The sequence below is a fragment of the Mustela lutreola genome, chromosome 13 (assembly GCF_030435805.1).
Source record: "Mustela lutreola isolate mMusLut2 chromosome 13, mMusLut2.pri, whole genome shotgun sequence".
NCBI classification, from domain to species: Eukaryota; Metazoa; Chordata; class Mammalia; order Carnivora; family Mustelidae; genus Mustela; species Mustela lutreola.
In genome coordinates this window covers 68,312,386-68,456,564 of record NC_081302.1, presented here as the reverse complement: position 1 = coordinate 68,456,564, position 144,179 = coordinate 68,312,386, and the positions used below count along the sequence as shown (strand labels likewise).

General features: G+C 38.1%; 1 protein-coding gene and 1 long non-coding RNA gene across 11 annotated transcripts; one reads left to right on the top strand and one right to left on the bottom strand.

Moving 5' to 3' along the window:
* Nucleotides 1-82,901: 82,901 nt before the first annotated feature.
* On the bottom strand, nt 82,902-141,125 carry LOC131813790 (uncharacterized). The gene is made up of 3 exons (XR_009346978.1): nt 140,877-141,125; nt 121,565-121,791; nt 82,902-82,995 (listed from the first exon to the last, which is right to left on the bottom strand). It is a non-coding gene; the product is annotated as an uncharacterized LOC131813790 (long non-coding RNA).
* On the top strand, nt 100,540-124,849 carry SERTM1 (serine rich and transmembrane domain containing 1). Of its 10 annotated transcripts, none has more exons than XM_059144274.1 (5): nt 100,552-100,888; nt 102,644-102,701; nt 102,891-102,916; nt 109,199-109,300; nt 121,994-123,550. In XM_059144274.1, exon 5 carries the CDS (start codon nt 122,176-122,178, stop codon nt 122,497-122,499), a length of 324 nt encoding a protein of 107 aa, XP_059000257.1. In that variant the 5' UTR covers nt 100,552-100,888; nt 102,644-102,701; nt 102,891-102,916; nt 109,199-109,300; nt 121,994-122,175; the 3' UTR covers nt 122,500-123,550. The 10 variants fall into 10 exon arrangements, 8 of the variants coding, with proteins under 8 accessions (XP_059000257.1, XP_059000252.1, XP_059000255.1 ...); XM_059144269.1 differs by having other exon boundaries at nt 102,640-102,701; XR_009346977.1 differs by lacking the exon at nt 102,891-102,916 and having other exon boundaries at nt 100,540-100,888; nt 102,640-102,701; nt 122,679-124,849.
* Nucleotides 141,126-144,179: the final 3,054 nt, after the last annotated feature.

The following is a 144,179-nucleotide window of genomic DNA, read 5'->3' as shown; positions in this document are numbered from 1 at the left end:
GAACACTCAGAATCCACATCAATTCAAGATTAAATTATTTTTTGATCTTAGATTGAATTCAATCCAGAAGCCAAGACTTGGCATCTGATTTCCAGTTTGTACCTGGCCTTCCCTCTCAAGCTGTATTTCCTAGAATCTATACTCTTTTTTATGTACCATTCTATGTTCTGCCCACTCTCAGTTGCAACCGGTTCTTCTTCCTCTCCCTTACCAGAAATAATCTTACTTACAGTGCTATTACTTCCTGGAGGAAACTTCTCTAATCCCAGCTGCCAGCTGTCTCTATATGCCCAAGACTCTCTAGAGATCATGCAAACTTCTTATTGTGTCAGGCATTGTGATTATTTCTACACACGTTTCAATTCCCCTGACAGGCTAGGGCTGTGACTTACTCATATTTAAAATGACTAAGGCATCTGGCAGAGCACTCTGCTCTGATCGTAGTAGGTGTTCAATAAATGTTTATGAAATTGAATGGAATTTCTAGAACAGATGGGTAACGATTGAGATGTCAGGATATAATGCAAACTGTTTCCTGTAGTGCCTATGTTTAAACAGACAGTGCTTTGCTCTCTGCATTCTAAATGCTGACACATGCTTGTTCATTATAACATTCATCAACATTAAATGATAATGTCATAGAGACATGTAATGGGCCAACCGGGGATGATTGATATAATTTATAGACAAATCACCATTAGCATTTGCCACTTTTCACTTCAAATCACAATCAAGATCCCTCTTCCTCTTTAGTGTGCATGCATACAGAGGGCTCTTCTCATAGTCATAATCTACCCACCAGATTACTAGACACACTGATCAAGTCACCTTCCTATGTATAGAATACAGAGGCTTCAATCCACAAATTCAAAATTAGTAATGCTTCTTGATTTGCTTTGTTGGCTGTTCAGATTGACATTTGAAGAATGAAAGGTCTACAAGACCAGTGCTCTAACCCTTGAGCTATTGAGCCTGAAGAATGAAAGGTCTAGTTAGGGACTAGAAAGCTGAATTTTTTTCTCATATGTTAAATTTTTGCCAAGCTAGATGAAGGGCAGGTCAGCAGGGCAGGTTTGTTGGGGTGCCAAAACATTACTGTGTTTTAAAATGGTGTCTGTTAACTCATGTTTCTGGTGAGTTCTAGCTTACCTTGTTTCCTCTGAATTAGATAGCACCCTGTTGATCAAATAATAATAGAAATAATAATAATAATTAATAGAATAATAATAGTAGAGCTAGCAATAATGCAATAGAAGTAATAACACTCCTCTTCCTCTGCTGACCTACTTCTATGCAAGGCGACACCACCACCCAGACACCAGCACATTGACACTCAATTCATATAGGCAACTGTGGTCAGCAGAATTCTGAAGCCAAATAGTACCTCACTTAATGCTGTTTTTTTGGACATGAAGTATGTATTTTAATACCTAAAGTGAAGAACTTTGAATATGCCTCCCAAGACATTCTTTGGTTCCAAAGCAAGCAAAAGAAAACTGAAAAGAGTTGTATGGGAAAGAGAGCCAGAAAGAGTGTTTAGACATAATTTGAACTAGACTTTCTACCTTTAATTATGTAACCACTACACTTAGTGAACATGAGGGACCTACTGATACAAAGAGAGGCAGGGTGTTCTAGGGAAGAAGTGTGCGGGCTCCGAAGTCAGAGTAGCGTCAATCAAATTCCATTTCCACCACTTGGTAGAAGCTATGTGTCTTTTGGCATGTTACAAAGCCTAGGTCTTAATTTCATCATTTGAAATTGGGGATAATAATGGTACCTGTCACACGGGACTATTGTGATCACAAATGAGAGAAATCATGTAAGGAATCAGTATTCAGCAAATAATGAGTACTCAGAAAATATTAGCCTCTTCTTATTCTTAAGATTTTATTTGTTTATTTCAGAGAGAGATTGTGTGCATGCAAGCATGAGAGGGTGGCAGGGAAAAGGAGAGAGAGAAGCAGACTCCCTGATGAGCAGAGAGTCCTGATGCAGGGCTTGATCCCAGGACTCTGAGATCATGACCTGAGCTGAATGAAGGCAGATGCTTAACTGACTGAGCCACCCAGGCACCCTCCTTATTATTCAGTTACAAACTGAAAACTTATGAAATGAAAGATAACTACAAATAAGTTAAAACATTGTGTTCTGCATATTTAATGTAGATTTTTTATGATAGAAAAGCAGTTTCTTTCTGCTCCACTAAAGAAATGTTAACCAAATATTCGAAGGATTTAGGTTTTTTTAAAGGTACCAAATTGTTAGCTTTCCTAGGTATATACAATGACTCAGTCCAACCCTGAATGAATGCAATATGGCTTATTGAAAAATAAATATTAAAGTTAATAAACTCTAAAGAAAATAACCTGCTAAACAAAACAACAGTTCTGCACAATTTAGTATATTAAATCAACATGATCTCCAGCTTACTAAATCTCCAGCAGGTCACGCCATCTCATCTGCTGGAAATGACTAAATCCTAACAAAACAATTTCTGTTCCATTATAGATTCACCATTTTTCACTTCAATTCTTACCTGTTTATGACAATGTATCTTTATAGACCAAGGATCCCAAGCCCAGGAAATCTAGGAAGATAGCTTTTTGTTGTTATAGATCTCTTCAAGTGCTACATAAGATAATTCTCAGGAGACCTGCACAGAAGAGGTTACAAATTAGACCAAATTATTTCATTCCTCAGTATGTGCCTCTGCCAGCCTGGAGATGATTCATGGGTACCCAAGTTTGTTTTAAAAGCTTGAGGGAGCAGAGGGTAAGGTGGCAGGACACTTCCAACACTAACTATGTGATCTTGGACCAATTATAACTCTTCATTTTTCTCACCTGTCAAACCTGTATAACAATTTTAATTTACATACTAAATTTGGCATGAGGTTTAACTAAAATAAAGTACATGAAATGTTTTTGAAACTGTTAAACTCATGAGTGTTAGTTACTCCTAGAGAGAGAATAGCTCTCTGCCCCTTTTCTCCCTCTCACCCTCCAACACCCACACCTACGCATACACACAAACTAGCTCCAAACTTTCTCTCAAGGCTATGAATCTTTCACCAGCACCCACATGACTTGGTCTTCTGCCACATTTAGAGCAGTCAGAATCCAAGATGGATGCATAAGAAGGAGCTGAGTTCATCCTCAGTTATCCTGGTCAAGATTTCTGATATAAAAAGAAACCTAACTGTTGGGTGCTTTGTTTGGATGATTAAAAAAGGACTTATTGTGCCTGCCACCACCCTTTCTTTTCAAGGTTATGGTCAGTATATGTGCTGCCAAAGCGAGCACAGAAGGTTATGGTCAGTAATGTACCACCCCAGAGAACAAATAATAAATGGGATCCAAAACATTTATGTTATTTATCCTATAATCTTAAATTCTCCAAAGAACTCAGCAAAAAGGAGAAGACACGTCTTGAGATCCGATGTCATATTAGGGTTTCCTACTTCCTCTTCCAATGAATGGAAGACCCGGAGGCTCATGAAGTAGGTCCAACCTGCCTAACCACACAGGCACAGGGGATGCCAGCCTATTGCATGAGGAACACACAGAGGTATTCTGTGCTTTCCATATAGGGTGAGACAACATAGGAGAACCTAATTTTTCCATCAGGAAGGCACATGTCTTTGTGTATTTTTCCAGAAAGGAATGGACGTGGGTGATGGGTGATGTCTGGCTGCTCCATCTCCATTCTCCTCCCTGACACCACTATGAGCAAGGACACTAGCAGGATAAATGCTGGGACCATGTTTATAATCTGTGGCCATGGGACAGAGAAACCCAGTATACAACCATTGTTTTATCACATATAATTAAAGGAAAATAAAGGCTTTGAGAGTCTGTTTTTAAGTCCTCTTAATTGAATATAAATATTTGAAAACAAAATCTTTTTAGTTTTAAACCTAAATTTCAAAATTTTCCCTTTGGATGAAAGGTACTGTATTAGTAAGGGTTCTCCAAGAAAAACAGAACCAACTGGACATTATGACAATTTCTAGCAATTCTCAAGATTGGCAGGGAGAGTTGGCAAGCTAGAGACTCATGAGAGTCAATGATTTAGCTCCAGTCTGAATTTGAAGGCATGAGAACCAGGAGAGCCAGTGTGTACTTCTAGTCCAAAGGTTAGAAAAGTCTTAAGACCCAGGAAAAGCTGATATCTCAGTTCAAAGACCACCAGGTAGGAACAATTCTCTTACTTCAGGGAGGTCAACCTTATTATTCTATTTGGACCTTCAATTGACTGGATGATACCGACCCACAGTAAGAAGATCAACTGCTTTATTCAGCCTCCCAATTCAAATATTAATCTCATCCAGAAACACCCTCACAGATACAATTCAGAATAATGTTTGGTGAAACATCTGCCCAGTCAACCTAACATATAAAATTAACTATCACAGATAATAATTAATATTTACAACTTAAATTTCTTATCTAAAAGCCTTAAGTACTAGTCCTACAAGTTTCTTACTATTCATATTTCTTACTACAAAGTGGAAGAGAAACTTCTTGACTATTTTTAAATTGTTAAATGATCAAAGTAACTTTCTCCTATTTTAATTACAGAAGAAGTTTTTACATTTGCACCTTCTTACTTTTCCACTCTGCTGACTCTCTTCCTTTCAGAGAACACCTCTCACAGGAACTGATGACTGAGTATTTGAGCTTTTTTAAAAGCTTTCTTCTCTGGGTAATATTTCAATGGAAGACCGCAAGTACATCAAATTATTGCTCAAAAGCCTCATCAAAATTCAGGATACAATAAACTCTTTTCAATGGGCTCTCAAGGAGTGATAATTAGCTTTCATTAAACATAATAAATATTAATGCAAGCCAGAAACAAAGTACAGACAGACTTGTACAATAGACATTAATAATACAAAGTTTCAGTCTTTGGACTACCTGGAGCCCCCTGGAATAAATGGGTGGTCTAAGACAACACTGAAGATCCCTGATTTGTACCAACAAAGTTTCCTTTTTATCTGACAGCACTGAAGACTAACTTTTCTTGGGGTTTGAATTCAAAAGTGATTGAGGCATGTACATTTTTTTTTTTTAAGTTCTTCTTTAGCTTTGTGTCTGTAGCACTTTTTTCCTTAAAAAAAGAAAAACGTTTCTGTCATGACATCAGGGATTTGTATCAAATAATATCAAGATCTACTTAAATAGCAATGTGTAAGAATGCACTGAAATGACGAGCGAAGGATAACAGCATCAAGGACACCAAACTCACGTCAAAGCTTAATTTAAAAAAAAAATTTAACCCACAATTAGTTAACATTGTACCAGGATGGCTGAAATTAAAGTGACTAACTTTGTTAAATGTTGCCGAGGATGTGGAAAAACTGGAACTCTCCTGAAAGTACACGGTTTAAGGAAAAGCTGAACCCAAGCCCCTGGTTCTCTTCATAATGGAAAGTCAGAATGAAGGCTGGTCAACATCAGTTTGCTTTGAGTTAGACTGTCAGTAACTAACTGGGAAATCCCTCACACCCCATCTAGTTGATGAAAGATCACTTAAACTTTTGGGTTGTGAGCATGATTACTCAACAAAGGAGCATTAATACTTTATAATAATAATAATAATAATAATAGTAATAATAATTTCTAATAATCTGCTCTGTTCACTTAAGTGCTGTAATCTACAAGTGGATTCCACAATGAGAGTTTACATTGAAGCATTTTTAAAAATCCAGCGGGAATTTTCAACAAATTGTGCCATATATCTGCTTGGGAAAAAGTGAATCTTGATGCTTGCTTCAAACAATACAATAAAAAGAATTCAAAACATATTGTCCACCTCTATGTGATAAGTAAAATGAACAAACTTATGGAAGAAAACATTGAAGAACACCATAATGACTTTGAGGTAGGCAAATATTTTTAAAATGGGATATAAAAAGCACAAATCAAAAGAATAAAATAGATAAACTGTACTTCACCAAAATGAAAAACTACTGTTCATCCAACACCACCATCAAGAAAAGTAAGTACTAAGTTAGAGGCTAGAAGAAGATAGTCTCAATAATATGTCCAGTAGAGGACTCATATCCAAAATGTATTTTAAAATAATACCACAAGTCTTTATGGGAAAGGGCAAAAGACCTAACTAAAAATGAGTTAAATAAGTCTAAATCAAAATTAGTTACCACTCTATAATAGAATGGCTAAAATTAAAATGACTGACTACAATAAACATTGGCAAGGACATAAGGATTTGGAACTCTCATATATTGCTCATTGGACTGTAAAATGTCACAACCACTGTGGAAAATAGCTTGGAGTTTCTTATAAAATTAAATATAAAAAGTGAAATAAAATAAAATATACGCTACCATATGACATGGTCCAGCAATTCTAGTCAAGTATTTAGCTAAGAGAAATGAAAACATAAATGTATACAATGACATACCTACACAAATGTTCATAATAACCCTATTCAGTTATTTATAATAGCAAAAAAATTGGAAATAACCTGAATGCCCACCAACAGATGAATTAATAACCAGATTGTTGAAAGACTATTGTTCAGCAATAAAAGAACTACTTACTGTTCAGCAATAAAAAGGAATAAATGGTACAGACACACCTCAAAAACATGGTCAGTGAAAGAAGCCAGATGCTAGAGTACATACTGTATAATTCTATTTATATAAAATTCTACAGCAAGTAAAGGTAATCTATACTGACAGAAAGCAGACCAGCATTTGGCTAGAACTGTGGATGTGGACATAGACTGCAAATAGGCATAAGGGAACTTTTTGGGATGATGGAAATGTTCTATATCTTGATTGTGGTGGCAGATATATAAGTGCATATATTTGCCAAAACTCATCAAATTATATACTTAAAATGTGTATGCTTTATTGTATGTAAATTACATCTCACTGAAGTTGATTTGTTTGTTATAAATTTGTCTTTTGTAAATTGGCTAATGACTTGAACAGGCACTTAACAAAAGAAGATATCCAAATGGCCAATAAGCATATGAAAATATGCTCGATATCATTACTCAACAAGGAAATGCAAATTAAAACCACAATGAAATGCTACTACATACCCACCAAAATGGCCAAAGTTTAAGCTTTTGACAAATTTTAGCAAAGGTATGAAGTTAACTGGGATGTACATACATTGCTAGTGGGAGTGTAAAATGGCACAACTACTTTGAAAAACTGTTTGGATATTTCCACTAACACTAAATACTAGCTTCCCCATGAACCAGCAATTCCACCAGTAGAAACATATACAAGAGAATAGAGTGCTGTCGTCCACCACAAGACAGACACAAGAATGTTCACAGTAGCTTTATTCATAGTAAGCAAAAACTAGAACAACACAAATACAAATCAACAGGATGAATAAATAAGCTGTGCTATATTTTTACAATGAAATACTATAGAATAGTACAAATGGGTGAACTACTGGTTAGCCACATGGATGAATCACAGATATGTGGATAATAGAACCTGACACCAAAAACTCTGTATGGGTCCATTTAGTTCAAGAGCAGGCAAAATTAAATTCTTCTCCTGGATGAGAAGTGAGAAACTAATCAATAATGATAGAAATCAGAATAGCAGTTACCTCAGGAGTGGTTTAGACTGGGAAAGCACACACACACAAAACTTCTGGGATACTGAAAAAGTCCTATATCCTGCTCTAGGTAGAGTTACAGGACTGTATACATATTTTAAAATATCATCAAACTAAAAAAAATCATCAAATTGTACATTTAAAATTAATGTATTTACCATATGCATACACACACACACACTCACACATCAATTTATAAACCCCACTGGGACCTCCTAATACTTGGGTATCTTCTGAAATAAGAGTAAAGGTATCACTGGTGATAGCAAGGAAAGTCTAACACTTCATTTATTAATATGAGACTCGTTTTTACTAAAGGGACACACAGTATCCAAGAATATACAAAAAATTTTTTTTTTAGTAAAACAAAGTTGTCTCTTAAATTCAGGTAGAAAGATTCTCAAGTAATATTTGGACTCCCAAAGTCCCTTGCAGCGATTAATGTTGCTAAATATTTTTTTATTACAAGCACCTTGTTCCACTCATGCTCTTGCAAGACTCTTCATCTTTTTTTTTTTTCCTTGATAGGTTTAAAATATTTTCTTCAAGGTGACAGGCACCTTACCCTGAAATAACTGGCTTCTCTCCAGGGAGGTGAAAGATCATTTTGTAAGCAAAGGCTGACAGATGTGAACAGGAATATTAACCTCCAAAAAGATCATGGATATTTGGAAATTCAATCACTGACAGAGCCTGGGGAACAAATGCAGATTGGGCGAGAACAGATTTCTGCCCATCAAGAAAACTGAAGGAAGAGCTCATGAATATTGATTCTGGGCCTGCCTTCTCTCTACGGAGAGAAATGCAGACACGGTGCAATCCACACTGCAGTGCCTAGATCCAGTTCAACAGCACACTGCTGCTAGGTTATAAAACAACTCATCAAATTGCAATCTAGACGTATTTCTTCACTTTCCTATCATGTTTCTGAGGATAGGATCCATTTCAGAAAATTGTTGATGGGCCCTATTCTGGGAACTTTAAGTTAGAGCCCAAGCAAATTAGAGTCTGCTACATACAAAATGCTCAAAAAATGCTTACTACAAAAACACCAACAGGACAGAATCTCTAATCCAATCTGTTTTGCAGGTGGAAGATGGTGGATGGAAATGATTCAGGAAAAGATAAATGGAAAGGGGGGAGAGCAAAGAGTTGTTAGCTGTTTATGAAACACATTTTTAAGAGCCTTTTAACTTTTTGATCATGTATCAGAGTTCCTTTGTGAAAGATGTAATCTGTCCCTAAAGAAAATGGCAGATCTCATAAATTGGGATTTTTTTTTCTTGTTCTTCCCAGGAAATGTACAATCTAATTGGTACTATATCCAGTTTACCAAGGACTGAGTTAGACATTTTTCTTTAAAGATGCCTGCTGAATAGAAGCCAGAACTCAAATAGCACACATGGTGTTTCAAGGCGTACTGTTGGTAATGAGTTATCAGCAACTTATTATGTTGAAAAAAATTCAATTGATTCACATTAAAAAAGAAGAAACCCTAGATGGACATTTTTACCTTTATAAAAGAAAACAGTCAAGTGTTCTCTCTGACTTCTTTGCTATTGTTATTCCCTGTATTTAAGCAACCATAGTGTTTCAGAAGGTAAATGGATAGTGAGCAAATCTTGTCTTTTTTTGTACCTAATTGCTTCTCAAGTATTTGAAGACAGCTGGTGCGTCTCCCCTTAAAACTTCTACAGGCCAGGGGCCACGGGGTGGCTCAGGGGGTTAAAGCCTCTGCCTTCCGCTCCGGTCATGATCCCAAGGTCCTGGGATGGAGCCCCACATCGGGCTGTCTGCTCAGCAGGGAGCCTGCTTCCCTCTCTCTCTCTGCCTGCCTCTCAGCCTACTTGTGATCTCTGTCAAATAAATAAATAAAATCTAAAAAAAAAAACTTCTACAGGCCAAAGATCCCTGGTTCTTTGAACTGTCTCTTGAAGAACACATCCATTTTCGGCCATCTTACCCTGGAGGTTTTCAGTTTGTCCGTAACCAGCTTAAACTGGGGTGTACAAAATTGAAAGCAATATTCCACCTTTAATCAGGCCAGTGAGAAACCAGGGGGATTATATTGTCTGTGATTTGGACACACCAGCAGCCTATTAATGCAATTGGGAATTTTAAAAATTTAGCAGCTACATCTGATTGTTGGCTTATGCTATGGACAAGTAGAATCCTCCTATCTTCTTTCACATAAACTGCTGCTAAACCACATCTCCCCATTTTGTACTTAGGCAGTTGAGTTTTAAAAGGTAAATACAGACGGTAACATTTGGATTTTGCCTATCACTCCAACCTGTCAAGACTATTTTGAATCTTTATTTTATCATCAATCATATTCACTCCCTTTCCAGCTTTCTGTCATCTTCTAACTTGATAAGCACGTTTTCTATGACTTCAGTAAGTCACTGATATAAAGTCTCTAATAGTACAGAGCTCTGTAGTTTGGCTCTAGAGGTTTCTCTCCAAATTAATGAGCTTTTCCATCAAATATTTCTGAGCACCTTCTATGTACCAGAAACAATGTAAAAAAAAAAAAATTCCAAAAAGTACTCTAAAACAATATGATCTCTGAGTTTAGAGAATTTTTTTCATTTAATAGATTATACAGTGCTATCAATATTTTTAGGGTGAAGATTTCTTTTTTTTTTTTAAGATTTTATTTATTTATTTGTCAGAGAGAGAACGAGCAAGAGCGAGCATAGGCAGACAGAGTGGAAGGCAGAGGCAGAGGGAGAAGCAGGCTCCCTGCAGAGCAAGGAGCCCGATGTGGGACTCGATCCCAGGACGCTGGGATCATGACCTGAGCCGAAGGCAGCTGCTTAACCAACTGAGCCACCCAGGCATCCCTAGGGTGAAGATTTCTAAGCAATAATTATTCTATGAAATTTTAACATTTTTCCATTATATCACACACAAGAATACCCTGAGAGACATGGTCAAGCACCTAACTAAACCAGATATATTAGATCTCTATACTTAGAATATTACCAAAGACAAAGTAAAATTATTCTGTCCAACATTATCTTAGTATAACTGTATGAACCTTTATTGATCCCCACATTTTTTGGTAAAATGGGCAGCAAGTATAGTCCAGGATTACAATTCTAGTTCCAGCATCTACCAGCTGTGTGACCTTGAACAAGGACTGATTTCTCAGACACTAAGTTTCATCTGCACTGTGGTAAGAGCAACAAATACACCACTCAATTGTTATGAAGATCAAATTACATAAATTATCATTAAAAATTAGCTTTCTTGGGGGGCTTGGTGGCTCAGTTGGTTAAGCATCAGACCCTTGATTTCAGGTCATGATCTCAGGTTGTGAGACCCAGCCTGGCGGCAGGCTCTGTGATTACCAGGGATTCTGCTGGAGATTCCCTCTTCTCCCTCTCTCCCTGCCTCCTACTCAATCTCTCTCTCTCTCTCCCTCAAATAAATAAATAAATCTTTTTTAAAAATTTGATTTTTTTAATTTAAAAAAATCAAAAAATTTTAATTTAAAAAATTAGTTTTCTTTCTCCTAGAAGTCCATTCACCATTTGACAGTCTTTTCAAGAATCTTTCCAGACCTCAAATTTGTTAGTTTATATTCTGAATGCAACCACTTCTGAATTCATTCATCTTTTGCAAAGTAGGATAACATTTCTCCATCTTCAGTGCTTGGGCTTTTCCCCATTCTCCATGATTTTGCTATAAGATCTTGGATGGCTGAGATCACATTTGTGGTTCCTTCTGGACTCTGAGGTGTTCTTGTCTGGCTCTAGAAATGAGCATGATTCTTCTTCTTCTTTTTTTAAGATTTTATTTATTTACTTGACAGAGAGAGAGGGAACACAAGCAGGAGGAGTGGGAGAGGGAGAAGAAGGCTCCCTGCTGAGCAGAACTGGGAGCCTGATGCCAGGTTCAATCCCAGAACCCTGGGATCATGACCTGAGCCAAAGGCAGACGCTTAATGACTGAGCCACCCAGGTGCCCCGAGAATGCTTCTTCTAAGTAACTTTTCTACAACTCCTTAGTTATGTTGGGCTAGTTTCTTTATTGTTTTTCTTAACTTTTCTATTTGAATTCCTCTCTCCTCTCTGAAAACCATATAGTAAAAACAGGAGCTAAGTAGTTCAGTCTTTTTTTTTTTTTTTTTAACATTTTTATTTATTTATTTGATAGATCACAAGCAGGCAGAGAGGCAGACAGAGAGAGAGGAGGAAGCAGGCTCCCCACTGAGCAGAGAGCCCGATGCGGGACTCGATCCCAGGACCCTGGGATCATGACCCGAGCAGAAGGCAGAGGCCTTAACCCACTGAGCCACCCAGGTGCCCCAGTAGTTCAGTCTTCTTTCTGAGATCGACTAACTCAAAATGGCCATGTTAACTTTAAAAGCTTATGGATCTGTTAGCCTCTCTCACTCTAAAAGCTATGGATCTGTTAGCCTTGTTAATGCCAAAAGCAAATGGATCTATACATATGGATTTGATTTCCAGCTACTTGTCAGGGATTAAAGTCTCACCATTGGTGCCACCCAATGCTTTTCAAAAGTTTGGTTCAGAGAAATAATATTTGTAATGTTTTGCCTGAATGGTTTGTAATCCATCCATTCCTCTAATACTCTATACTTCCATCTCCCTGCTTTTCTCTGAAATTTTGTTTGTATATTCTTATTTAACACTGTTCAGGTTAATAATACTTACATTCTATTCAGAAAATATGATTTCCATAGTGATCAGTAATCATTCAACAACTAAACAAATTCATTGCTCATTATAAGCCCCCTCCTCCTATCCCTCTACTCCTGAGTTCTTCATTTTGAGTCTTTTCATTCTCTGGAATTGTTGTTTAGTCTTTTTGTCCAAGAAAATCCTCCATGTGCTAAACTGTGAGCTTCTTCTCTCTTGAGAAGGCCTGTTTCCTTTATATTGAATGACATCTTTACTTCATATGATATTCTTTGGTCATACCAGTTTTCACATGTCTTACTATAAACTGTTCTACTGTCTTCACTACAGCAAAGTCTAAGGCCAGCCTGATTTATTTATTCCAATAGAATAATTCCTCCTTCCTTCCTTCCTTCCTTCTTTCTTCCTTTCTCTTCCTTCCTTTTTTCTTTCTTTTCTTTTTCCTTCCTTCCTCCCTCCCTCCCTCCCAACCTCCCTTCCATTCTCTTTCACCCTTCTCTCTATCCCTTAATAGATGTGTTAAGAATTCTTTCCTTTATCCTTAAAGTTTACTAGTTTAACTAGGAATATGAATACTGTTGAACATACTGTATCAATGTTTCTAGAATCTAGCAATATTCTGACCTATAAATTTTTTGTTTGGGGGAAATTATCTTGTATTTTATCTTTGAATACATCTTTTGTTCTATTTCTTTGGCTTCTCTACTTCAAAGTTATCAGTTATCTTTATGTAAGACCATCTTATCTGTATACTGTTTATCTATTCGCTTCTTACTGTTTACTCTGTATTTTTCATCTTAATTTATTGTGATATCTTAAGTCTCTTTTTCTAATTGTCAGAATTTAATTTTAATGGAGTCTATTCTCTCTCTTGGTGTTTTAAGTTCATTTATTAATCATTTTAATACTCTTTTTTCCTTAGAGGTACAATATTTTCCTAATCTCAGTTGTTTCAACATTCTTGTCTTTCAGCTTATTAATGTTTTTATTAAGTTATTCTACAGTATGCAGCAATTATGTTACATTTCCTCCTGTACCCTGACTTCTTTTTTCTTCTAGGTCTAGTACTGTCTTGTGTGTGTGTGCGTGTGTGTGTGTGCGTGTGTATACACAATTTAGCCACTCATGTTGCAGTTTTGCATATTTGCTTTGCTGTTCCTTTCCATCCAGTTTATTTTAGAGTGATTCTGTCTAGGCATTCTATTGCTCTTGTCTCTCTTCCTATTCAATCCAACTAGAATGTTTTCTACATTTTCTACTTCCAGCCTTGTTAAGTACTTAATGACTCATATTCTAACTACTTTTCTATAGCCTGAATAAATGGTGGGAAAAAGAGAATCTGTGGTTTGTATTCTCCTTTGAGATTTTGTTAGAAGTCCTATACCTGAGTTTGCTTCACTTAATCTGAGAATATATCTAATTCCCAAGGAGAATATTCTCAAACTCTTCATCCTGTGGGGCTCCAGTGCCTTTCTTTCCCTTAGAGGGAATCTGCCCTCTACAAATTCTCTGTTTCTCTTTGGCTGTTATTTCCATTATTCCTCATTCAAGAAAGTAAAAAGATAAAAGATAATAATACATGCTCATTCTTCTTCTCTCCAGATTTGGGGGTATTTGTGTGTAATTTCAGAGTTCTCTCAACATATCAATGTGTCATCTGCAAAAAGGGGCAATTTAGGAATATAGCTGTACTGCCCTTCTACACTGTGTTCCAAAATCTGTATCTTTCCTTAGCTTCCAGGTTTTAAAGTTTATTGCATTAGGTTTTCCCACTCTGTTAGGATGTTGTAGGGGAATTTTGTTGTTGTTAGTTTTTTTACTGTATTTTGTTCATTATATTAGATATAGTGGAAGGAAAAATCTGGGGTGTCACTTTAGCCCTGCAATTATTTGAAAGCCCTTAATGCTGTCATGCTGAAAATGCATAGCAGAAATTTCTCTCCAGAATCAGGACACGGAGAACTGTACTTCCAAGCAAAGTGTATGTCTTTATTTCATGGATTTGGAGAAACCGAGTAACCAATTATGTTTTTCACTTAGAAGCTAATTTGAGATCCATTTTTACCAAAGTGAATAGGATCTAAGCACATGTATTTTAGTACTTTCTGTAAACTCAACTTCATCTTGTTCCCTTATCCTTATTTTTCTTTATTTTCTCACTTCTTTAAAGATCTTGCTTTACTCTAGGTGTCTTTGTTTTTGTTTGTTTTGAGAGAGACAGAGATTGAGAGCAGGGAAAGGGCAGAGGGAGAGAAAATCTTAAGCAGGTTCCACGCCTAACCCCAGTGTGGACACGGATTCAGGGCTCGATTTCATGACCCTGACTGAGATTATGACTTGAGCCGAAGTCAAGAGTTGGTGCCTCACGCACTGAACCACCCAGACACCCCAACCCTAAAATCTTTGTAAATAACCTTAGATCGTTTGTGGAAGAATGTGAGTCTAAGTATATAAATAAACAGTTTGCACCAACATTTTCTCCAAGGTGATAGATCTATTTCTTTGTTCTCCTATCTTTGACAAAATTAAAAAACAAATGCTTTGTTGTTATCAGAACTGGGGTTACTTTAGCTCTCCTGACATTAGTCTTAAGGCTGATACCAAAATTGTGCTTCTTCTTGGTTATGTGCCTTTCCTTCCATCTGCATTGAAATACAATTTTCTTCTGCTTTTCTTAAAATATCTGATTCTCTTTGCATCCTAATACAGCTTAAAGATCTATAAACAGCTTAGGCATAGGGTGGATAAGATACCTGGATATTAATAAACTATCTAAAAATATTTATAGCACAAAATTTTAAGATTGAAATTATCGGTCTTTTAGAAGGAAAGCTACATAAGTGTTTGATATGCCATCTGAAACCTTGGTAATAAATATGACCAGAAAAAATACTTTAAAATTCTAACATGTTTTATCTTCTAAAAATAAAATACATTGCAGGAAAAAGTTGAAATCCCCTTTTCCCTACCCTTACCCCAGGCCCATCCTTGCTTCAGACTCTCATTATCATGAATTTGGTGAATTGATTTGTGTCAATGTTTAACAGTTTTGTACACATAAATGTGTCCCTAAATAATACAAAACCACATACTAGGGTTTCCTTTCTGTTACTATGGCTAGATTATTGTGCTCCAACCTAGGGCTAATCCTCACCCTGAGCACTGGATCCATACATTCCTTCTTCATCAAGAATATCACTCCAGAGATGCCTGGATGGCTCAGTCATTTAAGTGTATTGTATTTCCCAAGGTCCTGGGATTGAGTCCCTCATTGGCCTCTTTGCTCAGTGGGAAACCTGCTTCTCCCTCTATCTACTGCTCCCCCTGTGTGTGTTCTCTCTCTCTAACAAATAAATAAGTAAAATCTTAAAAAAAAATATTACTCTACCAATTATTTCTTTGTCTTCAGTATCACAAAAATTTCCCCTCTCTATTGAATCATTACCAATGGCATACAATTGTGCTTAAAAATTTCTATCTTTAAACAAGCCTCCTCTAACCCACGTCCCTCCCCCTCAGCTCCCATCATGTCCCTCTGTTCTCACTTACAGTTCCTCAAGTTATGTAGACACATCTAATTCCTCTTCTTTCTCATTTACCCACTATAGGCTTTCCTACTCACCTCTTCATCAAAACAGTTCTCATTAGTGGCAGCTCCCTATTGCCAGATCCAGCCATCAGTGATCAGTCTTATTTTACTAATTGATCTGAATAATTTTACAAAGCTAATTACTCTTTGCTTTTTAACTATCTTCTTCTCTTGGCTTTCAAAACTCCACTCAATCTTGACTCCTTTTGTTTCACTGGCTTTGCTTTCTGTGTTTGCCCAACCTCTCAACAATGGAACTCCCAGGGCTCATTTTCTTCTTTTCTTTCTCTATACATATTCCCTATGTGATCCAGCACAATTTCCTGGCATTGTTACCACGGACACAATGATAACTCTCCAAATTTGCACTTTAACTGTCCATTCTCCAACCCTCCACCCCAATTTTTTTCTGCCAGAAGTGAAAATCTCCTTTCAAAACATTCCATCACACTAGGTATCTAATAAGTTTCTTCTGGGAGATAGTCCTCTTGTACTGGTCTTTTTGTTCTGGCCATATTTCTCCCTAATCCACTGCACATTTTCACCCCAAGATCTCTTTTCATCTCTCTTTTGTCTTGGATTTCTTGTTTCATGGACTACACAGATTTCACTTTCATATTATATCTTCCTGCTTCCATAGAGCATAGTCCCCAACTGCACTTGTAAAAAAGGGAGGTAAAATGTTTGAGATCTTTGCATGTCTGAATACACATCCATTCTGACCTCACCTGGTTTGAATATTTGACTTAGCATAGGTTTTAGTTTAAAAAGTATGATCATCAGGGCGCCTGGGTGGCTCAGCTTGTTAAGGGTATGCCTTCGGCTCAGGTCACGATCGCAAGGTCCTGGGATTGAGTCTGGTGTTAGGCTCCTTGCTCTGTGGAGAATCTGCTTTTCCCTCTGCTGTTCACCCCCACTGGTTCTCTCAATCTTTCTCTCTTTCTTTAGCTCTCTCTCTTAAATAAATAAATAAATAAAATCTTTAAAAAAAAGTTTTAAAAAGTATGTTCATTAGAATGTTTTAAAAATTACTTATTTTTAAAGTTTCCAGTATAGCTATTTTCCTTTGTATATGACCTTTTGGGGGAGGGTAGTTTTTTAAATAGTGCCCTCCCTCCTTTCACCTTGAGCTGAGTTCTAAAATTTTATGATGATATGCCTTGGTGTGGATCTTCATTCTGCCATTACTCTGGGCACTAGGTGGGCTCTGTCGGTCTGAGGACATGTTTCTTTTGATTCTGAAAAATACTCTTTAATTATAATAATTTATTTCCTCCTCCTTCATTTTATTTCCTTCTATTTCTAGTATTATTATTCAGGTGTTGGAACTTCTAGATCGGCCTCTAATTTTATCTTTTATATTTTTCATCTTTTTAACTATTTTCTACTTTTCTAGAGATTCTACTTCCTTTATTTTCCAAACCTTCTATTTGACTTTTCATTTCTGTCATTATTTTCCAAGAGTTCTTTTTTTGGTCTTCAAATATTGTTTTTAAAGGAATTCTGATTTTGTTTCATTGTTGCAATCTTACTTAGTTTTTATTTTTATTTTTTTAAACATTTCTTCTCCAATCTTGCCTCTATCTTCTTATAATTTCCTTTTCTTGTTTTTGTAGGTTATTTGGGGGAGGGGAGAATTTCTGTTTTTCATGTTGGAAACTTTCCTCTGCTGGTGTTCAGTGGCTCTCTCATCATATCAAAAGTAGTGCAATCAAAAGCTTTTTAGAGCTTTTGAATAAATTAGTGAGTCTGTAGGAGATTGGACCAGGTCTTTTTACTCTGGGACACACCATTGTCAATATCTTTAGATCTTTACTCTCAGAGAGTCAGAACTCCTAAGAAAGAATCTTCCAATTTCTGCTTTGAAGATGTAAATATGTCTGATTTAAGTAAAGGAGGAAAGGGGCCACTCTTGTTTTATAATGCAACTTTCTTCCCATTTTCAGGATTATATTTCTTGCCATTGGGCCTTGTGTCCCCTAATCTAGCATCCTTCTGGTTTACCTTCACCAGAAGTCAAACCTCCAGTGTTCTTCTGCGGTAAGGAAAGTGCCTTCTCCCAGTTACTAATAGGTAATTGATTATGAAGATCTATGAGCTCCCTTAGACTTTCAACCACTCTTGCCTTTTGGGTCCCCAGTTTCCTTCTTCTTTCAGAATCTGGTGCTACTGATTGCTAAGCCTTTCTATGACATCAAAATATTGTTGCTATGTCCTTCTCTCCTTATTTCTTTGTCTTGTGAGATTTCTACATTTTTTATCCTTAAAATGTTATTCAGTGAGATTTAGAGAGGTGGTAGAGGTAAACATGTGTCTTCCTTCTATATTCTTATTGCTTATTAATTTTTTAATGATCCCTCATATAGATCTTTGTAATTTTGATATAGAAAAAAGTTTGTAATATTTTCTTCTATGATTTTATGTCTTATTTAAGAAGCACTACCAATCTTAGGTTTACAAAGATTTTTGTTTTTTTTTCTTTAAATAGGTAAAATATTTTCACAGGTAGATTTCCTAATCCTCTGGAATTACTATTTAAATAGGGTGTATTTAAAAACATTTTTTCTATATGGGAATCTAGTTGTCCTAATGCCATCAACTGAATGTTTCCCCTTTCTTTCACTGATTTTTAATGCTAGCTCTATTATATTCAAAGTTTTACCATATATGGTTGGCTCTGTTTCTGACCTTTCTGAATGCTTATTTTGATCTGTTTATTTCTATATCACTATCACACTGTTTTATTTACTATAGTTATGCAATGGATTTGATATCTCGCAGAGCAAAGCCCCCCTCCCTGCTTATTCTTTTTTTCATTTGTCTTGGTTATTCTTAGGTATCCACTATTCCATATGGATTTTAGAATGTCAAAAAAATGCCATATGATTTTCTGGAGTGACAGTGATTTGAATTAGTATATCAATTTGTAAAAAACTGATATCTTGGGGCGCCTGGGTGGCTCAGTGGGTTAAGCCTCTGCCTTCGGCTTGGGTCATGGTCCCAGGGTCCCGGGATCGAGCCCCACATCGGACTTTCTGCTCTGCAGGGAGCCTGCTTCCTCCTTCCTCTCTCTCTGCCTGCCTCTCTGCCTACTTGTGATCTCTGTCAGATAAATAAAGAAAAAAATCTAAAAAAAACAAAAAACAAACTGATATCTTTATGGTATCAAGTTTCTGCATCTATAAAGAATACCTGCCCCCTCATTTATTTAGGTCTCTTTATTTCCATCAATATATTATATTGAACCATATGAAGTTGCCATACTTGATGAGAATTTTATGTAGTTCGATCTAATAGTTTAAAAATATTCCAGAAAGCTCTTATACTACGTGAGTTAGATCATTTTGTGCTACTTTTCTTCCCTTGCTATGGGGATAGGGTTTTTCTTATTATATATTCTAATTATTTACTAGGAGAGCTACTAATTTTTTTAAAAAATTGATCTTATAGCTAGCAACCTTCTGAACTACCTTGTAGTTCTCTTTAGTTTTAATAACTGGCTCAGAGATGGAAAGCTTTCTTAAATTATTCTTTATTTTCTGGAAGAGTTTTATAAAAGAGGAATAATCATTGCAGGCTTAGTAAAATTCACCCATAAAATCATCTGAGTATAATTTTATAGAAGAGGTTCTAAAAATCATAGCTTTTTGAAATTTGAATACATGGGTTTTCTATTTCTTGAATGAATTTTTAATAATTCCTATTTTCTAAATCTTTTATGTTTTATTAAAGTTCACAAAATCATTGACATTAATTTGTTTATAATAGTCATAATTTTAAGTCTATTATATCTGTAGTTCTGTGACTTTATTGCTCTAAATTACTTAGCTAAATTATTTAACTTCTCTCTCCTTTTTTTATCAGTCTTGACAAAACTATATGTCTTTTCAAAGAACTGGTTTTTATTATGTTGTTAATTTTCTTTTTTTTTATTAAATGCATTTTTGCTTTTAATTTTCTAATTCTTTTGTTTTATTTTCTTTAGGTTTAATCCTTAATTTTCTATAATTCCTTGAGTTGAACATATAGATGATTTCTTTTCAAACTTTCTCTTTTTAAAATAAATACATGTACATATAAAAATTCTCATTTATCTGCATCCCATCAATCATTAATATGCATTTTTTGGTCACTTCTAAATATTTCATATTTAATCAATGAATTGATTTCTGGAGTTCTGAGGCTTCTCTTTAAAGCTGGTATCTAATTTAATTGTATTTTTAAAAAGATTTTATTTATTCATGTGGGGGGGTACAAGTGGGGTGTTGGAGGGGGATGGGGGTTGTGGGAGGGGGATGTAGAAGCAGATGCCTTGCTGAATGGGGAGTCTGACCTGGAGCTTGATCTCAGGATCCTGAGATTATGACCTAAGCTGAAGGCAGACACTTAACAAACAAAGCCACCCAGGCACCCCTAATTTTACTGTATTATTATCTTTTGTCCCTACTAATGCAATCTTCTTTTAGTTCTACTTGGACATGTATTAATTTCATTATACCAGTTTTCTTTTGTTAGTCTTTCCCTGCTATTACCTGTTTCGTCCTTTTATTTTCAACATTTTATTTGGCATCATTGTATTTCATAAAGCTAGATTTTATTCATTCATCAGTTTGAGTCTTTTGATTTTAATAGATGAGTTTAACTCTTTTGTATTAGTTTTAGTTACTGAAATGTTTAGACTCATTTATCATTTTACCTTCACTTTCATAGTGACCATGAGTTCTCTTTGCTTTTCCTGATTTCCTTCAGTCAGGGACTTGTTATAACCAAGTATCATTTCTTTTTTCGATTATGGATAATTTTCAGACTTTATCTCTTCAATGCTTCCTTTTTGCCATGTTAATTTTACCTTTTTCTAGGTTTCCTATTAATTATGCTAGAACTTTCAAACTATCCACCATTTCTCTTAATTTATCTTTAAGTTTTCTATCACTTAACTCCTCTCTGTTGTGTTCTTTTGTTCTGTATTGTTAATTGATTTTTTCTTCAACTGTATTAAATCCATTGTTCATCATGTATCTTCTCTTTTTAAAATTTTTGTTGAAATTTTCAAGTTTTCCAATTTTGTTTTTTGTTTACATTTGCATGCTTGTGCTACATAACCTTTCTTTTCATCAGAAGGATGCTACTAGCTTTTTAAAACATCGCTACACATGGTCTCAGCATACACATTTTATAATCCTTTTTAACTTTATTATTTCTATCTCCTTGGGTGTGATTTCTCCCATTTGTTACATCAGCTAACTACTTCTCTTAATGATAAATTTCCTCATGTGTTTATCACTTTTATCTGAGATCTTTTACAGAGCAGCTTACAGAGGAGTTTTTCTTTTCACACAAACTCCTCATTTCATGTGTTTTTTTCAGTTGACTTCGGAAGCCCCTCCAGGTTGAACAAACAAATCTTTGGCTTGAGGTTTGTAGGCTTTATCTACATGAGCAAAATGAGTTTGGATGTCATGCCCACACACCATCTTGGCTAAGGTTTTCTCACGGCTGCTTTTCTTTTCTTTCAAACTCACAGGAAAGTAGCACATTGTCGCCATGTCCTTGGGTTTCAAATAAAATTAATTCAGGCCATTTCACTGTTAGAAGAGCTATCTGGCACCCAGTTTCATTCTGCTCTTTGGCCATAAAAAGGTTATGGTCATCAACCATTTCTGTGTGAGCCTTTTAGCATTCAAGTCCATTTTCTGCATCTATTCATTCTTCTCTGTGGGGTTCCATCTTTAATCTTCACCATGCCATCTTTAGTGTTCCTGGAATATGGAAATTCTGCTAATATTCCTTTTAAACAGAGGTATTTATTTTAAATATTTTAATATGTGTCATATTTAATTTGTATATTAATAAAATATTAAGTATGTTTTAATATTTTAAAAATATTTCATTCAAATTTCTGGTTTTTGAGAGCAAAAAAAGGATTCTGTAGTTGCTCATTCAGCCATATTAACTGATGTCGAAATCCACTTACCAAATATCTTTCCTTTAAGTATTATAGGTACCAGATTGTTCCTGTTTACAATAAGAAAAAAGAAGCCAATAAAGCAACTTTGGAATAAGAACCAAGTTCCCACAAAACAAAAGTAAACACGAACAAAAAGAAAGATCTGAAGAATCATTATTATACTTCCGTTTTTATGAAATTTTGAAATATGATAAGAATAAGACCATATGCATCATATAAAAATAATAATAATGATTTCTTTTTTTTCCTACTTGGACACTATGAAATATAGATTTGTTTTTTCATGAATATTTTCATATGAAAATATATTTGTTTATAGTATTCTGTCAAAGTAATTAAAGCATAGATATAACTCTAATATTTTGAAATTATTCTTCAGCTAATACTAGCTGGATATGGATCTATAGTTATTTGGCTGATTATTTGATTGATTTTGTTAAGAATATTTCCCCCTTGCTCTAAAACTTCAAATACATGTACCCAGGGAAGTTTTACTTGGAACATTCCAACTCCTTCCTGAAATAAAGGTTTTGTTATAGAATGTATTTAGTGGACACACATGCAATTCTCCTTTAAACTTTTTTTGAATGTTACCGTGGATGACAGTGCGTAAGGTAACTCTGATCCTAATGAAGAATAGGATGGGACACCTGGGTGGCTCAGTGGGTTAAGCATCTGCCTTCAGCTCAGGTCATGGTCTCAAGGTCCTGGGATGGAGCCCCGCAACAGGCTCTCTGCTTGGTAGGGAGCCTGCTTCCCTCTCTCTCTCTCCCTGCCTCTCTGCCTACTTGTGATCTCTCTCTCTGTCAAATAAATAAAATCTTTAAAAAAAAAAAAAAAAGAATAGGATGAAAAAAAATCTTAATTTTCTTTTTTGTGACTTGCTCACCTAAAAAGTAAAAAATAAGATCTCCTCGCTCCTTTAAAATCTAGATATTATGGTTCAGTTACATTTATAATTTAGTTTCATGGTTTAAATTTTAAGCACATAGTAGACTAAAAATCTTTTGATTCAATAAAGGATCTACAGAGTAATCCTTACTTGTTTACTGAATATTACTATTTCTATTTATGATTTCCCAGATACAAAATTGAATTCTAAAAATGTTTTGAGGTCTTTCATTTATTATCTTTTTAGTCTGTAGACTCTGAAGTAATAATCTGTCTTTCATTTCTGGTATCGATGATTAGTGTCTCTCTTTTCTCTTGATTGGTCCAGCTAAGTGTTTTTGAAATTCATCTTTTCAAAGAACTATTATCTGACTTTGTTAATTTCCCTCATTGCTTATTTCTAGTTTTTGGGTTGTTTTTAAGTATTGTCCTTATCTTTATTATTTCCTCCTTTTGGTTTATTTTTGGTTTAATTTATTCCTCCCTGATTTTATATTTTTCTTTTTTAAAAAATACAGGCACTTAAAACTATTTTTCCTCTACTCACATATCTTAATAAGCCACATTACCATTCAATTCAAAATATTTTCTAGTTTCTCATATATTTCTCCTTTGACCTATGAATAATTTAGAAGGGTTCTTTTTAAGTTCCAAATATTCATAGTTTCCTCTGAAATAAGATTATTTCTACTGATTATTTCTGACTTGTTTCAGAGAATATACTTTGTATGATTTTAATTTTTTTAAACTTACTGTAATTTGTTTTATGGTCCAACATATAGTTGGTATTGAAGAACGTACTTTGGGTGAAAAGAAGTTTATTTTGCAATTCTAAAAATGGTGTCTTACAAATTTCAATTAGATCATGGCAATTGATAGTGTTGCTAAAATTGTTTATGTCTACTGATATTCTTAAATTCCAGATGCTATATCAGTTGCTAAAAAAGGAATGTTAAATATAATACTATGTGGAATTGCCTATTTTCCATTTTATTCTGTCAATTTTTGCTTTTAGTATTGTGAAGTTCTGTTATTAGGCCCAGACACATTATAATGTCTACTGATGATTTATCCCTTCTCTTATAATGAAACATCCCTCTTTATCTCTGCTAATATTCCTTGACTCTATGTTTATTTTATGTGACATGAACAAAACCACTCTGGTTTTCTTATCCTTACTTTGCACAGAGTATATCCTTACTTTGCACAGAGTATATCCTTACTTTGCACAGAGTATATATTTTCTATTTTTCAACAGAGCTGTGTCTTTCTATTTAAAGTACTTCTCTTATGAGCAGCACATGTTAGAGTCTTGCTTTTGTCCACTCTGATAATCTCTGTCTTTCAATTTTAGTGTTTTAGATCACTAATACTTAATGTAATTATTGATATGGCTTGGATTTAGGTCTATTACTTTATTATTTGTTTTCTGTTTGTCCCTCCTCTTCTTCTTCCCTTTATTTTGGTTTATTTGAATATTTTTAAATATTTCTGCTATGAACTAAATGTGTTCTCCCAAAATTCTTATGTTGAAGCCTTGATCCTCAATGTGATAGTATTTAAAAACAAGGTCTTTGGGAGGTAATTAGGTTATGAGAGTGGACCCCTTGTGATGGGATAAGTGCTCTTATATGAGGCACTAGAGAGATGACCTCTGTCTTGGCTGAGAGCTGTTTATAAACCACAAAAAGTCCTATCACAAGACACATAATCTGCTGGCACCTTGATCTTGGACTTCCCAGCCTCCAGAACTATAATAAATAAACGTTTCTTGTTTAAGTCACTCCATCTATCTTATTTTTGGACCTGAACTAAGGCAATATTATACTTTATCTATTGGGGCTGTATACTGCTTTAATGCTTTTATTATTGCTTCTTTTAGTATATTTCTGGGGATTATAATACACATGCCAAACATTCATAGCAAGAACATGGTTCCACTTCCTAGTATGCAGAAATCCTGCAACTACATAAGGCCCTCTAACCTGCCCATCCCCAGATATCTTTTATGAGTCTACTGTCATATGCATCATATCTACAAACACTAAAAACCCCATAAGACAATGCTATAATTTTTTGTTTTAAATAGTCATATGTATTTTTAGAGAATTCAGGATACTACACTCAGCTCCTGGACAATGTAACAATGTTTTGTTTTAAACAGTCGAATGTATTTTTAGAGAATTCAAGAAAAAAAAGTCACTTATATTTACTCAGATATTTGTAATTTCTGATGTTCTTCATTCATTTCTAAAGATCCAGTTTTGTTTTTGTTTTTGCTTTTTTTTTAAAGATCCAGATTTACTTCTGGTACCATTTTGCTTCAGCCTTAAGAATTCCTTTAGCATTTCTTTCAGAGTAGGTCTGCTATACTTCATTAGAAGATTTCAATGGATGATTCACAATGGAAAGCAAAAATTCATGTTAGATTTTTTCTTCTTCTACAATGTATTAAGTATAAGTAAGATGTTAAATACAGTGCTATGGTTATTTTAATGTTATGTGATCAGTTGCCTTTAGGTGTGATGAAGACACATGCACAGGCAACTGCAACAGGAAAATTTGAAGTTTAACCCATGCACAGGTAGCTTTTTTTTTTTTTAATCTAATAAGTGTCTATTTAAGATTTAAAATAGCAGGGCACCTGGGTAGCTTAGTCATTTGTGTCTTTGCCACCCATAAATCCCAGTGGGCGATTTTGTAAGTGAGAATAGACACTGGTGGACACTTTACTCATGAGCATGAACCAGGCTTTTATTATCAACATTTTAGGCATTGAATAATTCCAGGATGAAAGCCAATACCTCATCTAATCAGTTCTCCTTATCCAGTAGGGCGTCCCATATCTTTGTTCCTAAAGAACAGTAGCCCTTGACAGTGTTGCCTCTGTGTGATGTTGTCTAATACAACGTTCTGCCATGAGGAGACCTATTCCACATTTGCACTTTCCAGTATAGCAGGTACTGGCCACATATGGCTATTGAACACTTGACATCAGATTAATGAGATAGAGAAACTGAATTTTAAGTTTTATTTGTTGTTAATTAAATCTTTTTTTTTTAAGATTTTATTTATTTGACACACAGAGAGAGAGACAGTGGGAGAAGGAATACAAATAGGGGAGTGGGAGAGGGAGAAGCAGGCTTCTCACTGAGCAGGGAGCCCAGTGCAGGCTTAATCCCAGGACCCTGGGAATCAAGATCTGAGCTGAAGGCAGACGCTAAACTAACTGATCCACCCAGATACCCCAAGACTTACAGGTTTTCAAGTTCTCATTCCAAATCTATTCTCTGTTAAAAGATGTAATTTAGGGGCGCCTGGATGGCTCAGTCAGTTAAATGACTGCCTTCAGCTCTGATCATCATCCTGGAATCACAGACTGAGTCCCACATCGGGCTCCCTGTTCAGCGGGGAGTCTGCTTCTCCCTCTGACCCTCCCCACTCTCATTAAAGAGTTTTCTCTCTTTCTCTCTGTCTCAAGTAAATAAATAAAATCTTAAAAAAAAAAAAAAGATGAGATTTAATGTGCAGATTGGCTTAAACTATTCAAGGTCACCTCCAGGAGCTGAGTGTAGTATCAATCTCATAACCATAACATTGACACATGTCTATGTTACAATTTCTAATGCTACTCTAATGCAAAGGTACACTGACTTCTAGGCAGTATTTTGTCAGTATATTAAAATGTGAAGGAGTTAAGAAAGTTGGGAAAATGACAGGTTACAGGTTATAGTCGGGGTTATACCAAGTGATACCAAAAGACATGGTGCTGTAAGAAGGTAGAATGGAGACAGAAACACCTCTCTTCATTCTGTAAGGTGGCATAAAAGCCAAAGTTAGGGGCTCTGAAAATTAATGTAAGACAAAGCTTAGTATATCATTCATGATGATATCAATATCTCTTGGATATGCCCCACTTTCTCAGCTAGGCTAAGAATGAAGAAAGAATAAGCATATGTCCACACAAAAACTTTTACATAAATATTTATAGCAACTCTACTTATGATAGCCAGACACTGGCAATGACCCAATTATATATAATATAGGTATTGTATATCAATAGGTGAATGGATAATAGCCAGAAACTGGTAATGACCCTATTGCATATAATATATATATTGTATATCAATAGGTGAATGGATAAAAAAGTGATACATATATTATATGGAATATTAACATATAATATTATATTATAAAATATTTAATACATATTATATGGAATATTATTCAACAATTCTTTTTTAGTGAACAAATTTTATTTGGTCTTTTCTGAGCATTTAGTTTAGTTATCATAGAAAAAAAGCTTTTTATTCACTCTCATAAAAAATAGAAGCTTAAAGTTCTTTAATTATATCATGAAGGAAAAGAACAGTGAAGGGGGAGAAATTGAAGGGGGAGATGAACCATGACAGACTCCCAGAAACAAACTGAGGGTTTTAGAGGGGAGGTGAGTTGGGGGGGCGGTGAGCTTGGTGGTGGGTATTAAGGAAGGCATGTATTGCATGGAGCACCGGGTGTTATATGCAAACAATGAATCTTGAAACACTACATTAAAACCAACAAACTGAGGGTTGCCGGGGGGAGGGGGTTTGGGAGAAGGGGTTGGGATTATGGACATTGGGGAGGGCATGTGATTTGGTGAGTGCTGTGAAGTGTGTAAACCTGGTGATTCACAGACCTGTACCCCTGGGGATAAAAATATATGTTTATAAAAAATTTTAAAAAAAAAATTAAAAAAAAAATGTGTTGTATGGTGACTAACAACCCCCCCAAAAAAACAAAACAAAACAAAACAAAAAACCATGATCAGTAACATTACCATGCAATGCACAGTTCTTGGAAGAAATGTACCTGACTTATGTTGAGCATAGAGTTCAACAAGTGGAAGTGAGAATATGCAGGCAGAGCAGGGAATAGCCTTCTAGGTGCTGGAGGTAAGCATCAGTCAGGAGGTTTTACAGAGGGAAAAGGTTGGTTACCAGATTGGCAAGTTGGTTAAATGGTGTTCAGTTGAGAGAGACTTTGCTGTATAACTAAAATTGGCCTTCAGAAAGTGGTATAATACGATTTACACCTTCACAACGAGATTAAGAAAGTCCTCATTTCTTACAACCACTAAGTGTTTCTTTAAATCTTTAGTTATTTTAAAATAGTTAAAAAAGTAATATCCCACTGTTATTTCAATTCGCATTACTTAGATTCCTAGTGGTCATTTGTAGTACTTGTCAGTCATTTCCCATACAACTGGGACATGTGGATTGTTCACAGCAAGGCCTAATACTGTCTTCTGTACCTCCTGGTGGGACTGTAGGCAGTGGCAGCCATACAAAATATAGGAATGGAAAGAGGCCTAGAGTCTCTCTGTGACTTGGGCATTATAAAGCTCAGTAGTAGGTCACACAGTTTTGTATAACTTTCTTTCATTTTATAATGAAGTATTAACTCTAGTACAGCTGATAAAAAAAATTATTTAAACTTGGACTCTACTAATTTGTAAGTTCTGAACTAAAAGAAAAAAATATCAGGTCCTTCTCATGTTCCAGTTTTCTTATCCTGAAGCCTGTCATTATTCTATTATTCTGAGTGTTTGCAGAGGAGAGGAGAAAAAATAGATTATAGTTATCTCACATTTATTCCTTATAAACCTTAATTAGAAAGGTTTCATGGTAATGCTTTCAGCTTACCTAATCCATTTCTTCCTCATAAAGCTTTTAAACTTTGCACAGTCAGAAATGGCTTTTATCTGGTACACAAATAAAATCAAAATAAAAATGCAGATTGAGCTATCAGCTACTTAATACCAATAATCCTAGTAGTGCAGAGCAGCAGGTGAATAATGATAGACCCCAAAACTGGCAGAAAAGGAAAAACAAGCTGTGTGTATTCACCAAACTTCCCAGGATTCTTGACAACAAATCAATTTACTCTGAAATATTTTCTTGAAGGCTTATTTTTTTCATGTCACTGAGGAATTAAAAAAAAAAAATCCTGTCCTTAAGTATGCAATTTCGATTTTTATAGCATATGTAAAGACAGAAACAACATCATCTAGTAGCATCTTGGAGGCACAACAACAGTACTATACAGTATATGGATATTTATGGGTGTTTTAAAATGTAATGTATTAATAGAAAAATTGAGATATAGTAAGGCTAACAAATCAGAAGATGCTTGCTATAGAAAAAACAGTTTGTTACTCACAGTTCTCAAGAGAAGGGGGCAAGCCACACTATGGTGGGCCCCACAGAGAAGCACTGGGGTTGATCAGGAGACAGAGAGAAGGAGGAACTAAGGGCAAGAGCCTCTACTGTGGTTTCCATGAAAAGGAACATGTGACGCAGGGCAAGCAGTTTAAGACTGGCTAGTCTGAGTAATTTCAGCAGGTTCCGGGGTGTCCTTAATTGCCTGGTACCTGGCCCTGGGGTGACAGGAGATGGGAGGTACTGGCCCAGTGTAGGAACCGAGAGAGGAGATGGTTGGGGTGTGGGCTCCGGATTCATTTTCTGGTTTGTATTTAGCCAGCATGCTCTCAGGCCAGTTGTTCACTGTCTCTAGGAACCGGCTCACCCTGGGAGGGGCAGCCCCTCCAGGGTCAGCAAAATCCTAGATGTCTAAACATTAGAACACAGAAAATAAAAGATGTAGATAATACAGTGGATGTTCAATATTCATAATCCTACTCATCTGTGTATCACTTTGCAATTCAATTATTCCAAGCACAAGCTCGATTTCTTTATTTCAGTGTGTGCAGTATTTACTCAGCCCTCTGGGTCTCAGAGATGGAAACAAGATAAAGCTTTCTGTTTACTTAAGCTGGAAAAAAACAAGAGCAGCTCTGGAAAAAAAGTTAATTCTCTACATTTTCATGATACTACACTGGCTCTAGAGAGTAGAAATCGCATAAAATAGAATATCATTGACATGAAGGCTTGAGATACATCCAGAAAACCAGAAAATCACAATTACACACAGCGGGAAAGAAGTGAGAGAATTTTCACACTATCTATCATCTGCTTCCAATATCAAGAGCAGCTACATCTTCTCACCACCAAATTCAAGCATTTCAAGAAATACACAGGAATATTACTCTCAGGATTCAAATGGCCCATCATAGATATATTAGACTATAGAGAATCTTAACATCCAAGAGATAAACTTGACTATTCCCCCTTTCATTTCAGACCAAATACATGTCACTAGGATCACAACCTATTTCCAAGAGTGTTGTCTAAAGCCCTGCCTTGTCGGGAAGGGAGCCGGGGTGGGAATGGGGTAGGGAGGGGTGGCCCAAGCAAGCATACTGCCTCATTAGTAGCCGGGCCCTCAGAATGGAGTCTCAGCAACATAAGCTCTGGTTTAAAAGCCAGGCTTCAGGAGTTGTGAAGAATATCTTGCCGTTTCAGTTGCACTTTTATGTGACAGGAGGGAAGGAAAAAAAGCTGGGATTTAGAAGAGGGGTAGCACTGGACACCTTCCCCAGAGGCTCATGGAGCTGACACGTGACCAGTGGCTTTTTGAAATCCCTGAGTGACAGTATTATGAATGCCAACCAGATCCAAATGTGGCTCTGGTAACTGTGGTTACAGGGTTGGGAGAAATGAAAAAAAAGGAAAACACTGTGACAAGACAAACTAGGCTGCCTTAGTCAAGTGAGAAAGAGAATTATAAATTTCCTGTAATTTGCAACATCGTGATGTTGGGCTGCTCCTGTGCAATCAGAAGGGGAAATCTGACATATTGGGGAGATTGGAAACACAGTTCCTCCCTTCTCTGAGTGACATGGTACAGTTTGCCAACAGGGGAAAACCTGTCTAGTAAATAGAAACTAAGACCTGGCTGATTTCTTTTCCATTTGCTGACTTCCTAACAGTAGGCAGAATGCTACCATCTCCATCATGTGGCTCATAGAGGTTAATGACGGACTCAAGGTCAAGTGTGTAAAAAGAAAGTCAAACAGATCTCATTTCATACCACAGATTCTTTTCACTACACCTTGTCTTTCTGGCCATCAGTTAGCCTATCAGAAATAACCATTCTGCTAGAAAACAGAGGGTAGTGTCAACTGAAATATTTAACACTCAAAGCAAGTATATTGAGAAAATATCTTAGAAATTATGAAATAATTTCTATACTGGAGAAAGAACAGGACTTAAGAAACATTTAACAAGAAATATAGAACTTGGGCTTCTACTACCAAACTTCTGTTCTCAAAGGATTTAAAATATTTATGGGAGATTTAAAAATACACCAGATAGAATGAAGTCTCAGACAGCTATCTGAATAAAGGGTCTCTTTATATAATAATATGGCAGTAATTATTTAGCTTTCAATTTTTGCTCCAACACAATTCCTCCTCTTTAGAGATTTTTACAAAGAGGAAGAAAAATCCTAGTAAAATCAATTATTGGCCATAAAGTTGATAGGCTCTTTCCTTTATCTTTGGTCTTATAAAATAGTGAACAGAATGGCAAAATACATACTTCAGGTTTGATGTCTGAGTTTATGAATTCCTTTTACATTTTTTTTTCTTTCTCCTAATCTCTTCTTGTTTCAGCCACCAAGATATTCTTTTTGCAATAACCTTGCTAGCTCAAGAACCTATAAATTCTGTGTCTAAGAAAAATCCACACAGCCATCAAAATGGAAGAGGAGGCAGAAGTGGTGGGTCAGAGATAAATTTTGAAATGCACAATCCACCTCCTCCACTCACCCAGGCGCCTCCAGCCACATCACAGGCAAGCAACACTGTTGCTTTGGTCACCATTTGAAATCTCAATACAAAAGGCAAAATACAACTTCAAAATGCTTTCTACATTTTTCTCTGCCTTCTTTTCCCCACAATTTTTGAGGATTTAATTCTGACAGGAGAATGTAATGAAAGAACTGATTATGGTTGAACATGTCTAGGAAATATATTTTGCAGAATCTAATCTTCTCAGAGATTGCACAGCTCAATCCTTTTTCATCAGTCATCTTATTTATCTAAAAAATTTTCTAAATTGGCATATTTATTTGTCTTACTCTTATTGTAAACTACCCTAAAATTCCCAAGTTTTAAATATTCATATTAGCATTTCTGTTCTCATATTCAAAATATGAAATAGTCTTGAGATTTGTCACAGGAAAAAAATTAGTAAAAGCTAGACAGTACACAAAGATACTACCACAGAATTCAGACTCATAACCAGAGAAAATCTGTGATGGCTCAAAAACATGTTATTTAAGCTTTGTATACTTAAAAAAAAAAAAAAAGTCTTTTGTTATTTGAAACCAGTCCTTAAAGGGCTCAGAAATCAAGAAAGAAAATTGATAAATTGGGGCTGTCAAAAGGGGTTTTTAAAAATATGGCTGAAATTTTGGGGAGAAAGTATATACTCAATGTCAAGGAAGATGCCCTAGCTCCAGATTATTATAGCATTACTTAACAGGATGGCTAGAGGCTTTTGCAGCTAGAATAGATTTCCAGACAGTATGTTATAAGAAACCATGCTATTCTGGCACATACAAGGACCAGATGATCTGTTAAGTCTTCCCACCATTTAACATCTCTAATACCATGATGTGCAGGTATATAAAACCCTTATATAAACTTCTGGGCATCACAAGGTATTCTGAAAGAAGGAGGGAGAAGCATTCCATTGATCTTAAGGAAACTCATGTCTGCACATATTTCAACACCAAAGCAATTTCTAGCTTTATGCCAAAATGGATTAGGTTTTAGTCACATCTATAAATTCTCTGAAGAGGCTGGGGATTACAGTGGTTTAAAATCCTTTAAAGTTACTGAGAGCAGAAACAAATTGGGCAGTGGGGAGTAGATGGTTGTGGGAAAAGGGTCTTTAGCCACCACAGCCCCTGGGATTCTGACCGCTGGTTAGGCAGGTGATGAAATTGGCTATAGTGGGTTGGCCGAAAATTAATTCTACATAATTCCATACATAGATCTTGATCTCATGTATATTTTTTACTATATTTGTGGAAGAAAGACATCATTTTCTGGAAAAAAAAATGTTTACAGCAAATCCAGAGTAATCCAAATACATTTTTAAATTACATATATAAAAGTAATCAGATTCACCCTAATACCCCAAGTCATTTTGGGCTCTCTAAGAAGATGAAAGCCTTATCTATTTCAGGGCTGGACTTCAGCTTGCTGTCTCATTGTAAATCCTTTTGTGATACCCCATCCAGAAATCACGTTTCCATCTGAAATCTCAGTACTTGGGTTTATTCTTCTAAGGTCATCAGACTATTGGTAAGCTCTTTAACTGTCTCAGCATTTAGCTTTTGAGAATTACTTTTAAATCACCCATCACCACTGATTATGAAGGAACACAGAAGGGGGACTGGCCTGACCTCAGGTCAGCTTCAAAGCTATAGGGGTCAGGTCAGGCCAATGGCCCTGCAGACTCTAATCCCAAAAGGTTATTTCCTTAAAACCAATTCCACAAATATTATTTTGGACAGATCTTGAGTTGCCTCATCTTTAATTTTTTGAACAGACTTTTGGGATTTAAATGTAAAACAGGTTAAATTCTTGACTTGTATTGGGATATGTCAATGGATACAGCTAAGTAGACGATTATTCCAAACTAAGATCTTTTTGCCAAGGTCATAATTTAAAAACAATAACAAATATGTTTCAGGGCTGTCCTATGGTTCTAAAGCAATGATTATGAATGTATTTCAGAGGAGTCATGAACCCACTGAAATTGTACTCAAAATACTGACTACATACAATTTTCATCAGAAACTCAAAGTGTTCTCTGGCTTAAAACAGAGTTAAGAACTACTGTTCTGGGGCACCTGGGTGACTCAGTCGGTTAAGCATCTGACTCTGGCTCGGGTCATGATCCCGGGGTCCTGGGATCGAGCCCTGCATTTGGCTTCCTGCTCAGCAGGGATGCCTGCTTCTTTCTTTCCCTCTGCAGCTTCCCGGCTTGTGTGCTCTCTCTCTCACTCACTCTCTCTCTCAAATAAATGAACACAACCCTTAAAAAACAAACAAACCAAAACAAAACAAAAACCCACACCACTGCTCTGAGGGAACATTAGCTTCCCAAACAAATAATGATATCATTTAATTCAGTTCTGCAAATAATAACTAAGTCCTCTCTTTTTTTTTTTTTTTTAAAGATTTTATTTATTTATCAGAGAGAGAGAGGGGGAGAGAGCGAGCACAGGCAGACAGAGTGGCAGGCAGAGGCAGAGGGAGAAGCAGGCTCCCTGCGGAGAAGGAGCCCGATGTGGGACTCCATCCCAGGACGCTGGGATCATGACCTGAGCCGAAGGCAGCTGCCCAACCCACTGAGCCACCCAGGCGTCCCCTAAGTCCTCTCTTTGCTGGATACCTTGCTACCTAGTAAAGACACAAACATGAATAGGAAGGGAAAGTAGTTTATGAAACTCCTACTGTGTGTCACACCCAGGCCCATGGCACTTCTTTTTTTTTTTTTTTTTTTTTTAAGATTTTTATTTATTTGATAGGCAGAGATCACAAGTAGGCAGAGAGGCAGGCAGAGAGAGAGGACGAAACAGGCTCCCTACCGAGCAGAAAGCCCGATGCGAGGCTCGATCCCAGGACCCTGGGATCATGACCTGAGCCAAAGGCAGAGGCTTTAACCTGCTCAGCCACCCAGGCGGCCCCCCATGGCACTTCTTATACTCATCGCATTTAGTACTCACACAAGTCTTGGGATTAATTATAATTATCTGGAATTTACAGATATGGAAGTCACCTGCCCAAAGTCACAAAGTCTAAGAGGGGGAACAAGAATTCAAAATTAACTTGATCTGAATCATCCAGGCTAGCTTGTTCCATATTGCTTTCCTGATGATGTAATACAAGGCAGAATGGATGCACTAAGTGCTGAATAAAGGTAGTGCTACTTCCAAGAAGATCTCTCTGTTCTCCACCCCTTTCCATCTTTGCTTTCACCACCCTAATCGGAGTCACTATAACTTTCCTCAGGATGAAGGCAGCAGCAATGCTTTCTGCGTGGTTTCCGTGGCTCCACTATTGGTGGGTCTAAGGTCGTTCTCCACACAGCAGCCAGGGTGATAACAGATCGTGTCACATCCTGGCTTAAAACCTGCAGTGGGTTCCTAGTGCAGATAGCAATGATCACTTATTATATGCCTTACCACCCGTAGACCAGGCAAGTGAGCTCCTCAGAGGACTCCTATACTTGGGGTGCCTTCCCTGGAAGTTTCTAAGAATGCCCCAAGTTCCCGAGACGAGTGAGGGCCAACAGAGATGTCAGGGTGGGGTGATCTTAGCCCAGAGACCTATGTGAGCACTGGTCTCAGTTTCTCTCCCTTGGGAGTACTCTCCAACATGCCTATAACATTATTCTGAGCTGTTGCTGACCAGTTTCCAGGAGGGGGCACTTGGGATGAGAAGATTTCTACACTGGCCAGGGTTGTATTTCTTTATGAGATCCTGCAAGACTGGACTGCCAGAATGGTGCTAGCATACTGATTTGGTGTAACACTCCCCATGGAATATAGGATAAGTCTAGGGCTTTGTGACTAAAAAACAACACAAATTCATTATCTCGCAGTTCTATAAGTCAGATGTCTAAACTGGGTTCACAGGATTGCATTCCTTTGGAGGCTCTAGGAAATAATTTGTTCCCTAGCTTTTTTTTTTTTTTTTTTTTGGCTTCTAGAGTCTGCCTATATTATTTGACATGAGGTCTTTTTCTCCATCTTCAAAACCAGTAGTGTAGCAGCTTCTCTCCTCTCGGATATTCTCCCTCCCCTTTAGGACTTTTGTGATTACATCAGGTCGGCTTAGATAAAATCCAGGAGGATCATCTCCATATCTCAAGATCCTTAACTTATTTACATCTGCAAATCCCTTTTGCTCTATAGAGGTACAGTCACAGATTCTGGGGATTAGGGTGTGAACATCTGTGAAAGGCTGTTATTAAGCTTATACAGCTCTGGACTACCTATTGTCCACTGCTCACCCTGTGCTTGGGCTGGTGTTGGAGGGTCAGCTGTTGCATATTTGCATTCCCACCAAGCTACTCCTTCTGGTATACAGTACCTGAGGGCAGCAGAGGTATGACAGTTACTCTAAAGATAATGGCTTAGTCATCAACTTTCAACCTATCTCTGCCCAAGAACTATACATGTAGGTCTAACACAGCTCTATGGTGACATCCTCTTGGGCTGCTTCAATAAAATGAACCGTTTTGAAACTTACAAGATTATGTCCTCATACCCCCCAAAACTAATAATAATTATTTCTTGTTTTAAAAACCTAATGTGACAAAACAGGAAACAACATGTGTTGGAGAGGATGTGGAGAAAGGGGAACCCTCTTACACTGTTGGTGGGAGTGCAAGTTGGTGCAGCCTCTTTGGAGAACAGTGTGGAGATTCCTCAAGAAATTAAAAATAGAACTTCCCTATGACCCTGCCATTGCACTCCTGGGTATTTACCCCAAAGATATAGATGTCGTGAAAAGAAAGGCCATCTGTACCCCAATGTTTATAGCAGCAATGGCCATGGTTGCCAAACTATGCAAAGAACCAAGATGCCCTTCAACGGATGAATGGATAAGGAAGATGTGGTCCATATACACTATGGAGTATTATGCCTCCATCAGAAAGGATGAATACCCAACTTTTGTAGCAACATGGACGGGACTGGAAGAGATTATGCTGAGTGAAATAAGTCAAGCAGAGAGAGAGTCAATTATCATACGGTTTCACTTATTTGTGGAGCATAACAAATATCATGGAGGACAAGGGGTGTTAGAGAGGAGAAGGGAGCTGGGGTAAATTGGAAGGGGAGGTGAATCATGAGAGACTATGGACTCTGAAAAACAATCTGAGGGGTTTGGAGTGGCGGGGTGGGGGTGGGAGGTTGGGGTACCAGGTGGTGGGTATTATAGAGGGCATGGATTGCATGGAGCACTGGATGTGGTAAAAAAATAATGAGTACTGTTTTTCTGAAAATAAATAAATTAATTAAAAAAAAACCTAATGTGAAAAGAAAAATCATAAAGCTTTTTGGAAGAGACTATAAGATACATCTTTATGACTTTGAGATAGGGAGGAACTTCTTACATAAGATACAAAAATCATTCACTGTAGAGAGAAAGGCCGCTCAACTGGACATAAGAACATTTCCTCATTGAGACACCATAAAAAGAGTGAAACAATAAACCATAAAGCAGGAGAAGATATTTGCAGCATGTATAACAGAAAAAAGGATTAGCATTCAGAATATATAAAGAATTCCTGTAATAATAATTATAATTAAAAAAAGAAAGATGATACAATTTTTTAAATATCCCAAAATCTTGAACTGGCTCTTCATGTGAAAGGAATCTCAATAACCATTTACAGAGAAATGTACTCAACTTCATTAGTATTCAGGCAAATGCAAATTAACCCCACAAGAAGACACCAAAGCATACAAAATTAGGAAATATAAAAAAAAAAAAACTGAAAATACTTGATGTTTGTATTTATGTGAATATAGACCAGATACTCTATTTACTGCTAGTGGGACAGTAATGGTAGCCACCACTTTGGAAAACAGAGTGGTGTTACCTAGCAAACTGTAAGATATAAATATAATATAACCCAGTTATTCCATGTTAGGTTTATTCTCTGGAGTACATGTATTTACGTGCAGGACAATACATGCGTAAGTATGCTCACAGCAGCATAGTTTGTAATTTCTCCAAACATGAAACAACCCAAATGTCCATTAATAGAAAGGACATATAATAATACACACAGTAGGACACCATACAACAATGAAAATCAAGAAACTCAATGCTCAGTCACTCATTCCATTCAACATTTATTGAACTTCTAGTCAATGAGGCAGAGTGTCAAAATAAGTAAAAACAGAAATCTTGGGGGGTGGAGAGGGAACAAAGGAAAACACGTTATTCAGCATGATATTAGTGAAGCACTACACTCAAAAAGAATGCTTTGTAGATTTACCACACTACATTTTCTTCCCTCTTCTAGCTAAAAATAAACAAACAAAATTGCTTTTCTCTTTGAAATTAAAACAGAAGAAAGCTTAGCAGATACATAATATAATATAATACAATATATTACAACGCATTATATTATATTATATTATATTATATTATATTATATTATATCATGGAAAGAAAATGGTAAATTACACCAGGAACAAATGTAATGGCTTAAATCCCATGGACTTTCAGGATAATTTCTGCTGTCTAATGATCAGACATAACCATGCCTCTCTGGAGCAATTGCTTGGCATTTAATATTATGGGTTCTGTGAATTGTGAAACTAATCAGGTCTCTTATGAAATGGCTTCTAGATGATTAGAATCTATTTTTTTCCACCCCACAAGCATAGATGATGCATTTTTATAAGTTACATTCCTTGACCTCTATTTTTTCATTTTCTTTCTCCTCTGCTTCTAATGTATCTTATTGCATCGTGTTACTTGCATTTTATGTAGAAAGGCCAGAACAAGTCCTTTCTGGACAAGCTAGGGGATGGATGAATGAGGAGGACAGGATAAGATAGGATAGGATACTGTCTCATTCCCCCTTAAAGAACCAGCAAGTGTTTTGAGGGAGGAGACTGTGTATTATTCATCTTTATCTCCCAGCCCAAAGCCAGATGCAGCTGTTGTTTTAGTCAGCTCCCCCTAGATTATGCTGCAGGATAAATAAGCTCAAAATCTCAGTAGTTTAAACAACAAATATTTATTTCTAGTTCATGGTAAATGTTGTCTGCAGGTAGCTGGGCTCTGCTAGACTTGGCGCCACATTTCTTCTCATTCTGGAATCTTGGCTGAAGAAGCCAAGACTAACACACAGTACTGGGAGCCAGCTGTAGCCACACCATGCAATGGCATTTAAATATTCTGTTCATTCATGGCCAAGGTCCCTGGTAAAGATAACTGTAACTGGTAATTCCCAATGGCCAAAGCATGACAGTGGAGAGTGATTGTGAACTGCTGGTGTTCAATAAATATTTGCTAAAGGAATGTTGCAATCATTCCTATGGTAGTTTTGCTATGATACATGGTGAGGTTCTGCTCTCAGGTAAATGCCTTACAGAATATGAGTTCCAAAAGAAGGACAATTTTAGACAGTTGAAGCCAAGTACTTTCTCTTTTCCCTCATAGCTCAATGAGTAGCACCAGTGAAAAGTGAGATAGAGGAGTTCATTGGCAAATTAATTCTTCAACTCCTAGAATAAACTTCAGTGTGCACAAGAATCACCTGGGAATCTTGTTAAAAAACATAGGTTTCCACTGAAATTGAATCTGTGAGACCAAGCCCTCCTATTTTTAGGCTCTCCCTGTATTTCTGAAGCATAGCATGGTATGCGAGCCCTGCTTCGGAACCAGGGGCAACTTGGGCCTTGGATGCACAGAACTTCTTCTCAGTGCCCTGTCACTCTGGAACCTCAGCAAGGAGCAGGCTTATCTTTCCAGTCTCCATTGCCCTCTACTGCAAAGAGGTGTGTAGTCCCAATTCTTCTGGGCCACCCACATACCTGAGCATGCCTCTGTCATCCTGAAATTGCATGACTGTGTATGTGTTCTGTTGGTGAACAACCACCTGAGTGCTCGGAATTTCCCTTATTTCCTTGTGCATGCCCAGTGCCAACCACAGACTTAAACTCAGTAAATGTATATTAGATAAATTAATCAATCTCATTAGTGATCCCTATCTATCATAGCAGTAGTTCTCAATCTTTGGCACATGAAGAATCAGTTGGAGGACTTGTTAAGAGATCACTGGCTTCACCCCTAGAGTTCCTGGTTCACTAGATCGGGGTCAAGAACTTGTACTTCTAACAAGCTGTGGGTCATGGTCATACTACCACTGATGGTACAAGCTCCTACCTGGAGAACCCTCGCATCAGAGTTCTTTACTTCAGGCTTTTTTGTCTATAAAATTAGAAAAAAACAAAAACAAAAACAGGATCTGCTCAAAAGGCTTAACAATAGCTTTCAGAATCATACAACACTCTACCATGGCTCTAAGTGTCCAATCACATCAGTCCATGAACTTCTATGTGACAAAATCCATCTTTGGTACTCTATTATTGAATTCATTCTAGTTCAAAAAGTCCCCAAGGGCCTTTTGAAATCTTTGGTTCCTGCTGTATCCCAAGAATGGTCTTTTCACATAGTTGGCTGCCTTATAAATGCTCGTCAAGTGAATGAACAAGTGATATGGACAGTATCCTCTGGTCTTCATCCTTGCCTGTCCTAGGAGTCAGGCTATGCCCTGCTGCTCCTGTCACCAATGACTGGAAGGTGAGATTTCTGATATATTCTTTTTGCAAGGGCAAGGGTGAGATCTCACTCTTGTTCTCCTCAACCTGGCACACAGTCATCAGTAGCAAGATGCTGGTTCTGTACTCTTAGAGGTCGTGGTGGAAAATCTCTAATTCACCAGCCTTTTTCTTTGGAAAATAAATAAGTAAATAAATAAATTAATAAATGAAGTACAACTCCTACAAATCAAAAGGCTTTGTCTTTTAATTCATTGCTTTGGCTTTGAATTTCATACACCTAATCTGGAACTCAAAGCCAAAAATTGGCCCTTTGTTAACAATAGGTATTTTTCTATCCTGGTAGAGCACGGAGTCTTGGCCTTACTTCTGTAAGGAAATGGCCTTAGGTCTGTTTAAGAGCTGTAATAAGTAAAAGGAATTAAAGAAGAATGCATTGCGGGGCACCTGGGTGGCTCAGTGGGTTAAGCCTCTGCCTCCAGCTCAGGTCATGATCTCAGGGTCCTGGGATCGAGCCCCACATCAGGCTCTCTGTTCAGCACGGAGCCTGCTTCCCCCTCTTTCTCTGCCTACCTGGGATCTTTCTCTCTGTCAAACAAATAAATAAAATATTTAAAAAAGAAGAAGAAGAAGAATACATTGAAGCACCTGGGCGGCTCAGTCAGTTAAGTAGCTGCCTTCAGCTCAAGTCACAATCCTTGGGTCCTGGGATCAAGCCCAGCATCAGGCTCCTTGCTCAGCAGGGAGCCTGCATCTCCCTCTGCCTGCTGCTCCCCTCCTGCTTGTTCTCTCTCTCTGACAAATAAATAAATAAAATCTTTAAATAAATTAGAGAAAGAAGAATGCAACACTTAGTATTTCAAAATATTATCCAACTATACTTTATTTTGCTTATATAAGCACATAAGATATAGTATCATCATGTTATATGATCACATTATCATCATTACAACAAAACAAAATCCCATAGAAAACCTTTTTGTGTACATACCTTATATACCTTTTGATTTTGTGGGATTATTTTAAAGATTTTATTTATTTGTTTGTGCGAGAGAGAGAATAAACAAGGGCGGTAGCAGACAGAGGGAGAAGCAGGCTTCCCCTGAGCAAGGAGCTAGATGCAGGACTTCATCCCAGGACCTTGGGATCATGACCTGAGCCGAAGGCAGATGCTTAACCAACTGAGCCATCCAGATGTCCCTGGTCTACACCTTTTGTAAAGGATACGGTAACATCATCTAACACCAGAGGGGATCTATCCATTCTCTGCCAAGCTTTCCTGGTGGAGCCTGAGGCTTGGAAGAGAAGCTCACAAACTCATTAATAGTGTAAATAGTTCATTTCTCCTCAAGGAATTTCTCAAGGGAACGTTCTTCCAAGAAGCTCCCCAGTCACAGCCTGCTCTGTGATAGCTAATCACCACCAGTAAGATGGTGAAAAATACAGGTTTGTTCCGATGTTGGGAAAAATGAAAACTGGCAAAAGTAGTACTTGCAAAGGGACATACCACCTGTTACCATCTCTGTCCTACTATTATTAAGTCAGACAAAAGAAATTCAGGGCATAGACCAGAGGAGCTTGAAAGAAACAGAATGAAAGAGGTGCTTTGAACTACGGGTATGCTGGTGTGGCTGGCTTCTGCTCAAACTGCAGATTTCGTTCGGGAGCACTGGGCAGCTCTGTAAACACTAATGGAAGATGATGGAAGAAGGAAGAGACTATTTAGTGTCTATCACATACCAGAAATTTTTAAGCACTCTGCAGATATCCTCCTATTTAATCATTAAAGCAGCTCAAATGCAAATGATGCAGGGACACATTTTATAGATGAGGAAACTGAAGTTTGTGGAGATTCCATACATTACCCCAGGCTACACAGAGCAAAATTTAAGCTCCATTTGCAACATCATGCCTGGGGGTTCTGCCTTCAGTGGTCATAGTTTGATTCCGATGAAAGAGCACAGAGTAGCAAAGTCTGATATGTGGCGACAAGGAAGTTGGCCCCTTGTCAGAGGCCACAGTTTGTGCTGGGCTTCCTGTGTGATGCTGTGTCTGCTTTTTCTTCCCTGTGATGCAACTGAGTGCAGGGCAAAGAGGGAGAGCCTGGGCATAGACAGAGAAAGAACCAGGATACTGTTCTGTGGTGGCCTTCTCTGTCAGAGGTGTGAGGAAAGGGCAGAACAGTAAGGAGAAGAGGCCACACTGAGGGAGAAGAACCATTAAAGGAGCTCTCCTTGGTATTTCATTCAGAGAATTTCAGAGATTGGCTTTATACCACTCCCACCTACCCCCAACCCTACTACTCTCCAGGCATGGAGATCTTTACATTGAGTTCAACGTTGTTGATTTTCCAGGTATGGGAATGAGAGGAGGGCAAGATGTCGTTTTTATATTCAGCTGTAGAAGGGAGTTTCCTATGGCACTGAAAAAAGAAAACCAGAACAAAACGTATTGGTTTATTTGGAGATACTCATCCAAATGAGCAGGGACAGTTTAGCGATAAGCATTCTTCAAATTTCATTTGAGAAAATGTACTCCTTCAGTATCTCCATACTGTGACATCAGGTGACCTTTCCGACTTTGCTGGTTTCACCCATTTCAGAATGGTGACAGCCTTGAAATCTTGCCCACGGTCTGAGGCATTCTGTCTGAGAACTTCCCAAACTTTATTCCTTGATCTTCACTATGTGCCCCTAAGTCAACCTGGACAAGGAGAGGTGAGCTCACCTATTGACAGGAAGGGAAACTGCAAAGTCTTTCAGCTGGTGTGGGGGCACCTGGCACTTCTGCAACATCCATCTTAGAGGTGCTCACCCTCAGAACAGTGCCCCTTCTAAGGGCAACCTCTGTTCCCAGATGTCTTTCCTGTTACTATTGATCTGTTTTTATGCCAGCCTTGTCTGCACCTTTCCACATCCTCACTTCATCTCTATAGATAGAGGTTCAGCTCTATTAGATTTAGTTGTGAGAGAGCTCTCATACATTGCTTATATTCCTCCAAAGTTACCTGAAGATCATATTATTTTAGTTGTTCTTTTTCTTTCCTTCATGGAATATTCATCTCTCTTTCCAGAATTCATAATAATAAATGCTGCTGCTATTTGTTACATAATCTGTTTAGTAACTATCTGTTATTAGTCCATTTCTCTTGAGGTTAATTATGATGAGTTTAACATTCTCTTTCCCAACTTCTGGTAATGCAATGTGGTAGAAACCAAATGGCTATTTAATCAAAAACATTTATTAACCAGATGAATTTGGGAAAATTCCATAACCTTCCCAAAACATGATTTTCTCATCTGCAAAATGGGTATATAAATAATTAGTTTAATGGTTGTAGAAAAGATTAAATGAGTTAAAATTCTTATCACAGTGCTAGGTTGGCAGGTATACAGGGTAAACATAAATGCTATGCCCTTTTCTTTTCCTCTTTAAAATATATATAGTCCAGAAAATGCCATGGTCCTTTCCCTGAAATCTGTCTTCACAACCCAATAACTCTACCACATTATTATCAAGTAGAGTTTGCAAAGCTTGCCTTCCCAAAGGTGCTGGCTCTATTTTCAGGAAGCATAAACTCTTCAATTTATCTCTTCCTGGGCCTGCGTATCTGAGAGTCACAAGAGAAAAATTTCAATGGCTGTTCTGTCAATAAAGCCTTTTCTAGAGAAAAATCCTATCAAAATAACAGTTACTGGTTTTTCAAATGGGTTTAATCAATGGGGTAAAACCACAAATGCTTTCACATTTGCACTTTCTTTTTTTTTTCTAATTTTTTTATTGTGCTATGTTAGTCACTATAAAATACATCATTAGTTTTGCACTTTCAAATTTCCCGTCCCCACCTATCCCTTAATAATAGCTGATGAAGAGCCTCCAACTTTTCTATCCCTTCCAGCTATTCTAAAGGAAAACAAAAATTCTTACTCAGTGCCTAACTGACTTTTGCATATTAAAAGATCTGATCCCATCTTGTATCAAACTTTAACCACACACCCACTTCAAGTCTTCTCCCCTCTACTTCCACCAGCTCAGGGTTTACCCTTGGCTGAGAACTTCGCAGTGGGGAAGAGCTGATGCAAGAATTTTTGTTCTTTCTCCATCTAATCATCTTGCTATTTCAAATTTGGGGAAAAGCAGGCAGAAGGGTAATGTCCCTAGTGTTCTCTCCTGGCTAGATGTCTGTCATCTCTCTCACCTGGCAGGGAAACAAAGACTGATTATGTTATGGCACCATTTAGAGTTCTTTGGAGCCCTCCCCTTGGCCCTACCCATGCCTCCAATACATTTGCTTTCTCTGCCATAGATAATAAACTCTTCAGCAGACCTTTGGAGACCTCTTTCTCTCTTGGCTGCAGCCCCTGGCGGTCCACCCCAACTATTCTCAGGACCACAGCTGCTCAGCTCATCAGTCAGCCCTTTGAGCAAGGCCCATCAAGACAGCTTGAACCTGGTAACGGTCACCAACCACCACATTCTTTTGTACTTGAGGAGCTCTTGCATCTTTCCACAACAAATGGGAAAGTCCTAGCTCTCTTTTGCTTCTCTAGCTGTCTTCCAACTGTCAGAGTATTCTAGGCAGAAATCAGTAATCTTTATGTTTATGCCCCCAGTCCATGTGAAACCCACGCTAACCTCTTACTGCAACCTACTTCCTCCACCCTAGAGCATCTGGTGAGCTTGAGAGTGCCTGCAGCCCAGTGGTGAAAAGCCAGGGGTGAGATGCTAAATGTCTGTCCTTGCAGTACCCCATTCTTGGGAAGCATATCTCTCAGACCCTATCACTTGGCTTGGAGGGTCAGAAATGCTGCTTCGCTAATCCTGCAAAGCCAAGAGTTCTTTTTTCGTGGTGACCATGTTTCCTTCCATAGGTTGATAAGGCTGGAGGTGGGGGGTAGTTTCAATGGTTACCAGACTAGACCTAATATCTTTGAGTAGTTCTGGCCTAGATGTGTTCATTTCATTTAGAATGCGGAGACATCTTTTGCCTAGTTTCTCTGCTTTAGGGATTTAACTAAAATTCCAAGAAAATAGAAAGAACATTCCCATTCCTCAACACCCTGTTATACACTCAAATAATAAATGACATAATTGCTACTTAGGTACAATATACAAACCATATTTTAGTTGTTTTAGGATACAATGAAGGTAAGATTTTAAAACAGAACCCAACCATCTCTTTCAATTCAATCTTTTAAAATCACTGCTTTATGAAAACTTGCCTTTAACCTCGACTTTAAAGAATTTAAAGCTTCCTGTATATGGTGCCAGGAACAACTGAGTCATATAGCTGCTGCAAGCCAATCATGATAGTAACTCCTGTTATTCAGCAGCATATGTCAAGCATATTAGATACTTGACAAATATATCTAATTTTTAAAAACAGTCTTGCAAAATGGGATTCTCCCTCTATATATTTCATTCACAGATGAGGAAAGTGAGACTCAGAGTAAACAACTGGGTCAAGGCATAGCACTAGAGTTCTGCTTGTCTGACTCTAACAGGTATAGTCTTTCCATATCAGTGTTACAGCCCCAATAGCTGCTTATAGCTCTGCCTATAGAATAATAGCTTTTTTTTTAAATTTTTTATTTTTTATAAACATATATATATATTTTTTTTCTTGGTGCAATAATTTTATTTTATTTTTTTTTTTTAATTTTTTATTTTTTATAAACATATATTTTTTATAAACATATATTTTTATCCCCAGGGGTACAGGTCTGTGAATCGCCAGGTTTACACACTTCACAGCACTCACCAAAGCACATACCCTCCCCAATGTCCATAACACCACCCCCTTCTCCCAACCTCCCTCCCCCCAGCAACCCTCAGTTTGTTTTGTGAGATTAAGAGTCACTTATGGTTTGTCTCCCTCCCAATCCCATCTTGTTTCATTTATTCTTCTCCTACCCACTTAAGCCCCCATGTTGCATCACCACTTCCTTATATCAGGGAGATCATATGATAGTTGTCATTCTCCGCTTGACTAGAATAATAGCTTTTAAAGAGTTTTCCCAAACTGGAATGCACCAAACACTATTCAACAAGAGGTTAAAAAAAAAAAGGGTACTGGGGAGAAAGGAAGGTATTCCAAGACCGTATTAAAAGTTTAAGAAATAGTGGCTTAACATAATTAAATTGTGAAGGCCAAGAAAAACAAGGCTGTACCCACCTCGAGTCTAGCCCTGACATAAGTACAGCCATCTTGACAAAACAAAAGCTTGCACCTTGTACCCCTCCCTCTCCACCCACTCCCCTCCCCTCAGTAGTATGTGTGACATTCCTCAGCCACCTCTGGCTGCCCTAAAAGAAAAACAAATAGTTAACTTGCAGAGATCACAATCCTGCAAGACCGGAGTCTCCCTTGGTTTACAAATGTCCTAGAGATTTACAACAAAGAAGCTATCTTAACAATAGCCCAATTTCCAGAGGCAAATAACTCAGTTTCCCAAGCCCTAGTGTTGCCCTCCCCACCATAAAATTAAAGGAGGCTGAGGCAGAAGGAAATGGAAATAAAGTTAAATTTCTTCTAAACCTAAATCTCACTAACAAGGACACTTGATAGAAGAAATGTGAAACTTTATCTCTAAACCTCCAAGATAGTGTCAAGAATCATTCCTAAGCATATGGCCCACTGATATACATCTAAAGGGTCTCACCAGAAGATTTTTATTACTAGTAATAAATAACCTTTCTCCCAACAACAGCTAGCCCCTCAAGGTCCTGGAGACCTTGCTTCTAAAATTTCTTCAAGACTTACATCATCCATAATCCCCTTTGTCTTCACCCACCGCTGAGTCCACCCCTACTCTGCCTTTAAAAACTCTGACTGTAATCTGGGGTGCCTGGGTGGCTCAGTGGGTTAACACCTCTGTTTTCGGCTCAGGTCATGATCCCAGGGTCCTGGGATCGAGCCCTGCTTCGTGCTCTCTGCTCAGCAGGGAGCCTGCTTTCCTTCCTCTCTCTCTGCCTACTTGTGATCTCTGTCTGTCAAGTAAATTAAAAAAAGAAAAAATTTAAAAACTCTGACTGTAATCTGGTTCGGGGTCCAAGTCCCTACTTGGCTGTGTTGGGTATACTTGGGCCCAAGCTTAGGCTTATCAAATAAACCCTCGTGTGATTGCATCAGTATCGGCTCCTTGGTGGTCTCTCGGACATGAAAACTCAGGCATAACAAAATTATTTATTCATTTATTTTTGAAAGATATATCTATTTATTAGAGAGAGAGAGAAGCAGAGGGGCAGAGGGAGAGAGAGAAATTCAAGCAGACTCTGCACTTAGGATGGAGCCCAATGTAGGGCTTGATCCCATGACCCTGAGATCGCCACCTGAGCTGAAACCAAGAGTCAGAGGTTCAACCGACTGTGCCACCAAGGTGCCCCAATTAAATAAATTTTTTAATTGTACTATTTCTTACTGAAATAAGAAATTGTACTATTTCTTTACTGAAATAGCTTGAGATATCTTTGAAATATAATAATTATATATATTGGGGCATCTGGATGGCTCAGTCAGTTGGACAACCAACTCTTGGTTTTGGCTCAGGTTATGATCTCATGGGTTGTTGAGACTGAGCCCTGAGTTGGGCTCCGTGCTCAACAGGGAGTCTGCTTGAAGATTCTCTCCCTCCTTCTACTCATGTGTACTTTCTCTCTCTCAAATAAATCTTTTAAAAACACATATATTTAAGGTATACAACTTGATTTTTTTATATACATATACATTTTGAAAAGATTACCACAATCAAGCTAAATAACTTATGCATTACTTCTATGTATGTATTTGTATGTAGAAGTATGTGTGTGTTGAGAAAATTTAAGATCCATCCTCTTAGCAAATTTTAAGTTTATAATACAGTACTATTAACTATAGTTACCACATTGTACATTAGATCTCCCAAACTCATTTATCCTACATAACTAAAACTTTGTACCCTGTATTTTTTTAATTTTTAAAAAGATTTTATTTATTTATTTGACAGAGAGATAGACAGCAAGAGAGGGAACATAAGCAGGGGGAGTGGTAGAGAGAGAAGCAGACTTCCCACTGAGCCGGGAGCCCAATGTGGGGCTTGAACCCAGGATCCTGGGATCATGACCTGAGCCGAAGGCAGATACTTAATGAATGAGCCACTCAGCTGCCCCAACTTTGTACCCTTTAAACAATATCTCCTTATTTCCCTCTTCCCTCTCTTAGAGACTTGCTTTTTTTTTTTTTTTTTAAGATTAATTTATTAGAGGGGGGGGCAGAAGAAGAGGGAGAAAGAAACTTAAGTAGATTCCCCACTGAATGCAGAGCCCGATGCAAGGCTTAATCTCATGACCCTGAGATCAAGACCTGAGGCAAAATCAAGAGTCTGACACTTAACTCACTGAGCCATCCAGGTGCCCCTAGACTTTAATATATAGATAAATATTTTGCCTCGTTGCAGGGGTGAGGGGAAGATAAGCAACAAGTTACATTTTTAGGACAATCCTGTTGACTTCTCCAGGAACAGAATTCTCTGACTCAGTGACAACTGAATCTGTGTAGAGGTGGTCAGTGTGAGACAGACAGTTGAGTTGGGCAGGCTCTGCCATATAGCTCCAATGATAAGCCATGTTTTGTCATCTGCTTTTTGGTGAGGTCTCCTTCAAAATCTCCTTCCCCTGAAACCTTTATTCTTTAACCCTACTTCTTCCACATCACTGACAAAAGACAGAGAAAAAGTGCAGTTTCTCTCCCTTCCCAGCATACCCTTTCTTGTTGCCTTCTACTCCATATAAGCTCACTTCGGCACCTTAATTGCCATCTTGGTGAAACCAGACCCTACTTATCCTTTTCCTTGACTCTTATTCTTCTGGACTTCCCAAGATAAGAAATAAAGAACCAAATAATGCTCCATTTCTAAAGAAAGACTTCTTTAACTTAAAATAAATTTGATAATTTGGCTTTCATTCAGAGTTCCTTTGGAGGTCTTACTTTTTTCTTTTCTCTTTGTGTATATTTGGAGACATTTTTCTGACATGCAGAACAGAGGAGTTCTGAAGCATAATCACATAAGCATTTTTTTTAACTCTTGACCTACTGCAGTATATTGGCCACAGTGCTCACCTGCCATCCTCTCCTTCTGAGAATCTACCCTACTCATTCCTGGGGCCTTAGCCACCCTCTTTAGAGGCCAATAACTTGAACTGCCTCAGTTGAAATTATAATTCATGATGTTCAAAATTGTTTTGTTTTGTTTTGTTTTTCAAAATTGTTTTTAAATAAACTTCTTAATTTGCATTTTTAAAGATTTTATTCTCATTCATTCGACAGAGTGTGTGTGCACATGAGCAAGGGGAGCGGCAGAGGGAGAGGGAGTGAGAATACCAAGCAGATTCCCCACTGAGTGCAGAGCCCTAAGTGGGGCTCAGGACCCTGAGATCATGACCTACACAGAAATCAAGAGTCAGATGCTTAACTGACTGAGCCACCCTGGTGCCTCAAATAAACTTTTTATTTTAGAATAGTTTTAGATTTACAGAGAAGCTGTGAGAATAGTACAGAGTTCTCATATACTCCATACCTACTAGTTTCCCCTACTGTTATCTTACATTAGGATGGTGGTATATTTGTCCCAATTAATGAACAAACATTGACTCATTATTATTAACAGAAGTCCCTATGTTATTCAGATTTCCTCAGTTTTTACTTAATGTCATTTCCCCACCCAAGAATCCCATATTACATTTAATCATCATGTCTCCTCAGACTTTTCCTTGTGTTTGATGACCTTGACAGTTTTGAGCTGTACTGTTCAGGTGTTCTGTAAAAAATTCAGTTGGAATTTGTATGATGTTTTCTCATGACTAGACTGGAGTTATGAGTTCTTTAGAGGAAGACCATGGAGAAAAAGTACTATTTTCACCATAACATGTCAAGGATATGAAAGGACAATAGTACAAAAAAATGACTCATTACTGTTGATACTGACTTTGACAATCTGGCTGAGATGTTTGTCAGTCTTCCCCACCAGAACATTTCCTTTCTCTCCTTTCTATACAATAGTCTTTGAAAGGAAGTCACTATGTGCAGCCTACACTTATGGAGGAAGAGTTATGTTCCACTTGCTTAAGAGAAAAGCAGTTACACATACTATTTGGAATTCTTCTGCATGGGTGATGTGTCTCTTCTATTTATTTATTCATCACATATCAATATGGACTCATTTTATACTTTGATCGATAAATTCAATACTACTTCCATTTATTTGTTGCTCAAATTGTTCAGCTGGCTCCTATGTATCTTTTATAAACTCCATCATTCTGTGTTTTTTTTCTTTCTTTCTTCCTTCCTCCCTTTCTTCCTTTGAGTGCTTCCTTAGCTTTCTGACACTACAAGTTGCTCCAAACTCATCTTCTGTATTCTCTGATGCCATGCTCCAGTTTGCTCTGTCACTCTTCTCCAGATTCTTTACCCCCATCTCATAGTGTTTAAGTTAGAAAAACAAATCCTGCCATAATTAGTATGTTTTTGAATTAGTACAACGATTTGATATGACAGACTGCTCCAATAATCTTTAATGTTAATGAAACTGCATTTAGAGAAGAATTAGATTCATTACGAATTATTTACTTATACAGCCAGTTATGAACAGTATATGCATGAATGGAGGGAAGAAAAGATAATGGAAAAAAAGAGACAAGCGTGATTCACAGACCTGGGGATAAAAATATATGTATATAAAAAATATATGATTATAAAAAATAAAAAATTAAAAAAAATAAAATAAAATAAAAATAAAAAAAAAAAAAAAAAAAAGAGACAAGCAGAAGAAATTTGTTTCACTTTAAATAATCAGATGCCCAGGGACGCCTGGGTGGCTCAGTTGGTTAAGCAGCTGCCTTCAGCTCAGGTCATGATCCCAGCGTCCTGGGATCGAGTCCCACGTCGGGCTCCTTGCTCAGCGGGGAGCCTGCTTCTCCCTCTGCCTCTGCCTGCCATTCTGTCTGCCTGTGCTCGCTCTCTACCCTTCTCTCTCTCTGATAAATAAATAAAATCTTTAAAAATAAATAAATAAATAAATAGTCAGATGCCCAAATAGATATCTGCCTACTCCCTTCCTGAAAACTTCAACAAAGTGGTGGGTCCACTTATCTTTACCCTGAGTTCTGGCTGAACAGAAATTGAAGAAGGCCTCAGTTTCTCCAAAAACTGTATAAAATAAACATTCAAGAACTGCTAAAAAAATGACACATCAAAAATAAGGCTATTATAAAAATATGGCATATTTTATGTGGTTTATTTAAAAACATCTGGTGTCAGGCCAGAGACTCTAGTTTGATGCATAATGTTTACAATGGACCATTCCTTACTCTCTCTACCCCAATCTAAAACCTTCCCACTCAAACTCTAATGTTCATAAAATGGTTAATAATGATGGTGAGCAAAGGAATTCTCAGTATCATGAAATCTGATGATCAACAATGAAAAGTTAGAAGACTGGAATTGTTTTGGTGAATTGGTATATACGGTAAATTAAGGAAATGTTAATTGTCAAATAATATTGCAAGAAAGAAAATAAAATATTTTTAAAATATTTTCATTTTCTAAGAAAACAAAATTATATGTAATATTGTGCCTTTGCTAGAAAGAACCAATAAATTGGAAGTATGGACTAGTCTCAAAAGAAAAATGGCCAGCTCACTATTGCCTGAAAAACAAATGTGTTAGTCTCAACTCTTATAAAACCATAGACATTATCATAAGCAGATATTCCCCTACATTTAATTAGTTTATGGAATTGTTGCCTATGCCCAGTTAATGTTTTTAGTTTCTTGGGACTACATTTTACAACTTATTGATGCTGTCTGGATCATCAGGAAGCTCCTTGTGCTTCAAACAAGATTGCTTTGGCAGACAGAGTCACAAAACAACTGAATTCTGCTATCACTTCAATTTTATTCACCTGAGATGGGTCCCCCCCACTTTATGAAATCCCTAGCAATCTCACAACATTCTGGTTACTCTCAATATTACAAAGTCCTATAACCCCTCTGAGGGGCAAAACAAAATTTCCAATCAGAAATTAGAAAGTTCACACTCATATATTAATCAAAACTTCCAACTTCATTCGAGTAACAACAGTTTTTCCTTCCTATGTTGAATGATGTTCTGGGAGAAGATGCTACTGGCTTCCTCTCTCTTCCTAGCTACTGCTTCAGATAGCCTTGAGGTTAGAGGGAAGAAAGATGATTACAGGAACATAAAAGTTACTTCTTGATTGGTGCTGTCTTAGCTGGCCTTAATGTTTTGAGCTGGGCTGATGTTTGAGAGGAATGCATTTCCTCTGGATGCTTCTGTGGGTTCTTGGACTCCCTGCTCATCATTCACTGGAGATTTTTCATCTGCACTTCACTTAAGGCCATTAATATACTCTGCTCCAGCTCACCCTTACTCTTGGGCATCTAGTAGTCTGTCTCTAGCTACTTTCCACTGAGGTTCTATCACTTCTTGCCCTAGTAGACACGGCCCAAAATAACCACAATGGAGCATGAAAAAAACTCATTCTTTCTTTCCTTTCTCAAACTTGGGGTCCAGACTTATCCCTTTGACTGCCATCTCTTCTTCAGCTCTGTTGTCATCAGTTAACCAGTGTATCATTACCTTTGGGTTTCTCAGTAAGAAGTTAGTCACCATTATACCATAACCTTCCAGTTTCACGGAACACATACCTATGAAGCTCTGTAAGCGATCCCTCTGTAGGCCCCTCCTCTTGATTTGCAAGAAAGAGATAAATATTTTCCACACACCCCTCTGATGGATGAATAGGACTGTGCCACAACTCTTTCCAAAGAAACTTATCTCCAATAGCTCAACTCTTTGATACCCTCAATATGGATGAGGATTTTATTATTTTTTTTAAAGTTTTTTTATTTATTCATTTGAGAGAGAAAGAGAACACAAGCAGGGGGAGAGGCAGAGCGATAGGGAGAAGCAGACTCCCTGCTGAGCTGGGAGCTGATATGGGGCTGGATCCCAGGACCTGGAGATCATGACCTGAGCTGAAGGCAGACAGTTAACCATCTGAGCCACCTAGAAGCCCCAGGATGAGGGTTTAATATTGTGAAATATTTTGATATAAATCCTTCGTTCAAGTTCTACTTGGTAGTCTGGCTCTCAATTCACTTTGATTTTTAACGTCTGTCAACCTACTGCCTTAGCCAAAGCTACTATTTCAGCATCTCTAAAACATATTTGCCTAAACTCATATATTCCATGAAATATTTAATGCCAAATTTCTTCAGCCACTATGGCTTACTGGGAATTTATATTCCTACAAATTTTCAAAATAAATAGAATTTTAACTGGGATGTAAACCCAGACTTTTGTTTGAGCAGGTGTGGGAAGTGGGTACAGTTTCAGGAGCTCAACAACATTTAAACTCTAGCTCTGTCCTTTAAATTCTACTACCTTTTTTTTTTTTTAAAGATTTTATTTATTTATTTGACAGACAGAAATCACAGATAGTCAGAGAGGCAGGCGGGGGGCGGGGGGTGGGGAGCAAGCTTCCTGCCAAACAGAAAGCCCAATGTGGGGCTGGATCCCAGGACCCTGAAATCATGACCTGAGCCGAAGGGAGAGGCTTTAACCCCCTGAGCCACCCAGGCACCCCTAAATTCTCCTATCTTATCTGTTGGTTGACCATGTTTCTCCTTAGGAGTGGGCAGTTTTTCTCATACCATCATTCATTATAACCTACACCAGGTCTTGGTATAAACTCTAGCTCCAATCTCAATCAAGGTCTCAGCTTCAATAAAACCTTCATCTTTCACAAATTTCAGTATAAAGACGTGTTATTTTGATTATTGTTTTCACGTAGGATTGTAAAAATTTATAATTTGAGATTCAAAGATAACCAATGGCTTTCTTACTCTGGCTGCATTTGCATATTCTCTAAAGGCAGTGGGCATGGAAATATGGTTATTCACCCTAGATATAGGGAAGAAGCATAGGATGCCAAAGAGAAGAAATACTGATTAATATTTCAAATTAAGTTAGGTGTTCTCTGTAAGCTGACATCAAATTTTAGAGGATATGTATTATATAAGCATATACATTAATAAGCCAACAACCAAATAAATAAATTATTTTAATTTCCTGGTATCAAGTTGAAAGAAACTTCCTACTCAAGTTTGTAAGAATAAGGAAAAATTATTTCAGTTTATTGACCTGTTAATTAAAATTAAAGAACAGATTGGAATTTTCTATGAGAAGATCTGGCATTAAATTCTGGTTTCACAATTTGCTGGCTATCTACTCTTAAGCAAAGTATTTAATATCTCTGAAATTCAGTTATTTCATCTATAAAATAGATGTTATTTTAAAAAAAGAGGCCATAGTGTTCCATGAATATTAAATAACTTTTCAGCATTGTTATTAATACCGTAAAAATACCAATATTTAAAGGAGATGAGGCAGGGTGTTGGGTGGCTTTTTTAGTTAGGCATTTGTCTTTGGCTCAGGTCATGATCCTGGAGTTCCAGGATGGAGCCCTGCAGTGAGCTCCCTGATCAGAAGGGAGTCTGCTTCTCCCTCCAACCCTCACCCCGCTCATGCCGTCTCTCTTTCAAATACATAAATAAAACTTAAAAAATAAAATAAAGGAGATGAGGCTATCTTCCAAATTACACTATGAGAGTCTATGTAGGAAGCATAGGAAATATGTTGGAGGCTGGAGAGTTTTGTTAACACACATTAAGTTATTTTTAATATAATAGTAAAATAGTATAATAGTAAATTACTTCTAATAAAATAGTAAACCTCAAATAATTACTTGGAACAAAAGAAAGGGAGCACAAAATTTGGGGAGAGGTGAGTAGAGGTATGTCCAGGACTTAGTTTCTACTCTGGTAGGTAAGATACAACAGGTCAAATAAGATAACAACATCCTCCAGCCCTAGAAGCTAAGGGAGTAGAGGGTGTAGATATACCACAGTCTGATTCAAGTAGCTTACTAATTTCTCATATCATTTAGAATACTTTTGGCTACAAGTAACAAAGTTTCCATGCAACTGACTTGAACCATGTGGAATATAATCTTGGAGGAAAAGACCTGTGTGTGTTTGGGGAAAGGTAGATAATCTCTGGGGATGCATAATAGGACAGCGCAATGATTTAAACAAAGTTTTAACCATTCCTAATCTATCAGCCTCATCTTCTGATGGACTTCAGGTGTCACATCCTTATGACAACATCCAGAAGTAGAAAGAAGAACCTTCTCTCCCTTAGGTTTACTTTTTTTGTTTTGTTTTGTTTTTGTTTCTAAGATCTATTTATTTATTTTGAGAGAGATCACAGGAGAGTATAAGCAGGGTGAGGGGCAGAAGGAGAGGTCGAGGGAAAGAATCTCAAGCAGACTCCTTGCAGAGTGTGGACCCTGACTCGGGGCTCAATCTCATAACCTTGAGACCAGAATCTGAGCTGAAATCAAGAGTTTGATACTTAGCTGACTGAGCCACCCAAGTGCCCCTCCCTTAGGTCTCCTTTTAAGATCCAGAAGGAAATATTTCCCGGAAGCTATCTGTGCAAATCTCTTTTCTTGTATCACATTCTCAAGCTTTGGCCAATTACTGGCAAGAATTATTACTGCTCTGGGGCTAGTGATGGGACTCAACTTCCAGAAAATAGCTGGCCACTCAGAGAAGGGCAGAAACCTGAGCAAAGTCTGAATTCTGTTAGGAAGAAGAGGGTTGTCAGATAAGCAATCAGTGTGGTTACTATGGCCTTGCCTTCCCCTGACTATGGAGATGGGGCTGAGAGTTTTGGAGCAACCCTTCTAAGGCATTTCCACCCCAATGTTGTCTTTAAATGTCTAAGGTTCCTTTCAAGGCAAACTGAATAGGTATCATCTTTCAGAGATCTCTGGGAGAGAGTCCCACACACTCAGAGAATCTCCGAACTTGAAATATTTTTCCTGTTTTCTCTAGATATATTCTTTTAAATAAGAACAGACCCTTAAGTTTCTCATAAATGTTCACTGCATTCTATGTGGATATCATCCCCTAGAGTTCAACATGGAAATCAGTATTGATGGGGTTCCCTGAAGTTACTTGCTAAGAAAACCATTAAACACCAAATCTTAGAGGATATATGTTGACTAAGGCAGTATACTAAGATAAATAAATTTCCATCAACATATATAAAAACATCATACTGCACAAATAATTTTGACTGGGGAAGAAGGTCTCATAATGGGTCACTGGTAGAGTCACTGCCAGCTAGTGCCTTTGTGTAATTGGAAAAAGGCACCACGTCTTCCTGGGTGGCAACCCTATCTGAATGCATGGACCCCAGCCTGCCCAAGAGCTGTGGTCCTGTTTATGGAATGCCCTTGAGGGAAGGTAATTTCCACTGAAAGAAGGAAAAGGTATTTAAAGGAAGACTAAGAATGGAAAAAGTATTTTGTTTAGAGTTAATACTGTTTCCTTCCATTGTAGTGATACATTCTCTTCATCTAGCTACATTTATTACATCTAGCTACATACATTACATAAAAGGTCAGACTTTGATGAAGTCTGGGGCTTGTACATATCTTTTTCACCCACATGGCTTATCTTAGGGCTATATCCTAGACTTTCTTTTCCTCTCAACCCACATATTCTCCCTTGGTTAATTCACTGTCGCGGCCGGTGCGACAAATTGACCAGGAAGGTGAGGGTAAGAGGATGAAGAAAAGAACTCAAGAAGCAGAGAGATGGGGGCATAAGAAGCACTGAGGAGAATGTCCAACAGTGCTAAGTTTATTCAAAGCATTAAGACCATATATATAGTGATATTACAATAGGAGAAGCAATATATCTGTGTCTAGCTGAACAACCACGAGTTCCCATAATAAGTTTCACACTTAGCTATAAGCAGACCTCGTGACACCAAATGGCTGATGCCAGTACAATTGTTCTGTATTGATACAGCAAACCTGAAAGTAATTTATGGGCTGTACTAGGGCAGCAAGGACCAGCCACGAATTTTTGACCCCGACCAAATCGTTTCTATCTGACTAGCAAATGTGTGGGAAGTCACGTAGGCGAGCGCACAACACATAGCACAGACCCTTTCTCAGTGCTACTCGACTTTATCAACCTAAGCCTTTTGTTCAGCTATTCAGCCTTTAAAGGAGGCACAAGTCAGGGCCTGGTTTGGTCCTCGTCCCAAGCCTTATCGTGGCCTCCCACAATTCACCAAGTCTCCCAGCTTCAATTCCCATGTATCCACTGAGGACTACCAATTTGTATACCAGCCAGCCCAGACCGCTCTCCTGGAATCCAGACTCATCTATCCAACTATTTCCTGATGGCTTCACTGGGGGATAAAAAGGTGGTTTTAATGATTTCAATATATTTTTTCTGTATCTTCTAAATTATCTAAAATGAGTATGTATTTCATGATAGTCATAAAAAATAATGTTATTAAAAGGTACAGCACACAGTATATAGTCATTGGTATTGTAATAGCACTGTATGGTGACAGTTGGTAGCTACCCTTGTAGTGAGCACAGCATAGCATATAGACTAGGAAATCACTATGTTGTACAGGTGAAACTAATGTAACATGGGTCTCAACTGTACTACAATTTAAAAAAAGAATATACTTCAAAAGGGAATGTGATTATACTGGGGATATAATGTAGAACATGTTAACACTAGTTAGCACTGCTATATGGTATATTTGAAAGTTGTTGAGTATAGAACCTAAGAGTTCTCATCACACACACACACACACACACACACACACACACCTACATTTTTTTTCGTTTGTATCTATATGGTGTTGGATATTAACTTATTCACAATATATGTATGTCAAGTCACTACGCTGTACACCTTAAATTTATACAGTGCTGTATGTCAACCATATATCAATAAAGCTGAAAAAAAGTTTTAAAAAAATAAAAGAATGAACTAAATGATTTAAGGTAATGTGGTAAGAACTGCTCTGTCCCTTACTACAAAAACAAGATTTTATTAATTGAAAAACAAAATAGCAAAAATGAGAGGATGTTAAGTTACTCTGTATTGTCTGGCTGTTCTATGACACTGTACTGCTGAAGTGTGTTTATTCTGGCACTTAATTCCTTCTACAACTATAAAATGTGGGAATTATTATCTTTATGTAACAGAAGAAGAACTGAGGCTTGGAGAAGCCAGAGACACAGCTAACAAATTAAAGAGCTTGAATAGGAACCTAGAACTGTCTGGCATCAAAAGCTTTGCTCTTCCTAGTGCAGTTCCTTTCTCAGCAACAGTGCAACTCACTTGGGAAGAAAACAAAAACAAAATTTTAAAAAATCCAAATTATGCACAATTTTCTAAAGTATTTTAATTAACATAACCTCATATTTAGTATCTTTCTTTGCTTTTTATTCTCAAGTGTTAGTCTTCTAAGCTCCTCCAAATATTTGACAAAATGAGCTGGACAACCACTTTATATGTCCTTATTCTTTTAAGTTACAGCTATAGACTATTGATCTTTACTCTTCAATCTGAAATTCTTACTATTATTTTTAACTTAAAAATAATTTATCCTATCATTCAAATGCATGGATTACTTTAAAGAAACTGTACTACTGATCAAACAAATATAACCCCCTCTAAAAGTTCAAAAATATTCACTGAACACCTGCTTTATGTCAGACACAGTGCATGGGGTGAGGTTACAAAGATGAATAAGACAAAGCACATGTTCTTTGCCATGGAAGGGGGCACATAAGTGAATAACTGTGATATAACCCAGTACATGATTAAGTTGAAGTAGGCCCTGAGGAAAAGATATCTTGATCCCTGATGTTCAGTGAAACTTGTAGGAAATGACAGGCAAGCCAAGTCTTGAAAGATGACCAAACTAAGGATGTACATTTGGGAGCCATCAGGGACAGGCCATGAATAGATGAGGTGGTTCAAAAAGGTCATGTGAATAGATAAATCCAGCAGTTGAGGAAGAGCTGAGGGGAGATCCAGAAATTGGGAATGGCCAGGAGAACAGGAACTATGAAGGAGGGATTAAAAAGAGTAAGAGAGGTAGAAGAAGAATTGTTAAGAGATTTTTCCCAGAAACCATGAGAATAGAAAATTCTAGGGAAGTTGGGAATAGTCAACAGTATCAAAGACAGCAAAGACATTTAATAACAAAACTGAAAATTATTGTTCAGATTGGACATTATGACATTCACTGATGGTCTTTGCCAAAGACATTTCAGTCAGGAGGTACAGACAAGGGCAGACTACAGACAGTGTAATGCAGAGCTCAAGATGTGGACATAGCCATTGTAGATTAACCTTTTAAGAAGCTTGGTTAAGGGACACCTGGGTGGCTCAGTCAGTTAAGCTGCTGCCTTCAGCTCAGGTCATGATCCCAAGGTCCTGGGATGGAGTCCTAGGTTGGGCTCCTTGCAGGGAGCCTACTTCTATCTCCACCTCTGCCTGCTTGTGTTCTCTCTCTCTGACAGATAAATAAATAAATAAAATCTTAAAAAAAAAAAAAAAAAAGAAGCTTGTTTGAAGGGAAGGACAAGTGGCAGCAATAAAGGGGTAATGCAAGCTCAAGGGAGAGAGTTTTTTGGGTTTGAGAAAATTTACTTAAATCTATTTTTATAGATATTGTAAAAAAAAAAATCCAAATTATGAGAACAAATTTGAAAATATAAGCTCCAAAAAGGTAATTGATTGAGCAATGGGATGTGGAAAGCAAGCAGTGGTGGCTGGCCTTGTATAGGAGTAGGGATAGATTCTTTGAAACTAGAATGCAAGGATGAATACAGATACGGTAGGTAAGTTTGTAGATGGGAATGGGGACAGCAAATAGGAAGTAGGATAATACATGGAGAATGAGAAGTCTGAAGGTCAGTAACTAGGGAGGAAGCTGGAGGACTATGGAGGTTTGTGACAGGTATCAAGGGGAATGAGTGGGAGAACAAGGTTGACTCTGGGGAAAACTTCAGATGTATGAGATTACAATCTCCAAAGTTTGGTGATTTGTTTTTGTTTTTATTTTTTAGCAGTGTTCAGTTGTCCCAGAGTAAGAGTAGAAGATTGTGGGAATGATCTGGGGCTGGTGGTGTACCTCGGAAAAAAGGCTGGTCCGAGCTGGGACATGAATGAGGCTAGATGGGGCTGATGACCAGCTATCAGGGGACTGTCCACAGGGAACTTAATCAAGAGCCAGGCACAATGCATCTATGATACTGAAATTTTCTCACATAATCACTCTCCTTAAATATTAAAGCCACCAGAGGTCACCAAGGTCAGTCTTAAGCAATTTCTACGCATACATCAGAATCTCCTTGGGAGCTTCTAAAAAATATAATATATAGATTCCAATGACAATCATCTGGGATGAGGCCAGGGTAAAAGCATTTTTCAAAACATCCCAATGTTTCTAATATGTATCCAGAATTTGGAGCCAATGGTTTGGAGAGCTAGTCTTCAATTATCCCTGTCAAGGGCAAGCAGGGAAAGAATTGCAGGGTCTGGGAAAAACACAGATAACTGAATTCTATAGACATCCTCAAATCTCATTTTCACTAATGGCTTCAGCCTTTTTTATTTTTTAACTAAGTGGTAATTAGTACCAAAAATTGACTATCATGATTTTCTTCCTTTATTTCTGTCACTCATGATAAGATAGAGGTGCTAATTAACAGTGAAATGGCCTGAAGGCAGACAAAAGACAAGAGAAAAAAGGAAAAGAGAAAGCGCGTGGTCCCATAAATGGGATCTTCTTCATTGTAATAGCAGGGTTCACGTGCATATGGAACTCACAACGAGCCAGGTTCCATCCCTTGAATTGCAGAAATAACTCAGTTCTCACAACTCTATGAGGCAGATTCTTTTACTGTCCCCATCTTACAGCTGAGAGAACTGTAGCCCAAAGATGATACCGCACAAAATCATAAAACTAGCCAGTGGTGGGGATGAAACTGTACCTGGGTTCTCTGATTCCATGGTCCTTCCTTAATTACTGCACATATGTGTTCAAGAAGCTAGTAAACTCACAAAAGAGGTGAATATGTTTAAGAAAGGAAACAGTGAGAAAATGATGTAGTTATTGTTCAAGAAAGTCTAAGAAATATATTTCTTAATGGATCTTGAGTGCTAATGTTTTTCTGGCCATATTGCTCATTCACAGCATGGCATTAACACCTGAGGTAACACTTTAAAAAAATCATTTTCCAATGCAAAGCTAGCTTTTTAATTAAATATTTTAGTCCCCTAAAAGGTAATACAATTTACCTTAAAACTAAATTCCTGGGTGAAGTGTTTGGTAGATTATTGCCACCATACTAAACATACCTGCTTAAATGAACAGATTAAAAGTAATCTTTCCACACTCCCCACTTGTACAATTTTCCTCAATAATAAAAATCCCATCTCACCTACCTCATGTTTATTCACTGCACCTATCAGGTAACATAACCTTGATTTAATTAGGGTTTTGTTAAACCCTCATCATGTAGTTAATTCTGTATCTCTCAAAATGTCAGAATCTACCATCTCATTGTGAGCTGTCTAATCAGTTTATTAGTGACCTAGGTGTTCATGGTGTGCTTTGCTTTCCTTCATGTTAATCAAATTACTTGTATAAATTACTACAGATTGTCCCAGATGATAGAGATCTGGCAAATGGCAGAATACTCATTAATATTTTTTTAACACTTAGGAGAAGAAAAACATTGATATTTTGTCTATGGTCCTCTCTTTCTCTTAAGTGGTCCTCAACATTGAAGTACAACAGAATTGCCTGTAGAGTGAAAACAAAAAATACTGATGTCTGGGTCTTCCTTCCCTACTCCCCAATACAAAGATTCTGATACCATTGATTTGATCATAATCCTGGGCATAAGGATTTTTAAGAGTTCTCTAGGTGATTCAAGTGCATAGCCTGGATTAGGAATCCATTGCTCAAGAGCTACTAAGACTGTAGGTAAAAGAAAGAAATGAGACTAGGTATATTTCCAAAGTCACCTACATACATTTTCTTTTTACACTACCTGGGCCTGTCAAAAATCTCTGGGCCTGCCACCCAGAGGTTATAATTTTTTTTTTAATGAGTATAACCTTAGTATTTTATTTGTATTTAGTGCCCTTGGGTAATTGTACTACTCACTTATAAAATAAATCAACATTTCACTTGAGTCACTGAGCCATCATGTAAACCTAAATCCTTTAGGATTAGCTTGTGTATGCTAGGATCTCTGAAGCATTTTCATTGGGAGATTTTGCTTATGGTCTAGTGATTCGAAAGTCAGAGAAGCACATTGACAAGCAGACAGGCTGCCACGAGTGTTCTTGCCATGATGTGAGGTTATGTACCTGTACATATTTGATAGTACATATTCATTTTACTTATCATAAGTAACTGATTCAACAAGATTCTGAAGAGAAAAAAATACAATGTCTTTCCCTCAAACAATGACTAAAAGACATGCATGTGTTTCTTCTCTTTTTTTTTTTTTTAAGATTTTATTTATTTGACACACACAGAGAGAGAGATCACAAGTAGGCAGAGAGGCAGGCAGAGAGAGAGAGGGGAGGAAGCAGGCTCCCTGCAGAGCAGAGAGCCCGACGCAGAACTTGATCCCAGGACCCTGGGATCATGACCCGAGCTGAAGGCAGAGGCCTTAACCCACTGAGCCACCCAGGCGTCCCCATGTGTTCCTTCTCTAGTTTCCACAATCCACCTTCAGGGAAATGACACAGTGTCCAGAAGACTGTTTACTGGCACCAACTATAAGGTCTTTTCACCTTCAAACTACCTTCTTGCAATCCCCTCTCCCCCAGGACTTTAATAGTTGTGTGACCATCAGCTAATCAGGTAGCCCATCTGGACTGCTATGGGTTAATAAATTAATGCATGTGAAGTTCTTAAAACAGATTTGGACACATGGTCAGCACTTAATAATTATCAAAGTAATACATTTTTTTTCAAGTCCATCAGTTTCACCCTAAAATTTAGTTGCCTCTACTTAAAGGAGAGCTCTAGAAAAGGGTACAGAACTGTCCCTGGTACACATAAGGGGCAGGAGATTCAAAGAGCCCTAGCAGGAGACCTTGGTCTTTTTCCTACTAATATGTAAAGGGATCAAAGGGGCATCTTCTCCACCTACTGGTCTTACTTTATTTCTTTTCTTTTTATTATTATTACTTATTTGAGAAAGAGAGAGAGATAGGCAGAGGGAGAAGCAGGGTCTCTGCTGAGCAAGGAGCCCTGATGTGGGACTCGATTCCAGGACCCTGGGGTCATGACCAGAGCCTAAGGCAGGCATCCAACCGACTAACCCACCCAGGCGTGCATATATATATATATATATATATATATATATATATATATATATATTTTTTTTTTTTTTACACCCTATTCCATTTCTTGAAACTTGTTTGCTTCACCCTTCAGAGCTGTAAGCTCCATGAAAGCAGAGATTATGTGTGTTGTATTCACCAATATAATTGGCCCAGGGTCTGGTGCCCAAGAAGTGAGCAACAAAATACTGTTTAATCTGCAAGTCCCAGGACAAGGGTAATGTATTATCAGCTATTAACACTGTAGCTTAAATTAGACCATCCAGTATAGTTCTGTCACCTAGTAGTTTTCAATTGTATATCAGCTGTGTAGAAGTTGAAAGAGAAGAGTATAGAAAACAAAAGAAAAATATTTCATCAATTAACCAAAAGTTCATTAACTAGGTTTATTAGTCTGCCCAGGCTTCCATAACAAAATATCACAGACTAGGTGGCTTAACAACAGAAATTTATTTTCTCACAGTTCTGGAGGCTGAAAGCCCAAGCTCGAGGTTTCAGGAGAGTTGGTTTCTCCTAAGACCAATATCTCTGGTTTGGATGGCCACCTTCTCCCTGTTTCCTTACTTGGCCTTTTCTCTCTGTGAGCACATTCCCAGTATCAATTGCTCATTTTGTAAAGACACCATCTCCTTGGATTAGGCTCCCAGTCCCCTAGGACCTCCTTTAATCCTAATTACCTCCTTAAAAATCCTATCACCAAATACAGTCATTTTGGGGGTTTAGACTTGTATGGATTGGGGCAGGAACACAACTCAACCCATAACACCCAAGTTTGCTGTACTGTGTCTATGTGGAAAAAAGCTCCAGAGTAGCAGTTCTCAAAAGGTAGACTCCTGTCTAACAGCATCAGCATCGCCTGGGAACTTTGGGGCCTTCCTCACATCCAATGAATCAGAAACTCTGGATGGAGCCCAACAACTTGTTTTCAACAAAACTTCTAGATGATTCTGATGCAAACTAAAGCTTGAATACTACTGATCTAGAGTAAAATACTCACTCAAAACATGGGGACAATGAAATTGGTCCTATACCCTACTGAATGTGATGTGGTAGAAAATGTACTGAAAAAAAATCTTCATAACAACCATGGAAGAGATGATATCATGAAATCTGTTTTATGTATGAGGAAACACAGGTATAGTTCCATAACTGAGTTACCCAAGGCCATACATTATTGCACCAGAGAGTCAGCAGTAGTACTCAGGTCTTCTGATTTAGTGTCAGGACAGTCAATGCTTCCCACCAATCTCCTCTGACACATCCACTTCTACAAATCACAAATAGTGGTCTCCCTAGGGCTGCTCTTTTGACAGTTTTGAGGTGACCAAGCCCTACTTACACATCAATTATTAATCAAATTATTATTTTTTTCAAATGAAAATTTCTATTTAGCCATGACTTCATGATCAAAATAGTAATTAATAAACAGAGCCCACAAGTCATTAAAATTAATTCAGGACTTGATGTTTATACTTGAGAATTAGATGCAGAGAATTTTGACTACATCCTTAGAACATTGTGGAAGAAATCAATGAACTCAAATTTAGCACAACAAAGATAGTATTAGAGCTATGGGGTAAATTTTGAGAAAGAAGAGAAGGACAGGACAGTTGAAGACTGTTAGTCAGCACTTTTAGATGCATTTAAATCTGGTCCTTCTCTATTGGGAGCATCATTTGGCTTTTGTTTCTTTCTGAGAAAATCTCCACCTCCATCAGCCTGCTCCAGGAAGTCTATGATATGCGAGAACTGAATTCAAACCCTGGGGAAATAAACATTTGGGGAAGCCAAACTTTGTCTTGAAAACTGGCAAGGGTAAGAAAATTTGGGGGCAGCGTGAATCAGTAAAACCATAGCCTAGCTGCTTCCAAGTCCTTCCCATATGATGCCTTTTTGGCATGCCAGGGGTTGTGCTGGCTACATTCATAAAACAAAATAAAACAAACAGTAAAATGCACTTCTGTGCCCAGAATTTTCATGGAGATTAAATACTCATCCCCTAAATTTCTGCCACTGACTTGCTGATTTACTTAGAGTAGAATAAATTATCTATTTTTATATATGTCAGTTTTAATGTACTTTAAGGTGGTAATTATCAGCCTTTACTGCACATCTGAATCAAGTGAGGAGTTTTTAATAATCCAACTCCCAGGCTGCATCCCAGGCTAATCAGTACAGTTTCTGGAGTGAGATTCAGGGATTGGTATTTTGTAAACCTTCTAGGTGATTCCAGTGCACACCCAAGTCTAGAACCACTGTGCAAAAGTAATATTTATTTCTCTTCACCTCTCTCACAATTACAAAAAAGAAACAAGAAATGAATTTAATCAATAAAGAAAAAATTAGAACAATTCACCCTACAGAGAATACAAAAGAACAATAGTAATTATATCATTTGATATGATATATATGATATAATTATATTATAAATATATCATTTTTAGCGCTCAGCAAATTAAGGACTACATCAAATCCAACTTCTTTGACTAGTAGAGCCTTTACTGTTTTATTCTCTGGCAGCTGGCTAGAATCTAATCTAGAAAAAAAAAACCCTATAGAAATCTTTCCATAAGATGCATCTCCTGGCATAGGAGAAAGGACACTGATCAGTTATACCTTAAGAAGAAAACTGAGTGGATTTCAATGTAACTGTAAGGGTTTCCTACAGACATGCATTCTAATTTGGGTTCAAAGTCTTCATTTTAATCATTAATCAGTTTTGATCATTCCTAAAATACTGTTTTTTCCAGGTTGGTCAATGAGAAACAAACAAAAATCCTGACTAGTATTACTGTCTCATTCTTCCAAATCCCCCTGAAGAAAGGCCAGCATCATGCGGGAGGTTATGCAGGAGAATCCTGGAGGATGAGAGGACCTGGTGGTATGTCACTGGAAGCAGGGAGACTATGAGATTCTATGAATTCCTTCTGCTCCCATACTGGGAAAGGAAATTGGGTGGAGAAGAGTTGGCAAGTCTCTCCTCACCCTTGTAGAGATGCTAGCAGGTACCAGAACTTCTAATGGGTAGATCAGGAATGTTGTGGATGGTATCTTCTGTGGCCATGGAAGTGAGACTGCAGACCCAGTGCTTGGCCTTGGTTCAGAGTAGTAGAGCTTCCCATCCTCTGGGACTATGTAGGGTGGGACACAGTATAGTAAGAAATGAGAGGGGCCCCTGGGTGGCTCAGTGGGTTAAGCCACTGCCTGCGGCTCAGGTCATGATCTCAGGGTCCTGGGATCGAGTCCCACATTGGGCTCTCTGCTTGGCGGGGAGCCTGCTTCTCTCTCTCTCTCTCTCTCTCTCTGCCAGCCTCTCTACCTACCTGTGATCTCTCTCTGTCAAATAAATAAATAAATAAAATCTTTAAAAAAAAAAAAAGAAATGAGAGAGGCTCTTTCCTAAATGCTGAAACATTCTGTCCACCTAGACATAAAGGAAGGAGACTCCATTATAACTGAGATGGAATTTACTGGTATCCTGGTGGCATAGGGGTCTGAAGAAGATTAATCTTGACTTAGGGTTTATTAAAAATGCACTACTTTTACACTCAAAATTGTAAAGCAAAATTCACATCGCTATCCTGGAACTTCAAAGACTGACCTAGTCTCAAGAGTTGAGCGCTGTACCCATCAGAGCAAATCTAAATTCTGGTTCTAAGATTAAAGCACCAACATAAAGGAAATGGACTCCTAAACAGCCAGAGCTGCCCACTTTTGGAGTCATCGCCAGATTTTTCATGACAGGCTAGAGACACAAAGACTAATCACCAAGCCCAGGAATGCTGTATCTTTAGATAGACACGTTTTCACTTTCACCTCTGGCAGTTTCTCTGGGAACTACAATGCACAGCTAAGCAGGGAATGTGAACAAAACTTGTAGCTTCCTCTCTATAAGCAGTTTTCACTTACTCATCCAATAAACCTTTCTGGGTATCTACTAGAGGCCAGAGGCTGGGGAATAAAACCAAAGGCTATACTAGCTAAAGAAGTAGGAATTAACATGGGCCTTCATATCTGTTCTCTCTTTAATTCCCACTAATGACAGCTAATGACATAGACCACAAGAGCAAAGAGTGCTGGAGCTGAGGGACAGTTACGAGACATGGAGGCTGAAAAACAAATGGAGAAACATCTGATGCTTTAGACCTTAAACAGCTGAAATCTATGCTAGCAGAAGTGGAAACTAGGAAGCAACATGATTTGTAGCACAAATCAGGAATTGACACTACCAGCTACCTCTAAGGAGGGGTAAAATTAAGGCTGGAAAAGGCAAAATTGTTTAAAAGAGTATTTAAGGAGCATCTTATCCAAATATTAGAGGTTTACTCTTCGAAAGGGCAGTATTCTGGACTGGGGACACAGTACAGCTGACAGAGGGTGGGGTTATCACAGTGAGAATTGGAATTAGGTGAAAGTGTACTAAATGGCAAGACCCCCTCCCAGCTCCTATCCTCCACAGGCCTCCTGGGCCACTGGGAGACAAACCCCAGGTAGGAGAGTGGAAGATAGTTCTGGGGGAAGAATCTGACCAGGCCAAGTGAGAAGGACTGGGAGTTCCCAGTGAAAGGGGACCAGGCAAGGTGACTCAAACCCTAGAGTCAAGCCCAACAGGCCACAAACCCTGACCTTGCATTTAGAACTTTAAACTGACAACGGGAGAGCCTCACTCTAAAACATAACCAGACAGCCAAACCTTTACGATTTGGATGTTTGAAATACAAAGCAAATAAACAGGGGGAAGAAGGTGTTCAGAAGAAATAAGAATAGCACAAAGAGAAAGTAATTTAAAAAGAAAGTTTATCATTAATATCTCAGAGACATAAGAGATTGCACTGATGAAGTAAAAACAGAAATACTGAGAACTAAAAATAAAACTTTAATAAAAAATAAATCAGAGAGAATGCTTTTAAAAATTTTTTTAAAAATTATAGTAGGAATGAAAACTTGACTAGTGGGGATTTAAAATAAAATTCTGAAACTCTCCAAGAAATAGAACAAAATCAAGAGAAGGAAAATAGAAAAGAAAGGATAACAGCAACAAAACTAGACCTCATCCAAATAATAAAAGTTCCAAAAAGATAAACAGAATGAAGGCAAATGCAAAAATTTTTCCACAAGAGGAATACGAATTTGCAGATATTTGCTACTCACAGTGGGTTAATGTAGACCCAAACCAAGACACAGCACTATAAAATTTCTGAATATTAAGCTTAAAGAGAAAATCCTAATGCTTTTCACAAAAAAGAAGAACGAACAGGAAACATACAAAGCGATGGGAATCATGCTGACATCAGACGTCGCAACAGCAACACCGGGAGCTAGAAGATGGTGGTGCTTGCCTTTAAGAACTAAGGGGGAAATATTTCCTTCCAGAGTTCTATACCCTGAAAAAATGTTAATCAAGTGATGGTCTAAAATATTTTTTTAAAGATTTTATTTATTTATTTGAAAGAGAGAAATCACAAGTAGATGGAGAGGCAGGCAGAGAGAGAGAGAGGGAAGCAGGCTCTCCGCTGAGCAGAGAGCCGGATGCGGGACTCGATCCCAGGACTCTGAGATCATGACCTGAGCCAAAGGCAGCAGCTTAACCCACTGAGCCACCCAGGCGCCCTCTAAAATATTTTATTACCAGGTGCCCTTATTCAGGAAACAATCAAAGTATGTGGAGCTACAAAATGGAACAACAGACCAAAACAAACAAACAAACAAAACAAACCAAGTGAATAGAAAAGAACATGGAGTCCAGGAAATGGGGCACCCTATGTAGAAGAACAAAGGGAATCTCCAGGATGCTAGTAAAGTGGGGTCCAAGCCCAAGACAGGCTGAGCAGCCCAGGTTGGAATAAGTCAATAGAAGCCATGTCTTCAGGAAGATGGAACAAAAAAATAAGATATGGCTATTTTGGGAAGATGGGGGCAGGAGAATTGGTTAGAGGGGAACTGAAAGAACTAAGCACTTATCTTCCAGAAAGGACAGTCAATAAAGAAAATCTAAAATGTAAAAATCAAGACATAGTAGTATAAGCCGAAAGTAACTGCAAAAAAGAAACAACCAAGGCATTAAAGTGATTGCCTACTGGGGTGGAGAAGGAGATGGAAAGGGTTGGGGAGACAAGACACTTCTCTCTTACGGAGGACAGTTAGACCGACAGAAATTTTAGAAAATTCCACTTCTACCTCAGACATCTCTGTTCCTTTGTCTTTGTAGAGGTGAGTTCAATGGTGCCAAAATTATTCCTTGGTATTATCAGAGCAATCAGAAATAATAAATACATACTAAATATGGTAGATTACTGTCAAAGAGCACAGATACGCAACGTGCTCTGTTTCAAAATTAGATGGTACATTTATTTTTGAATGAGAAGCTAAGGGAGTAACTTTAAGAACAACATGGAGAAACTGTATTCTAGACCTAACTTAACTAGCACGTAGTATAACCTGGGGCAAATCATTCTTCTTGCTCAGAAACCAGAGTTCTAAAATAAGGATCATAATAATATTGACCCTGTTCACAGGAAGGTTATTAGGATTAACTTAGAAATAATTATAAAATGGCTTTGCAAATATTGTATTAGATCAGAATACCTAACCCCAGGCAACATATCTGTGCAGTTGAAATATTTTTGACTGCCCATTATGGCCATAAAAGAAAATGGAATACAAAGAAATTAGCAGATATTAAAGTTGCCCCCAATGAGTTAATTTGTATAATGGATTACATTGCTTATGGCAGTTACACAAATCAACAAAATTTCAGTTGAGTGTACCAGGTCAATGGCCGAATTCAGACAATTTTTAAAAAGATAGTTGATAGTTTGGGTCAAATGAATTAATAATTAATTTTAGATATTCAGATCTAGGAATAGTGTATCAGACAGAGCTCTGGGAGAAAACACAGAATCCAACTTGGGTGGTTTAAGAAACTTTCATTAAAATGTGGGCCAAGTAAGGAACAGACCTAAGGTGTTGATGCCTCTGGAAACCAGCCACAGAGGCATGGTTACCACGTTACACCTCAGGGGCAAGGGTAGGTAAGCAATGTCAAGAACTCTGGGAGAACTGAGCTGTGGGAGAGTATGTAGGAAGGAGCACAGTTGAAGAATCCAGACTTTGCCAGATAAATCTGCTCAAAGTGGGAGAGAGAAGGGAAGATGTGGCCCAACTTCACTCTCCCACCACTTACCACATTTCATTCAGTATTTCTATTGGGCTGTAAAATCTTTGCTGATTCAGATCACAAAATCCTAGTCCTGCTGCCTTTGCAAGACAATGAGTACTCAGGTCTTACAGAGTTGATGCACAATTAGGTATGTTTGGGAACTAAACACACATTCAAGCTAACAGGGTAACTGAGCTCACTTTGAGAAGCAAATATATTAGTATTAAACATCAGTACTGACTCTAGTCATTGGATTCAGGAACACAAAATACATTCTAAAAAGGAAAATCTAGTTCTTGAGTTAAGATATTACTTGCTGTACCTCCCAACCTTCATTCTCCTACTGGTCCTTCCCACTGGCCGAACCCAAACAGAAGCCAGAGGTTATACAATTCATAGGTCAGCCTCTTATGGCACAGAGGAGGCCTAAGGGAAGAGAGAATATATCAAAGGGGTGGGAATGGAGAACCACCAGCATAAACAAATTCAACTCCCAGAAGTCTGAATATACCCCATCAGGCCAGCTTTAAAAATAAGGTTTGTGTTCTGGTGTAGCCATTGGAAAACAGTATGGAAGTTCCTCAGAAAGTTGAAAACAGAACTACCGTACAATCTAGCAATTGTACTATTCAAAGCCTACAAAAAACGCTGATTTGAATGGGTACATGCACCCAGTGTTTATAGAAGCATTATCAACAATAGCCAAATTAGGGAAAGAATTCAAAGGCCTATCAACTGACAAATGGATAAAGAAGATATGATGTACATACACATACACATACACAGTGGAACATTACTCAGCCGTCAAAAAGAATGAAATATTGCCATTTACACTGATGTAGATGGAGCTAGAGTGTATTATGCTAAGTTAAATAAGTCAGTCCAAGAAAGACAAATACCACATAATTTCATTCATCTGTGGAATTTAAAAAACAAAACAGATGAACAGAGAGGAAGGGAAGGAAAAATGAAATAAGATAAAAGCAGAGAGGGAGGCAAACCATAAAAGACTCTTAACTATAGAGAACAAACTGAGGTTTGCTGGAGGGGAAGTGGGTGGGGGGATGGGCTTAGTGGGTACTGGGTATTAAGGAGGACACTTGTGATGAGCACTGGGTGTTCTATGTAAGTGATGGATCACTAAATTCTACTTCTGAAACCAATACTACATTATGTATTAACTAACTTCAATTTAAATAAAATAAAATAAAATAAAAAGACTGAAAAACAGGTTTGTGTCTTTCTTTTAATTTATTCATAAGCCATTGAAATATTCTACTCTACATTATTATGTATTATCATATATTATATTATATTGTGTATTAGAATATTGTGAAGTATTCTACTCTAAATTATTGTGTATTATCATACGATATTGTATTATATTGTGTATTAGAATATTGTGAAATATTCTACTCTACATTATTGAGCCATATGTGGCAGTTAGCAACAAATTCTATATAAGTCTGAGTTTTGGTTAGGCATGCACTTTGATTAGGGATTGGTACAAGATTATGTAACAAAAAACCCAATTCCAGTGACTTAAATAAGTGGGATTCACTCATGGGAAGTTTGGAGGCAGTCAGCTGCTGGCACTGCCAGTGCTTAAAGATATCAGAGCCAGACTCAGCTATTCTCTGAGCTTTTACCTTATGCGTTTCACCTCAAACTTGCAAGATAGCTGCTGCAGCGTCAGACATCAAGCCTTCAAAGAAGGAAAAAGGCCTAATGGAAGAGAAAGCAATTACCTGCTGCATCTGTCTATTTTTACCTGGAGAACAAATGCTTTCCTAGCCGACTCAGCTAAATTCCACCTTTGTTTCATCAACCACAACATCAACACACTTCTAACCACAAAAGAGGCTTTGTAAGCATAGATTTAGGTAAAATGTTCCTATCCTTAATAAAATCTGGATTCTGGCAGCAAGAAGGAAGTGGGGAGATATTTAATAGGTAACGAAAAGTATCTGCCACAGTTAAGTATCATTTATGTATTTTATAATTTGTTACATTAGATCCTCAAAAGAAGCCCATTAATACTGATAACTCAAAAGAAGCCCATTTAAAAACTCATTAAACAGGGCGCCTGGGTGGCTCAGTGGGTTGAGCCGCTGCCTTCGGCTCAGGTCATGATCTCAGGGTCCTGGGATCGAGTCCTGCATCGGGCTCTCTGCTCAGCAGGGAGCCTGCTTCCCTCTCTCTCTCTGCCTGCCTCTCCGACTACTTGTGATTTCTGTCAAATAAATAAATAAAATCTTAAAAAAAAAACTCATTAAACATTAGATAACAAAAAGCAATGTGCACTTACCCTTTACTTCTCTAATGAATGAAACAAAGGGTAGTGAGTCAGTCATTTCAAGATTGTTATATTGTCCACTGCCATCAACCTAGGAGAGAATGGATTTAAAAGAAATATCTCAACTCAAGAACCATGATTCTCTTGTTTTTAGGTTATTTTGTGTTTCTGTATCTTAGTCATTGCTAGGGCTTATATTTATTACTGATATTACCAATATATTTGCTTCTCAAAATTAACACAATTATGCTGTTATAAAATCTTATTTAGTTCCCAAATATACCCAATCTTATATCAATTCTGTCAGACCGGTCTGCTGATTGCCATGAAAAGGCAGCAGCACAAAATTTACAAATCTGAATTGGCAGAGGTTTTATTATAATTAAAAATATTATGTAAGGTGTTCCTTGATATAGCATTTTGATCAGTTACAAAGGATAACGTGCCACAGACCAAGAGATATTACACTCCAATTATTGTCTTATATCCAGTGATCCTACTGCTTGTGATAAGTAATAGCTGCCAAATAACAGTCATTTAACAGAGTAGGGGACACAGAAACCGCATTTCAGACTTCCCTATGGAAGTACTTGTGCATCCCTAGTGTGATGTGACCTCGAGGTGCTATCATTTCAGTGGGTTTAAAAAAATTTTTTTAACACTGTTTTATTCTGTATTACATCGCATCTACTATTTATGTGAGTCTTGGGACAAAGCTAATCTTCCTGCCACATCCCCTTGTTTTCTATCACACTTCCTTTCTGGCCACTTCTGCCCCAGAGCACTCTTGATGGAAGCATTTGTTACACAATCCGACTACAATGTAAACCTCGCCCTATGGACTTAGGTTGGCGCTGACTTGCTAAGGGGAAGGAAAATCATATTTCAGAGTGAAGACTAAAATCTCAACAATTCTGATACACCCACAACACTGGCACGACAATGTTTCAAAGGGAGCCTCATGCAAAACACTGAGTGATATTCAATTTAGTAATATTGTCCTGTGTTTCAGTTAATGAGTACTGTTGAGCTATAACAGAATAAAAGATTTCATAACCATAGTAAGCCACAGTAGACTACAGGCTATAATCCTTTGATGTTTGAAAATTTGAAAGTTCAAGGGGCGCCTTGGTGGCTCAGTGGGTTAAAGCCTCTGCCTTCGGCTCAGGTCATGGTCTCGGGGTCCTAGGATCGAGCCCTCTGCCCGGCGGGGAGCCTGCTTCCTCCTCTCTCTCTCTCTGCCTGCCTCTCTGCCTATTTGTGATCCCTATCTGTCAAATAAATAAATAAAATCTTTAACAAAAAAATTGAAAGTTCAAAATGAGGTTGTATGATAATGAAGGTCAGTCCTGCATTTATTATAGACAAAACTACCTTAGACATCTCCTGAGTAAGACATGCCACTTTTTTGCCTTTTTTTTTTTCTTTATTATTTCCACTATTCTGCTGCGGAGAACATGGCTGGAGCTTTTGGCACCATCCTGGATGGCGAGGAGGAAGTCATACCTTAGGAATGGTGGAGTAGTGAGCTGGAAGGAGTCTGGGTCTCTGAGGAGCTTGAGGACCAGCTCTGGGTTATCTACTTGAAGATCTCTATTTGAAAGAAAAATGAGCTTCTATCTTGTTTAAGGTGTTCCTATTGTGAGTGTTTAGTATTCGCAAACAAATTGCTAACAGATACTAGCTCGAGTAATAACACTAACTTTGTCAGATACTGTGCTAAGCACATTATTTGCACCATCATCTGTAAGCTGCATAACACTCCTATAAGGCAGGTATTATTATTTTACAAAGGAAGAAATGAGAATTTGAGAATGTTAACTAACTTATTTACAAGGTGATGCAACTGGTAAGTGGTAGAAATGGGGTTGAAGCTCAGGCACCTGACTCCAGCACCCATGCTTGAAAAGCTAACCATGGTGGGTTATATCTTTGTGACTTTGAGTCATGGTCCCTTTCTATAGTTCATCTATATCATTTCAAGCACTATTTGGTTTCACTTTTTGATCCTTTCCTCTTTCCAAATACCCTACCTATTAAACAAACACTTTAGTAGGTTACTATACTCTATGTTATCTAAGATTAAGGAGGGGAGGGATAGCATTTATTCTGATAAAGCATATATATAATTGGCTTGTGTTTTGCAGCAAAAGAAAATTTAATTTTCCTTACTGTTGTACAGTGGGGAAAAATAAGTAGAAGACAGAGAAAACATCTTGAAGAGTGATTCATTAAGGAGGGATATCGTCAGAGAACAATCTGCAGCCAGTAATGTTCCAATACAAACCTTCAGAACATAATACTTAAAGTACCTTATAGGTCAAAAGCTAGAGAAATAAAGAAAAAAATAACTTAAAAATGCAGAAAGAGAAGTGTTTTGACAAAAAAAGTTAACCAGAACAAGTTTTGGTAGACTAAACCACAATATCTTTTTTTCTCCATCATTGTAATGAATTCATTACAGTGGCTAGCCAGGGATATTAAGCATAAATGTATTTAGTAAAGGAAACAAGATGTCTGCAAAATAATTACAAAGACTGGAGGAATGGCTGACACAGCCAGAAGGCTTTCAGGTACAGCACTGCAATTAGGATCTGGAAGTCAGGAAGCTGATGTTGCTGCCACCCAGAAGTCAGGAGATTTCAACAGCTGTCAACATCACAGGTGCTGTATCATCACCAAACTAAAAATCGGCAATGAAATGTAAAGCTCAGTCACTGCGTACATCTGCCAAAGGTCATGTGTCAACCACCACTTCATCTGGAAGGAGAATGGCTCTCCCCCGCCTTCACCTCCCAAACACGTGCAGGTACGTTTGTTTGTCAGAAGATCAACTGCATCTAGAATGCTACATGCAATTCCAGGGTTTCTGGCTCTTCAAATACAAGGCAAAGTATAGAGGACAGTGGAACTGAAGAATTACCAACAAATAACACCTGCCTCAGTTTGAGGATGATTGGCATTAGTTCTTCTTTAAAGGTTTGGTAAGATTTACTGTGGAAGCCATCTGGTCCTGGGATTTTCTTTGTTGGGAGGTTTTTGATTACTGATTTAACCACTTTACTCATTATTATGCTCTACTCAGATTTTCTATTTCTCCATGATTCAGTCATGATAGGTTGTACATATCTAGGAATTTACCGATTCTTCTAGGTTGTCCAGTTTGTTGGCATATAATTATTCCTAGTGGTCTCTCATGATGCATTTGTATTTCTGTAGTTGTCTCCTCTTCCATTTATAATTTTATTTGAGTCCTCCCTTTTTTCTTCTTGGTAAATCTAGCAGAGTTTTGCCAATTTTGTTTATCTTTTCAAAATACCAACTGTTTTGTTAATCTTTTTTATTGTTTCTTGATTATTTTATTTACTTCTCTGATCTGTATTATCTCCTTCCTTCCCTTTGCTTTGGGCTTAGTTTGCTCTTTTTCTAGTTCCTTGAGGTATATTTATTTGAGATTCTTATTTTTTGTTTATATAGGCAATTATCATTATAAACTTCCCTCTTAGAACTGCTGTGGTAGCATCTTCTTAGTTTTGGTATTCTGTGCTTTTATTTTCATTTGTTTATAATTTTTAAAAATTTCATTCTTCATTTCTCCTTTGACCAAATGGTTGTTCAGGAGTGTGTGGTTTAATCTAGACACATTGGTGAGTCTTACAATTTTTCTCCTGTTATTGATTTCTAATTTCATATCATTATGGTCAGAAAAGGTACATGATATCACTTCAATCTTTCTAAATTTGATAAGATTGGTTTTGTGACCTGATATGTGATATCCTAGAGAATGTTCCATATGCACTTGAGATGACAGTATATCCAATGCTGTCATAGATGGAATGCTCTGTATACGTCTACTAGGTCTATTTGTTCTAACATGTAGTTCAAATCCAATGTTTCTTTATTGGTTTTCTGTGTGGATGACCTGCCCATTGTTGAAACTAGGGCACTGAAGTCCTACTATTTTATTGTTGTCTACTCTTCCCCTTAGATCTGTTAATATTTGCTTAATATATCTAGGAGCCCACTGCTGAGTACATATACATTTACAATTGTTATATCTTCTTGGTGAGTTGAACTCTTCATCATCATGTGATGAACTTTGTCCCCTGTTGCTTTGACTAAAAGTCTCTACTGCCTTTATATAACTATATAAAGACAAAGTATATGAGTTTAAGTATATAAATATAGCTACTCCCACTTTCTTTTGGTTTCCATTTGCATAGAATATCTTTTTCCATCCCTTCACTTTGAGCCTATGTGTGTCATTAAAGCTGAATTGGATTTCTTGTAGGAAGAATGTAGTTGGGTCTTGTTTTTTAATTCATTTAGCCACTCTGTGCTTTTTGATTGCCAGAGCAATTAGGCAAGGAAAAAAAAAAGGTATCCAAATTGTAATAAAAAGTAAAATTATCCCTGATTACAGATATTATGATATTATATACAGAAAATCCTAACAACTCCACCAAAAAGTCATAGAATTAAGAAACAATTTCAGTAAAATTGTAAGACATAAAATCAACATATAGAAATCAGTTGCATTTCTATACTCTAACAATGGACTATCTGAAAAAGAAATAAAGAAAACAATAGCATTTACAATATTAGAAAAAACAATAAAATACTAAGAAGTAAATTTAACTAAGGCAGTAGATTTGCACACAGAAAACTGTAAGACATTAAAGAAACAGAAGAAGACACAAATAAATGGAAAAATATAAAATATACATATATATTCTATATATACATATGTATATATCTGGTATTGACATAAAACAGATACAAGGACCAATGGAATAGAGCAAGAGTCTAGAAATAAGTCTAAGCACATACAGTCAAATAGTCTTCGATGAGGAAGACAAGAATACTCAATGGGGAATAGGTAGTTTCTTATATAAATGGAATTGGGAAAACAGGATATCCAATTCAAAAGAATAAAACTGGGTGGAAGAAAAAGGTAAAAGTGCTCAAAGGTTACAAACTTCCAGTTATAAGATAAATAAATTCTGGAGATGTAGTGTTCAGCAATGTGACTATAGATAACAGTACTGTATTGTGGCATAGACATATAAAATCATTATGTTGTACACCTTAAACTAATATGATATCAGTTACATGTTAATAGAACTCGGGGTGGGGAGTGGGTAAGCACATCAATTAACACACACATATGCACATTATACACACACACACACACACACACACACACACAAGAACATAAACTGGACCCCTCTCTTATACCACTCACAAAAATTAACTCAAAACGTATTAAGAATTTAAAGATAAGACTCGAAACTCTAAAACTCCCAGAAGAAAATACAGGGACAAATCTTTGACATTGGTCCTGACAATGATTTTTTGGATATGACACCAAAAGCACAAGCGAAAAAACCAAAGATAGACAAGTGAACTACATCAAACTAAAAAGCTTCTACAGCAAAAGAAACCACAAAATGAAAAAGCTATGTATGGAATGGGAAGAAAACATTGACAAATCCTTTATCTGACAATGGCCTAATGGCCAAAATATATAAGAACTTCTACAAATGAACAGCAAACAAATAAATAATCCAGTTTAAAAATGGGTGAAGGATCTAAATAGACATTTCACCAAAGAAGACATACAAATGGCCAATGGATACAGGAAAAGGTGCTCCACATCAATAACCATTAGGGAAATGCAAATCAAGACCACAAGGACATATCACCTTACACCTGTTAGAATGGCTAGTATCACAAAAACAGGAGATAAAAAATGCTGGTGAGGAAGTGGAGAAAAGGGACCCCTTGTACACTGCTGGTGGGAATATAAATTGGTGAAATTTGAGGTTATTATGCTAACTGAAGTAAGTCAGAGATGATCTCATTTAACGGGGAATATTCAGGTTTCTCTGGGGTGCCTGGGTGGCTCAGTGGATTAAGCCCCTGCCTTCGGCTCAGGTCATGATCTCAGGGTCCTGGGATTGAGCCCCACATGGGCTCTCTGCTCGGCGGGGGGCCTGCTTCCCCCTCTCTCTGCCTGCCTCTCTGCCTACTTGTGATCTCTCTGTCAAATAAATAAATAAAATCTTTAAAAAATAAAATAAAACAATGCTTTCCTTAAATATATAAATATATAGCTTTTCTTTACTCCCCACCTACCCAAATATAACCATTCCGCCCCAACGCCCGCATCCCCCCAACCCCCTGCTCCATGCTGCCCAATGTCATTAGATGTGTCCCACTCTTTCTAAGCCTTCCCCAGATGAGTTTTATCTTCCCAGGTATCCTTCTTTAGTACTGATGTTTGGGATGGGACCACAAAGACTGACAAATGCATTGATATAATGCCTGTTTCACTAGAGTGTGTCTTTCTCCTTCTGAAAGCTCTATCCCAATCCTTAAACTGTAATCCTCCTGACTTCTGTTATGGCCAACAGAACACTGAACTTATGGTAGATAATAAATATTTGTAGAATTTAATTAGATAATGGTGGTGTAATTTATATTAAGAATAAAATAAAGTCTTCTAATGGCAAATATTATCATTAAGTAGGATACAAACACTCTGTCCACTACTTAAAAAATTTAAAAAAAGATTACTATCTAGGAAATTCAAGGACCAGAAGCACAAGGTTACACAGACAAAGCGCAATCCTTTTTCAAGTTTGAACTTTATGATTCTGTCATTGTCTACACTGAATTACAAAGTACTTTATCTCAAATATACTTTGTCAAGAGATGAATGCTGAGGTTTCAGCGCTCTGTAAGGTTGATTCAAACCATTTCAAAATCAAACTGGTGAATGACTCAATTGATGAGATATTTGTAATGACTTTCTGTAACATAAATAAAACAAATAAATCATCTGAATGGTTGATTCAATGATCATATGATCAGAATGTTCTAGTTCTATCCCAGTAATGAGAAACACATGTGAAAGCCACCTGTACTGCCCTAATGTTATAAAAGATGATGAACTATAGATGTGTTCACTGTTCATGAATGGCTATTTATTACCATTAATATTTATAAAATGTAATATTTTCACAATTTTTGTAGGCTATTTTTCTATATTTTCTTATTTCTACAAATGCATTTACTGAATTCAGTTATACACTAGAGAAGACGGATTATCACTAAACAACCTTGGCAGATGGAAAAAAAAATCACTTATGTTGCATTACTGCCCATTTTAAATGATGATTCTTAAGGATCTTTACTATTGTTTTAACTAAAACCACTCTAATTTCATGCTTCCAAGGTTTTACTTTGACTATAAAATATATGCCTGGACTTTCCCTTTTATTAGGATATATATCTATTAATATAATAAACACAATATTTGAGATAATGAATTACCTGCTCTCCAGTAGAGCTCACTAAAATGTTGCCTGTAAAACTGCCTTCCTGAGAGGCAGACCTCTTTAAAAAATTAATGGGAGTCATGAATTGAGTTTGTGAAATCTGTAGCATTTCCTTTTAGTAATAGCTACGACTTTTCTATAGACAGAGTTGGCATTTTCTGCCCTCTGGGATGTTTCCATGTCTAATAATATTAAACATAATATAATTTTGGAATAAGTAGAGCTTTCAAATGTCATTTGAAGTATGACACAGCTTAATGAAAGGAAACAACCAAATTGTCTTTGTCACTTCAACATATTTCAGGCTTCTACTTTGCAAACTTAAGATCACTTGAAAAATAGCTACGCTCCCCAGCAGGATTTGAGAGGTGGCATTGTTTGGAACAGAAAGTTCTCCTAACACAGAGATGTATCTACAGTGAAGCTAATGAAGCTGACCCTTCAGGGACTTCCTTTGCACAGTGATCTGAATGCCACAGCTGCTGGGTTAAAGTGCCCTAGAAGGGAGTGCAAGCCAGCCTCTAATCAAGAAACATTCCTATATGCTCATTTCCGGTAAGTTGCCTAAAGAGATTTCTGAATCTTCAAGCCTTCCACAATTTGTTGTGATTTATTTCTTCATTTTAACTAAGATAACTTAAAAAAAAAAAAGATTTTATTTATTTATTTATTTATTTATTTACTTGACAAAGAGAGAGATCACAAGTAGGCAGAGATGCAGGCAGAGACAGAGGGGAAACAGGCTCCCTGCTGAGCCGAGAGCCCACTGTGGGGCTTAATCCCAGGCCCCTGAGATCATGACCTGAGCCTTAGGCAGAAGCTTAACCCACTGAGTCACCCAGGTGATCAGTTTTGTAACTTCATATACTTTTTCAGAGAGGGATCCTCAAATCATGTCAATTTCAGGCCCTATAAAATAGCAAGCAGGATTTCTTTGCAAAGAAAATTTATTTTAACGAATCTTTTCAGTCGACATTTTCTGAGTTTCATTAGGTTCACCAAAGCCCCACTATAATTTCTGTGAATGTAGGTAGATAAGTAGTCTGCATAAATCATCACCGGGATATTGCCAGTTAAACCCCAATTGCCAGGGTGCCTGGGTGGCTCAATCGTTAAGTTTCTGCCTTCTGCTCAGGTCATGATCCCAGGTTCCTGGGATCAAGTTCTGCATCAGGCTACCTACTCAGCAGGAAGTCTGCTTTTCCCTCTGCCCCCACCCCCCACGCCCATACTCTCTTTCTCTCCCAGATAAATAAATAAAACCTTAAAAAAAAAAAAAACCAACTGCCAAAGGCATCTAAGTTGCAGAGCCAAATGAAATGGACTGGACCAGTGTAACCAATGTGACCCAGAAGGATGCTAATTCCAACCTCACTACTAGGTAGGGTATTCTCACAGGGTCTGCATGAAGTTCTGAAGCATCAAATAAAAGTCAGGGAGCACCCTAATGTTTATAACAGCAATGCCCAGTAGAGCTAAACTATAGTAAGAACAAAGATGTCCATTGATAGATGAATGGATAAAGAAGATGTGATACACACACACACACACACACACACACACACACACACACACTGGACTACTACTCAGCCATCAGAAAGGATTAATACTTACCATTTACATCGACACAGATGGAACTGGAGGGTATTCTGCTGAGCAAAATAAGTCAATCAGAGAAAGACAATCATCATAAGGTTTTACTCATATGTGGAATATAAGAAACAGCCCAGAGGATCATAAGAGGGGAGGGAGGGAAAACGAAATGGGAAAGAAATCAGAGAGGAAGACAACCATAACAGACTTTGAACTATAGGAAACAAACAGGGTTGCTGGAGGGGAGGTGGTGGGGGATGGGGTAATTAGGTAATGGACATTTAGGAGGGCGTGTAATGTGATGACCACTGGTTGTTACATCACAACTGATGAATTAATGAACTCTACATCTAAAACTAATGATGTACTATATGTTAGCTAACTGAATTTAAAAAAATAAGGAAGTAAATAAATAGAAGTCAGGGTAAAAAGCATAATCTACCCTGAAATCTGTCAGCAGAAACTGAATTCAGTGATATAGAAAAATTTAGCACAGTGCACACACCCTAACAAATAATGTGACACAGAGATTCAAACCAGTCTGAGGAAAACGGTATCAAAGATCTGAACACCATTCATCCTACTGACTCTATTCTGCTGAGCTAAAGCATCACAACTTGAGCATGGATCCATTTTTGATGTAATGATACTTGTCAATTATCCTGTAAGAGGTGGGGTAAGAGTAAGAACACATAAACAGCACCCAATAAGGAAAAAATTTTCTCTTACTTTTAATTTCATGACTTACTAACATATCTTGCACTGCAGTCAAGATGGAGTATGTTACTTTTTTAAAAAGATTATTTTAAAATCATTTCTATCGTGTGCATGAAATAAACTTCCAATATTTAAAATAAGTTTTCTAAAATTTTCCACTAAAGTCAGAAGATAATATCTCCAAAGGAAAAAAATTACAATCGCTCAGTCTAATCCTTAAAAGGCATTGGTGGTAGGAGATGTTGAGGGTGGGAATTGGAGAGCAAGCATAGGAAGGGGAGGGGAGAGTATGGAGATGGGAGATAAAGATCGATGTTAAATCTTGTGAGAAGACTTTTTCAGAAGAAATTGCCTTCTAGTCAATGTCTTAGGGCAACAGTACTCCACCATGGAACTCTGAGGGTCTCGGAGGCACTTTCAGAATATGTAAAAACTCAGAACTATTTTTATAATAATACTAAGACATTACTTGCCTTTTTCATTGTGTTGTTTTTTACCAGTGGTGCAAAAGCAGTAGCAGGTAGAACTCTTGGTGGCTTAGCAGAAAGCACAGCAGTGGCCCCAAACTGTAACCAGTAAAATGTACCAGTTAAATGTTAAGTCATTTTACTAGTATAATATACATTGTACTTCACTGCCACTCACTGGTAGGAAAAAAACAAAAAACAAACAAACAAAAAAAAGAGTTTCATTTTAAATGTCTGTTATAAAGCAATAAGCAATACAAATTATAAATTCGTATAAATATTAGCCATTTAATATATATCTTTTTAATATTCTATTTGAATGAAATGGGAAGTATGCAAAAAACACTTACTGCATACTGAACTTTGATAACTCTCTCAAGGAAAAGCACTTGTAAGATCGAGTTGCATGCTGAACTAGCCATTTTTTTGAGAGAGTGTCACTTAACTTGAAGAACATGTTTATTTAGACTTGGGTATTTGGTAGACATTTTCTTAACAATGAGCCAAGTAAGACTATCACTTCAAGGAAAACAACTGACAGTTTTGTTGTCAATGATAAAATTCAAGCTTCAAAGTAAAAATTAGAATTTTAGATCAATTTTATCTGCCAGTATAAGCTTGACAGCTTTCCAATGCTCAAAGGCTTTACTGAAGACACAGTAGTGATATTAACAAATATATTTTATATTACATGGTGAAATAGGTCAGCATTTGAAAGATCTATACAACTCAGTGAATCCATATTAGAAATGACCAATGTATTATGTTACAAAATCATATATGGGTAAAACAACCATTCAAAGTATAAGATAAACCAATAAACTTTAACATACCTTCAAGGTTCAACTACTTCCCAATAAAGCATCAGAAAGAATTTGGTTAAATCTGCCCCACTGCCTACTTTTATAAACATTTATTGGAACACAGCCAGGCCTATCTTTTATACACCGGCTTTGGCTGCTTTAGGCTACAATAGCACCAGCTAAATTTGTCACTATAATGGTGTGTGAAACTGTAATGGTATATAACTCCCAAAATTTAAAATATGTACTATTTACCTATTTACACAGTATGTTTGATTAATCCCATATTAAATTAACATTCTACCCTTTTTTTTTTTTTTAAGATTTTATTTATTTATTTGACAGACAGAGATCACAAGTAGGCAGAGAGCCAGATGCAGGGCTTGATCCCAGGACCCTGAGATCATGACCTAAGCTGAAGGCAAAGGCTTAACCCACTGAGCCACCCAGGTGCCCCAGCATTCTACCCTTCTTATAAGGATACCAGACAGTAGTGCCTGGGTGTCTCAGTCATTAAGCATCTGCCTTAGGCTCAGGTCATGATCCCAGGGTCCTGGAATCAATCCTACATCCAGATCCCTGCTGCTGGAAGCCTGTTTCTCCTCTCCCACTCCCCCTGCTTGTGTTCCCTCTCTCATTGTGTCTCTCTCTGTCAAAAAAATATATAAAATCTAAAAAGAAAAAGGACACCAGATGTATGGATTAAGGGCCTACCCTATTGTAGCATGACCTCATCTTAAATATTGATTACATCTGCAACAAACCTATTTCCAAATAAGGTCACATTCTTAGGTAATAGGGGATAGGGCTGCAACATATCTCTTAGAAAGATGTAACTGAACGCAAACATTCATAAATTTAAAAATTAGCTCTATTTTTGTGTGTGGTATAAGGAAATGGTCCAATTTCATTTTTCTGCATGTGGCTGTCCAATTTTCCCAACACCATTTATTGAAGAGGCTGTCTTTTTTCCATTTGACATTCTTTCCTGCTTTGTCGAAGATTAGTTGACCATAGAGTTGAGGGCCTATTTCTGGGCTCTCTATTCTGTTCCATTGATCTATGTGTCTGTTTTTGTGCCAGTACCATGCTGTCTTGATGATGACAGCTTTGTAATAGAGCTTGAAGTCCGGAATTGTGATGCCACCAACTTTGGCTTTCTTTTTCAATATCCCTTTGGCTATTCGAGGTCTTTTCTGGTTCCATATAAATTTTAGAATTATTTGTTCCATTTCTTTGAAAAAGATGGATGGTACTTTGATAGGAATTGCATTAAATGTGTAGATTGCTTTAGGTAGCATAGACATTTTCACAATATTTATTCTTCCAATCCAGGAGCATGGAACATGCTAAAATCAACAAGTCAGGAAATGACAGATGCTAGCGAGGATGTGGAGAAAGGGGAACCCTCCTACACTGTTGGTGGGAATGCAAGCTGGTGCAACCACTCTGGAAAACAGCATGGAGGTTCCTCAAAATGTTGAAAATAGAACTGCCCTATGACCCAGCAATTGCACTACTGGGTATTTACCCTAAAAATACAAACGTAGTGATCCAAAGGGGCATGTGCACCCGAATGTTTATAGCAGCAATGTCCACAATAGCCAAACTATGGAAAGAACTTAAATGTCCATCAACAGATGAATGGATCAAGAAGATGTGGTATATATACACACAATGGAATACTATGCAGCCATCAAAAGAAATGAAATCTTGCCATTTGCGACAACATGGATGGAACTAGAGCATATCATGCTTAGTGAGATAAGTCAAGTGGAGAAAGACAACTATCATATGATCTCCCTGATATGAGGACGTGATGATGCAACATGGGGGCTTAAGTGGGTAGGAGAAGAATCAATGAAACAAGATGGGATTGGGAGGGAGACAAACCATAAGTGACTCTTAATCTCACAAAACAAACTGAGGGTTGCTGCGGGGAGGGGGGGTTGAGAGAAGGGGGGTGGGATTATGGACATTGGGGAGGGTATGTGCTATGGTGAGTGCTGTGAAGTGTGTAAACCCGGCGATTCACAGACCTGTACCCCTGGGGATAAAAATATATGTTTATAAAAAATTAAAAAATTTAAAAAATAATAAATAAACACTGGGTTTGAAGATTTAAAAAAAATTAGCTCTAAAAGAAAAAGTGAAATAGGAGAAAGAAGTATGAACAGAGGTTTGTGAACATGTGAGTAAAATAAAAAAAAAAAAAAAAGAAAAACAGACTACATAGGACCATGAAGAAATATCTAAATTGAGCATTTTTTTTAATATTTTATATTTCTTTATAAATTGAGTATTAAAGATAAAACCAAAATAGGAAAAAATTAAATATAAGATAGGGTAGCTATCAGTAATTAGGAGAAGTATTTATTTAGGAGAAGAATAGGATATCAAATAGTTTTAGAATTTCAGTCAAATATCTAGTTTAAGATTTTAAGAATAACCTCTGAGAGAATAGAAATTGAGAGTATACTGCCCAGTAATTGAGAAAAAGTGTCATTAAAAAAAAAAAATCATTCCAGAGGCACTTAGATGGCTCAGTCAGTTAAGTGTCTGCCTTTGGTTCAGGTCTTAATCCCGGGGGGGCCTGGGATCATGCTCCACATTAGGCTTTTTGCTCAGTAAGGAGTCTGCGTCTCCCCCTCTCCTCTCCTCACCTCACTTCCCCTCTCTCTCCTCTCCCCCTGCTTGTGCTCTTGCTCCCTCTCTTTCTCAAGTAAATAAATAAATAAATAAATAAAATCTTTTTATAAAAATCATTCCAAAGGAAGTCAAGAAAAGAGAAAAAACAAGTAACATTAAATACATACACACATACACACAAATGATTAAAGGATAGTAATAATCCCAAATATACCATAATCATGTTAAGTATTAAGTGCACTAAACTCTCCAGTTGAAAGGCAAAGACTGTGAACTAGACAAGAGGTGTTACAAGAGAAATACCTAAAATATAAGGAGATAGAAACATCCAAAGTAAAAGGATAGAAGAAATTTCATTAAGCCAGTCTTGATGCAGATGTATTAGTGAAGAAAATACTTTAAGGCAAAATCATTACTTAGAGATAAAAAGAGATATTATATAATGATAAACAGTTAAAATTCACCAAGTGATAGCCAATTCTAAATTATATATACCTAACAATGTGGTCTCAAATATACAAAAGCTAAAACTACTGGACTTGTCTTAAGATAATCCACCATTAAAGCATTTTAAAACTCATTTTGAAAGCTGATCAAGACAAAAAAATAGTAAGAATATAGAAGATTTTACTTGAAAATACAATTAATAAGCTTTATTTTATGAACATCCTACCAATGAGAACACATATTCTTCATAACTATCTATGAAACATTTTCAAACACTAGCCAGTTAATAGGCCACGGAGCAACTCTCAACACATTTAACCAATCAGTATGGATGTATTTTGAAGATGTGGAAATAAAGATTTTTCTTCTGGATGGATTAGATATAAGTAATAAGAAAAACAGAGGTGGGGCACCTGGGTGGCTCAGTGGGTTAAAGCCTCTGCCTTTGGCTCAGGTCATGATCCCAGGGACCTGGGATTGAGCCCCGCATTGGGCTCTCTGCTCAGTAGGGAGCCTGCTTCCTCCTCTCTCTCTCTGCCTGTCTCTCTGCCTACTTGTGATCTGTCATATAAATAAATAAATAAAATCTTAAAAAAAAAGAAAGAAAGAATGAAAGAAAAACAGAGGTACCAAGGGTAACTATTCAATTTTGGTTTAAGTACTGAGCAAATGATTATGCCATTAACTGAGACTGTGAATGTGGGACAGAATACAGGCATGGGCTTGGGAGCTGGAGTAGGGATATTAGAAATCCAGATTTCTATGTTGACCAAGTTCGACTGAATTTACCTTTTGGATATAAAAATGAAGATACCAAGTAGGCAGTTCTGGAAAGAAATAAAATTTGATATGTAGATTAGAAAAAAAAATTAGTACAAAATGGTATTTTAATGACCAGATCAAGTACCTAAATTAGGTGTCTGTTGATAGGACTAAGACTAAACCAGGGAAAACCCCACACTTAGAGGTTAAGATGAGCAGAAGAAAGGCAAAAGTGATTGAGAGGCAGTAGCCAGTGAAATGCAAGGAAAATCAGGAGAGTATAGTGTCAAAAACACCAAGATAAGCTCTCCAGAAGGAAGAAGTGATAAATGGGTCAATTAGATTTGGCAGTACCTCATTGTCATTAATGAATAACTCCACAAAGTGATATGAAGGAAGTTTTTGGAATGGACTGGGTGGAGAATGTAAGGTAAGGAAGTAAAATGGCAACATAGGAAACTCTTTTCAGAAGTTTATCTATGAAGGAAAGTAGAAAGATGGGGAAAGTAAGACAGGTTTTTTTTTGTTGTTGTTTTGTTTTTTTTAAAGATGTTATGTATTTATTTGACAGAGAGAGGGCACAAGCAGCGGGAGTGGGTGAGGGAGAAGCAGGCTCTCCTCTGAGCAGGGAGCCCAATGCAGGGCTAAATCCCTGGGATCATGATCTAAGCAGATGTCAGATGCTTAACCAACCGAGCCACCTAGGTGCCCCAAGGGAGGGTTTTTTTTAAAGACAGGATATATGAAAGCATACTCTTAAGTTGCTGGGAGTGATGTGATACATAGAGGTATTGGTGATGATATAGGTAACAGGAGGTCATTGCAGGGGCAATGTCCTCAAGGAGCTGAAAGAAGATGGGGGCTCAGAGCTTAAGAAGAATGCAGACTTCCATGGGAGCAATGTTATCATAGTACCACTTCCATGGGAGCAAGTGGAGAGGCAAAGCATGGGTGCCAATGTAGGCTGATGGAAAGAAGATGAGGAAGTTCTTTTTTTATTTCAACCATTTTCTCAAGGAGCTATAAGTTGCTAGTTGAGATATGGAGGCACTGATCTAGGAATTCTGAGGCAAGAAAAGAAGGTGTGAAATAGTCATTTGAAAGTGGGAATTTGAATACGCCAGACTAGTAGGACTGCTAGGCAGTGTGGTGCATCCTCTAGAATGTTGTAATCATGTATTGAATGTGAAACCAGTCAGCATGGTCTCATGCTTTTCTTCAGCAACAGAGAGCTGCTTGGGTACAGGTATGGAATTGGTAAATAGTTGGGTTGAACCAGGGTTAGACTTATGCCTGATGAGTACAATGACAGGAGGGACAAAGGACTTAAAGTGTTTGGAAGGGAATGACTACAGCATTGCATGGCCTTCAAACTCTTTTGGTTGCATATTTCCAAAGAAGAACTTTGAAAAACTAGGTATCCTCCATGCATTTTTTTAAGGTAACATCTAAATTTTACATTCTAAGTTGAAATATGACATACTTTTTGACATATAATGTATTTCAACATATCACTTTTAGAAAATGTAACCGTCAGAGGCCCTTGGTAATGCTGTAACAGAATACTACAGACTGGCTTATAACCAATGGCATTTATTTCTCAGAGTTATGGAAGAAGCTAGGTAGTTCAAATCAAGGCATTGGTAGATCCAGTCATTGGTAGAGTCAGTGTTTGGTGAACGCCCCCTTCCTGGTTCAGTGATGGCCATCTACTTGATGTATCCTCACATCAAGGATGTGAGGAAGACAGAGGAAGGTCTTGGGAACACTCTCCGGGTCTCTTTTTTATTAGCCTGAGGGGTACAGGTCTGTGAATCACCAAGTTTACACACTTCACAGCACTCATCATAGCACATACCCTCCCCAATGTCCATAAACCCACCACCCTCTCCCTACCCCCCGCCCCCGGCAACCCTCAGTTTGTTTTGTGAGATTAAGATTCTCTTATGGTTTGTCTCCCTCCCGATCCCATCTTGTTTCATTTATTCTTTTCCTACCCCTCAAACCCCCCATGTTGCATCTCTACTTCCTCAAATCAGGGAGATCATATGATAGTTGTCTTTCTCCAATTGACTTATTTCGCTAAGCATAATATCTCTGGGTCTCTTATAAGAGCACCTATCCCACTCATTATTACCCTTATGACCTAATCACCTCAAAGGCCCCACCTTCTAATGTCATTACACTGAGAACTAGGATTCAGCTTATGAATTTTAAGAGGATGAAAACATTGAGTTTATAGCAGCGACCAATGAATTTTAATACCATATAAATCTGGTGCTCACCATCATTAAAAATACATTTAAAAGTGCTTCCTAAATTGAAATTTCACATCACTTTCCTTCTACTTGAACGTATACTTCCAGTATACTTACTCTCCCTGACAACTGAATTTTATGCCATATTTTTGTACTCACAAGTTTTTTATTTATCACCTTCACACATTTCTTTGCAATGAACATGTATATAAACTGAAGCTTAATGTAATTTTTTATTCTTCTTTGAGCACAAGGATCTAAGTGTTGAAGTTCTTCTTCTAGATTAATTATTATAACTACTTCTAATATACAATGAACTAAAATAATTTTCATATATTAAAACTTTTTACCAAACATATATATATTTTAAAATTTGATAAATAACTATTAAACATAAAAACTGACATTTTATTGAAAGCTCTTCTCTTAAGGTAAATGAGGACACTTTTTTCCAATTAATTATTTCACCTATAGGTAAATGTTGCTTATTTTTAGATTAAATTGTAGAAAATATGGGCCACTTGTTTTATTTTTATTTATCATTATTACATATATGTACTGAGAAACTTTTTTCTCATAACTAAGTAACTAGAAAGGGAAGAGTTTATAGCAATGCCACTCATCTCTTTGAACTCCTTCTGGGAGTTCTGGAAAAGCAAAAGAAAAAGTCATTCAAAGGTCTATCATAAGAAACATAATAATATATCATCTGACAACTAAATTTATTGAAAGCAAAGAATTAGAAATCCCCAAACTTGCAAAGTGGTTTGTTATCTGGTAATTAGAAGCATTTTTTTTTTCCCTTCAATTTTTGGAAGTATACCAAAAAAGCTTTACCAAGGTTTATCTGATTTTAAATTATACTTGCTAATCTTTCACTTAGAGGCACTTTAATTCAAAATACTCAGAAAGAAATTTTAGAAAAGTGAGTATTATTAATTTCATTGTACCTTTGTCAATGCATTAAGTTTGATGAAATGTTGTTTGTTTTGCTTTGTTTTAAAGATTTTATTTATTTGTTTGACACAGAGAGATTGCAAGTAGGCAGAGAGGCAGGCAGAGAGAGAGCCCAGAGGCGGGGCTCAATTCCAGGACCCTGAGATCATGACCTGAGATGAAGGCAGAGGCTTAACCCACTGAGCCACCCAGGCACCCAGATGAAATGCTATTTAATTATCTTTTCTCACTAAACTTTTTATTTTGAAGTAACTGTAGTTTCACATGCAGTTGTAAAAAAAATAATACAAGGCATTCCCCTATTTTCTTTATTTGGTTTCCTCCTGTAATCACATGTTTTTAGTATATTTTCATTGATACATCCAAGCTGCTGATACAGCTTTTTCAGTATATGGACAAAGTCTTTCATGCAATCCAATCAACAAAGCCAGTACTCAATGTCAAATGAAGCAACAATATCAGAATTAGTTGCTTTCAGAAAGAGGTTGACTTCACTTTAAAATCATGCCATATACATATTTTTAGGATATTAAAATATTGAGAAAAAATTGTAGAATACGCTTTGCCAACTAGATTACTTGCTTCTACAGATAAGGTTTAAATGATGTAGAATTAATATAATTATTTCATAATCATTTTCTAATCAGCTATAATTAAAACAAGACCATAATATTGTTTCTTGATACTCATTTTGTAATAATGCAGTGTAAGGCTTAGCTGAAATGGTAAGTTTTTTATGACATGGGGAATGTGATAAAAACACATAGCCCTGGGGGGGTGCCTCTGTGGCTCAGTGGGTTAAGCCTCTGCCTTCAGATCTGCCTCAGGGTCCTGGAATCAAGCCCCGGTTTGGACTCCCTGCTCAGCAGGGAGCCTGCTACCCCCCCACCCCCACCCCATGTGCCTCTCTCCCTACTTGTGATCTCTGTCAAATAAATCAATAAAAGTTTTTTTAAAGATTTTATTGATTTATTTGACAGAGATCACAAGTAGGCAGAGAGGCAGGCAGAGAGAAAGGGGGAAGCAGGCTCCCCGCTGAGCAGAGAGCCTGATGCGGGGCTCCATCCCAGGACCCGGGGATCAGGACCTGAGCTGAAGGCAGAGGTTTTAATCCACCTCAATAAATAAAATCTTTAAACAAACAAACAAACAAAAAACCACATAGCCCTGCTATAATTGGTAAGTAAATTGTATGTGTGTCAAGCTTTGTTTTTTATCCTTTTGGAGTATTTATAGGAAAATTAATATAAAATCAGAAATAACTATTAATTTTGTTAGACAAAGTGATCTTAAATATAAATTCAGAACTTTCTTCTGAATTTATTAAAGGAAAAAAGATACATATTACTAAAACTTCATCAGTCCAGCAGTCAACATATAGTATTATTTTTTGTTAATAGGAGGTAGAAATTATTGAACATTTTATGATTAAATTAGATTAATATTAACAGTAATTGGAACACATATTTCATGATTTAGTAAAAAAATTATTTTTAACTACCTTATTGAAAAGTGCATATACACTTACATCACAATTTTTTTACTGTAAATTTCTTGAGGAATCAGTAGTCTTGAGGCACCTGGGTGGCTCAGTGGGTTAAGCCTCTGTCTCTGATCTCAGGGTCCTGGGATTGAGCCCCGCTTTGGGGGGGGTCTCTGCTCAGCAGGGAGTGTGCTTCCCCCTCTCTCTTTCTGCCTGCCTCTCTGCCTACTTGTAATCTCTCTGTCAAATAAATAAATAAAATCTTTTAAAAAAATCAGTAGACTTGAAAAGTGTTCCACTGATATTTATAAGAATCAACATCATGAACCTATTCTCCTTGGGCAGTTCAAAGGGTTTTTTGTATCAGCTAATAAAAAGTGTCAGAAAAGGGAGAAAAGAGTAGCTTTACACGGGAGAGACCTGACAAATGCTACCTGAGCCAGGTGATCAGACTGACATCAACAGTGGTAAATCATGTTCATTGTTTGTACCCTGGACATGATGTGTTGAAAATGACACTTCACGCCTACAGCGTTCCTCCCAAACCCCATAATTTCAGCCTAATTATGAGAAAAACACCAGACAAATCCCAACTAAGGCACATTCTACAAAACAGCTGACCAGTCTTTTGAAAACTCTCAAGACATCAAAACCAAGAAGGTTGGAGAAGCTGTAATAGCCAAGAGAAGAGTAAGAAGGCATGACAATTAAATGTAATATGGGATCCAGGAACAGAAAAAGATTATTAGGTAAAACTAAGAAAATGTGAATTGGTTCAATAATTATAAAAATGTACTATAATAATGTAAGATGTTAATAACAGGGATAACTGGGTATGGGGTATATGAGAATTCTACACTGTCTTCGCAATTTTTCTGTAAATCTAAAACTGTTCTAAAATTTAAAAAACTTGGTTCATGAATACCTAAGACAAAAAAATTTAAGTATATAAAAAGTGTTTTTAATTTTAAACATTTTTTCCCCTTGCTTTGCTCTCATACAATTCTTCTTCCAGACTGATAACAGACCTGAGGTAAATGAGGAAGAATCATTAAACAAAAATTGTTAATGCCACCAATCCATTTCTATCCAATATCTGAATTCAGAAAATCCTAACATGGCATATTGTTTACACTTCTACTGTTTATAAGATCATGTTTCCCCTTAACCAAAATACACAGAAGACAGGAAAATCTTAAGTGCTTTAATTAATTATTTTTAGCTTTCTCAAAATTAATGTTTTGATTTATTATTTTATTTGGCACCCTGAGGTTTTACAGTCCAGTTGAACACACCCCAGAAGGATTTGGGATTAGTGAGGTAAATGTTTTTCTCATGCGTAGCAGGAGAAGTAGTTTATAAATGCTTGTGAGTTCTCAGGTAGATCAATTTAAGAAAAATAATTGACATGACAGTTGAGGGTTTCCTTAAAACTATCTCTGTACAAGTCCTCCCTTGGAAAGACTTCCTGTACCTTATGGCCACCTAGTTTGAAGACCACTTAAATGATGAACTGAAGAATGTCAGAGGGGTAATGGGGGAATTGAGGACGAGAGGGGGATGTTCAATTGTGAAAACCAGTAGGGTCACTGGTTTAGAAGTTTTGATGGAATCCATGTGGAATTCCTATAAGGGTAGAAAAAGAAAAACGAATAAAACAAGAGCAAGATGATGGGAAACCAAATTTGTTTTTTAAAAAGAGACAGAGAATACAAGGAAAGTCAAGCCAGGAGTGTTTGCCTCTTATTCAGGTGGGGGAAGTACCAGGACTAACAGCATGTTCTGGAAGGTCTGTTTTCTCAGATATGCCCATGATGACCAAGTCTACTCCTGCTCAAGTCTCTCTTGTTCATGACTGTGTACAAGTTCCTGGCACATGGGAAATGCTCAATAATTATTTGATAATTAATTGAATGTATTTAGGAAGTTTAGACTGCAAAACACTATTCAGGGAAAATGTTCTTTACCTATCTGCCTTGGATATCAATGCTAGAAGTGAAAATAAGATTACTGTATTTATAGTTTTATAGTACCATTTCCCAAAACATTTTGATTACATGTACTTTGTATAGAAGTACTTGCTTGAGCTTTTCTTTTTCTTTTTTTTTTAAGATTTATTTGTTTGAGACAGAGAGAGAGAGAGAGAGAGAGAGAGACAGCAGGAGTGTGCATGTGTGGAGGAAGGAGAGGAGGGGGCACAGGGAGAAAGAGGAGAGGGAATCTTAAGCAGACTCCTCGCTGAGTGGGAAGTCTGGCTAGGCTTGATCTCATGACCCTGAGATCACAACTGGAGCCAAAACCAAGAGTCAGCTGCTCAACTGACTGAACTACCCAGGTACCCCTCCTTGAGCTTCTCTAAAAGGCATCTTTAACATGTGAGAAAAATAATTCACTCTGCAGTAGTTACCCTATTGGGTCTGCTGCTCTTCCTTCCCTTTCTCCTGAGGGGCTTGAGGAAGTCTCATACTTTCTAATTATGCACACATAATATTTTGCTCATGCTTATGGTACTGAAAGAATCAAGGTAAAATTGTTTTCTTTTCTTGACTTAAGAGCACATTTGTTCATGATGCATATTGTCCCACGCTACTGATTGTTGATTCATTTTCACCTGGATATCTGGGGAGGAGGTGCCTGCACACCAGCTCTCCACCTGATGGTCAGTGCCATTCACACCCAACACTCCTAATAAGAATCCCTTTGAGTAAAGCCACAAGATAAGGCAAAGGACATAGAAGTGCGAATATTTCTTAGTCATGCTGAAGGTTCCTGCCTAAGTAGATTTTCTCTCATAGTATATGAGGGCTACCTTGAGGAATGGATAGAAAAACAATAGTGCCAGGTACTGGAAATTCCTAGTGCCTGATATTATGGGGTAGAATTCAGCCTAAATATTTCACACCTCTTTAACTCCTCCCCAGCTCAACCACCACCACCCCCCGCCCAGTTTGTTAATTCTTTCCAAGTTAGCTTTTCTATCCTAATACCTCCAGGTGCCATTTTGCTATTATGAAATTCTAATCCGTGTCAAGGAAAACCTGTCTTTGAGAAGTACCTAAGTGGCACATTATGAACTGCAAAGCTCCCACAGAGCAATTTAAAATGATGAATATCCTTTTCAAACATCCTTTTCAAAATTGCACATGGACTTCAGCCAGTCACAAGACAGAGATGTGGAGGATGCATTAAACTCCCCATCTGCTCCTCACATTGCTCATCATTGATTTCTAACCCGCAGTAAGTCATTTGGCCACACGAGCAGAGCTGACGGGCAAGGGCAGCACCCAGCAGCTGGGGTGCATACCCCATGAAGCAATGTGTCCGTGGCATTACTATTTTTCTCCTCCCTGCACCCTGATGTGACTCACTGCCATTCCAAGTACAGTTCTATCCACTATTCTCAGGAAAACACATAAACAAACTCTGAGGTACATTTTAGACTTCGAGAAAATAAAGCTCTTTAGGAGTAACTTCAGACTTTTGCTTTGATTAAAGCAGCTTCGATGCCTTTTCTCTCTTTTCAAATACAGCAGCATGTGTAAATTCCTTCCTACCTGTGTTATGTCCTATTAACAGAATCACTTTTTTGCTTTCCAGACTGTGCCATTCACTGATTAGATGTGACATTAAGATATTTCCTTTTCACAAGCCATGAGAGGGCACTGTGTTATGAAAGATAAAACAAAGGCCACGGACCCAGGCAAGTAACGCCAAAGCATAATCAATGTTGGTGTAATTTCTGAGTATTATCTCAAGGTGGGCATATACAGTAGCCATCATCCTCTGCCACTTCAGCCGAGCCCCATCTCCTATAGAAGCTGAAGGATACCATAAATTATGCATGGTCACACTCCAGAACTGGCAGAAGGAAGACTGTGAACTGAGAATGTTTGGTGTTAGTGTCCACCTTGTTGAAAGGCTGCCCTTTTGGCCCTACTGTCCCCTGGCACTCTTTACACTGAGTGCCACCAGGACCTTTCCTTATGGGAATATTCCATAGGTCAGTCCTTTAGAATGTTGCTGGGGCTCTCACCGCCATTTTCTATTGTCTACGCTCCACTCTTCCCTCCCGGTGCCCAATGTTTCTGCTCTATACCTACCTGAACCCTTAAGAGTTCAAATTTAAGAACGAACTCATATGATCTGCTTAGATGCTAATGTAGAAATATCTCCAGCTTTTCACTCCCACAAGAAACTAGAGTACATTTTAACAGGGGCTTCTGATACACCATTAATTTTTCAGCCCAGAGGAAGGTTCTTCTGCTGGAGATTTCAAGTAAAATAGGAAAAAAAGAAAGTATTTTGGAGAGGAAGATCAGTGACTTCGGAGAGACACTATTTGACTGTTGTTTCCTGGGTTCTAGCCATATCATCCCTGTAATCTTTGGAACCCTCTGGTCATATAAAATACAGTTATCCTGGTTACCTCAAAAAATAAAGGAATTACTGCAAGGAATAAGGATATACAACACAATAAGAGCAACTGGAGTTTCACAGGAACCCAGAAATAGCCAGGGTTAATCAGGTTCACAGAAAGGGAAATGTAGTTTGAAAATTGGAAAACAGTTCAGGATTCAAGGCAAATCCAGGGCTAACCCATTAACCTGGAGTCCCTGTGAGAGCAGGAGTTCACCTGTTCCCTCACCATCATGGGGTGTCAGTTCCTCTTGCTCTGTTTCCATGCTGCTCTTAGCTAACCACCTCTTCCTCTCCTCTGCATGTATGTAGATTCCTGCTAACTCATAACTTTTGTTTATTCATAACTTCTGCTTACTCATAATTTCAGCCCACACAAAGTCCTTGCTGTCTCATAGTCCATGGGTTGTGTTTTTAACTTCTGATCTGGATTCCAATTGACCAACTCTAATATTTCCAGTTGAGTGTCCTAGCAGAGCATTAGTTAATTAGCATTCTTCTTGTTGACGAAGAGCCTTTATACCAAGCCTCAGCCAAAGTATTCTAAGAATACTTTGAGTATTTGAGTAGCTAAGAATCAATTTGGCAAAAAACAAATTTAATGAAAAGATACTGGATCAGAGACACGCTCAGAGAAGGTACAGAAACAGGGAGCATGCAGAATCACAGCCAATCACACCTCCAAATTAGACAATTGAGAACACTATTGCCATCAGTGAGCAGTAGGAGCCATAACCTGCAACTGATACCTGGACACTGGAAACCCAATTTCACTGCTTGTCCTTCTGGTGGGCCTAGAAACTGCGGCAATCACTGCCACAGAAAGGGCTTCTCATCTCAGCGCCCTTGAATGATCCACAGTTCTACGTCTAAGAAAAGTACATTTGACCAGCCAACTTGCAGTCACATGATCATGCTCTCGCCACAGCGGCAATGGGGATTGGGGTGGACATGGGAGAAATGAGCATGTGTATGTAGCCTTTTTGGATTCATCAATTTAAGCCCATCCTGAGTTGGTGAGCTCTGCTTAGGAGACAGAACATTGTTCCTCAGTCAGCAGGGGACTGTGGTCAGGATGGGCATTTTGATTGGCTAGTACAATACAACCTCATAATAACTGAAAAAATAAAGAAAATTATTTCATGTGCACTATTGGCTTGAAGCCCCACAAGGCACACTTATATTCAACTTAGGTATTTATATGTCTGCCTAATGGAGCGTAAGCATTTTAGGTAGAGACTTTGTCTTTATTTTTATCTCCCTAGTGCCTGGGGAACTGCTTGGCATATAGCAGATGCTCCAAAAATGTCTGTTAAATTTAATAGTACTTGTGGTCCAGGAACTTTTCCATAGCATTAGAAAATCTAAATTTCTTTGTGTTTTTGGGAAGACTGTGACTTAAGCAAACAAACAAAAAGGACTTACTGACACATCATGTAAATGCAAAAGAAGTAAGAATTTTTATGACCTACCCTCTTCTCATAGTTATCTGAGTTCCTCTAGAGGGTACAGAGCTCTGAGATTGTGGCAGATGGAATGTGAGAACTGCTTGAAAGAAGAGAGATTAAGGCATGAGAGAGAAGATAGAATTTGGGGAGAGAACATCAAAAGGGGGGCAGAGATGAAGGAATCAAGGAAAGGGAGCAGAGAATTAGTCTAGGGAGCATTAGAAACAGAACAAGCTTCCTGATAACCTAGAAGGGAATTAGAGAATGGATAAAGTAATTCTGAATGTTGCTTTGATGACAGCAAAGGAGGAAAGACAGAGCTAATATTTTTATACACTTACTACATGCAAGATAGTAGCTAGGAACTGTGTGTGTGTGTGTGTGTGTGTGTGTGTGTATTTAGACTTCACATCAACCTATTAAGGTTGGTACTATTTTTGCCATTTTATAAATTATTATTGCCATTTTATAAGATAAGGAAAATGAGACTCAGAGAGATTGAGTGATTAGCTTAAGCACACAGATGAAAAGTGACATCAGAATTTAATGATCCTCCACCTGACTCCAAATTCCACACTTAAAAAAATAACAACAGGAAAAAACAATTCATCCATCTCTGAGTAAGACAGAAAAGGACTGGAGGTTAAGGGGATGATCTTGCTCACTAGAAGCTAGGACTATGTCTCCAAACTGCCTGTAAACTTCCAGGAACTTGAGTGGTGCCTGACTACTTCTGAAGTCTTACATAGAGTAGGCAAATTTGACAAATTTGACAATTAACTTTCTAGATCACTTATACATGAAATTAAAAAAATAAAGACAAGAGAAGCTTTACCTCTCCTGTTAGTTTTTTTTAACAGTTTGTGGTCAGTTGTTATACCAGTACTAGGCAATTAAGCTCAGAAAATGTCAAGAAAAGACCTACAGATTACTTATTTATTACTATTTTATTTTGTACTGAAGTACAATTGGTATATAACCAATGATTTCATGGATATTACTACTTACAATGAGGCAAATAAAAATCTAAGTTAAGACATTGAGTAGAGGGATAGATAGATATAACAAAACTCATGAAAGTAACATGTGAATGAATCAAATTTAGAATACAAATGGAAATGCGTTGGGACAGAAGCAGGTCTCTAAATCTGCCCTCTTTTCTATGCAGCTCATTCCACCACACTGCATTTTTTTTTTTAATGTTGTACTTGCCTTTTTTTTAAAAAAAATATTTTATTTATTTGTTTGATAGATAGAGATCACAAGTAGGCAGAGAGGCAAGCAGGGAGCGAGGGGGAAGCAGGCCCCCTGCAGAGCAGAGAGCTCACGATGGGGGCTCAATTCCAGGATCTTGGGATCATGACCTGAGCCAAAAGCAGAGGCTTTAACCCACTGAGCCACCCAGGCGCCACTCCACTGCCCTGAGTTTTAGATGATAAGGAGATTCACATAGAAAAGATGAGCACAACCCTACAATTCCTCTGGAGGAGGAAGAGGAAGAGAGAGAGAGGGAGCCTTTGCTGGCTTACCAAGGGGGCCTCAGAGTTGCTGAACATAAGCACAACTAACATAATCCCAGGAGACGGGCACTGGTACGGAGGAGAATTTATACAAGTTTAAATGGTCACTAAGACTTGGACATCATCCTTCTATATTGATTTGCATGACTCATTGTCCTAGCCACAGATGGATGGAGCTCAGGGTGAATGCGGCAGGGCAGGAGGGGGTACCTGAAGGTAGAGGAAAAGGAGCCATACCAATATTTCACAAGTGCTCCACCCTTCACCGGGCAAATAGGCAAGAGAGACAATTGGATTGTTGAATGTCTGAGTAGAAGAGACCACAGACATCAAATGATCTGTTGGAATAAGTTTTTCAGTTGAAAAACACGAATCCAGAGTCTTTAAGTGAAGATCGTGGGTCTGGTAACCTGGTAACCGGTTAGTCTTGTCAGTTAAAGGCTCATTTCCCAGAGCTCTTTTAAGGTCTATGACTCTCTCTAAGCCAGTTACCCAGTAAGGACTTTTAGGGTTGTCGGTTGTCCTGGCAGTGATGGAACTCCAATCCTATTCATTTCATCTGATGATTTGGCAGAGGACACAGAGGGGAAAGAAGAGAAAAGCATCACCACGAGATGAGGCGATACCCTCATGCAGCTCAGAGCTGAACTTGATGTCTTGGACTTGTTGTCTGTAGTGGGGGTTGCGTGGAACTCATAATAGACGTTTAAGAGGAGGTAGAAACTTGGCATAAAGTACATGTTTTCGCCTGCTGAGAGGTCTCTGAGTCTCCAGAGAAACTGCACCCCCGTACCCCCCCACACACAAAAGTTAACGGCACCACACCTGCCTTCCCCAGATGGGGCTCCCTGTGCGAACGCCTCTTCGTCCTCCAGGATTTTCCAACACCGGCTCAAGCTCCTCCCTCGCCCGAGCAAGACTGCTGTCCTAGAGCCAAGCGCCAGCCAGAGCAGCGGCTGGGGGGCGGCGAGGAGGGGGCCGGCTCGCCGCCATTGGTTGTGCGGACCAGAGGGGCGGGGGAAAGACCCGCGGTCCCGCGGACTCCGCGGCCCCGGGGCTCACTCCAGCTGCGCCCACTGCCCGCCAGTGCGCTTTGGTCCTGCGCCGCCTGCTGAGCCGACATTCCCGCGGACGGCTTCGCGGGCGCGGATAGCTGAGACAGGGGCGCCTACGAGGAATTCAGCGCGGCCCCAACCTCACTCGGGGTGCTCAAGTGCGGCCGGGGAGGTCGGCACGTCCGGATCCGCAGGTCAGTGAGAGGCTCCCGAAGCCTCCCTCGAGCGGAGGCACTAGAGTGGGGATTCGGAGACGCCCGAGGTGCCGAGCGCTGAAGGAGGGCTAGCCCTTTGCGAGGAGCGTCCCGACTCCTCTCCTGGGGCGGCCTCGAGTTCCGGAGCTTCCACTCCCTCCGGAGCCGCCCCCCCAACCCCCGAATCTCCCTGGCTCCCAAAGGGAGGCTCCTTCTCTGGACTCCCCTGAATCTATCTCCTTTGTGGCCGGCCGTGTCCTTTATGGCCCCCAGCAACCTCCGCAGGTCGGCTTTCGCGATTCTCGAGATGACTTCCCTGGGCTACGCAGTGCCAGTAGCCCCAAGATGACCCGCTTCAGTCCCCGACACAGAGCCCGGAGGATCTGCCCTCGCGTCCGCTGTTGCAGAGATTGATTCCTGGGTGCAAGCGTAGACAGTTCTACACTTTGCAGAACGTGCTTCTAGGTGCATTCTGTTTGCTTTTGCCTTTGTGGTATGCGCGGTCATTTGTTTGTTTTGCGCCTATCTGGGCACTCGCCACGCGCACACTGCATGCTTTCCACCTTAACGGTGGCTCACCCGAGTCTCTCCACCCATTTTAGTGGCTTCAGATCCAGGGAAGTTTTACCTGGCGCTGAACACTTGCGTTCCCCAGCGTCAGTTTCCGAGTTCCCGAAAAACCTAGAAGAAAACTGCACCAGCTACTGGAATCCCGTGTTTCCCTGTCGAAATGCGTGGATTATGGGCAAACTGAGTTCGTGTTTAGGAAAGAGGTGTGTGATGTGGCCCGCTCCGGGTAACAGAAGGATCCCTTCATTCACAGAAACAGCTTGGGGCCAGGTTGGCGGGATCTGCGCGCTTTCTGCGGTTGGATGTCTGGGGCCGACCAGGCTTGGTTTGGTGTCAGACTCTAGAGGCAGGGTCTGTTTCTTAACCTTCGTTTCCTCTGCCTGTTAAATTTCCTTTGGAATTTTTTTTTTTTTCCCTAAAGTGTTGAAGTACTTAAGTGGTTCTTTGTGGTTGATAGTTGGATTGGATGGCTCTGGACATTCTCAAAGCCATTGCATTTGGTCGGGTCCACACTACAGGTGCAAAGGGCACGAAATGGGCAGTGATTATGTCCCAGGGCCAACCCAAGAGACCACTGCTCAAGATCTTTCTCCTCGGGAGCTTTTTGCTTTAGATTTTTCTAGACTCATTGTCACACAGCAACTGATCAACAGGAAAAAAGGCAAGATAAGTGATACTTTTCTCTTAAAAGATTTGTCTCAATGCAGTCTAGCTGCCCAATGCACCCTCCTTTAGAAAGGAGGGCATATTTAATCAGCTTAAGGTATGCAACTAATCTGAGTGTTTTAACTTATTTGTAATCTAGCTCCTACAGATTCTTAAATCTATTTTGTGACTAAAATGCTTCATTTCACTAAGTATAGAGGCATCTTGCTCCTACCCACACCGTCTCACTTGTACACACTTTATAATCAGCACCTAGTTGATCCCTTAATGCAATTGCTTTTTGAAGTGTATATTAGTAAGTCTGCCTTGCCGAGTTGCACTGACACGACTCCCACAGGACATGTCCTTCAAATGCTGGGCATTGTGGGGATGGAGAACCATCTGCCAACCTCTGAAATATTCTGGGAATACTGAGTTCCAGAAAATGGGTGGGGTATTACATTTATGTATTTTTATTTTAAGGCTTATTATTTATTTGGCTTATGTATTTATTATTTTTGATTTCTTTACATAAGGCAGAGTGTTCTGAAGAGCTTGACACAGGCTCATGGTTCTCATTAAAGAAGCTTCATGTAAGGTAAGATCCATTCCATTTTCCTTGCTGTAATTTCAATTCAACAGATTTTATTGGATGTCTATGTTGTGTACAAGCCTGTCAGGAATTAAGAGATAAATAATGGTGTGATGATATGTAGCATCAAACCCATTAGAGAATTTATATGCAGGTTTCTTAAGAGTTTTTTTTTCTTTCCTTTTTTTAAATCAGGGCAAATGAAGGATGACAGCTGATTGGTAAGAATGATTAATCACACTGATCATTAAGTAATGTGGAGTCATTCATTTATTGTGAGAATGAAAGATTAACCCATCAGAAGCAAAACTCTCTGATTTGACCTCTATTCAGATCTAGTTTCTATTCTCGAAGCTTGCTGTTCTCCCTTTTGTATTATTTCATCTCTGTATTTTAATATGCTTTTTTAAAAAAGTTGTAGACTTTATTTAAATAATTTTATATTTAATTTATTATTAGAGAGAAGCAAAATGTAAAATTATGACTGAATTTTTGTGTTTTGTTCATTTGGGTTTTTTAAATAGTAATTTAAGAACCTGGAAAAATACATTTCTAAAAGGTCCTGACGTCAGGCACTGTGTAGGTCCCACTTGCCTGGCTCTTGGCACCCATGAGCCATTCAGTAAACATCTGTTAAGTGAAACTAGAAGCCAAAAGTAGTATTGTAGAAGAATGCCATTTTCTTCAAATAGACATGTGTGGAGCATATTGCATTATTATATTACTATGTATTACTATGTTAATATAAAGCATCCCAGGCTTAACTTTTATTATTATATGTTATGATTCTTAATGACAGCTAAAAAATAAAAAGCCTTTAAGTTAGTTAAAGGAGTAGGGAACCTAATAAAGAAAAAGCTCAAACCAAGTGCATGAATTGGCAGGATTCCTTTTAGCTAACAGATCTAAATAGAGAAATCAAGCCACAGGCTTAGGTGCAGAAGTCCATGATACATGCACATGTGGATCAGCCTTTGACTTAGAACTCAGGAAGTCTATCTGTGCATTCACTGATCACTTCAGATACATGGTAGCAGACGAGTAAGCCAAGTGCTGGAATCCCTTTTGTTCTGATTCTGATTTGTGGCAGATGTGTCCATGGGATATAGTGTTTTGAGTTGCTCAGTCTTGAGATACAGAATGCCTCCTTCAGGAGTTCCTTATGGGGGCACCTGGGTGGCTCATTGGGTTGAGCCACTGCCTTCGGCTCGGGTCATGATCCCAGAGTCCTGGGATCGAGTCCCGCATTGGGCTCTCTGCTCGGCGGGGAGCCTGCTTCCTCCTCTCTCTCTCTGCCTGCCTCTCTGCCTACTTGTGATCTCTCTCTGTCAAATAAATAAATAAATTCCAAAAAAAAAAAAAAAAAAAAGGAGTTCCTTGTGTATAGGATCCATGCTCCTGCACACATTTGGAGGCAGGAAATAATCACTGTTTAGTCTAAGTTTTTTTGGCAACAATAATGACAAAAAATGGTGATTCTGAATAGTCAAGTAGCCCTATATAAATTACAGAATCTCTAAGAATGAAATGGCACAACCCAGCTAAAACAGTGTCAGTATTTCAAAGCTCTGAATTTATATCAGGAATAGGATAGACTATCATCAATATTTCCTAAGTTCCTAGGTTTTAAATTCTCATCTATTAAGATACATGGGAAATCAGTCAGTCCAGATTTATAATTTGCATTATGGGTTTGATTGTTGATGCCATTGATGTTGTTGATATTGTTGATTTTTTGATATTGTTATAGATAATAGTGAGAGGATATGGAAGTTGTAGCCTCTGATACTTGTTAAACAAGGTATCTTATGGTAACAGACCTGAATACAATTTTTGATGAGAAACAAAAGGATAAGGTGGCTGTAAGAACCTATTTCAAATTCACAATGAAAGGAATATGACTTATACCACAGTTAAAGCAATAAACAATTCATTCAACACATAGATTCACTCTTCAGGGAAAGCCAGAATGGCAGCTCTCCTGATTAATTTGCCATTAGTCTGGTACTGATTAGAACTGCCTGGTAATCTATTAACTATTGCCAATTAAACTGGTTTGGTTCTTGCTCACTTTCAATTTCCCTGTGACCGGGATTATAGCAGCTGGATTTACTCTTCTCTTTTCTTAAAGAGAACATTCACATATCCCATAAAATGCAAATATAATACAAAGAGCAATTAAGCCCTATTGGACAGATTGACTTTCTTGTTTCAGCCAGAGAGTCTTAAACTTTGAAAGAAAAGGTACATATGAACCATTTCAAAGGTTTTGTTAAATATATATGCAGTACAAAAAAAAGGAGGAGGAGGAATAGTGGTGATGGGGAGGAGGGAAAGAAGAGAGGGAGGAGAAAGAGTTCCAGGCTTAAAGACCAGTTGCATTTTCACTGCATAAGCTCTCATTAAATTTTATTTCTATTTTTTTCTCATGAAAATATTTTTATTGCTTTTTTCTCTGATTATAAAACAAATATTTTCTTTGTATCAAAATTCAGAGACATGCACAAAATTAGGATGTAAACAAACATACCCATATCACCTGCTAACAAAAACTGTTAACTTTGTGCACAACCTTGTTCAGTTTAGTTTTCTTTTGCATGCCTCTAAAACTGTGTATGTGCACCTAGTAGTAGTAGTGCTAGTAGTTGTTTTATATAAATGGAATCATACTATGCATTATTCTGAAGCTTAGTTTTTGACTTAGCCCATACATGTCTGGCATCTTTCCGTACTAGCAAATGTAGTCTTTTTCATTATATTACTTACAATCCTCCATTGCATGACTCTTCTACCATTTATTTAACCAATTCTTGACTCATGGACCGCTTGGTAGCTCCAATGTTTAGCTACAGAATAATTCGTCTTTGTGCATGTATCTTTACACTTGTCTGATTTTTCCCATGGGGTAAATTATCAGAATATAAGTAATATTGTTAGCCTACAATACCATATATTTTTGGATGAAAAGGGAAGCACTCAATTCATCCAACAAGTAGGAGATATTCTTTGCTATGGCCCAGAATATCTTTTATATGCCTGTCACATGATATTTTCTGCCCTTAAAAAAAAAAAAAAAACCCATTTGTTATATGTTTAACAGTCATATAGAGAGGTGCACAAAGTCATAAGTATATAATTTATGATTCATGTGTTCAATTTGAAAACACCCTTGTAAATGGAACCCAGGTCAAAAAATATGTTTTTACTAATACTCTCCTTGATGGCTTTCATATACCTTGGCAACCTGGCATTCTAACTATTCCTCATGAGAAAGTCCTTGGTGAGCTTGTTGACCTCAATTTCCATCACTCAAGTACACGATTAAGGGCACTGTGACTTTTAAAGTGACAGAGGACTATTGATGGGATCTCAGACCTTCAAAAGGACTACTTGCCAACAAAGTTGGTCTGGCACTAGACCAGCTCTTTCCTTCTGTCCCGTTTTTCTTTATTATCCCTATCAGTTTTGGACCTGGTTTGGCACATATTTTGATTCATATGAAGAATTAACCTCTGGATAACAAAAGATACTGAATAACGTGTTTTTCATCTAATTACTTCTTGCTGGCCACCCAGCTCAGCTCTGAGTATAGACTGGATTTGGAACCAGAAAAGGATCCTGGGCTCCTAATTTGTGGTTTCAGTCACCAGCTATCTCTTTCTGCCATCCTTTTCCAAAAGGTGTATGAACAATAACCTTTAAAATTAATTTACTTAACTTTTAAAGACTTCAGTTTCCTGGTTTATAAGGACTTCTAGCTACCCAATTCTATGAAAAATGCTTTCCTTTGGTGGTTGCTTATTTAATCTTTGTTTTGGTATTATTTGATTTTTTTTTTTTAATAGAGGAAAGGTAATGTTCAGAGAGACCATAGGGAAAGAAGGAATAACTTAGATACATGATAAATGTTTTAAGTCCATTCCAGAATGAATGAAAAGGAAAACCAAATATTTGTGCTCATGTGTTTTCATTCCTTTTATTATTTTTCTAAGAAGCTAAGGTCTGGATTATTTTTCTAGCCCAATACTGCTTCAAAATACATTTACTATAACTCCTCAGCTATGTTCACAGTGATGAGTTTCAATATTTATAGTGGATTCCTCCATCCTTTTTTTGGTTATCTCATGAATACTTGACTAAATAAAACTTTTGTTGAAAGACACGGCTGTTTGATAAAAAGTATGCTCAGAGTTTGCTCTGGAACCTGAAACTATAAATTTAAATTTATATTTAAATGTATGTTGAATTTTATTTAAATTTATAAATTTTATTGCCATAACTTATAATATTAAGGGTGTGTTCATCATTATATCATTATTCTTTAATATTGAGTACTTATGCTTTGAGTAATTGATATGATTTTATATGAAATCATTTATTCATTCATTCAATAATTATTACTATATTTATTAATATAATAAATTCTCTTTTCTTTGAATTTTTGGAAATTTGGGAAAAGTGACACATCACTTCTGGGTAGAATATGTAAGACCCCATGTGAGATTTGCCATGTCCCTTCCCTCTACTGAAGTAATTGTTTAAATATGGGAAAGCTTCTGTCCCAAGTGAACTGAGTGAACACCTTCACTCCTTGTTGGCTTTATTAATTTAGTGGAAACAATTAATGCACTTGTTGTTTTAAGCCTAATCTACCTTCTCCTGACTAATACAAAATCATACAAAGTAATACAGTGTATTACTTTGTATTAATTACAAAGTATTAATACAAAGTAATAAATATTACTGTATCCCCAAATAGAACAAATACGGAATACCTCTCCAAGAAGCTTCAGATTTCTTCATTCCTTTACTATTTTATTCATGCAAACATCCAACAAATGCTTACTGGATGTCTTTATATAAGACATCGTGCTGTTTCACTTATAAAGATAAGTGAAATGGTAGTCCTCGGTTTTAGGAGTTCATAGTCCATCAAAGCTTTAGACCAACAGGTAAACAAATAGAGTAAGTATAATCAAATGTGAGAAATGCTAGTGTAAAAAGGTCCAGAAATTGTCATGAGAATGCAGTAGGAGCCAGGAATTTGTATAGAGAAAGTCGGTGGGGATTTGTATTATGAGTGAATAACCAGATGAGACAGAGCAGGGGAAAGTTTGAGTAGAGTCTTGAAGAGTGGACAAATTGGGCTAAGCATACAGAAATTTAAAAAAAAAAAAAACCTCTGGGAGGGGCGCCTGGTTGGCTCAGTGGTTTAAAGCCTCTGCCTCTGCTCAGGTCATGATCTCAGGGTCCTGGGATCGAGCCCCGCATCGGGCTCTCTGCTCAGCAGGGAGCCTGCTTCCTTTCCTCTCTCTCTGCCTGCTTCTCTGCCTACTTGTGATCTGTCTGTCAAATAAATAAAATCTTTAAAATAAAAAATAAAAATAAAAACCTCTGGGAAATCAAGAATAGTTGCTACAATTGGACAATCAATCTTAGGAACAATGGAAAAAAAATGAGACTGGAAAAGTAACATGTGGCCAGATTAAAAGAAACATACTAACATAGCACAGATAATATAAGATCTTTTAGATTTATTACTTAAGATGGTCACTGTAAAAATTTTATGTGCAATAGACTCTTGTGTGTAATGGTGATATTTTATCACTTTCTTATACATAGTTAACAAACAAGTATTTGTTGAATGAATAAATGAATGCACAAAAAGATACAGTTTTTCAGAACCAAAGGCAACACCACTGTCTCATTACCTGTGTAATTTGACAGTACTACTTGTTTTTTTTCCATTAGGAGTAATAAGTTATTCTTAATATATCTTCACTATCTCTCACCTATTCTCATGTGAAGCCATTTGTGTATGTTTAAGTGACAGCTGGTCAGGACTGTCCTCACAAGTAGTACCTCAACACTCCCCAGCTTGCGAGGGAATATATGTTTGGCTGTCTCAGGAGCTAATTCTCATCCTTATAAACCTTACTCTTGCATGAAATTAAAGCTAGCCCATCCTCTACAACCTTCTTTCTCACCAGTGCCATAAGGGGGTTTCAATATATTACATAGACAATTCTTGCAACTCTCAGTTATATTCAGAATATGAATTCTTTATAGTCAATTTCTCAAATATCCAGCATAACCTCTACTGTTATAATATAGTAAGATTTTGTATTAGTCAGGAGAAGGTAGATTAGGCTTAAAACAACAAGTGCATTAATTGTTTCCACTAAGTATTAATAAAGCCAGCAAGGGGTGAAGGTGTTCACTCAGTTCACCTGGGACGGAAGCTTTCCCATATTTACCCAATTACTGCAGCAGAGGGAAGGGACATGGCAAATCTCACACAGGGTCTTACATTTTCTACCCAGAAGTGATGTGTCACTTTTCCCAAATTTCACTGGCCAAAACAAGTCATCTGGCTACCTTAAATTCAAAGGTGATGGGAACATGTAATCCTGTAACACGTCTGGAAAGAGGAAGGAACAGCAGAGACATATGAACAGCATGAATGACCACAAGTCTTAAAATTATCCCTCTTTTACTCTCAGGATCCCTGGAGAGAAGGAACGAAATGAACACAGAGCATTTGGAGACATAGGGATATAGATTTGAATTCCAGTCCAGCCTCTAAGTGGCTGGATGATCTTGGGGTAAGCTTTTAAATTCTCTGATCCTTAATTTCCTCATCTGTTAAAGAAAGATGAGGGATAATAAAAGAGCGGTGAAGATTAGAGAAAATATACATGCACCATATGTACACATGAACACACATACACAACTAGTACATGCTTTTATTTAATTTAATAAATACTGGCTACTGTTGTTCATGTTGTTACTACTGTTTCCCCAAACTGTTGTGCTAGACATTCTTTCTCCTACGTAACATCCTGGGTATACCTCTCTGCCTATCATGTTCTGAAGACATTCCCATTCCACAATGATGTGGGAATGCTCCTGTCACCTTCTTTTTTCCCCCTCTGCTTCCCACAAATTTTCTGGCATGATATGCCCCCTACATCCCAGCCTATACCATTAAAATAAAAGAGAACTAAAGACTAGATATAAGAGTAGTGGGCGCTGTGTGAACATATGTTTCTGACCAAAGCTATTCCGACAAGTGAATAAAAGCCACAGAACCTACAACCTTAAGGGTAAGGTAGAGAGCTCCACTCTGATAATGGACAAACTGGGTGTGGTGCAAAAACAATGAATACTGTTACACTGAAAAGAAATAAAAATATATATATTTTTTAAAAATCTCATATAAGGGACGCCTGGGTGGCTCAGTTGGTTGGACAACTGCCTTCGGCTCAGGTCATGATCCTGGAGTCCCGGGATCGAGTCCCCCATCAGGCTCCCAGCTCCATGGGGAGTCTGCTTCTCTCTCTGACCTTCTCCTCGTTCATGCTCTCTCTCACTGTCTCTCAAGTAAATAAATAAAATCTTTTAAATAAATAAATAAATAAAAATAAAAATCTCATATAAGAGATACACATTGTTTCCTTGAATAAAACCGTATTTATTTATATTTTTAGAAGACTATATAACTATTTCAGTGATCTGTTTTTTATAATTCTTAATTATTTCTCAATTACATCTCCTTATATTTTTTAAAAGACTATTTTATTTGAGAGAGAGAGAGGGTGGGTGTGTGTGGTGGGGGACAGGGGCAGAGGAATAGGGAAAGCAAGAATCTCAAGCAGACTCGCTGCTGAGCACAGAACCAGAGACACAGACATGGGGTGAGATCATGACCTGTGCTGAAACCAAGAGTCAGATGCTTAACTGACTGAGCCACCTAGGTGCCCCCACCTCCTTACATTTTTAAGTTTAACACATTCTGGGAGAATTTGAACCCACACTTGTTTATTGCTTCCCTATTGTCTTTGACAGATTCTCATCTTGAGTTGTTATCTAAAATGACAACAAGCTGCTGAGGACTTGATTTCCTCCCACACTTGATAGCCTGCCATATCATTTTGTTCCATGTTACAAGGAACATGCAGACATTCTCTTTGTTAGCCAGACTTTTGAGTTTACTGTACCGCCTGAGAGAGAGACAAACAAACAGAAAAAGAGAGAGAGCAAGCATTAAGGCAATCTCTGCTATTTGATTCAAAGCAAGAATTAGCAGGACCACGGGAAATCCAACATGGGAACATGCTTTCCTGATGAAGGACATAATGTCCTGTTCTGTCCCCTGCCCTCCCTGGTGTACCTGGAAATCCTGGTAGATGAGTAATTTCAGAGTCATAAGAGAGCACATTGTCTCCTTATGGGATTGGTGTTTAATGTAATCCCTGCCTAAAATCTGACTCCTCAGATACTCATCATTTTAGGGTACCTACCTATATTTGCAGTCATATAATTGGTGATGACTAGCAAAAGCTCTATTAATATCAGTGTCCCCTATTTTTTCATTTGTAGCTGCATTTTGCATGATGATTCAATTTCTAAATTGTTCATTGGCCCCTGTTTCATAAAATATGGACCATGGACTATAAGAGAGTTTTTGTGGTCAGGCTTAGCATCTTGCCACACTAGAGGACTCACCCAAACCAGGATGATTAGGGAGGTGGCTGCTAGTTTAAGAGTTTTAAAGGATTTTGATCTGCAGAACATACTATTTGAAGCCTATCTGACACCTGCTGCCTTAAATAGTCTCCAACTTGTACTTAGTTTATTTGCGCTTTTGTTTCCTGAGGTCCCTGTGTAGAATCTGGGCCTCACTGACAGCTGTGGGCTCTCACCAGGAGTCTACCTCATTTGTCCTTATTAGAAAACCACTCTTGGGGGCGCCTGGGTGGCTCAGTGGGTTAAGCCGCTGCCTTCGGCTCAGGTCATGGTCTCAGGGTCCTGGGATCGAGTCCCGCATCAGGCTCTCTGCTCAGCAGGGGGCCTGCTTCCCTCTCTCTCTCTCTGCCGGCCTCTCTGCCTACTTGTGATCTCTGTCTGTCAAATAAATAAATAAAATCTTTAAAAAAAAAAAAAAGAAAAGAAAAGAAAACCACTCTTGTGCCTGAGGGCATTATTATAAATAAAATAAGTCTGAGAACTACTCATAGTAGTTACTCATATAGTTAACTCATATAGTAACTACTCATATAGTAGTTACTCATATAGTACTCATATAGTGTAGGATCTCACTTATATGTGGAATCTAAAAATCAAAAGAAAGCAAACCTGAAGTCAGCTATAGGGAACAGACTAGAGGTTGCTGGAGGGGGGTGGTGGGGGGCTGCATGAAATCAGTGAAGTGATTGAAAGATAGAAACTTCCAGTTAGATATTAAGTCATGGGGATGTAGTGTACAGCATAGTGACTATAGTCAATAATAGTGTATTATTTGAAAGTTGCTCAGAGAGTAGATCTCAAAAGTTCTCATCACAAGAAAAAAATTTTAACTATGTGAGGTGATAGATATTAACTAGACTTATTTGATCATTTTGCAATATACACAAATATCAGGTCATTATGTTGTACACCTGTGTGATATTGATAATGAATATATATTCCATCTCCTCCCTGTTTATGGCATGCTAGGAATATCCTACCTGATGAATGGCACAAATGTGTCTTTTGTTATGTTAATTGAGGTGACTTTTGAACCACACCTAATGGAGAGGGCTGGTTGCTAGAGGAACCCACCTTGTGATTAGAAGGTTGGAAGTTTGAGTTCAACAGGGAAGAGAGAAGAAAAGGGCAGGAGGTTGAATCAATCTCCAGTGATGGATGATTTAATCAATTATGTCTATGTAATGAAGTGTTCATAAAAACCCGAAAAGACAGGCCAACCCACGGACATGCTGGGAGAGCGGCACACTCAGCATGGAAGTTCCGTGCCCTTTCCTCATACCTTGCCCTCTGTATCTCCTCTGTCTGGTTATTCCTGAGTGATATCTTTTTATAACATAATGGTAACGTAATAAGTAAGATGTTTCTCTGAGTTCTGTGAGCTGCTCTAGCAAATTAATTGAACTGGAGGAGAGGGGCTTGGGAACCTTTGATTTATTGCCAATCAGAAACACAGGTAACATCCTGGGGTTTAGGATTGGTGTCTGAAATGTGTATGTTGAGGGGAAGGGTCTTGCAGGATTGAACCCTCAACCTGTGGCATCTGAGGCTATCTCCCAGTAGACAGTGTTAGATTTGAGTTGAATTACAGGACACTTAGCTAGTATTCCTAGAATTGCTTGTTGGTGTGGAGAATGGCTACTATTTCTGCCTCACAATTGGAACTAGTATCAGAACCTACTTAATCTAAAACTAAAATAATGTTATATGTCAATTATATCTCAATTAAAAAGAAAAGAAATCTATTTTCTCTTGACCTAAGATGCCTCCTTATCTTTGGATATTTACACCATAGGAGAGATGGCCATGGCCACTTCTGAAGATGACTGATGATATAAGATGAGCATAATTGGAGTCCATGATTCTGGAGGTCCATACTGAGATTCAGACCAGTGGGTGACAGCAAGCAGTGAAGTCATGATTAAGGCTGGCTAGTGAGTCACCACTCCTGGTCTTTAGGTAGCATTTCCCACCACGATGGATCCAGTTTCTTGGTCATATTAAACTTCCTCTAACTTACCCTCTCATGCTCCATCCCTAGTACCCATGGCTTAGTGGGCATAATGAGCTGATGGCAGAATCAAATAGTTGAGTTTTTTCAGTGTTGTTGGATAGATTCCTTTAAGGAATCAGGCTTCTGTCATTGTGTTTCTTTAGAAGCTTCCAACATTTTAGCTGATTTACTGCATATTATGCCAAGCATATTTTCTTTGCTTTTGGATTTATTTATGTATTTGAGAGAGAGTGTGGTGGGGGGCAGAGAGAGAGAAGAAGAGAGAGTCTAAAGCAGACTCTGCACTGAGCGCAGAGCCCAATGTAGAGATCAATCTCGTGACCCTGGGAAAATGACCTGAGCTAAAACCAAGAGTCAGATGTTTAACTGACTATACCACCCAGGCATCCCAAGCATATTTTCTTAACATCCTTTGGGACAAGTCATTTTTTTCCCCAACTTACATACTGAGAAATTCCAAATCTACTGAAAATTTACAAGAATAACAACAACAGACACCTATATATTCTTTAACTAGAGTAACCAATTGTTAACATTTTGACATTTGCTTTATCATCTTTCTGTATGTGTATGTAAATGTGTGTACTATTTTTACTTATTTATTTATTTTTGGCTGAAACATTTGAGTGTTAGTTGCTGACATGACACTTTATGGCTACAAAGTTTAGCATGCATTTCCTAAAAATAACATTCTCCTATATCAAACTTAGGGAGTTTAGTATTTACATAATATAGTTATTTAGTGTGTAATCTATAATTAAATTTCTCCAGTTGTCTTAATAATGTCCTTTATAACAAAGCTGATTTTCCTTTTAATTGGCCCAAGGTTATTGCATTGCATTAGGGGATAGATTTTGAAATCTGCCTTCTATTTCTTTTTCTTAGTATTCAGATGACTCCTAAATCATGTAACATGGCCAAAACTGAATGTATCCAAAACAGCCTGCGTAAGCTGCCAATTACTAAGCATTCTTTTTAAATATTCATTTTACTGTGGAAAGCATCATCATACTTTGACTGTCAGCTATTGAGGACTAGAAAATGAGAGAACTTATTTAGTAAAATTCATATGTATATATTATGCTAAACACTGGGCTAATATCCAGAAGGGATTGGCAATTCACACACTATGTAATCAACTAAGGTTCTATTTGTACTTATATTATGAGGAAAAATGGTTCATTAATTCAAGTAAATGCTGTGCCTTGATTAAAAATGTCATCACATAGAAGACTTTGTGAGCTGGAGACTGAAGACTTAAAATGCAAGACCTAAAACATTTATATACATTTGTGATATTCCCATCTCTTCTTGAGAAGCAGACTATAAAACACCTTAGTTGAAACAAATACATGACTGTAATTGCCAATAAAGACAGATCTGGATGGTGGCTTGCTTAAATAATTTGCTAATACTGAAGTTCTTTTAAAACAACCTATGTCTCAGGGGCGCCTGGGTAGCTCAGTGGGTTAAAGTCTCTGCATTTGACTCGGGTCATGGTCTCAGGGTCCTGGGATCAGGCCCCACATTGGACTTTCTGCTCAGGGGGGAGCCTACTTCCCCTTCTTTCTCTGCCTGCCTCTCTGCCTACTTGTGATCTCTCTCTGTCAAAATTAATTAATTAAATTAAAAAAAAAAAGACAACCTATGTCTCATCACTATTTTTTTTTTCAATTTGTACCTGTAAATGTGATTTTATGGATAGTCTCTGACATATTCCTGTGTGCAAAAATAGAGAATGAGATACATTATATAATTATATTCTTCTCCTCTCAATTAGTAAGATATTTTAAGTAGAGATGAAGCTTAGAGTTTAATTTATGGAGTGAATGAAATATTTACTATATATCCATTCTTATAAATTCAAAGTTTATGAGATGAGGAAAATTTACAAGAAAATTTATACAGAAAAATAACAAGCATTTATAGAAACATACAAACAGAAAGTTCCTCATTAAACACATTAGCTTGGATGCCTGTAGAAAAGGGAAGAAAATGGAATAAGGAATTAAGATTAAAAGGAATCAATGATGACAATAAGCTATGAACTAAGGAATATATGTATTTAAAGAGGAAGGTAGCAGTAGAAACAAACAGAAGTATTGTTAGGGAGTAATACAATACCATGTTCTCCTCTGATTGTAGTGAATGGCATTATGGCCCATGGCTGAGGAATCTGCTCAGATTTACAGTGGACATCATCAAATGGCTGTTGAGAAACCAAATTTCTGGGCTCTACCCTGTTCTCTTACAGCAGTTTTAGAGGAACCCAAAGCTCCCTGGAGCCTGAGAGAGTAGACTAGAGATACCTAGTGGTCTACATGTAAAGGTTTAAAGAAAATTGTAGCTAATCACAAAATTAACTTTATAAAAACATAATCTTTCCCAGTGTCATACTCTATAAGGGGACTGTTATGAGCAATTTGATTGAACCAAAAAAATATTGGATATAAATTATTTTGACTGCAGAGGGAGAATGAGAGACAATGGAAAAGGAAAAAAACACCATTTCATTCTTCTATGAGAGCGTGGTTTTTTTTTTACATACTAATGCTATGATTTAACCAACTCTAGATGCTCCAAGAATAACAAATGTTTTTTCCTATTACACTTCTAAAATACTGGAAATGATTAGATCTGAGTGGAGGGAGAGAAATAACCTGAAAGCCCTTACTAAAAATACTGTAACATCCTGAAAGGCCCTTCTTGCTTCTTACCTTCTTTCCTCCCACTGATTCATTTCGACCTTGCCTATGATCTTCAAGTCATTATTTCTCTGGCTCTTTGCTTTTTCTTTAAATGAAATGTTTAAGCCAGTGACCTTTTCTCCAGCTCCCTAAAAGAGACTTTCATTGTTCTGCTGCTGCTTAAACAGCTCCTGCTTCCTTCAACCTTCAGGTTGATACTTTTCTCATTTTGATTTAGACTCATAGTGTTAGCCAAGAGGGATCCAATATCCCCAAAAGGTAGGACAGAGCCCTTCCTGGCCTTTTCTAAACATCATAAAAGAGTCATGAAAATGCTGTATATATCTGGCTTTGTATTTGATCTGTTTTTTAACCAGAAAATTATCCATTTAAATTAACTTATTCTAAAATAGTATCATTCTTAAATAATTATTCTTCCTAAGGCAGTGTTTTGGACATAAAATCTTCATATGGAATATAAATATAACACAAATTTATTAAGAATACTTTGATTTTTCCAGAAAAACAGTGATACATAAATGCAAGGGAGGTCATATCTACTGTGACATTTGAGGTTGTAGAAGATGGTCAGTCCTTTTCAAATCCCCTTTTGAAATACTTTCTTGTGTATGAGGCTTTTTTTTTTTTTAACTTCACTCAGTACACCATTCTGTATATTAAGAAAGGTATATTCTGAATGTTTTGTGAACTATAGTTTATGTGTGTAATTAATTTTTAAAGAATTAAGACAAAATAACTGACCTAGCATAAAAGCATTCTGAGTATAATTTAGTTATTTTGTTAAGGAAGTATTTTACTGGGCCTGAGGGTAATCCAGATAGACAAAGGTCATCACCAGGGTAGAGAGATATAGGAGACTAGTCTGAATCCAAAGCAACATAATGACCTATACTAGAAATTGATTTTTAAAATATTTTAAGATTGGGACGCCTGGGTGGCTCAGTTGGTTAAGCGGCTGCCTTCGGCTCAGGTCATGATCCCAGCGTCCTGGGATCGAGTCCCACATCGGGCTCCTTGCTCGGCAGGGAGCCTGCTTCTCCCTCTGCCTCTGCCTGCCATTCTGTCTGCCTGTGCTCGCTCGCTCGCTCTCCCTCTCTCTCTCTGACAAATAAATAAATAAAATCTTTAAAAAATAAAATAAAATATTTTAAGATAAAATTTCAGCTCATACTAAGCTATTACTGTGTCATTTTTTAAATTTTCACCAAAATATAATGAAAAAACTCTGACTATATTTTCTGATCATTCATTTGAACAGTGGGTAAAGAGAACTGTTAATTTTAATTTTTTGTCTTACATTATCCAGTTTAGATCCATGAATTCTAGTGTATTATTCAGACTCTTCATCTTCTATATTTCTTCTCTAAGATGGTACTCTATTCAATATTTAATAACGGATAGACTCAATTTATTTCCTTACTTGATTTTTTTTACTGGACTCTTACAGGGACTAAGAAACAGAATTCACATATAGTTCTACCCTCTTAATGCGTTAATTAAGAGCAGTTTTCAAATATATGGATGGTTGAATCATCTTTGAATAAGGATAGCACATAAGATAGTAAACTTTATTTTCAATATTGTAAGCCCAATGGGCAAGTATTTGCCATTTACTCCAAGTGACAATCTACATTTAGAAATTGTGGGAAGTATGTATGTCAGCACCAACCTTCTCTCATCAACCAAAGAAAAAGCATTAAGAGCGAAGATAATTGTGCAAATGGTAAAGGAGTGGCTCGAGATCTCATACAAAGCATACTATTTTCTAAGCAGAACTAAAAACAGCTTTGCTTTAAATGTGATAAGGTCCCTACTAGATTTTGGAAATGTTAATTTCTATGTGTTCTACAGAGAAAGAATATATCATTACATTTTAATATCAAATTTTATATTTGTAGACAAAAACAAACATTTTACCATGTCGTGTTAATACTTTATCTTTCTCAAATCATTACTGTTGGTCTGGGACAACAGCCATTCTGGAGAATGACATAGCAGGACTTTATAATGATAAAATGTTGACACAACATCCTAACAGCCAGGGCACTCTTTATGTCTATAAGGCAACAAAGCAACTTACCCAGTTTCCCACAACAAAAAACCTTTCAAATAGTTGTTATTCACATAGACACGTTTTTGAATAAAGGTCGGAAACTCAGAAATTGCTGTGCCAGATTTGAGGCTGACTCTAGGCTGAGTTTTATACACCATTATTTTATAGAAGTCAAAGGCTCTGCCCACACACTGGCCACCAGAGGTCTTGTAGGGCTTGTGTGAGCAGACTCAGAGATGGGGGTCTGTCAGCTCTTTTTCTTTTTACCAGGCATAAAGGTACACGTCAGAGAGTATGCTTTTATTCTTCTAAAACTTACAATTCTTATAATCACCCCATGAGAATGAAAGCTTCCATTCTTCCAAAAGAGTCATAGAGGCATGCTGCTGAGTGCCATGGAACCAGAGACCCCCAGGTTTGCCTCTATACTGTCTATTCATCTCCCCACCTCACTGGGCTCATGGACACCTTATAGGTCCCCTCTTCCTCACTTCAATGGTGACTGTCTTTTGTAGATTTCTTCCCAGCACAGGTTTTTATGCTGAGACACAAAGGGAAAGTGGCTGACCCTGAACCAAAACATTTATAAAGATCTTCATTTATAATGTTGTGATCCAGCTGTCTCATTTTCCTTTCTCAAAAATCACTTTCTGAGGATAGTTCAGAAAAAAGAATCATCATGCCCATGTGACTTTAGGTGCCACCAAAATGACAGTACACTGATGCTGCCCTGAGACGTCAAGGCTATGCATTTAAGATGAAGTCTCTCTCTTCTTTTCTTTAAACCTAATCTGCTTGGAGAAATGGCCCAAGAAGCCTCATCTTGAAACATAGCCGTTTGATTTCATTTTCACAGCGCCATTTTTGGCCTCATTCACATGGTCACAAGTCCTGAACACATACAACTGGCCTCATCCTGAGCATTATACACAGACTATCAAAATGTTCACCAGAGCGAAAGAGGATTTATCAATTTTTAAAAATTCAATAAGTGAGAATTAATGCCATCAAATTAAAATGATTTCTAACAGTGCATATATTCTGTTGTTTCAAAGTAGAACAGTGAAATTAGATTTGCCTATCTGTCATTTAAAATTACAACATATTCTGGAAATGATATTAAATCTGAAATATTGGGAGAATATTTATATTATTTAATTGATAAATGTCAAATAATGACATGAGCTTTCATTTGTTCATTTCCACCATTCTTCCAAGCTGTCTTAGAAGATCAGATCTTTTCCCCAAATCTTCTTAAATCTCATTTCCTGTAAACTTTTCTGTAGACCATTGAGGCTCAGCAGTGGGCTTTTGGTCTGAAAGAAGGAGATCTTCAGAATGTGAAAAGTGTTCTTGGAATATTTATATATAAAGAAATACTTTTGTTTTAACAAGTCTTCTGGTAGGTGCTAAATTGCTGATACTCTAGTGACATTGTCTGTGTCTCCATCTCAACCCCAGAAAATGACAGATTTGGGTAATGAATCCAATTCCAGATGAATCTGTCACCTGTACATGTCAGGCTGTAGGACTAGCAGAGACCTGGAAAGTTCCTCTGTCCTTTCTAGGCATTCAGAAGGAACTCGTCTACTGGTACTTTACTTGGGCTGGCCTTTTATAATTTTCTAAGAATGCTTACGGAAATGTTCTTACAGACTAGGTCAGGACCTCTTAGCAAAGTAGGGAAGGTTAATGTTACTACACAAATAGGAAGACTGAAAAATCAAGATTAAATTGTGAGCTAGCCCATAGTAGGTAGCAGATAGGAACTAATGATGCAAGTCTTCATAATTTTCCTCTTCCCATCACAGTTGAGAAAACTAAGAACACAGTTGAGGCATGGAGTCTAGTCCATCCTCTGTCACTGTCTAGCTGTGAGCCTGAGTAAATCATGTCTTTGTGGCTTAGTTTCCTCAAGTGAGAATAATAATTCCTGCTCTACCAAGGAGCTGTAAGGAACACACAAAATGCATTGTCCCTTCTTTACCCATGCTAGGAAAAGAGGATGTAAAAATTCTTACTACTCAAATAATGGGAAAATTGAGACCAGATGGTATAAGGAGTTAAGATGAGCAGAAGCCCAAAATCCTGGCTTATCTTCTAATGAGATATTTCTTTTGTCAAATCAATTAGATTTTTTGTCTCTCCATTTCCTCAGCAAGATTTAGGAGTTCTTACCAAAACAAAGAATATTTTCTTTCTATTCAGCCCATAATGTTTCTAGCCTAGTTTTCTTTCCTATACATCATGCTGCCTCTGAAACTCTATTTTCCCTAAAGATGAATGGCTAAGACATTTAAATGCTATAAAAAGGCAAGGGATTGCCAAATCAGTGTGACACATTTGAGTCCCAATGTGATTCTCTCTCTCTTTTTTTAAGGTTTGTTAGGAGCCTGTAGCAGCCTAATGGAATTAAAATCACCAAGCAAAGCATAATGAGGAGTAGGAGTCAAATTATTTTAGGAACTACTAAGGCACTGTATGTGGCCTACTCAGAGGAACTCACTAGGATCATTAGCCTGCATGACACCCAGCAGGGACAGCCATTGCCGAAGTGTCCCCCCTTCTCAGGGATCATTAAGGCTGCTTAGCTCTGACCACAGTGACCAATGTCAGCCCCTCAAAGAGTCAGCCCTTAATTAGATCTGGAGAACAGAAGAGAAAGGCAAGTTTTCAAGATAAAATGCAGGGCAGAGTTTGGGAAAAGGGAGAGCCAGGGGCAGAGGGAATCTTTTCACATTAGCATTTCACTACAGCTGACACAAGGAGATTTAAAAATTTACAGCAAATGGATTGAATGCCATAAAGAGCTAGGAAGAGCATCTCTTCTGGACCTGAAGAGTCTGCCCCAAGGGACCTTCCTCCCTCAGGCTGAATTCCTCACCACCACGTGGACTTAGTGGGCTGGAAGCCAGGCAGAAACTGGCTGTGACTTTTCCAGTGATGAAGGAGAGGGTGTCTGAGACACACTGCACCCACACTTGGAGCCTGGGGAGCCATGTGGTGTCCCGCTTGTTACCTACCTGTCAGTCTGCTTTGCTTCTAGTGATTCTCAAGGGACCACATTAGGAAAGAGAATATGGTAAAGATCATTCTTTGCCTCCAGGCTGAGAGAAAATTATTCCTTCTCCACTCCTATTAACACACATACACACACCATAAACTTTATTTTGGTCCAAACCTTTACACTTCACAAAGTGCTTCCATGTCTATTTTCTTGATCCCTGAATAACACAGAGAGGGAATGGGGCAAGCTATACATTTTATAGATGAGAAAAGTGAAACTCAGAATAATGTAGGCCATTTGCCCAACACCTGAAAGCTAAAGGGGGAATTCAAGCCTCCCTCAAACCTACATCTCTTGACAGCAAACCTTGTACTTTTAAAGGGAATCCAACTTTTTTTCTTCAAAATTAATCTGAAGTTTTTTATTCAGCACTGAAGTACGCAGAACAAGGTACACACGTAGATCAAAAAGAAACATGAAGAAATGGCCCCTTATTTCAAGGAAATGAATTTTTAGAAACAAATCACATTATAAAGGTTCAAGAAAAAGCAAACTTACATGTGTGGCGTGATTCTTCAAAGTGGTAGAAATAAATACTGCTAGTGGACTGGAGGTGCGCAGAGTTAAATTTCTAGAGAAGGGAGGTTTGGTGCTGACTTTTTGGGTCCTATTCTCAGAGCATCCACTTGGAGCATCTGTTGAAATCACAGCAGATGGAGCACATCAGAAATGTATTTTCCTTTTTATTTATTTTAGTTCCTTGGAGAATCCTGGCATCTTAGGTACTGTGGAGGTAAAATAAAAGTTCATTTTTATATCATCGTTTGTAATATAATGACATAAACATTATCTATTTCTGGAGAAATAATTTTGTTCAGTCCCTTCCCTTCTTCAAGTGAAAACTAGAAATCAGGTTTAAATGTGGTATTTTGTGAATAATGCACTCAGCTGTTTTTTTTGTTGTTGTTTGTTTGTTTGTTTTTGCAGTGCCAGAGGACACCTGATCCCCTGCTGCCTTTGTCTGAAAACCAAGAAGTTTGTTGTGCTGATTTAACTTCCTACAATCTTTGCTGATGCTATCATTAAAAAAAAAATGCTGATTCTGTCCTTTTTAACCCCTTTGTAACAGACTTTTAACATACTTGTGCATTCTTTGACACTCCACAAAGATGTCTGAACCTGACTCTTCATCTGTATTTTCGGGTAACATGGAAAATGGAACTTTCCTTGAGCTATTTCCCACATCCCTGTCCACGTCAGTGGACCCTTCCTCAGGTCACCTCTCAAATGTCTACATCTATGTGTCCATATTCCTCAGCCTTCTAGCATTTCTGCTTCTGCTTTTAATCATTGCCCTCCAGAGGCTCAAAAATATCATCTCCTCCAGCTCCTCCTACCCAGAGTATCCAAGCGATGCTGGAAGTTCTTTCACCAATTTGGAAGTCTGTAGTATTTCCTCTCAAAGGTCCACTTTCTCAAACCTTTCCTCATGAAGATGGAAGAATGCCTGAATGGTACAGCAGCCTAGGTTTTCCCTTGCAGGAAGTGTCACATGAACGAGTTGCTTCATGAAAGAAATAACCCCTTTCTTTTCCAACCAATTAGACCTGTTTCTCCTCCTTCACCCCTCATTTCTTGTTCCATTCATGATGCTTTTCATTTGTGAATGTAGGAGTTGACGCTGACTCAGAGAAAATGTGTGCAAACCTCGAGGGGCAGAATTTCACACAAACCACCTGACAAATCGGAGCAGACTTCTTCAAGGTGGATCAGTTCATTTCACTCTGCTGGACACCTGAGGCAGAACTCATCTGAGGTGGCCTCACAGTGGGTGCTGGATATGGACTCTTGCACTTCATTTCTCTTACAAAACCGTGAAATCAACTGAGCTAGAAGAAACTGGCAAAATTAAGTCTGAACTATTTAGAAGATATTCTCCATATTTAAAAGATAAAGTGGAAACACCAAATTTAAAAAAAAAAAAAAAGTCAATTTAGATTTAATGTAGAACATTCCTAAAACCGGAGGCAAAATATGCTAAATGTTTTGTTTTCACTTTAACAAATGGGAATCACATTTATTGATGAATTAAGTCATCATGGAAAAGTACTGGAAGAATTTAACTTTTAATAGCAAGACAAATATGTGTTATGATGCAGTCTGTAATGTATTTTTGCCTCTTGGATTTTTTTTTTCTATTTATGTTATAGTCATAATACCCCTACTGTTGTAGAATTCTTTGTGATAATTGCTGCTACTAAGAAACATCCTAAGAGACAGCAAGAGGTTTTTATTTTATATCTATACTTTCTGTTAGTGGAAATTAGCATATGGAAAATATTCACTTAGTTCTGTTTTCGACAGTAATAACTCCTAGCAGTCATGTAAGCATGTTCCTTTATTCAGTTTCATAGTCTTATAATTTTAGCACAGAATTTTGTTAAGTCTCCCAGATGTCAGATGTTTGCTCACCCACATTAGGTTGCAAAACTTAAAGAGACTAAATTGCTAATATACATGTTATTATAGACTCCATGAATGTTACAGTTCTCTGAGAATTAGTTGTTCTATGTTAACATAATACTTTGCATTAGCATTCCAGGATGTGGGTTTTTATTAAAAACTGTGGACCTTCAAGTTATGTCACTGCTGGGAGATTAGTGGTCCTGGGAGTCATGATACTGTGGTCATCCAAGCACTGAACCTGGGGTCTTTATCCATGAAATGAGGCACACATGTGAGCATAGACTTGGAAAATGGAAAAAATCAAGCTTCCCCTAAAAACAAAACAGAGCAAACTACAACTTCTTCAGAGTAAGAATTGTCCTTTAATTTTAAAAACAAATGGCCCACAGCATAAACACAACTTCTTCAGCCTACAGAGACCACTGCATCAACATGCCCTGTCTTCCCATGGCAAATGGATCATTTCTTGTTCAAATATTTTCTAATCTTAAATAGTGGAGCTTCAATAGACGCTTTGGTTGACTGCGCAGGTAATACACTCTAGTAACCCGATTGGGATAAAAATCCACCATTTTTCCAAGGTCTATCTTCGTCATTCTAAAATTCTAAGAGAGATGAGGACTGGTAATGAGCATCTGAAGGTTTCTTTTCTTTTCTTTTTTAATCCATAAGCTTCACTTAAGTCAGACCACATTGACCTATTTATATCAAAAACGTTCCCAGACAGTCTAAGACCTACACAGAGTTGCTGTCCTAAAATGTGCAATTGGTGAAAAATTTGCCTCTGCTGCCATTTAAAGCATGGCAGTGTGTTGCAGTATTATTACATAGTGTAAATTTTGGACTAGAAGAACTCCACTATTTTAGATCATTATCAGCAGTCTCTCAATATGTGTATGTATGTGTGTGTACTAATGTATATATATTTTCTCACATACTCCTAATTAAAAGTTGTGTGGAAGCTACAGGATTGTAGAGGTATCAGTATTATCAATATTGCTTTTTTATTAATTTTGTGCTACTATGGTTATTGAGGAAGAAAGTGATTTAAAAATAATAATAAAGGAACAAGTTTGCCATACAATAGAACAATCTGAGTATGATCTGTTCTAAGGGGTAACTTCATACTCTTTCTGAAAGTAAAACTGCTTTAAAAAAAAATCTGCAGGCCTATCCCTGCCCACACCCACTGCCACAATGGTTCTTGCTCTCCAGGTTAAGTAAAATAATTAGAAGCAACATTTACAAATGAAAACGAGGACTTGTCAGTTTTGCCAAGGTAACAGATTGCACAATTTGAGATGAATTTGTGTTGTCTAAGAAGTTCAGAAAGGTTAGAAGACTGGTTTATAAATAAAGAAGTAGAGCCCACTGAAAGCCTTGTTCTTCTCTTACTGTCTTCAGTAAGTTGGTACACAGTATTCTTTCCTAGGGAGGATTTTTCATCACTTTTTCTACACATCCTCTCTGAAGCAGGGTCAATAATGAGTGTCCCCAATGTCAGCCTTCCTCCACCCCTACAAAAGTCCGCTAGCCTTGAGGCAATGAATTCCACACTTCCCTAATCAGATTCACTTGGATGCTTGGAAAATATTCCACACCTCAGGAATGGAACCAGAAAGTTGGCATTTGTCACAAGAACCCTGGGAGATGCTTATGATCAGTGGGACACAGGGGGCAAAGGAAGGGTCACATATATTGTTCTAGTGTATCTGTGGAGATGAGGTCTTACCTCTTGTCCACTGCCTAAGCAAATGCTGTTTCTCCAAGCTAAGTTCCCCTTCCATGTGCAGCTCACAGCAACCCCCCCACCACAAACCTACTCACTTTTCTGCAAGAATCTGAACTTCAGGCCCTCTCCTCAGTGGAAAACTTGCCATCATGCTGGGCTCGGTATAATAGAGAATTGAGGAAGATCACATCCTTTCTTCCTCACAGCACCACTTTCATAAGACCATGTGCATACACCAGATGACATTAGTAGAGGACTGGGGCATTAACTGAGGGATTTATAACATGAGAGAAAATATTTTACACTGTATTAGTAGACCAGATTATTCTCACAATCCAAAGGAAACAGTAGCATGACTAAAAAAATGGATCACTCTTGAGGTGCCTAGGTGGCTCAGTTGGTTAAGCCTCAGACTCTTGGCTTTAGCTCAGGTCATGAGATTGAGTTCAGTGTTGGGCTCCATGCTCAGCATTGAGTCTGCTTGAGATTCTTTCCTCTCCTGCCTCTCCCCCCACTTCTGCTCTCCCCCTGCTCACTCACACACACACACACTCTGTCTCTCTCTCTCTCTCAAATAAATAAATAAATAAAATCTTTAAGAAAGAAAGAAAGGAAGAAAGAAAGAAAGAAAGAAAGAAAAGAAAGAAAGAAAGAAAAAGAAAGAAAGAAGGAAAGAAACATTTTCAGGGAAAAATGCCAGGTTCTAGAATTGGCTCTGCTTGAAGTCTGCCTTTTCCCGTTGGAAAGGCTGCCATTTCAAGTCAATGCCAGGTCTCACCCTGCTTTTGAAAGTCCCCTAGGTTCCATCCCAGTTGCTACAACATACAGACTCAAGCCTTTAGTACCACATTTCCCAGAACCTGAGTTACTCAAGATAGAATGCTCAAAGCGTGTGTGTGGAGGGGGTGAATGTGGGTGGGTATTGGAGGGAAGGCTGTGGGGGAAGCTCAGTGTCTCCTAGGACCAGTTCTCTTCAGAATCTCTCCATCTGTGAGAGAACAATTGTGCTTCTCTCTCTTCTGGTTATCCAGTGGGCAGCTCTTAAATCCCACATGTGTCTGTGTGCGTATATACAGACTTAGACACACAGAAACTCACACACATACACTTTCTTCCACAAACATACAGCCCTCCCATGAATAAACAACAGTGCTCAATGTTTAGAGACCATACCTCAATTTTCAAAGTCCATTTACCTCAATTTAACCCTGCCTTCAATGGTAAGCACAGTACAGTAGTTTCTGCATGCTCATCCTTCTACTTCAAAACTGTGCCTACACATCCACCTTTTTAAAGAGATAATTACAAGTAATACTCCTTTTTATTGCAACAGAGCTCATTGACCCCCCCTAGTCACATCTGACTATATGAAGACCTCATCAAAGCATTGCAAACACTGAATGCTTTCCTTCATCTCAGATAAGATCCATTCTTAAGTAGTGTCTTTGTCACCTGGAACACTGTAAGGAGGCCTGAGTCCCTTGTCACTAGACATAGCAAGCAGATATGGTTCCTATGCTCATGAAGCTTACAATCTAGTGAAAAAGACACAAAACAAATGAGCAAACAAGATGCGTAATTACAATTACAATTAGCACTAAGAAGAGAATAAAATGGTGAAATGATAGACAACAAGGGAAAGTCACTTAAGATAGGGTGGTTGGGGAAGGCCTTTTTGATGAGATCATATTTAAATATTGAAATGTGTTGGGAAGAATATTCTCTCAAAAGAAGTAGCATGTACAATGGCCCTATAGCAGGAAAAGTCTCAGCTTTTAAGAGTAGAGAAGTCAGAGTGTTGTAGTGCAGAGAATGGAGTTAGAGGTGTGCAGGGACAGATTATGCAGGGCTTGGCAGGTTTTAGTAGGAGTTTGGGTATTATTCTGAGTGCAGTGGGAATTCACAGAAGGACTTTAAGCAGAGCCATTAAATAATTGAATTTATGTTTAAGAAATATTACTCTAGCTCTTTTGTGGAAAATAAGCTAGAGATGGACAAAAAGCACTATTCAGATCCAACCTGGGTGGGGTATGGGAGTGGGTGGAGAGTTGTTCTCCCTGCTACAAATATCATATCTGTTCATCTTCTAGCCATGGAAACGGTCTTAGCTTAGAATTAGTGTTAGCATGCAACTCTCTTCCTCTCCTCCTCCACCACACACTCACTTCCCTTCCTCCCTCCTCCCTCTGTCTCTCTTTTACACACACACACACACACACACACACACACACACACACATATCTCCTATTCCCCTCCTCTCCTCTCCATACTTGTCCCCATTTGGCCCTTGCTATACTCTTTCAATCATTTTCAGTCCATGGCAACTCTATCCCAGTATTTTCAACATGATGTCTGACTAATGTTCCAATACAACTCTAATATTGGAGTAAAGTTAAAGCATTAAAGCATTTAAAATTTTGCTCCTTTAAAAATTCCATTCCAAAAAAAGCTATCATTCGTTATGCACTATATGGCTTATTCCTTATGATTCTAGACTCTTGTGAATGGTTGACATTTTTAAATACTTTCTCCTCAGTTATCTGCCTGCCCCATTTAACTAAGTCTATGTGCCATAGAACACAGGGTGTGGATTCAGACAGAGCTTTGTTCAAATCCCTACCCCCTAAATATTACCTCTGTGACCAAAGACAGCCTGTCCAAGCCTCCAGATTTTAGTAACACTACATTGCTTACTATGTGGTAACTAATATTGTATATGAAAACATGAAGCAAACATCATTTACAACTTTTGGCCCCTGAAGTTTCAAAATTTCCCATTTTTTTTCTGCTTACCATCTACTCTCCTTGCCTTTGTGAATTTAATCCCTTTTCCATTCTTTATTCAACCTCTACTATTCTGCTTTCACCTACCCCCCATCTAAGTCTCCCCTATGACCTCAGTGAAGACCCATGAAGGGAAGAACTCACACAGCTGTTTCCCTCAAAGGCAGTATTTACTTATCTCAGCCTATCCCCTTTGCAAAGACCGTGCATGTTAGGGACCCAGTAATGTGTCTTAACGAAAGCAATAACGGTGGAAATAAAGATCAAGAACCAAGACTGCTGGTAAGCACCATCTGATTTATAAAGCAACCTGAATATGCTGGAGGGATTTGGAGTTCCAAATCAAATGAATGATTTAGGAAAGTCAGACTGGGACGTGTCAAGCAACACTGAGGCCTCTGTATATTTGCTCAAATCATCCAGTGTTGGCCCAGTTAGCCAGCACCTCTAGACTCCCAGTATGAGCTGCTCAGCTGCACAGCATATTGTTGGTTTCCTGTCCAACTGTCTTCATTTCCTTATATTTGGAGTAGTCTTTGTACTACTTATCCCTTGCATTCAATAATATAAACTTATTGAAGCATTTTTGTACACCACTACTTCTGGATTACTACATTTCACAAAAGTAGCTTCTAGTTTCTTTTTATAATAAAATCTACTCAACCCCAGAGCTATAGTAACCCTGATAATTCAGAAGATAATTCAAGATCTCCCAGTGACCCAGACATATCATTATAAACATCATTTTTGTGGTCCACATGCATAAATGCCAGTCCAGAGGGAATACTGGCTAATAAAATGCCAAATTCATTTACGATAATATCAGTTGCAATAACATTGAGTGTATCTACATGTTTACCACTAGTAATAAAAGTAAACTGGTTTAGCTCAAGATCATTATTCAAGCAGGAATAATAATAAATAGTATTAAATGCCAATATTTACAGAGTCACTGTGTGCAAGACAACCTTTTAATTGCTTTTTGTATTCCCTCATAGCACTCCACGAGGTAGGTAACATTATTATTCCCATTTTACAGATAAAGAAACTGAGAAAGGTCACAAAGTTAATGAGTGGCAGAATCAGGGCTTCAACTAAAAAGAAATCAGGCTTTAAGTTCTACAACCTCATTATTATGCTTTACTCCTCTCTTCCTTTCATTCAAAAATAGTCATTCTTATAGAAATATTTAGGAAAATGTTTACTCACTAATGCAGGTTGAGGAATAAATAAATAACCAAAGGTTTAAACTTTATAGTATACCCCAGACAAGTATAAACATGTATTTACTGAAAATGGAGAAAAGAGCACAAGGTATTGCTCTCTTACCTAAATATGGACCCAGGTTCTACAGAGCCCCCTTTGTCACTGACATGCCTGAGGCTGAACCTGTATATACTGAGCAAGGGTCTGCTTCTGGAGTGTGCACACAAAGATATTTTAGCCCCATGGACAGCCTGGGAGCATAGGGACACACATGCAAGATTCACAGGGAACCCCTTCTTGCAGCAGATTCATTTCTGATGAAAAGACAAGGTGTTCATTCATTAAGCAAGTATTTATTGAGCACCTATTATATATGTCAGGTATTGTTTTTTGCTCTTGGGATCCAAGAGTAAACAAAGCACAAAAATCTTTCAAGAAGTTTACATATTAGAGGAGGACAGATAATACCAAATAAATAAGTAAAATTGATAGTAGGTTTGATAATTTAAGTGAATAGGAGAAAAAATAAAGTAGGAAAAGGGGATAGAAAGAATTAAATGTGACTGAAAATTTAGATGGGGTAGAAAGGGAGATTTTTTCTAAGAAGATGCTATTTGAGTTGCAAGGAACATCTTTTTTGTGCCCTTCTTTCCCCAAATTAAATTATAACCCAAAGGATGATCATCTCAAGATTGCAGAGTAAAAATGGTTATTGAACCTCTATTATCTCAATCACTCAGAGTCAGCCAGCGTAAATCTATAAACCAAAAAAGTTTTCACAGATTTTTGTTGGGGGCGGGGGGCAGAACAGAAAAAAAAAAAAAAAAAAGATTCCTTACACACTGAATTGAATTCTTGCTCTGTCTTCTATCTTCTGATGTGGTCTACATACTCTGCTTACTCACATAAAAGATATATGTGTGAAAACAACTGGTAGGCAAGCTAAAAATAATATTAACCATTTGCTTTTGCTATCTGATTCTAAATGTTTTGGTGATTATTTTCACTTAATAGAAATATATGCACACTTTGGTGTCATGACTCAGCTGTCATGCCCAGCCTCAGCTGAATGGCTAGAAGTGGGGAAAAACTGCTCTTGGAACTTACTAGCTGTAAAACTAGCTCTAATGGAAGTCAGAAGGAAGTCTGTTCCTAAGTGGAAGATACTTGAGCCGGCTGTTTGCTATAGGTATGGGTGATGAAGAAATCATTCCAGCCGCAGCACCAAGTCCAAAGTTATGGAGGTCTGAGAGGGCTTAGCAAGTTTGAGGAAACTGTATAGTGTTCCATGTCATTAGCACATAACACACAGGCAGGAAGAGGACCAAAGGACCACCTTTTGCAATGTCTCAGCCTTCCATTCTTGGTGTGACACCTGGTATCTGAACAGCACATCAGAGCCTGTAGCTAGACACCATCTGGAGCACTTTTACAGGGTGGAGAGGACAAAGAGTTTGTGTGAGGCCACTCCTCCTTTCCATCTTACCCCATATACCTCCATCTCTGAGGATCTGACTATAAGCCTCCTGCTGATGACCCTAAGACAACAAGATTACTAGTTATAGCTCTTCCAGGGACTGGTGGGAGATGGTTCCAGACAGCCAGGGCTTAAACCTAATGCCACATTAGGTTCATGCGTTATTGTATAGCGGGATTGCTGCTGAGCGCTCATAAGCAGGGGAATGACATGATCATATGCTTCACACATTTATTTTAAAGTTGGAATAATAATACATTTGAAAGTGCTTTGCAAACCTTAAAGTTTTATTTTTTCCCCCCAGTTCTTGGCACATAGGATGGTTTAGTAACATTTGTAGAATGAATGAGGGAGTGAAAGACAGACCAACCACGCAGAAACAAATTCCCTTTACTCCCAGAAGAAGAACAGCTTTAGAGCCCTTAAACCTGTGAGGAAAACTGATCCACAGTGATTTTACAGGCACCATCTAAAACTAGATGGAAACTACCTGAATTGGAGGGCTTCTGAGGATTTTCCAAAGTTCTGTTTCAACATGGAAACTATATAACAAATATTCTCTTGCTTAGAAAAGTAAGCAGAAAGAAGTCAGACTGAAAGATATGTAACCACAGCTTGGATCACTGAGTTTTTGAATTGAGAAGTAGTTTGATAAAGCAAGGCATACCATATGCCATGAAAATGTTCACGAGGACATGAGGAATGTAGGAATAAGTCAGAGAACCCAATAAATTGTGGAACAGGAAAAAAGATCCTACCTGGTTTGATAAACAAGGCATTTGGGGGACTTGAAACTTTTCTTTCTGTCTGTATTACTGTGAGTCTCAATCAGTGGTTCCATATAAGCATCAAAGTATTTCAAGCTTATTTGTACTCTTTGCTTCAGGGACCATGCAGGCAATTTATCCTACACTGTTTACAAGGCTGAGTGAAATCCACAGTTCTGCCTGAATTCCTTTTCCCCTTTAGAGATTTTGCTGCCTCCTGGTTTGGGTTCCCTCCAACTTGTGAGAATAATGTGTTCCACCACATCCTCTCCCCTCCTTTCTTCTGATGCTATCTTTCATTAACTGCAAAGTTCCCTCTTCTCCACAGATTCCACAGGCTTCTTCAACCTTTCCCAGGGACAAACATCCCTCTCACTTAGGGATTTGTCTACCTTGTGCTCAGAATCAGCAACATCTCCTAGCTTGTTGTCCTGGTCCCTGGGCTACTTACAACTGTCCTGATTTATAATCCCAGCAGAACCTAAGTCCAAGGGGACATTTATGCCCAATTTACAAAAGCCTTCTCCCTAGGATTTGACTTACAATTACACTGACATGAGAAAACACTGATGGAAGAAACTGATTTATGAAGTCAAATGCATGTTCCAATCATTTGTGACAGAGCTCACTATCTCAAGATAAAACAACATTTAGAATGATCAGATTTGCTTTGATGGTGGAATGGCTTTTTCTTACTCTTAGTATTACTTCTGTTCTAAAATATAACTAAAATATGATCTTAATAACACTCTTTCTTCTTACATTAATGCCACATTCAGGATCTCAGATTTGACACAATAGCTTAGCCAAAGAATGTCATCATATATGAAGAGTAGCATTTTCAAAAGTGCTTGTTTCCTTATAGTATACTGTTATTCTCTAGATGGGGCTCCCTCATCCTAATTTAACTTGGGAGGGAGAGAGCAATTAGGAAAAATGACAAGACCTTGGAAGCATAATTCAGGCAGTAGGGGGAGACCAAAGTTTCCATGAACAGGCAGAGCAGTTGTGGGGGGAAATTATCCAGTCCATAAAGGCTAGTACTTAGGAAGGCACTTGAGTGAGTTAATGCAAATTGTCCAAGGCAGCAGTGGGGATCTCAGCTCTCAGGCTCTCTCTTCCTCTTGCCATCAAGACTTTATGATAAAGAGTTGCCTCCACTTTCTTGGCTTCATTCACTCTTCAATCTACCACAGTCTGGTTTTTGCATACACATACACCTTTGAGTGAAACTGTGCTCTTTGACAGTCACCAACATTTTTGTTGTTAAATCCAGCAAACATGTCTCAGTTGCTCCACTGTCTGAACTCCCTGCAGCATGTGACACAGTTAAACATCCCCACCTCAACACTCTCTCTTCCTCTTGCTTTATAACCCCATTTTCCCCAGGTACTCCTCTGACCCCCATTTTCCAATACCTTTCTAGGCATCTTTTTTCTTGACTCTTCTTTTAAATATCAGTGGCCCCCAGATATTTGCTGTTGGTCTTTTTTCTTTTCGTTACATAATTATACCCACTCACGTGGAATTCGTTTCCATTTTCTTGCTGATGACTCTCAGTCAACCTATAATCCAACTACCTCTGACCTGAACCCAGCAATCTAAAACTAAATTCCTCATCTTCCTGCCAATGCCCCCCCCAAACTGTCCCATTTCTTGTCTCTACCATGGTGACTCTTCTTACTGCCTCACTGTCACTCAGTCACAAAATCCTGACCATCAGAACTATAAGATCTAGAATTTAGCCACTTTCCCTTAATCCCACTCTTTCTTTCAGGCTGCTTTTCTCCACTGGGTCTTCCAACTTCCACTCTCATTCCCTTGCAATCCATTTTACAATCTGCTGCCAAGTATTCCTAAAAAAATGCAAATCTAATCCATCATTTACCCTTCTTTTTTTTTTTCCATTGAGATACATTTTTTAATTTATTTCTTTTCAGTGTAACAGAATTCATTGTTTATGCACCACACCCAATGCTCCATGCAATATGTGCCCTCCTTAATACCCACCACCTGGCTCCCCCAACCTCCTACCCCCCACCCCTTCAAACCCTCAGATTGTTTTTCAGAGTCCATAGTCTCTCGTGGTTCATCTCCCCTTCCAATTTCCCTCAACTCCCTTCTCTCCATCTCCCCATGTGCTCCATGTGATTTGTTATGCTCCACAAATAAGTGAAACCATATGATAATTGACTCTCTCTGTTGACTTATTTCACTCAGCATAATCTCTTCCAGTCCCATCCATGTTGATACAAAAGTTGGGTATTCATCCTTTCTGATGGAGGCATAATACTCCATAGTGTATATGGACCATATCTTCCTTATCCATCCATCCACTGAAGGGCATCTTGGTTCTTTCCACAGTTTGGCAACATGGCCATTGCTGCTATAAACACTGGGATACAGGTGGCCCTTCTTTTCACTACATCTCTATCTTTGGGGTAAATACCCAGTAGTGCAATTGCAGGGTCACAGGGAAGCTCTATTTTTAATTTCTTAAGGAATCTCCACACTGTTCTCCAAAGTGGCTGCACCAACTTGCATTCCCACCAACAGTGTAAGAGGATTCCCCTTTCTCCACATGCTCTCTAGCACACGTTGTTTCCTGTCTTGATAATTTTGGCCATTCTAACTGGTGTAAGGTGGTATCTCAATGTGGTTTTAATTTGAATCTCCTGATGGCTAGTGATGATAAACATATTTTCATGTGTCTGATAGCCATTTGTATGTCTTCATTGGAGAAGTGTCTGTTCATGTCTTCTGCCCATTTTTTGACATGACTATCTGTTTTGTGTGTGTTGAGTTTGAGAAGTTCTTTATAGATCCTGGATATCAACCTTTTGTCTGTACTGTCATTTGTGAATATCTTCTCCCATTCTGTGGGTTGCCTCTTTGTTTTCTTGACTGTTTCCTTTGCTGTGCAGAAGGGTTTGATTTTGATGAAGTCCCAAAAGTTCATTTTCGCTTTTGTTTCCTTTGCCTTTGGAGTCATATCTTGAAAGAAGTTACTGTGGTTGATATCGAAGAGGTTACCGCTTATGCTCTCCTCTAGGATTCTGATAGATTCCTGTCTCACGTTGAGGTCTTTTATCCATTTCGAGTTTATCTTTGTGTACGGTGTAAGAGAATGGTCGTTTCATTCTTCTACATATAGCTGTCCGTTTTCCCAGCACCATTTATTGAAGAGACTGTCTTTTTTCCACTGTATATTTTTTCCTGCTTTGTCAAAGATTATTTGACCATAGAGTTGAGGGTCCATATCTGGGCTCTCTACTCTGTTCCACCGGTCTATGTGTCTGTTTTTATGCCAGTAACATGCTCTTGATGATCACAGCTTTGTAGTTAAAGCTTGAAATCAGGTAAAATGATGCCCCCAGTTTTGTTTTTCTTTTTCAACATTTCCTTAGCAACTCGGGGTCTCTTCTGATTCCATACAAATTTTAGGATTATTTGCTCCAGCTCTTTGAAAAATACTGGTGGAATTTTGATCGGAATGGCGTTAAAAGTATAGATTGCTCTAGGCAGTATAGACATTTTAACGATGTTTATTCTTCTGATCCAAGAGCATGGAATGGTCTTCTATCTTTTTGTGTCTTCTTCAATTTCTTTCATGAGTGTCCTGTAGTTCCTCGAGTACAGATCCTTTACCTCTTTGGATAGGCTTATTCCCAGGTATCTTATGGTTCTTGGTGCTACAGTAAATGTAATCGATTCTCTAATTTCCCTTTCTGTATTTTCATTGTTAGTGTATAAAAAAGCAACTGATCTCTGTACATTGACTTTGTATCCTGCCACATTACTGAATTGCTGTATGAGTTCTAGTAGTTTGGGGGTGGAGTCTTTTGGGTTTTCCATGTAAAGTATCATGTCATATGCAAAGAAAGAAAGTTTGACTTCTTCATTGACAATTTGGATACCTTTTATTTCTCTTTGTTGTCTGATTGCTGTTGCTAGGACTTCTAATACTATGTTGAACAAGAGTGGTGAGAGTGGGCATCCTTGTCATGTTCCTGATCTCAATGGGAAGGCTGTGAGCTTTTTCCCATTAAGGATGATATTTGCTGTGTGTTTTTCATAGATAGATTTTATGAAGTTCAGGAATGTTCCCTCTATCCCTATACTTGAAAGCATTTTAATCAGGAATGTTGCTGGATTTTGTCAAAAGCTTTATCTGCATCAATTGAGAGGAACATGTGGTTCTTCCCTCTTCTCTTATTGATTTGTTCTATCACATTGATTGATTTGTGAATGTTAAACCATCCTTGTAACCCAGGGATGAATCCCACCTGGTCATGATGGCTAATCTTTTTAATGTGATGTTGGATCCTATTTGCTAGGATCTTGTTGAGAATCTTAGCATCCATATTCATCAATGATATTGGTCTGAAATTCTCTTTTGTTAGGGTCTTTGCCTGGTCTGGGGATCAGAGTAACGCTGGCTTCATAAAGAGTCTGGAACTTTTCCTTCTGCTTCAATTTTTTGAAACAGCTTCAGGAGAATAGGTGTTATTTCTTCTTTGAAAGTCTGGTAGAATTCCCCAGGGAATCTGTCAGGTCCTGGGCTCTTGTTTTTTTGGGAGGTTTTTGATCGCTGCTTCAATCTCGTTACTAGATATAGGTCTATTCAGGTTGTCAATTTCTTCCTGGTTCAATTTTGGGAGTTTATAGTTTTCCAGGACTGCATCCATTTCATCTAGGCTGCTTAACTTATTGACATATAACTCTTTTTTTTTTAAGATTTTATTTATTTATTTGACAGAGATCACAAGTAGGCAGAGTCAGGCAGAGAGAGAGGAGGAAGCAGGCTCCCTGCTGAGCTGAGAGCCCGATGCGGGACTTGATCCTAGGATCCTGGGATCATGACCTGAGCCGAAGGCAGAGGCTTTAACCCACTGAGCCACCAGGCGTCCCAGACATATAACTCTTGATAGTAACTTCTGATGATTGTTTCTACTTCTGTGGTGTTAGTTGTGATCTCTCCCTTTTTTTCCCATAATTTTATTAATTTGAGCTTTCTCTCTTTCTTTTTGGATTAGTGTGGCCATGGTTTATCGATCTTGTTGAGTTTTTCAAAAAAACAGCTTCCAGTTTCATTGATACGTTCTACTATATCTCTAGTTTCTATCTCATTGATCTCTGCTCTAATCTTGATTATTTCCCTTCTTGTGTGTAGAGTTGTTTTAATTTTTTGTTGATTCTCCAGTTCTTTAAGGTGCAGAGACAGCTGGTGTATTCTGGATTTTTCAATTTTTTTGAGGGAGGCTTGAATGGCTACGTATTTCCCCCTTAGGACTGCCTTTGCTGTATCCTGTAGATTTTGGACCAAAGTGTCTTCATTCTCATTGGTCTCCATGAATTGTTTAAGTTCTTCTTTGATCTCCTGGTTGATCCAAGCATTCTTAAGCAAGGTGGTCTATAGCTTCCAGATGTTTGAGTTCCTTCCAAACTTTTCCTTGTGATTGAGCTCCAATTTCAAAGCACTGTGATCTGAGAATATGCAAGGAATAATCTCAATCTTTTGGTATCGGTTGAGCCCTGATTTGTGACCCAGTATGTGATCTATTCTTGAGAAGGTTCCATGTGCACTTGAGAAGAATGAGTATTCTGTTGTTTTAGGGTGGAATGTTCTATATATATCTATGAGGTCCATCTGGTCCAATGTGTCATTCAATGCTCTTGTTTCTTTATTGATTTTCTACTTGGATGATCTATTACTGAGAGAGGCATGTTAAGATCTCCTATACAATCTCCTATTATATTCATATCAATATGACTCTTTACCTTGATTAACAGTTTTCTTATGTAATTGGCTGTTCCCATATTGGGGGCATAGATATTTACAATTGTTAGATCATCTTGGTGGATAGTCCCTTTAAGAATGATGTAGTGTCCTTCTGTATCTCTGACTACTGTCTTTAGTTTAAAATCTGATTTATCTGATATGAGAATCGCTACCGTGGCCTTCTTTTGAGGCCCATTGGCATGAAAGATGCTTCTCCATCCCTTCACTTTCAGTCTGGGTGTATCCTTAGGTTCGAAATGGGTCTCTTGTAGACAACATATGGACGGGTCCCATCGTTCTATCCAATCTACAACCCTGTGTCATTTTATGGGCACATTTAGGCCATTCACATTGAGAGTGATTATTGAGAGATAAGTTTTTACTGACATCGTGTTACCTGTGAAGTCTTTCTTTCTGTAGATTGCCTCCATATTTCTGTTCAATTATATTCTTGGGATTTTTCCTCTTTTATAGAACCCCCCTTAATATTTCCTGCAGTGTTGGCTTGGTGGTCACATACTCTTTTAAGCCTTGCCGGTCTTGGAAACTCTTTATCTCTCCATCCATTTTGAATATCAGTCTTGCTGGTTAAAGTATTCTTGGCTTCATGTTCTTCTCATTTAGTGCCCTGAATATATCTTGCCAGCCCTTTCTGGCTTGCCAGGTTTCTGTGAACAGGTCTGACGTTATTCTGAAGGGCTTTCCTCTGTACATAAGGAGCCTCTTTGTCCTAACTATCTTCAAGAGATTGTGTCTACAATTATGCTTTCTCAATTTTACTATCAGGTGCCTTGATATTTTTTTAGATTCTATAATCTTGGGGGGAGACTATTCTGCCTCTAGTACATGAACATTGGTTCCATTCACAAGATTGGGAAAATTTTCATGGAGAATTTGTTCCACTCTATCTTCTAGACTTCTTTCTTTCTCCTCCCTTTCAAGGATTCCAATAATTCCGACATTGGAACATTTCATGGCGTCATTTATTCCCCTAATTTTGTTTTCGTGGTTTCTAAGCTGTTTGTTCCAAGTTTCCTCCTGATCCTTTCTCTTTATCTGTTTGTCCTCCAGATCACTAATTCTATCTTCTGTCTCAGTTACCCTAGATTTTAGAGAATTTAGATTAGATTGGAACTCAATAAGAACATTGTGAACATCATCATGGGTGGCTTTCGGTTCTGTCCTAATCAATTCCATTTTATCATTTATGGCTTTCTCCAACCTAGCTATTGCCTGGATAATTGTTAGCCTGAATTCCCTTTTTGACATATTGTCTATGTTGATAGCCATTAGCTCTGTTGCAGAAGGCCCAGCCTCTGAATTTTTCTTCTGTTGGGGATTCCTCCTCCTAGTCATTTTGGTGAGAGGTGGCTGAATGGATGTAGCTGGATGTATTGACCATGGTACAGTTGAGGTGCACCCTGGAACGCTTCTGAGCAATCGAGAGTCCCCACGCAAACAAAAGAAAAAAGAAAGAAAGAAAAAAAAAAGAGAGAGAGAGAGGGAGAGAGATATAGGAAAAAAAAGAAAGATAAAATAAAAGAGAAGGCCCAGCCAAATGGGCCCCAAGGTAAGATTTATGAGGTATACAAACAATAACAGACAAACAAAAAGACTGACAAAATTAGATGACAAGAGAAAAAAATATATATATATATACACAAAAGCAAAATAAGAAAAGAACCTCGTCAAAAAGAGCCCCAAGTATAAGATTTATATACTACCAGGACAAATACACAGAAACACTAGCGGAAGAAAAAGATGGGAGTGTGGTTATAAATTCCCAGTCTGGGGGAGGAAGGTTATTTTGATTCTTCCTGGATGTATCTTGATATCTTTGTTAAGGGACTCAACTTTCCTAAGATAAAGGGGGATTAAAAATTGGTTTACCTATAGGGGTAGCATTGATTGGGGAAAGAGGACTACCTTAAGGTTTAACTCTATATGAATATTAAAAAATAAAAATAAAAAAACTAAAATAAAATAAAATTTAAAAAATAGAAAAGCAAAAGAAAAACATGGGTATATGTATCAAAAAGTTCAGGTTAAAAGGTTATTATGGAATTTGATGTACTGGACATCTCACTGTGATGGTAAATAGGTTAAAAAAATTATCTATTAAAAAAATGAACCAGAACAGTGGGAACGAATTAAAAATAAAAGTTGTATCTATGAAGTAGTGGTGGTGGTTTTCTTGTCTTTTTTTTTTTTTCTCCTGTTTGGCTTTCTGGGGGAGGAGCCTGCTGCATGGATTTTCAGGCAGTGTTTCCTGAGTTAAGTCCCCCCACACCCCTCAGGGGGGTGGGCTCTGAGGAGAGCAGTTTTTCAGGCTTTTGTTATCTGGAGATTTTTTGTTTGTTTGTTTGTTTGTTTTCTCTTGCCTTGACAGCTTTTGAAGGTTTTTAGAGGTTTAGAGGAAAGCAAACTGCACCCAGACCTCCCTCTCAGAGAGAAGCCTCAGTCTGTTCCCCTCTGGGTGCTGCAGAGCACATAAATTCCCCCTTGGCCGCTGGCAGAGCACGGTCACAGTCCCTGGGGATGCAGGAACTCCTGCTTGTACCCAAAACCACGACAGCGGCAGCTGTCTGAGCAGCTCCAGACCACCAGAGAGGTTCCAAGCAGTGATGGCACACTGAGATTTTCCCGGTGGCCCGGGCTGGGAGTGCTCAGACTTTCCAGGTCCCAGAGCGCTGGCGCCTGCACGCACCTCTCTCAGGGGAGGGTGCTGGCGCAATTCAGACTCTGGTAGCGTGGTGCCACGCACGTGGGGATTGTAAAAAGGCTGTGGTTCTGCTGGCTGGTAAGGCTCCCAGCCCCTCACAGGAGACAGACCCCGCGCACTCTCAGGCATGCTGGCTGCTCAGGGACCAAGACCTGGTTTCTTTGCCTCACTCTCTCTGGCTCAGTGCCAGGGGTGGCTGTCCTGGGTCCAGGGACTTAAGTCCCTGTCCCTAACTGCCCCGATTCCCACAATTTCCCCCCATGATCCTTTGCTCTTTTTGAGTGCTTTCGACCAGACTCCAAGTTAATGCTGGTCCCCAGTCGCAGGGCACTCTGGTATTGGGGTATTACTTTCCAATGGGTCACTTCTGGTGGCTCCCTCCCCCCTTTTGTTTATCTTCTGATATCAGTCCGACATTCCCACTCTGCTTTACTTGCCCACTGCCGTCTTCTGCCCCCATAGAGATCCAGACGTGTATAATTCTAATCTCAGGCTGATTTCATGGGTGATCAGAGTTCTTTGGTAGGTAATCAGCTCACTTTAGAGTACAGGTTGAAACAGCGCCTCCTCCTAGTTCTCCGCCATCTTGTCTTCCCCCCATCATTTACCATTCTTAAGTGACTTTCCATTAAACTCAGAATAAAGATACATTTGCTCTACTGGTTATAAGACCTTCAGGCATGGCCCTTCAGTTCCTTATCTCTTACTATCCTGGCCTTCTCTCTGGGTCCTCCCACTCAGTCTTGGCGACATGTTCCAGGGCCCTCAATATGGAAGGAAGGAAGGACCTGCAACTCAGTCAATCTCAATCAATCAATCTCTCTGTCTTCCTCTTCTCTCTCTTCCCCAGATTGTTGCAGATACAGCTCCTTTTCTCTGGAAACACCAATTCCTCTCCCTATCCCTGATGTGTGACCATGTATCTATCCTTTACCTTTTCACTTAGATGTCAGTTCCTCCAGGGGTCTTCTGTAACTCTCCCGGAGGGGTCAGGCATGTCTTCCAGGTTTTATATCCACCCCCTTATTGGAATACACAGCATTCATCATTGTGTTGGTCCACGTGTCTCCCCTCACACATGATACGCAGTGCTCCTTGCAGGAAAAGCTGCAGGTTATCTTCACAGCCCTGGCTGGGCCCAACATATAAGATATCTTCAATCAAGGGTCCACAAATAAACAAGTGATAATCTAAGAAAAACAGAATTAAATTTTCCTCATGCACATTAATATTTCCATACTGAATTTAGAGTAACAAATCAAATACAATTTACATTTACATGTTTTTTATAAGCTACACAATCCTCACAAAACAAGTAAAAACAAGAAAAAAAAATCTAAGTTTAAATGACTTGTCCAAATCATTTAACTAAATAAAGCTCAGGGTAGCCTTTTTTAGTGTTTACACTTCTGACCTGTAAGCTACCCAAAGCTTTGGATCTATTCCTTTTAGCTTCTTTTGAGGCTAGAGAACTATTATACACTTCACTCCATGCCCTTGCTATTGACTGCGTGTGCCCCCAATTGTCACTAATTCTCTTTTGGACGTACTTTCTCTTTGTCAAAGGAAGCTCTATGACTCATCAGCTTAAGAACCTGCCTTCTTAAACGAGTAGACTTATTTGCTCAAAGCAGATGAACATAATTAACCACTACACACCACACAACAATTAAATTGGGAAAACACTGAATAGACAGATCTCGACAGAATCAGAAAATACCTGCTTAAAAGCTGCAGGGATTTAGAATCATTATTTTGTCTCAGCATGAGGTCACAATTCAGCCACACTTGTCCACACTGTCATAGTTAATGCTAAAATACAACAAATAATTGCTCATGAAGGAAGTATGCTCTTAGTGCTCAGTGCTCTGATTTTTTCCCCAACAGGACAATGATATTTTACCAAAAATAATTTATACCTTGGCATCTAAAGTAATGCAAACTGATGAAAATATAAGAATCCACTAAAATTAAGGGTAAGAAATCCCTTGGCTCGTACAATAGGTAGATTGAGAACTTTGGTGAATGTAAAAAATGTGGGCTATGCATTGTGTTCTGAATGCACTAATAGAGGCTATACAGGTGGCCTGTTCCCAATACATGCGAAAACACACGCTACATAAAACCCTTAATGAATATTTACTGCAATGACTGTACATAATTTGTCCTAAATTTGTACTTACTTCTTTGTACTTCTGACAGTAGAAATACAAAAGGTTTAAAGATTGGCAGCCTCAAAGGGTTTTTTTTTTTTTTTTTTAAAGATTTCATTTAGTTTTGTGTGAGAGAGAGCACAAACAAGCATGAGTGGCAGGGGCAGGGCAGAAGGAGAAGTAGATTCCCCACTGAGCAGGGAGCTTGATGTGGAACTTGGTCCCAGGACCATGGGATCATGAGCTGAGCTAAAGGCAGATGCTTGACCAACTCAACCACTGAGGTGCCCCAGCCTCAAGGCTTTTTAAACACAGATTTATAGGGTCTGTTTTTTAGGTTCTTGTTTATAGGCTCTATAATTCACTAAATAATTACACAGGTGCAGAACATATCCTCAGGTTGCTCACAGTCTGATGGGAAAAGAAAGAGAAGAGGAGGAAGAGAGAAAAAGAAAAAAACATACACTGAAGGTCTGCTATGAGTCAGGTACTATATAAAATGTTATATATAGTTTCATTTAATCTTCATCATAACTCCATGTGGTTGGGATTATTAGCTCTGTCTTTCACAGAAAGACAGTGAGATTTGCTTTCCAAGTTTATCTTGATGGAAACTTGCTGCAGGGCAATGTGATAAGAACTGTACAAGCTAGAGGAAGAGGCAGAACTATGGAACTGAGTGGATTATAAGAAATCAGAGCGGTGGGGAAGGTGATTTGCAGGGTTAGACACTTAAGAATTTGGAGATCCCCATTTTATGTCTCTGTTCTGAGAACACAGCTAGAAATATGGGTCTGGAGTTCAGGGAAATTCAGAGCCAAAAGCATGAATGAGATCCTTAGGGATTAGGTACTAATCCAGCAGAGAAAAGGCTGAGGACTGAAGTTTGGGTTTAAAAACAAAACAAGGGACACCTGGGTGGCTCAGTTGGTTAAGCAGCTGCCTTCGGCTCAGGTCATGATCCCGGTATCCTGGGATCAAGTCCCAGGTCGGGCTTCTTGCTCGGCAGGGAGCCTGCTTCTCCCTCTGCCTCTGCCTGCCATTCTGTCTGCCTGTGCTCGTTCTCTCTCCCTCTCTCTGACAAATAAATAAAATCTTTAAAAATAAATAAATAAAAAATAAAAACAAAACAAGAACAATAAAAACACTGCTTAAGAAAGAAGAAGAATTCACCAAAAAAGCTAAGATGGAATTGTCTGAAATGCAAAAAACAGGAACAGGAGATCACAGTGTTATGGAATAAGAACAGAAAAGGAGAAGTGGATGTCCAAGGATGGCTACATAGATGTTTATGTCTCATATGGGGTGGATGGCAGGGGCTGGGGTGGCGACTGACCTATGGGCTGAGGAGGAGTCTACTGAGATGGAAGGGCAGAAGATAGACTAGAAAGCAGGTAATTTGTTGGTTTGCAAACCGGCCCCCATACAAGGTGGTCAAGGAAAGACCAAAGAAAGGGACAGACCATTCCAGACTGGTAGGTAGCAGTTTTCATAAGCAGAAAAAAGTTAGTAAGGGAACATAGGATTCTTGCTGTGGAGGCTGCAAGTTAAGTAGATCTCCACACCTGCCTGCCAGAAGTTTATACAGAGGCCTTAGCTGGATTCAGTCGTGTATATCGTCCCGACGGTCTCAGAAACACTTTACTATCTTAAGGCCTATATTCCTAAAACAGAATCTAGTGCAAAGAAGTGAGGTGGAATGCACACTCCAAGGACAGGTGAAGAGGTTAGGGTCCTCTGATTACCTGGGTCCAACTCTCAGGCAACCAAAGTTCACATCCTCCTCACAATGACCTCCTCCCCCACAGTTTTCTCCCACTGAGTAACATACTCCAGACCTAGCAGAGGGCTCAGAAATGTTTTTTTAATGACCAAATGAAGGATTTAGTTAATTAATCCTTGAAGGACCCCAGAAAAATGGGAGGAAATAAGATCCAGTGCAGATAACTGAGGTCAGCCCAATACATGAGGGATGTCACCTCTTCCTCTAAAGCTGGCATCACCAACAATAAGTATGTTGCCTGAATAGAGGAGATACTCAAATGTTTGTGGGGAAAAAAAGAAATTATATTAAGGGTTTATCA

Bases quoted from the DNA above. Each gene is read 5' to 3' on its own strand.
- SERTM1 (XM_059144276.1), top strand. From the start codon at position 122,176: ATGTCTGAACCTGACTCTTCATCTGTATTTTCGGGTAACATGGAAAAT.